General features: G+C 37.7%; 16 protein-coding genes, 1 non-coding gene and 2 pseudogenes across 26 annotated transcripts; 9 read left to right on the top strand and 10 right to left on the bottom strand.

Annotated features, from left to right (window-relative positions):
• The first annotated feature begins 4,227 nt into the window (after positions 1-4,227).
• On the top strand, positions 4,228-7,068 carry LOC125195859 (uncharacterized). Of its 3 annotated transcripts, XM_048094118.2 has the most exons (7): positions 4,289-4,377; positions 4,489-4,512; positions 5,134-5,212; positions 5,899-6,012; positions 6,410-6,536; positions 6,610-6,727; positions 6,817-7,068. In XM_048094118.2, exons 3-7 carry the CDS (start codon positions 5,203-5,205, stop codon positions 6,868-6,870), a joined length of 423 nt encoding a protein of 140 aa, XP_047950075.1. In that variant the 5' UTR covers positions 4,289-4,377; positions 4,489-4,512; positions 5,134-5,202; the 3' UTR covers positions 6,871-7,068. The 3 variants fall into 3 exon arrangements, with proteins under 3 accessions (XP_047950074.1, XP_047950075.1, XP_047950076.1); XM_048094117.2 differs by lacking the exon at positions 4,489-4,512 and having other exon boundaries at positions 4,228-4,377; XM_048094119.2 differs by lacking the exons at positions 4,289-4,377; positions 4,489-4,512 and adding an exon at positions 4,542-5,042.
• A 200-nt stretch (positions 7,069-7,268) lies between these two features.
• LOC125195858 (zinc ion binding protein) lies at positions 7,269-9,778 on the bottom strand. The gene is made up of 6 exons (XM_048094116.2): positions 9,555-9,778; positions 9,375-9,449; positions 8,904-9,034; positions 7,957-8,428; positions 7,748-7,861; positions 7,269-7,624 (listed from the first exon to the last, which is right to left on the bottom strand). Exons 1-6 carry the CDS (start codon positions 9,639-9,641, stop codon positions 7,562-7,564), a joined length of 942 nt encoding a protein of 313 aa, XP_047950073.1. The 5' UTR covers positions 9,642-9,778; the 3' UTR covers positions 7,269-7,561.
• Positions 9,779-14,806: 5,028 nt separating this feature from the next.
• On the top strand, positions 14,807-18,081 carry VIP3 (Transducin/WD40 repeat-like superfamily protein). Its single transcript, XM_048096079.2, has 2 exons — positions 14,807-15,317; positions 17,183-18,081. Exons 1-2 carry the CDS (start codon positions 14,979-14,981, stop codon positions 17,813-17,815), a joined length of 972 nt encoding a protein of 323 aa, XP_047952036.1. The 5' UTR covers positions 14,807-14,978; the 3' UTR covers positions 17,816-18,081.
• A 421-nt stretch (positions 18,082-18,502) lies between these two features.
• On the top strand, positions 18,503-18,575 carry TRNAF-GAA (transfer RNA phenylalanine (anticodon GAA)). The gene has a single exon. It is a non-coding gene; the product is annotated as a tRNA-Phe (tRNA).
• Positions 18,576-21,407: 2,832 nt separating this feature from the next.
• On the top strand, positions 21,408-24,090 carry LOC148928598 (uncharacterized). Its single transcript, XM_089056721.1, has 9 exons — positions 21,408-21,888; positions 21,993-22,069; positions 22,150-22,302; positions 22,547-22,744; positions 22,810-22,961; positions 23,033-23,213; positions 23,296-23,418; positions 23,481-23,624; positions 23,722-24,090. Exons 1-9 carry the CDS (start codon positions 21,408-21,410, stop codon positions 24,088-24,090), a joined length of 1,878 nt encoding a protein of 625 aa, XP_088912847.1.
• A 1,072-nt stretch (positions 24,091-25,162) lies between these two features.
• LOC125198734 (protein FAR1-RELATED SEQUENCE 5-like) lies at positions 25,163-27,954 on the bottom strand. Its single transcript, XM_089056720.1, has 3 exons — positions 27,945-27,954; positions 26,765-27,530; positions 25,163-26,633 (listed from the first exon to the last, which is right to left on the bottom strand). The coding sequence occupies exons 1-3, from the start codon at positions 27,952-27,954 to the stop codon at positions 25,163-25,165; spliced, it is 2,247 nt and encodes a 748-aa protein (XP_088912846.1).
• Positions 27,955-37,331: 9,377 nt separating this feature from the next.
• On the bottom strand, positions 37,332-38,930 carry LOC125196193 (threonine synthase 1, chloroplastic-like). The gene has a single exon (XM_048094606.2). The coding sequence runs from the start codon at positions 38,888-38,890 to the stop codon at positions 37,418-37,420; it is 1,473 nt and encodes a 490-aa protein (XP_047950563.1). The 5' UTR covers positions 38,891-38,930; the 3' UTR covers positions 37,332-37,417.
• Positions 38,931-42,712: 3,782 nt separating this feature from the next.
• Positions 42,713-44,700, bottom strand: LOC125192629 (DNA-directed RNA polymerases II and V subunit 8A-like; annotated as a pseudogene). The gene is made up of 5 exons (XR_016137828.1): positions 44,501-44,700; positions 43,922-44,068; positions 43,583-43,741; positions 43,134-43,228; positions 42,713-42,936 (listed from the first exon to the last, which is right to left on the bottom strand). The product of XR_016137828.1 is annotated as a DNA-directed RNA polymerases II and V subunit 8A-like (transcript).
• A 4,833-nt stretch (positions 44,701-49,533) lies between these two features.
• On the top strand, positions 49,534-50,430 carry LOC125195100 (alpha-1,3-arabinosyltransferase XAT3-like). The gene has a single exon (XM_048093297.1). The coding sequence runs from the start codon at positions 49,534-49,536 to the stop codon at positions 50,428-50,430; it is 897 nt and encodes a 298-aa protein (XP_047949254.1).
• Positions 50,431-58,759: 8,329 nt separating this feature from the next.
• LOC125191946 (glycerophosphocholine acyltransferase 1-like) lies at positions 58,760-61,888 on the bottom strand. The gene is made up of 8 exons (XM_048089380.2): positions 61,618-61,888; positions 61,284-61,391; positions 61,102-61,159; positions 60,918-61,018; positions 60,594-60,689; positions 60,410-60,503; positions 59,400-59,637; positions 58,760-59,291 (listed from the first exon to the last, which is right to left on the bottom strand). The coding sequence occupies exons 1-8, from the start codon at positions 61,699-61,701 to the stop codon at positions 58,961-58,963; spliced, it is 1,110 nt and encodes a 369-aa protein (XP_047945337.1). The 5' UTR covers positions 61,702-61,888; the 3' UTR covers positions 58,760-58,960.
• A 3,068-nt stretch (positions 61,889-64,956) lies between these two features.
• Positions 64,957-69,864, bottom strand: LOC125192391 (replication protein A 32 kDa subunit A-like). 4 transcript variants are annotated; one of them, XM_048089930.2, is made up of 10 exons: positions 69,616-69,864; positions 69,243-69,353; positions 68,998-69,095; positions 68,841-68,882; positions 68,670-68,747; positions 67,337-67,415; positions 67,122-67,211; positions 66,958-67,037; positions 65,279-65,347; positions 64,957-65,194 (listed from the first exon to the last, which is right to left on the bottom strand). In XM_048089930.2, the coding sequence occupies exons 1-10, from the start codon at positions 69,718-69,720 to the stop codon at positions 65,110-65,112; spliced, it is 837 nt and encodes a 278-aa protein (XP_047945887.1). In that variant the 5' UTR covers positions 69,721-69,864; the 3' UTR covers positions 64,957-65,109. The 4 variants fall into 4 exon arrangements, with proteins under 4 accessions (XP_047945887.1, XP_047945886.1, XP_047945885.1 ...); XM_048089929.2 differs by having other exon boundaries at positions 67,122-67,214; positions 69,616-69,863; XM_048089928.2 differs by having other exon boundaries at positions 66,958-67,043; positions 69,616-69,863.
• Positions 69,865-70,717: 853 nt separating this feature from the next.
• Positions 70,718-72,637, bottom strand: LOC125194470 (ankyrin repeat-containing protein BDA1-like). Its single transcript, XM_048092705.2, has 2 exons — positions 71,918-72,637; positions 70,718-71,756 (listed from the first exon to the last, which is right to left on the bottom strand). Exons 1-2 carry the CDS (start codon positions 72,482-72,484, stop codon positions 70,935-70,937), a joined length of 1,389 nt encoding a protein of 462 aa, XP_047948662.1. The 5' UTR covers positions 72,485-72,637; the 3' UTR covers positions 70,718-70,934.
• A 581-nt stretch (positions 72,638-73,218) lies between these two features.
• On the bottom strand, positions 73,219-77,135 carry LOC125194473 (PHD finger protein ALFIN-LIKE 4-like). Its single transcript, XM_048092711.2, has 5 exons — positions 76,951-77,135; positions 76,739-76,771; positions 75,455-75,683; positions 74,724-74,859; positions 73,219-73,655 (listed from the first exon to the last, which is right to left on the bottom strand). The coding sequence occupies exons 1-5, from the start codon at positions 77,045-77,047 to the stop codon at positions 73,398-73,400; spliced, it is 753 nt and encodes a 250-aa protein (XP_047948668.1). The 5' UTR covers positions 77,048-77,135; the 3' UTR covers positions 73,219-73,397.
• Positions 77,136-80,322: 3,187 nt separating this feature from the next.
• LOC125194472 (alpha/beta hydrolase domain-containing protein WAV2-like) lies at positions 80,323-85,011 on the bottom strand. Of its 4 annotated transcripts, none has more exons than XM_048092708.1 (9): positions 84,774-85,011; positions 83,670-83,705; positions 83,458-83,536; positions 83,126-83,180; positions 82,810-82,926; positions 81,860-82,024; positions 81,200-81,437; positions 81,069-81,104; positions 80,323-80,660 (listed from the first exon to the last, which is right to left on the bottom strand). In XM_048092708.1, exons 1-8 carry the CDS (start codon positions 85,009-85,011, stop codon positions 81,070-81,072), a joined length of 963 nt encoding a protein of 320 aa, XP_047948665.1. In that variant the 3' UTR covers positions 80,323-80,660; position 81,069. The 4 variants fall into 4 exon arrangements, with proteins under 4 accessions (XP_047948665.1, XP_047948667.1, XP_047948666.1 ...); XM_048092710.2 differs by having other exon boundaries at positions 83,126-83,187; positions 84,774-84,987; XM_048092709.1 differs by lacking the exon at positions 81,069-81,104.
• Positions 85,012-85,116: 105 nt separating this feature from the next.
• On the top strand, positions 85,117-91,271 carry LOC125194471 (omega-amidase, chloroplastic-like). Its single transcript, XM_048092707.2, has 11 exons — positions 85,117-85,479; positions 85,808-85,924; positions 86,216-86,440; positions 86,608-86,701; positions 87,528-87,602; positions 87,913-87,991; positions 88,691-88,706; positions 89,652-89,732; positions 90,104-90,186; positions 90,566-90,664; positions 91,033-91,271. Exons 1-10 carry the CDS (start codon positions 85,240-85,242, stop codon positions 90,651-90,653), a joined length of 1,098 nt encoding a protein of 365 aa, XP_047948664.1. The 5' UTR covers positions 85,117-85,239; the 3' UTR covers positions 90,654-90,664; positions 91,033-91,271.
• A 7,895-nt stretch (positions 91,272-99,166) lies between these two features.
• Positions 99,167-102,570, top strand: LOC148928597 (uncharacterized; annotated as a pseudogene).
• Positions 102,571-116,972: 14,402 nt separating this feature from the next.
• Positions 116,973-117,503, top strand: LOC125195099 (uncharacterized). Its single transcript, XM_048093296.2, has one exon. It carries the CDS (start codon positions 116,973-116,975, stop codon positions 117,501-117,503), a length of 531 nt encoding a protein of 176 aa, XP_047949253.2.
• A 5,275-nt stretch (positions 117,504-122,778) lies between these two features.
• On the bottom strand, positions 122,779-123,901 carry LOC125197100 (chitinase 5-like). The gene is made up of 2 exons (XM_048095803.2): positions 123,471-123,901; positions 122,779-123,390 (listed from the first exon to the last, which is right to left on the bottom strand). The coding sequence occupies exons 1-2, from the start codon at positions 123,877-123,879 to the stop codon at positions 122,972-122,974; spliced, it is 828 nt and encodes a 275-aa protein (XP_047951760.1). The 5' UTR covers positions 123,880-123,901; the 3' UTR covers positions 122,779-122,971.
• A 4,827-nt stretch (positions 123,902-128,728) lies between these two features.
• LOC125192564 (uncharacterized protein At2g34160-like) lies at positions 128,729-131,692 on the top strand. The gene is made up of 5 exons (XM_048090176.2): positions 128,729-128,962; positions 129,095-129,143; positions 130,418-130,480; positions 130,587-130,651; positions 131,411-131,692. The coding sequence occupies exons 1-5, from the start codon at positions 128,843-128,845 to the stop codon at positions 131,501-131,503; spliced, it is 390 nt and encodes a 129-aa protein (XP_047946133.1). The 5' UTR covers positions 128,729-128,842; the 3' UTR covers positions 131,504-131,692.
• The last annotated feature ends 2,729 nt before the right edge of the window (positions 131,693-134,421 follow it).

Below are 134,421 nucleotides of genomic sequence, written 5' to 3'. Positions count from 1 at the left end.
TAATCAATCCATATTTGATGTGACTAATATCCACCAAATCTATTTTCTTATCACGTTCTATTGTCCATTTATATTGAAAACTATGTCCAAATTTTATTGGCTAACTTTAATTATATGAAAATAAAAGTAGTCGTATTATTTGATAATCCTATATTAATATAAAAATAGTCGTATATGTGATAATGCATGCCATTAATATATGGAATCATGTGCGGATAAAATCTATGGGAGTAGTATATTACTCCCTCCGTCCCATTTTAAGAATCTCATTTGAGTTTGATACAAGTTTTAAGAAATGTAAAAAAAAGTTGATGAAAAAAATAGTGGAATATGGGTCCTATTTTTTACACTTATTAGTTTTATAATAAAATGTGAGTGGAAAAAGGTTAGTGGAATATGAGTCCTATTTTTTTATACTTATTAGTTTTATAATAAAATGTGAGTGAAAAAATGTTAGTGGAATGTGGGACCTAATACCATTTATGGAATATTTCAAACGGGACTCCTAAGACACCCAAAAATATTAAACTGAGACTTCTAAAGTGGAACAGAGGGAGTATGCAATGTACTACATAAAATTAGTCGTATTATTTCAAAAATAAATATGCTCGGGCAGTGGCGGACGCAGGATTTTGATATTGGGGGGTCCAAATTACTAGTATTTCTTTCGTCCATAGAACAAATTGTTTCATCTTTCTATTTTCGTTTGTCTACCAAAATTAGGCTCATACTAAAAATGGAAAGTCATTCCTTATTTATATACTTTACCTATAACGAATTAAAACTCGTGACGTCCATTAATGAGAATATTTTTCACGGATAAATGAGTATTAACAGTTGTTGTATATTTTTAGTGTCAAGTGTCAACGAGGTCATAAACAGTCCGATAATAACATTATAGAGCTACGAGATAGAGATGGATGATGAGAGATAAATAATTTAAGAATGAACAATATAAATTAATGATACATTCTTTATAATCTTACAAATAACAATATTTACATAAAATTACTATGGCGAGAAAATAAAAAATGTATAAATAAATTAATTAGTAGCTAAGAATTTACTATGAGAATCATAAAAATAAATTGTTTACTAGAGAGACTTAAGAATTAGTCTAAGAAAATTTATGAAAATGGCCAAAAAATTAAAGTGGTGCAATGGAATTCGATCTCATGTTCTACCGGTTCCAAGGCAGCTTCCCTAGCCAACTAAGCTAAAGAGTGAACTTATTTTATCTTGTATGCATATGTATAATATAGTAACAACTCAAATTGTTGGGGGTTCCAAGGATCCCCCATCCATGAGTGTAGGTCCGCCGGCTCGGGGGAAAAAACAACATTTTGAGTTGATACAATCTATCGAAGTTAGGTGTGTAAATGAATTACTAGTACTTTATAACTCACTCTTTTGTTGTTCAATAAAATATAGTCTATTTTTTCTCAAAACATTTCTCTTTGATTTATGTGCAGTATTTCCTCACTCCTAAGTCCTTATATATTAGTAATATTATCTAATGGCTAATTGATATTCTCTCTATCCATTAATATAAGGTCTAATTTACCTGATTTTAAGAAATAATAAATGAAAAAATTAATAGAAAATGAGTTGCTATTTTTATATACTTATCAATTTTATAATAAAATATGAATAAAAAAGTTAATAGAATATACTTATCAATTTTATAATAAAATATGAATAAAAAAGTTAATAGAATGTAGAATTTATTACCAAAAGTCGGTAAAAAATATTTAGTGATGAATGGAGTATATATTACCAAAAACAGTACTCCAATAATGTAAGCAAAATATATTTCAATTGGGCCGAACATCATTGCATAGGCCCATAAATCCCCTCTGGATAGTTAACCGTTCAATTCGTCGGTGCTTCATATCTTATCTAATTTTCTTTGACCTTGACTCCATCGATCATCCATGATTATCATTATATTTGGTTATATAAGCACTTTTCTGATTTTTTCTACCTCAAATTACACTCATAAATAATATACTACATAATAAACAAGACACGCTAAATAACTATTATAAGATATTTATGAGAAAAAAATGTAATTATGTGTTTAAAAGATTCTACATTTATTACTCAATTAATCTTGTTGATAAACCAATATAAAGTTCAATTAGTTAGGTTTCTTATAATAAATTCTTCTTCAGAATATCTCTTGAAATAACAGTCAAAATATCATCTCGAATGCATCGAGGTACATTGCTATAAAATAGCAATATCAGCCTTCTCAAATAAGTAGTTAATCACAGTCCCAAGATGTAAGGATTATTGAATAGCAAAAAACATGTGTTTATTATAAAATTAAAACGACTTATAGCCAACACAGTATGAGCAATGTTACTTCTACAGATTTAGAAACAAACAATCACTAAGATCTCGTACTTTAATTTATCTAGTATTTGAAGTACTTATCTCTTTGTGATCTACATAACTGCACTCCAGTATCAATAGTCATCCAATATAGGAAATGAATTCAGAATGATGCTAGCAACCACTCATGATAAATTGATCACATCAATCATGTTTGAGAATATTTCACTTACTTCTACAACCGAAAGATATCTTGTAACCATGAATCTACCGATTAGTAAACAATATAAAAACAAAGGCTTGTTTGTTGAATTATTTATCATTTGTTCTTGAAGTGAAGCACAAATCATGAGACAAAATACCTTTTCCTCACCAAAAACAAAGGTTACTGAATAACCAATCATAAAGAATGTTTTTAAGTAAATACCCTATTAGCCTTCGCGCAAGATGCCACAAATATCACAAACTATAATTGTTATCGCATTAAATATTTTGTTAGGTCAATTTAGAATTTATGAGCTCCTACGTATTTGTTGAATCTATTAATTTGACTCGTAACTTAATTTGAATCTTTATTTGTTACGGCTCTGTTTGATAGGTTGTTGACTAAATTATTCAAGAAATAGAATTATTTTTTCGAGTCCAACACAAACTTATCTGAATGTATGGCATTTTGATCCAAGAAATTATTTCTCTAGTTTTAATATCTAAACTTGTTTATCTTGGAACCCTTTATCCGGAACACTTCAATCATGAAGCTTATAATGTTACCAAATACTAACTTCAAAGTTTTTGTGAGTGATAAAAAAAGGGATAAGCGTTTATCTATTGTTTGAAGATTTTGTAACTCTTCAAAAGTCTATTGATTAAAATGGGTATATTTTTATCATCAAATTTATAGTGATAAAGATATCATTCCACACTCACCATGAAATGAGCACTCACGTCGACTAGGGCGCATCTCTTTATAAATTACTAACAAATAATTTAAATGTTTGATAGGTGAAGAACAACGTTTATTGAACTGATTAGTTAGCAAGGAAAACCACTTCAACAATAGGTGTCAAAAATGAAAGTTACAAAAGGTACTCCATATCTTTATCATTTTAAGTCACCACAAAAACAAAATTGAAACTTTTCTGTTTGTGCAACAATTATCATTTAGTGCAGTCCTGAAAATCATGAAAACTCTTAATTATGATGCTTTACAACCACCACATTCTCTATTAATTCCAAAATATGACTAAGAAATTATTTTAACAATAAATGCAATTTCAGTTTAATCTATAAAATAAATCACTATTAAGAACCAACTAAAAGCTTACGTCTTGCAGTTATTCTCTATTTGTGAACCTTAATCAAGCAGCTAAATAATTCATTAACATCTTATCCCTAATATAATTATAATATTATTATAATAATATTCTAATATCAAATGTTATTATATTGTGAAAGGGACAAAACAGTGTTATTGCCGGCCCTATAATACATTTATAACTTTTGCCAAAGCCAAAAACTGTTCTTATATATAGTTTGAAAGGAGTACATGCCAAAAAATCGAATTGTATTCTAATTTATTTATGCTTGTAACTCGTAAAATTTATTAACTAACCTGAAATTTGTTTATTTTTTAAGTGTAGTGGTGTGGAAATAAATTTAGAAATTCATAATTAAATTAATGTTCTTAACTAATTTGAATAAAAACATTTCTGACATGACAACTACACATATTAACTCTTCCTTCCTTTTTATTCATACATTAAAATAATTTTCATCTATTTTTAATTAAATAAATTTTATATCCCAAAAGGATAATATTTTGAAAGTGAAGTAATGCAGTTAGAGTTGCAGCAAAAGAGAGTAGAAATCCAATAGAGGAAATGATGAGTCAACTAAAGTAGAGTTGGTATATTAATAAATTGATGAAAGCGTCATTTGCTTCCTTTGTAAATTAAGTTTCCCCACCACTCTAACTCTTCAATACATTACTCCCCATTGAAATTGATTTTTCGTCAAGATCATCACTTTTCCTCCTCTTAGGTGCGTCTGCTCTTTTTTTCCTCAATCATTTTCTTCCTTTTTCACTTTTTTCCTTGTTTTATTTTTTTGCCCTTTCCGTCGGTTTCAATTTGGGTCCTCAATTGATGGCAGAAGGTGGAAGCTGGAATTTACTAGGTCGCGATTCTTGAGTTGTATTCGGCGTTTATTTTATGCAGTTTGTTAATTGGAATTTGATCGCGATGTTATTTTTGTAGTTGAATACCACTTGATGCAGTAACGGATAAGTTTCATTTTTTTTTTTAATTTTGTAAATGGATCGGGATATTCATGAATTGAAGTAAACTCTGATCATGTGCATTTCTTGATATCCCTCTGCATTTCCAAAGTTTTGCACCGATTTGTGGGGATGTGGTTTAATTTCTTATTGATAATTCAGTGAAGAAACTAGGTATCTTAGGTTTGATTTGATAGTTGATAAAGGTTTTAGTGTTGAATGGGTGACTTTTTCTTGTGATGATATTTGAAAGGGTAATCTTGTTCTCTGGTTTATTTTTTATGTGCCTTTTTTTACCATGAAGTATTATCCACTTTCTGGAAAACTGATTCGTGTGTGTGCCTGTGATATCACCCTACAGAGAGAATAATTTCACGAGTTCATTAACTTCAGTTGCTTTTCAAGAGCTTTCATTTTTTCAATAACTAAGGTTTTTAATTAGTATGTCTCTCTTTCTTGCTGCAACACGATTAAAGAATCCAATGTGTGCTGATGATGAACATGGTCTTTTCATTTGTTAGAGAGGTGCTCAATAAGTTATTTCGGTGGGGAGGAAGTCGACATCATAAATCACCCAAGTTGGAGTGCCAATGGATCAGAGTAAATAACTTCTGTTTTATTTTCTTCTTATTGTTGAATTTAGTACATTGTCTCTATTGGGGCTTATTGTCTGATTTGCAATGTTCCTTTATGAAACTGTAATTTGTTGTTGCATGATTTAATATTTCTTCAATGGGAGGTAATTAACTATTTTTTCAGTATCAGAACCCCACAAATATATAAAAACTTGTGGTCACCAAGACCTGCTAGCTGTTAATATAGATGGCATGGTTCAATCCTTTCAGCTTCCTACCGAAAATAAGAAAAAACACGTTCATGAAACCTAAGCTTTATCCTCTTGTTGAACATTGTTAGTCACTTTTCTCAGTTGGTCCTTCCGTAACTTATAGCTAGTGTCAGTTTGACAACTGAAACTTAGTAAAGAATAATAGGTCATATGTGAAGGTCCATTTTTGGAGCTTTTGCCGAACCAAGTGATTTTGCATTTTTGACAGATCTTATCATCAATCTATATGACTTAGTTTGTCCATATGTATTAACTTGCCATGACAATTTAAAATTAGAAAAGTTTATGATGAGTAAGACGGCAATGCTAACAAAATTCCAGCAGGAAATATATATTTTCCACAGTAAGACCAGTTATAAAGGGATGAGTGAGATCAATAAAAATAAAAAGGTTGAGAGACTAATAAGCCTCCTGATGCTATAACTTCTTGGTGTTACAGATGCTACTATTGAGGAGGGAGAGGGTAGAAATGGCCTTGAACTGGTCAGATCGGTTTCAGAAAAGCATCTTGAACTTTTGAGGCCTTCTGCTCGATATTATTCCATATTTAAAGGTAATTGTTAAAATCATATTGGCTGCTCGATAATGTTCCATATTACATGTTCTAGGCTAAATTCATAGAACATTTCTAGTTGACATAAGCTGCCAATATTGTGTTGGATCAGTAAACAGCTAAAGCTGTGCTTTCATGATTTTCATCGTATTTTATTATATAATCTCTTTTTCTCTTCTCTTTCATTTGGGTGAAATTCTCCAGATTAGGTTTGTCGATTAGAAGTAGCTTGTAAACTTGTCTAGCCTAAAAAAAATGCAATTTACATTTGGATATAAAGTAAATCTCCTTCTCACCTAATTGTAAATGTTATTATGACAAGTTACATTAGCCTTTTCCTTTGTTATATTCTTGTTCAATACAAAAAACCTATGAACATACTGTTTCATCCTTATAGGGCAACCAACGGATGCTGCAGAGCGGGAAAAAGGTAAATATACCCTGATTAAAGATGAAGAAGACTCTCAACTGGGATTGTATGACAAACCTCTTCCTTGCTTTGGATGTGGAATAGGATGGTTCTCGTAAGTAAAATCTTATATTTTGCTGCATATTTTCCTTATTCCCAGCAGAAATAATATCTTCTCCATTGTTCAGTTTTCTTGTGGGTTTCTTGTGCCCTCTGACATGGTATTATGCAACAATTTTGTACTTTGGGAATTACTACCGCAAGGATCCTAGGGAACGAGCTGGGCTCGCTGCTTCTGCAATCGCTGTGAGTAGAGCACTCCATTTAATTCTCTTGTTATACGATGTTAGATTTCTATTAGATGGATGTTCTGAGACGAAGCTTTGTTTTTGCAGGCTATGGGGTTCTCCGTTATATTGTTAATCGTAGTATTGATTCTGCTTTTCTAGCTTTGGTCTTGCTACAATCCATATATGAAAAGCATCCATATAGAGTTGGTGATTCCACACTGTTGATATGAATCCATAAAGCTTATAAAGTATGTTCGAAATTGAAAATGGGGCAGCAAAAGCAATGTTCCATATAGTTTCATTATAGAATCTGCCGTGACTTGATTTAGTCAACGTGTTCCATTCCTTGGTTTCCAATTCTTGTTTGTTTAAGTTGCATTACAAATTTTGCAAATATAACTAATAAACTTAATTAATTTCAAATCTAGACAGAATCATAAAATCGTCCCAATTGCCAACACAATTCTTAGATGCGAAAAAGAAAAATTCATCCTACTGTTTGAAAATGAAATAAATTTATAAAGATTATTGGAAAAATGGATTCACTTTCAACAAGATACCAAAACCTGTCATCTGAAATTCGTTTATACCAATATTTGTAGTCAGGGTTCTTCTTTGACATAGTTTATGATACCAAATAACACAAAATTACCCCTAAATTCCTCATATATCCACCTCACCCCACATTGAGGTGCAAAATCTGAATGTAGAATGCAGCTCAATGTAGAAACCCGAATAAAAAACTAAATTAAAAAAAATCCATACAAAAAGGCCACACATACAAATTCAGCAGTTTTGATATCCATTTGGTAATTCATCAATTCATATGACGAAGACATATGGACCCTCCTCAGCTGGTTGTGGCTAGGCGAACATATTTTCCATCCACAACAAATCTTGAGCTTGATTCGATCTGCATCAACAGACGATACCAAAATGAGTAATAACAGTTTGAGTAATTTGAAGCCATAAAAAATTACTCTATTAAAACCAGTTAAGAATATGTACACATGCAAATGGATAAAGAACTTGTCACCTTTTGCTTAATCATCTCAGTTGCTTGGTTTTTGTCTTCCACACAGCCAGAGTCCTTTAAAGATTTCACAACAAATTTCTTAAGCTTCTTAAGTTTCATTGCACCATCTGGATTCTGCAAAAATGCAAGATTCAGAGTTCAAAATAAATTGTCAGATTTTCAATAATGATCAGAAACTTTATATTACTAAAAGGGCATAAGATACGTACAGATTTCAGTGCTGAAACAATAAGCTTTTTCCACTTAACGTTCTTGCTCGCATCCTTGTCTGCAGGTGAATCCAGTTTGGCCTTCTTCGAGCTTTTTGTTACCTCTATTTCTAGTCCTTGTACTTGTGTAACCTTACCATTTCCTAGTTCTGCAGAAACATCAACTCCAGTCTTGTGGTTAGCATCACCATTTTCAGATGCCTCGAGTTTCCGTTTCTTGTTTGATTCCAAAGAATTATTCTCCACTCCAGATCCGTCCCACGGGGGATCAACTACAGATGAATTTAGATATCCACTGATTTCTTTATTTACAGAAACGTTATTTGTTTCATTGTTTTCAGCAGAGACAGTGGTTTCTACAGTCTCATTGCCCTGCTGTTTTGCATGGAACCCTCTTGCTTTTGCTCTGTGTTTTTTCCCATCTGCGTGGAGAAGCAAAGCTTGCTTACTTGTAGCCTTGGTGTTACAAAGGCTGCAAACATATAAAAAACATGAAAATTTGTGGTTCAGAATATGAGGATAACAAGACAAAAGATGTGAGAAACAACCTTAAAGTACCAAAAGAACAATAAACACGAGGAATAAGCAGTTCTTTATTATAATTTAGGGGCATCCTGAAGCAATTCAAATCATATTGAACAAATGTGACTAAATCATCTAGCTCAAACGTGGGAAACAAATGACAGTAAAAAGGCCAATGGCATGAAGTAAACCATGAGCAGATCACAGTATTAACAGACAGCTCAATCCTAAAATTCATACAAGAAGCAGTCATCCTAATATCCCCCTACAGTCTACCTATCTTCCGCCCCCTCATAATTAAAAGGATTAAAGTTTACAACCAATTCCACTATTCCTCTTATATGTCTTCCACTTAATGGATAAACTAGAGGAGCGCGGTGAATCTGAACCATTAATACTTGGCACATGGGATTTGGGAAACATACCTACAGAACCATGGAGGGCGTTCAGATAATCCCACATTTATGTCAACCTCTGGTCTCTGCTTTGCATCTTTTTTGGGCTTAGTATTCATCCCATTCCCTGCATTTCCTTGACCCTTTGGACCATATTTTTCCTGATGGACGTCATAAAAGATAGTAAATCAAAATAAAAAAATCTCCATGTAAGACAATGCCATTGGAATTTATTCAAATAGATCATAGCATAAACCAAGCATATATGAATAAGACAAAATGCAGTGTAAATGGAATCAAAACTCGAAATAAAAGGAAATGCAACAGATATAAAGGATGCACATAGCAATTAAAAGGAATGCCTCTACAGAGAAGTATAGAAACTCGAAAAAAGATAACGAAGCTCAAGTAAACGAATAACTCCAAAGGTAGAAATTTTGAAATTAGACACTCAGTTTGTTACAAGGAGACTTAATAATTCAAGAAAGGTATGTGAAATACCGCTTCGGTAATGCATTGAGTGTGGCTTTCAACGTCATGCTGGCCAAATACTTGTCCACAATCGATACATGATAGCTGATATAGAGCGAAATCAGCAGAACAATCATCAGCATAATCCAACAAACGTGTAAAATTCATAGAAAAAGTGGAAATTCGAGTGAAAAGTAGATTCCGGGAAACCTTGAAAGCAGAGCATTGCCTGAAGTGAGTAGGAAGCTTGGGTTTCTTAAGGTTGTCGCCGCAATCCTCGCACTGGAACCAGACCATCTCTTTCCAATCCTTAGTAATTTGGAAGTTGTAGATTCGTTGTGCTCTGCAGCAGGAAATGCTAGGCGAGTGGGATTAAGGCTGCAGAGGCCTTCAATTTGGGGGTTTTGTCTAGGGTTTTTCAGATTTGATAATATGCAAGGAATGTACATTTATTACTATCACAGAGGTTTACACTTTAATAGGCCCACAATTTGTGAAGCCCATAAAATCCATTATGTCCAAATTAAGGTATGTATATTTGCCACCCAGTATAAGAGCATCCGCAATGGTGCTTAGGCCAGCCATAGGCCAGTCATAGACCAACCATTTTCTCCCCTGCCACGTCAGCAACACTAAAAAAACCACCTACCATATCAGATTTAGGCCAGTCATAGGCCAGCCGTAATAAAAACAATTCAAAATATACTACATTTACGGAATTAAAATTACGATTAAAATATAGAATTAAATTTACGACACATATACGGGAAAATTCATTAATTGCATTTAAAAAAGTTACATAGATAAAAAAAATTACATGCATAATAAAGAAAAAAAACTATCGCCGTGCAATCCTCCGTACCCACAACTCTTCAATTATATCCTTTTGGAGTTGAATATGAGCATCCACTTGGCGCATGTTGGCAAATTCCTTGAGGCGGCCGGCTTCATCGAGAGGTACCCCCTATCGTACACTAGGGGTGGCCGTTCCGTGGCTTGGACCGGCTTCATCGTCACTGACCCAACTAGTCAGTTGTACGCCTTCGTCTTCGACGATCATGTTGTGCAGGATAATGTAGGCGTACATTATCTCGGAAACGCATCCGACATCCCACAAACGCGTTGGACCCTTAATTGCCGCCCATCGAGACTGGAGCACACCAAATGCGCGCTCCACGTCTTTGCGCGCCGACTCCTGTCGTTGCGCAAAGTAGGCCTTCTTTTCATCATTTGTTTGTCGGATCGTCTTCACAAAGACCGGCCACCGAGGGTATATCCCATCCGCCAAGTAGTAGCCCATATCATGCCGGTTGCCGTTGGCCACAAAAGAGACGGCTGGACCGACGCTCTGGCACTTCTCGTTGAAGAGGGGAGACGAGTTCAGGACGTTGAGGTCGTTGTTCGACCCAGCTACCCCAAAATACGCATGCCAGATCCACAGCCGGTAATCAGCTACGGCCTCGAGGATTATCGTGTGGTTCTTTGACTTGTAGCCGGTCGTGTAGGCCCCCTTCCAGGCAGTCGGACAGTTCTTCCACTCCCAATGCATACAATCTATGCTGCCTAACATCCCGGGGAACCCATGCTTCTCCCCGTGCATCTGCATCAAATTCTGACAATCTTCGGGAGTAGGGCTTCGAAGGTACTGCTCACCGTAAATGCTGATCACGCCCCCACAGAACTCCTTTAGACATTTCAGGGCTGACGACTCACCGATGTGGAGGTACTCATCCCACATGTCTGCCGCGCCTCCGTAGGCCAACTGCCTGATTGCCGCCGTGCACTTTTGAATAGGGGTGTGGCCGGGTCTGCCAGCCGCATCGTGCCTGAAGCGGAAACACAGATATCGACGCTCTAATGCGCTAACGATGCGCATAAACAACTCCCTGCGCATTCTAAAACGCCGCCGGAACATGTTGGCGGGAAACCGCGGGTTCTCTGCAAAGTAGTAGTCGTACAGCCGCTGATGTGCAGCTACGTGATCCCGATCAATCACTGCTCGGTGGTGGACAACTCGTGGAGGGCGAGGTATCGCCTGCTGTTCCACGCTCCATCCTGCGGTTCATGTAGGCATCCATAGCCTCGTTCATCCTCCGTTCGTACTCCTCAGGATCCCCACCACTACCACTACCGCTACCACCCGCGTTACTCATCGCTCGATGATGCTCTTGTACAGAAAGTTAGAGAGAGAGAAAACTCGTTAAAACAAGTGGTGCAAATGAAAATGAAACGAAAATCGCGTTTATATATGATTTAAAAAAAAAAAAAAATTCAAAAATCGGCGCTGGCCGATCGGGCCGCCACAATGGCGGCTAGCCGATCGGCCAGCGACGAGCGATCGGCCAGCCCACGCCGATCCGCTCGCCGATTTCGTGTTCGCCGATTGCAATGGTTCGGCTAGCCGATCGGCTAGCGTGACGAATCGGCTAGCCGGTCGCTAGTCGACCATTGCGGATGCTCTAAGAAAAACAAAAAATATTTAGGGGCATTTTGATTGTCATGTTTTCTAAAATAATACTGTACAACTAAAGTTTCACCCATTGAAGTGCCTATAAATCAGCGTGGGAAATAGTTACTGGGCCCGCCGGTGGATATCTGACAAACACGGATTTTGCATGTTTTTAAGGGCTAGATTTGACTCGTTTTAAATGTCAATCATGCAAATTATGTTCTTAAATTGCATATGTTATACATTTGGTATTTTTAATGTGTTTGTTGATAAATGATAGAAAAAGATAGAAAAAGGTGCAAAAAGACCAAGGTGCAGCAGCCTCTGTTCGAGCCCATTCTGCCAGCGAGTTTGAAGTCCAATTAGTGCTTAATTCATATCATTCTCTTCGTCCTCGAATGAGCTTCGCGTGGACATCTCGCACGTCTCAATCGGAGTTATGACTATTCTACGAACATTGCGCAGTGCAGTCAAAGCTAGCGGAAATTAGGCGGAAATTCAAGGAAGGAATAAATTATTGCTCAAATCTCTCCTATTAATTGAAGAATTCGAAAATAATATCTTTTATATTTCTTGGAGGATAATTTTTACCATTCCTAAACCCTTTTTCTAGCCTATAAATACCCAAACCTAATTCACAATCTCTATCTCAGAACCTCCAATCTTTTCCTCTCTACACATTCTTCCATTCCATATTCCACACATCAATTCATCCATCTTCCATTGGAGCGGAGCTTTGCAGATCCAGGCAAGAGAGACTGAAGATTGAAGATTCAACCTTGGGTTTTATCTATTTCTTTCATGTCTAGTACTTTTATTGATTTTTACTACTTGTCTATGAGTAGTTAAATATCTTTTGTATGGTTTTTGGTGAAGACTATTATGAACATGTTTTGATTTATTGAATTGAACTTTTTTCCTGGCTCTTGTGATTGTTTTGCTTGTTCTTGTGCTTTTATTGTTCTTTTGTCTGGCCAACTTTAGAACTATGTCCGTTTAACTAGATTAATCGAGAGATAGCTAGTTTTACGTGGTAAAAGGAACGGGTACAACACATAGGTTTATCCCCACTCGAGAGAGGAGACCCTTTGTGAGGGCTTGAGTCTTAGGAACTTAAGGAGTTAGAATATAATCTATTAGAAGGAGACTTTGATAGTTAGAGTCTAATCTACTGGATAGGTACACTCGAGAGGGGGCTTATCTGATAATGGCGACTTTCCTAATAATCCTGGAGACACGTAAAGGTAAAGGTTCTATGAGATTAATCATCACTAGGTTATATTAGTTGGATCCTAAAACTCTACATTCTTTAGCATGTTTTGTATTATTTTATTTTATTTATTTATATTTATGTCTAGTTTATAAAACCAAAAACCAAAAATAATGTGTGTCTCTAGATAGTATATGACGCTTAGTATATGATAGACAGTTGCAATCTTATTCCCTGTGTTCGATATCCCGGTACTGACCTTTAGTTATACTAGATCTACCCTGTAAACTTGCAGGTATTTTTAGTGCTAATAAATAGTGCATCAATATCCTTGGTAATTAAAAAAAAAAAAACTAAAAGTGATTTTTTTGTTTTTTAATCAATGCATTTTTTGTATTTATTAAGCATGTTTTGAATTTCAATTGATTTGTTTTTTATTTTATAAATATTGTAATATAAATAAATACCATAAGTTGTTGTGGAGTCTTACTTCAAATCATATCTTTGTGTTGTGCAAAAGGATACTGTAAATTCTCATTTGAATTGAATTTTCAGCTTATGATCACAAAATTGGATTTCCAATTGAATTTAAAACTTCGTAAACAATTAGGGCAAACACAACAACCTATATTTGCACATTTATGCATCGAACTTACAATCATTTTGCATAAGACGATCGGCCAAAGATGGAATGAAGAAACAATTCAACAACAGAAAATATGCTGACGACATTTTAGAAAACCAAGAACGACTTTAGAAAATGGTTGCATGCACAACATGCAAGCTCTGCAATTCACTAAGTTGGGGTAAATCGGACGACGAGATCCACGTGACTAGGATTCGCAAGATATCAAGCAGAGAAAAGAACATCATGAATCAATAGATGGAGAAAAGTAATGAGAAAACAAAGTATTATCTTGACACACAATTCAAGGTGAGAAAAGTATCAAGTACTATGGCTCTGAAAATTTAATTGTTGTACATGGGAATAGATTCTTGGGCTGCTTACATATTCTCAAGCCGATAGTAAAGTCTTCCTAATCTACATTATCAAACATGCGATTTAGTTAGGCTTTTATTATGAGAAACCTAAAGGGTTGGCGATTTAAGAACTGATCGTAAATTGTCATACCTAAATTAAATTTTCTGATTATGATCACAAAATTGGATTTTCAATTGAATTCAATACTTCATAAACAAATAGGGCACAAATTAAAACACAACAACTTGTATTTGTATATTTATGCATCAGCTTAGAAACAATTTGCAAAAGACGACATGCCAAAAATGGAGCAAAGAGACAACTCAACGACAAAATACGTGTACGAGATTTCACAAAACGAAAAATGGCTTTAGAAGATGGCTGCATGACGCAAGATGCGAACTCTACAATTCACTAAGCTGTAATAAATTGGACGACGAGATCCACAGTTAACTCCTTTTCGGATCTGTAATATATTATCAAGTACATCCTGAATTTAGAAAGACAAACTATTTTGATATGCAATTCAAGGTGAGAAAAGTATTGAGCGACATGACTCTGAAAAGATATATACAGTACATGAGCATAAATACTCGGACTACTTACATATTCTCGGGTCGACGATAAGGTCTTCCTAGTGTATCAAACATCCGAATTTGGCCAAAAATCAGCCCTTTCCTAACTTAATATGGAGCCATATTATCAAACTTGCCTTGCCTTTGGCATTTATAAACGTATTTGGCCATAATCAGCCCTTTCCTAACTTAATATGGAGCCCTTTCCGAATTTGGCCAAAAATCGATTGTTTGATTGTTTCAATGTCAAAATGAAGTCCATAGGCAGTGAGAGTGGACTAGGCTATTTAATAAACGTGTATATTTAGAGGGGAATTAAGAAGAAAAAGTATATTTAATCTAGGGTAATAGATTTTGGCGGCTCCACTACTCGAACCACCGCTGCCACCTGAATTAGGGTTTTTTTCCGCCCAAAATCATGAAACTAGCTCCGTTGAACACCGTGCAGAATGCCCACGACGATTCCATCTGGGCGGCGGCCTGGGTGCCGCCCACCGACGATTCCGGGCCGCTGCTGCTGACGGGCTCTCTTGACGAGACTGTCAGGCTGTGGAACCCCAATGGCCCGGACAAGTTGCAGACCAACACCGGCCATTGCCTCGGCGTCGTCTCCGTTGCCGCCCACCCATCCGGCCGGATCGCCGCTTCCGCCTCCATCGACAGCTTCATTCGAGTCTTTGATGTCGCCACCAACAATACCATCGCCACCCTCGAGGCTCCGCCCTCTGAAGTCTGGCAATTGCAATTCAATCCCCAGGTATTCGTCAATTAGGTTTTTTTTTGGGCGTCTTTGATTATGATTTTATTTTGCTGTGTTTATTTTTTATTTTTCTATACACGTGCTAATGATGATTTGGGGTTATGAAATATAATGATGCAATTGCTATCAAATTTAGCTAAATAGGGAACATAGATAGCAAACAATAAGAACGCAAGAGTGATCAGTAGAGATTCTTAACTAACAGCTGATTTTGCTCTGAATCATTTATTTGTATTTCATAAAGTAATTAGCAAAATAAGTTGAACGATCGTTCGGGAGAAGATGGTGGTGTACGAGGCATGCTTCATTGAATGAATGGTTGAGGCAGTCTATGCTCTTCCTTTCCCCTTTAAACTTTGTTTTTCCTTTCTCCTTTTTTTTGTGATGGAATGAGGGCTTAAGGGTATACAAGCTGTTCCAATATTTTTAATTGTAGACTATCCTTCAAATTATTCTTTTATCTCGAAAATTAATTTGCTAAATCTTTTGAAACCACAACTGAAATTCCTCTCGCCTCCCTTCAAGTTCTCCCTTTTCTGGTTTTTCACTCCTGCCTCAGGTTTATAGCATACCTTCTGATTTTAGTTGATGTGAACTTGTGGTACTTTGTGTTTTGAAAAATTTGGTTGAAAGGTAATTCAAAATCTTGCTTCTTGAGAAACTTCAATTGATGTTAGTTAGTGATAACTCCAAGATAAGAAAGTTATCAGTGGAATCCTTCAATTGAAGATCAATTCCGCAAACCTGTGGCGCCTTCAGCAAATTTGGGAATGGGAGAGTTACATGCACAAAATCGTCAACAAATGAAATCTAGAGGTTGAAATAGTCGATCTTACTTGTGATACGATCCAATCTTGTATGCCAAACACAATCTGTCTATATGGGAATTTCAACTTTGCTACCAAACAACATGTTATGTTAAGATATCATCCTTAGCTAAGACACCACATCCTATTCACTGTTATAGTATGTCATATCTCTTCTGATCATATCTTTCCTAGCAAACGAGGCATAAAGGTTCCTGTTTATATTTAGTTGAAAGTTGAAACATACTTCTTGCACTCATTTTGACTGGTGATCCGAGACACAGAGCTTTTGCCTCGAAAATTTATAATATGTTGTGACACCACGTTTTCTTCTCTGACTGGGCAGCTATAGGTTAACTTGAAGTAACTTTCCAGCTATAAATTGTTTCCATGGGTGACGGATCATAAACGTTTACTGTCTTCCTAGCTTTAATCATAGTAGTTTGCACGATCTTTTACTTGGTGGTGTCATCAGACAGACACTGATCTCATTCTAACCCGAGGCTACTTTTCTCATACTGATAATGAAAATTGTACCAATTTTTCAAATTTCATAGTATCCTGTAAGAACAATGATACATGTTGGTTTCGTATTCTGTTTGGTGACTCATGATGGCCCAGAATTGTACATAACACTATAATATATTGTTTGTGGTGTGAAAATGAGAACTCCTGTCCAGATTTGTTAAGTTTCCCAATCTGATGAGATCTTCTCCTTCTTGGTGCATACTCCTCTGATTGACTACCAAACAATTAATATATACTGTAAGAAAATACTGTAATATTTACATACATACATATATATTTATATATTAGACCTTGATCATTGCTAACCTATGAGTTAACACATTTCTATCTTTTACTTGTGGTCTCAATAGTATTCTGATTCTTGTTCATGGAACTCTTCCATACCTTTTCCAAACAATTTTGAGAAGCATTATGATATCAGCTATAATATCTTTGAACTTTCCCAATTACTATATGTTACTTTTGCCTATTTCTGGCAGAATTTACTTTTGTTTGTCTCATCGGAAACTTCTACATCTTCTTACTCAGGGTACAACACTAGCAGCAGCTGGAGGTGGTAGTGCATCAGTGAAACTGTGGGATACCGCAGAATGGAAGCTGATTGCCACACTAGAAGCTCCTCGACCCGAAGGATTGAAGCCATCAGAGAGAAGTGGGAGCAAGAAATTTGCCCTGTCCGTAGCATGGAGCCCCGATGGTAGACAAGTTGCATCTGGTGCAATGGATGGAACCATCTCTGTCTTTGACGTGCCCCGTGCCAAATTCTTGCACCACTTGGAAGGCCACTGCATGCCCGTCAGAAGTCTTGTGTACTCATCAGCTCCTCTTGATTCAAGAGTGCTCTTCTCTGCTTCAGACGACGGTCATGTCCATGTCTATGATGCCGAGAGGAAAACCTTGATCACATCGCTGTCAGGCCACTCTAGCTGGGTGCTGAGTGTGGATGTATCCCCAGACGGAGCAGCAATAGCAACAGGCTCAAGTGACAAAAGCGTTCGCCTATGGGATCTGAAGATGAGAGCAGCCACCCAGATACTGACTAGCCACACTGACCAGGTTTGGGCAGTGGCATTTGGTCCAACGTTACAGACAGATGTAAGATCTTGCCTGCTTGCCAGTGTGTCTGATGACAAGAGCATATCGTTCTATAAATATTCTTAAAAACGGCCAACACAGAGGAAGATTGGTTCCTCCCCATTTGGTTGAGGTACTAGGGAAGGGGATGTGTTTGTTACTGTAATAAACTTGGTGTATTTATACCTGATACCTCCATGTTGGTGTTAGTTCTAATTTAGGGTGAACTTTTTTTGATGGTATATGTTTGTGCTTATGTTAGCCCTTGGGTGGAGCTCTTTAGCTGTCAAAATTTGTTAAGATGACTGCCAGTTACTTTGACAAATATAACTGCTGTTAGAATTATTGGTTCACTGGATTCGGCTTGTTTTCATCAAACGGTTAGACCTCATATAGTAGATTTTTTGTAAATTAGATATGTTCCTATTGTCATCATCACATCCAAACGTAGTTAAGGCTGTTATTAAACATGCGATACTCCTACTAACTCTTCCTGTTAAAAGGGGAGTGCATGCATGGTTAGTTTTGACTTGTGGGCACTAAAATGGCAAAGTATTTGAGTGTTATTTGATACTAGTACTACTAGTTTTCAAGGCTTCATGAATCACGGTATACCTAACTTCTTTTGACTCTGGTGTACTTTTACGATTGTAACTTTAGAGTTTGGATAAATAATTACTATAACTTAATTTTACAAATATCTTAATATCATATATTTTCCTTTCAAAATCAGTATCCGATAACTGAAACTGTTGGCAAGTTACATAACACAAAGCGGGGATAGCTCAGTTGGGAGAGCGTCAGACTGAAGATCTGAAGGTCACGTGTTCGATCCACGTTCACCGCATTTATTTTTTCCCATTCGATTTTCGGCAATTTTACTTGTTTTTGTTTTTGTATTTTGTTTTAATAACATATAATAGCACCATTAACGAATATGCATGTCATCCACTTAAAATAATACTTAAAAAGCTAAAATAACTCTTATACCAACCGGTAGGAAGAATACACTAATTATGTATTTTCAGTATTTCCTAGTACTAATTAGAGTTGCTTTACTAATAAAATAAGGTTTAATTAAGTATACTTCGACCAATAGGTATTGGTATCATGGATGTTTGTAATTCAAATTGGGCAAGGAACCAATTCCAACTCAAGGCCAGGGTAATATATATATATATATATATATATATATATATATATATATATGGGAGCATTAAGGTTCTATTACACCCTAAGTGTCTTTCCTCTTCTTAATATCAACCATTAGATTGATGGAATGGATGGAGTAGATTAAAAGTGACAATCTGATCCCGTATTGCATTATTTGTCCATTTTCGTGCATTAAAAGGGTAAAGCAGTAAAACAACATACTACATAATCGGTTTCAAAGCGGCAGGTCCGAAATTAACGCGGCATTTTCATCGACCTCTCAACTCCCCTCTCTCTCACTCCATCCCATCAACACTATTTCTCAAATATTCTCTCCTAAATCCACAAAACCCTAGCCGCCGATCCGTGAATTAGAATCAAGTTCTACGAACGCCGGCCGCCGCGAACGCTCCGTTGGTGCACCATTCCCGCCGTGGAATCTACGTCGCTGGACGATTCCCTACTTTTAAACACTACGCGCTGTTCGTCGTCGGAAGTCGAAACATCTCCTCCCAAAATCGAGGTTTGGTTCTGTTTTTTTTGTTTGGTAGGCACAAACAGTCCTAAACATCGATTGAAGTCACAAACACTCTGAAACATCGATTCTTAGTTTATAATCGAAATAATGCACAAAATTCTTTGGCTCGATCTTGTTGGGAAAGTTGAAATTGCGGTTGGTAGGGATAGGGTTTTGTTCATCCTTGATATAACAATTACTTCTCTGCTTTGGATCTGGGTTTTGCCGTAGGTGTAATGCAAAAAAGACGTTGTTGTTTTGTTGGAGACTTTGGTATTGTGAGCATTCTATTTATTGTATTCTTATTTTTTCGGGCATTTTTTACACTTTTCAGCACTTTTTGGGTGAAACCGCACGGAGTTAAGGGTGAAAACTCACCGATTTTTTCTCTATCGTCGTGCAGATATACAATGACTAAAAGACAACGCCTTTGCAAAAGCCAGCCAGAACAGAATGAAGGTTATGCATCATTCAATCATTTTTTTGGATTATTATTCATGTTTGTGCATTACATCTTGAGTTCTGTCCATTACAAAATAGATGGCTTGCATTACTTACTTAAACGCATAGAGTAGATGGAATTTATGTTCTCTGGTGATGTGGCATGTAGTTGTTGGATGCATCCCTTTTGCAAGTGATGTATTGGTATGCTTGGGTTTATGCATTATATCTTCAGTTCTGTGCATTGGTAAAAAGATGACATGCATTACTTACTTAATCGCATAGGGTATTTTGGCAATTTTGTTATGTTGCAGCTTGGCATGAATTTGTGGCATCCATCCCTTTAGCAAATCATATGCTGGAATATTTGTGTTTTGTGAATTACAGCTTCAGTTCTGTGCATTGACAAATACATGGCGTGCATTACTTACTTCAACGCATAGATTGTTTGATCTAAAACATGTTTTTACCTGTTCTGGGCAGGTTCCAAGCACCGCCGGACTGAGTTTGACAAAGCCGTAGACGATGTTATTCCATTAGGATTCGCTGAGAAACTGCGGAAAAGGTTAGCCGAGGAAGAGGCTGCAACAAGTTCACGCAATGAAGAATTGGAGAAAAAGAAACCCAGGGGGAAGAAAGCCGACTACCTTTACTGTCGTCAAAACCCAACCGAGTTCATATCGTGTATACAAAACCTGACTCCCCGTCAGAAGGAAGCCGTGATCGAACTGGGTTTCGGCGCTGTCCTAGAGTTCAACATCAGGGAGTACCCAGGTTACCTAGCTTACCGGGTGTTGAAGTCGTTAAATCTGGCTCGGTGCGAGATTCCATTATCTGGTGGCGACCGCCTAACACTAGATGAGGAGGATGTCCACCTTACATTGGGCTTCCCGAGAGGACGGATTCAAATTGCACGCAAAGAATATCAATCAAACTTCGAGTTCAACGATATGGTTGCTGCGCGGTGTAAAAAGTCTCAGTACAAGCTGAACGCGACAGATGTTGCAAATATGATTAAGGAAGAAACTGATGGTGGTCCGGTCTTCAAGCGTCTATTCATGTTCTTACTGGAGAATGCCTTGATGGAGACTCCTTCAGATGGCAATTGCAAGCCAAAGATATTACACTTTATCGACGATGTGGAGGCTATCAGTGACATGAATTGGTGCGGTTACGTCTTATCCGTGCTGGAAGTCACTTAACCGGGCTGGGCCAGGGGGGATACTGCATACTTCACCGGGCCAATCCATTTTCTTTTGGTAGGTAATTGTGGCATTGCATTATATGTTACAGTACATGCATTACTTTTTGCTGCATTAATGAACCCAATATGTTGCATTAAAATAGCCTTTACTGTGAATTGTTTTTGTGTCAGTGTGCGTACGTGGACCGTGTAGTTCACATACGGAGGCGAGTCGAGCGTGCTTGGCCCACTATAAAAGGTTGGACAGCGGAGACCCTCAAGCAAAGGGAAGATGCAGAGGTTGATCAGTTCGGAACGGGGAGGTTAGAGGGCCGCATTGACAAACATCAGTATCTTACCGATGAGGAAGAAGGAGGGTGGACGCTATGGAAAGGGGAGTGAGTGGAACCCCCAACAGGAACAAGGCGAAGAGACTCAGAGCTCGTTTTGTCGCTTCGAGTTCTTTGATGGGACACGCTATTTCGAGGTGGGTCGACGATTTTAAGCAGATACCTATTGAACTGCTTGAAGATGGGTGCTTACGATTGAGGAGTCAGATTGGGTTGAAGTTGTTAGGGATGGAAGATGAAAAGCCTGTGGAAGATGAGGACATCGTGACAACACTAACACAAGCGAGGGAAGACGAGGAAGAGTGCAGTCCCGAGTGGATTGCTGAAATGGAGAAGATGATGCAGGCATACGACAAAAAGAAAACAATAAGCCGGGGATTTGATAGGCCAACGTTCGTCTTGGATGGATTTGATTGTCCGGACCCTTTTGCTACGCAGAAAGAACAACGGGCAGAGGGTTCTTCTAGGGAAGAGGAAAACACTAATGCCGAGGAGACCGGAGCTGATGGTGTTGGAGGTGAGCATGATGGTGTTTCTGTTTTTTGTAAAGTTTACAACGCTTTGTAAACAGAGGTTTTTGCTTTATTAAATCATAATTCACGCATTATTTACTTTTGTCAGGAGACAAGCCTAATTTGGTTGTTGGATCTGGAGCGGCATCTGGGACAGCCGCAGGTGGTGTTGAAATCAGCCATGGGGTAGGAAAATTACATCATTGAATGTGTACTAATCCTTCATGTTACAAAATACTTAACTGTGAGTCCATTGTTTACAGCAGGCTGAGGTTAGAGGTGATAGTGAAGGAGGCTGCGGAGATAAAGGCAAAACAAAGAAGGCGAAGGGAAAACAAATCCTGGAACGCAATGAGATTCCATCTGATAAGGCTGTAGGTCGTAAGGAGTTGAAGGGAAAACGGGCTGCCAATACAAAAGTAATTCCTTTAATAAATATTATAAAAATAATGTTGTGCATTATTTGACAGGTTGCGTGCATTGAATTCAACTGTTCATTCATTAAAAGTATTCATTGGTTGCATTATATAGGCTGAATTAACCATAACAACATGGTGTGTTTAATGCATTACATGGTGTTGTTAGTGCGTATTATTTAGGTTTTTTGTTGAAGTATACAGTACTTATTATGCATTAAATGGAACCTCACTGTTGTCCATATAGAAAATTGTCCCAGATGCTGCAAAGGGTATTGAGATTGGTGTGGGGGTAAAACCCAAAGAACCTGAAGTTCTTGCTGGAAAGGAGGGTGCTGGAAAGGTGGGTGGCGGAAAGGGAAAGGGTGTTGCTCCACAGGTTGTGCCTGGAAAGGGAAAGGGTGTTGCTGTGTCGTGCTTGGACACTCCAGATGGTGATTTTGAGGTATGTTGTATTTAAAAAGTGGGGTTGTGGATGAACTGTATTAACCCTGTCACCTATTATTGCAGGATCCCGGGAAGCTGGCATCATCCCGTTTCAAGACAGCCAGTCTGGCTGCCCGTTCTCCATTCCACAACCGGGCGATTACACTAACGGCAAAGCCAAACTATCCGGACAAGTCGCTATACTATTGGGTGCTGAGCACAGCGGAAGTGAATAAGTAAGTTTTTTAGTTTTGCTCGACTATTTCGTGTGAAATGGGTTACTTATGCACACTTTATTAATGTGTAGGGAGACGGTTGTTTACGTAGACGACTGTATCACGACAATGCATATTGAATTCGCATCGCTGGCGCCGTTCAAGCGCATTAGCCCAGCCATTGTAGACACTTGGAGCGTCCACTTGAATAACATGGAGAAGCTCAAAGCTCCGGAAACAGTTGATAGGGTCTTCTTCTCGACAAAACCATGCGTTAGTGAAATACCTTGTGCCCTGGTTGGTAATTAGTATTGCAATTATAAATAATTAACTTGTTTACCACATTACACTGTAGAGACACACCGTGATTGATACCCCGGCTGAATGGTCAGAGGACCAGTTGAGGGAGACATTCTGGACTCGGTTGTTCGATGATGTACTTGGAACGGGAATCTTTAAATGGGAGAACTTTGACATGGTAAATTCTATTACGCTTAACCCATCTGATGTACATACGTTAACCTAATTTCATTTGTACAGTTTTTCTTCCCGGTTTGGGGTTCTACACATCAGTATGTGGTGTGTTTTGATCTACCGGATGGCAACATGAACATCATCGACCACACATTGGCTGACTCCCACAAATCTTTCAAGGCAAAATATGGGAAAACACCCTCCCTTCTGGTGCGTGTTTGAGGGTATTCCATTAAGTTGCATTACATTCGGATAACTGTGCATTATTTGTGTTTCTAACGCATTTTTTTGTGGGAATTTGTTGCAGAAACAATTTTTCGCAGAAGCGCTGGTGAAGTTGACGGCTAATCAAAAGGCAGCCGAGGTCCGAAAATGTAAGACACATGTGGTGGCTATGACTTGGAGGAGAAACGATCCATCTGTGGAGACGGGGGTGTACATCATGCGGCACATGGAGACTTATTTCGGCGGAAAGGACAAAGATTGGCAGTGTGGATTCACCGGCAACGGGACAAAAAATCTGGAAATGTACCGAATTAAGGTAGCAAACGCACTGCTGTCTTCTACACACAATTCTGAGCGCGACACCAACATCTCTTATGCCGCCAAGTTTTGGAAAGAGAAGCCGCCAAAGTTCAATTTCGATAAGTGGGTCGACGAGTTTGGGCTGGATTGATTGCAAGAGTACTGATTAGAAACGATGTGGATTTTAAGTTGAAGACAGTTAGTTTGGGGTAACTTATTTTGATTTGGTCAAATGACGAATGCTTTGAACCATACACTTGTTTTGATAACTGATGCATATTTTGGTACTATTGTGTGATGTAGTGCGGTGATATAGGATTAAGTTATCCATTAACAATCGTAGGACTAATAGTTGCTTAATCAGCAATGGATGAAATAACCGAGAGTAATGCACAACATAACACTATTAATGTAATGCTATGAAACGATAATGCATATTAACAGATTAATGGAGTAATGGAATAAATAAACGAGAGTGCTGCGCAATATGGCGTGTTTAATGCAAGTCTAAAAAACGATAACGCACATAATCGGAGTGATGCATAGAACATACAAAATAATGCAAGGATATCTATCATTAATGCACATTATCATCGAACTAGACTAATGGAACAAAACGACAGAGTGATGCATAGAACATCCTTACTAATGCAAGGTTGTAAGTCGATAATGGACAGTAAATTGTGATTTAATAAAAAAACGAGAGTGCTGCGCAGTATGGCGTGTTTAATGCAAGTCTAAGATACGATAACGCACATAAACAAAGTCATGGATTAATGGATTAAATAAACGGATGGATGCATAGAATAAACTTATTTAATGCAAGGATTTAATCCGATAATGCACACAAACAAAGAAATGTGGTAAAGGATTAACTAAACGGAGTGATGCATAGAACATTCATATTTAATGCAAGGATATTTATCGAGAATGCACATTATCAACGAACTCGACTAACGGAACAAAACGACAGAGTGATGCATAGAACATCCTTACTAATGCAAGCCTATAACAGCGCTTATGCGCAAAACCAAGAAAATCAACTAATGGAATGAATTGAGGGAGTGATGCATATAATATCCTTATTAATGCAAGGTTGTAAGTCAATAACGAACAGTAAACATCGCAACTCCACGGAGTTGTTACGAAAAAATTGACGACAGCGCTACAAATAATAAGAACAAAACCGAGGCGAAAAAGTATTTTATTCGTTACAAAACACATCAAGCTTTCCTCTTGCCTTTACTGAGCGCTTTCTCCTTCTCCATCTCTTTAAGCATTGGACAGTTTCTAGAGTCGTGATGGCCCAACTCATCACACGCCTTACAACGTCTAAGAGGTCTAGCTGCCTCCTTTATAGCCTTTTCTCTCTTTGAAACCAGTCGGCTCGCGGAGCTGCTAGCATGACCCTTCGTCTTTACAACATCCGGAGGATGGACCTCTACAACTTCAGGCCTTGGCATTCCGTAAAATTCTTCAATCATGCGCCTCTTTTCAAACGCCGAGGTTGGAGGAGTTCCAGCTTGAAGAGAATTACCAAGTTCTTCCAAACCACTTACGAAACCACGAAGCACTTCAATGTCACTCTCAAAACGTCGAAGGAAACCGTAGAACAACGATATTCCTTGATTTGTAACAGTCTGCCTATCCTCAACGGTGGACCTTGTCTCTACGGTGGACCTTGTATCTACGGTGACATCAAGTCCATGTACGGCCTTGGCTAAGGGAGTCTTCATCCATCGGCTATTGCAGTACATCTCTGGAATTTTTGACACTTCATTGTTCCTGAATAGAAAAAAAATGTGGCAACACAAATAGCCCTGCCTACCGAACAATTTGCAGTCACACGAGTATGAGTGGTCAGTCTTGTCGTGTGTCACGGAATACGAATTCCGTCGGCTATCCCCAAGCTTGTAGGTGTCAATCGTATCTGTTGATGAAAAACCAAGCACACAGCATCTGTCATTCCCATCAACAATTTCTTCTTGTATCTTCCTGAACATACTGTCTGTGTAAATCGTCGTAGCATGTTTCTCGAAACCCAACTTAGTGGCCAGTATGGGCACGGAAGTAGCATCGTTGTAGTCCAGCTTTGTTCTAGCATTCCGCTGAAAGTCCAGAGCATTGTTGAAATACAAGTATAATTCGGCAAGGTTCGCTCGGGGCTTCATAAAATTTTTGTAGAAACTGTTTTCAGATTCTGATATGGACGTAGTCCTAATCATCGAACCGAGTGGGAAATCTCTGAAGTATGCCGATATCCACATCTGTCTATACTCGTACAATGTGTTCAACCAATCAACGTCTTCCAGCTCATAACGCTCAATCACTCCATTCCACTCCTCTTCAAATTCGTCGGGTTCAAGCAAGTCCGACCAAACGCATGCATTGAATTCCTTCTTGAAATCTTTGTCCCTAAGCAACCTGCCTAGAACCTTGGAAGCCAACTTGTGCATTATATGCCACATGCACCAGCGGTGTCGAGTTCCTACAAGAACCTCTTGAATAGCTGATCTCATGCCCAAGTCTTGATCGGTCACAAGCATTTTGGGGGCTACACCCATGCATTCGACGAAATGTTTGAACAACCAGGCAAATGCCCCTGTTTTCTCGTTGCAGACCAATCCAGCAGCAAATGTTACGGGTTTACCATGATTGTCCTTCCCCGTGAAAGGTGTGAAGATCATGCAATACCTGCGATGCACACAGGAATGCAGCATTAGCATAATTAATTCGGAATAATGCATAACGATAAAGTTGTAATGCACCTTTATGGCTTTATAATGCACTCAGTAAAGTACAAATAAACAGAATATAATGTATACCTGTTTGTGTTGTAGGTGGAGTCAAACGCCACTATGTCACCAAACATATGGTAGTTCCTCTTCATCAAACCATCACACCAAAAAAGGGCAACCAACTGGTTAGCAGCATTAACTTCGTAGTGATATGTGAAGGCATCTGACAACTCCTTCTTCTTCGACATGTCGTCCAACACCATCTGCACGTCACAACCGTGTGCGAATGCTTTGATGTCGCGAGATGTATTCCTAATATCCCCAAGATTGCAACCGACAAGATCAAACCCATCGAGGATTTCCTTCAACACCTTAAAGGTAAGGGTGGGGCCTATATTAGCCTTGGAACAGTCAAGAATGAATTTGTGATGTACGTCATCCAACTTCCGGTTAAGTGTCATAAACTGCTGATGCTCCGACTCCACCATACAATGGTTGTGAACCTCGTTGAACTCGTGAATAATATATCCTGGTATTCCTGCTTCGGAAAAGTACTTGAAGGATATAGAAGCTTTACAACCACATCGCTTGGAAAGCCGCCTGCGTTTAAGAGTAAAACCAGAGCGTGCATTCACATCGTCTTCCTCGTTTGACCTCTTGCAGCCCTCCCTATTGCATACCACATAATACCAAGTAGTAACACCATCCGTCGCCTTCCTCATACCTTGTTTTCGCGTATCAAACCCAACAGCGCGGGCATACACATCATAAAACGCAAACGCAAAATCTAGGGATTGAAACTTCTGACCAATCACAGGCTTCAATTGTGGAGAACATTCAGGTATAACAAACACTGTACATAAAATCAAAACAATAATCGTATTAGAATTTAGTTTCATTATATGATATGAACCATACATTAAATCTAAGAAAGAATGCATTATACTTTAACATTTGAACATTACATACGTCGAATTAAACCACACAGCGACCGAGGTAATAACAAAACCCTATACAAAGAACTGAACCTCGTCGACTAAACAAAATACTACACCCTAAACACCAATGACTGCCCTATTGGATTATATTACACTCGCCTAATACAGTCAAACACGACAACTAATAAACGCGAACTTCTATCTTTTTCAACACTACACTACACTACACTACAGTCAAAAATGATATTGGAATAAACACAAAAATCGTAAAATATCAATAAGATGAACGAAATCAGATTCATAATCAACATGTGAAGTCCCTAAATTACCTTCTTCCATTGTTGGAGAATAAGAAGAAAAATCACAAAGGCTGCAAGTTTTTCTATTCTTCTAATAAGATGAACGAACTCAGATTCACGACTTCCTCCGGATTAACACGTCTGTGATGTTTTGATACAGAAAGATTTTTTTGGAGAGAGAAGAAATATTCTGCTAATTCCATGAAATAAACCGACGGAATATATTGTGGAGAGAAAATCAAGCAAGTTTCCATAACTAACTCTAATGTGATTTCCTGAAACACCCTACACGATTATTGTATTCATTTAAATTAATAATATGTGGCATTATTTAGGGCCATAAGATCTTTACATTGAATGACCAAGATTAAAAAGGAGAATAGAACATAAAACCAAAGAAGGATATGAATACATCCCTATATACCGCATCGGTACGGTATACCGCATCGAGAATGTCATACCGCATACCGTACCGCAAATTGCGGTATGACTAAATGTCATACCTATACCTTACCGAATTTTTCGGTATACCGCATTCCGGTATACCGAAAATTCGGTATGTCAATATTTGAAAACCTTTACCTTACCGACATTTCGGTATGCCGTACCGTGTTGCGGTATACCGCAAATCATACCTGTTTGATATATAAAATATTGAAGAATTGAGATTTAGAATTAGGGCAGAATAATGAATTAATGATGGCTGCTACTGCTTTACGAATTATGCCTCTAATCTTTCTTTAGTTTTAAAAATATAAATATTATAATTTTATAAATAATATATATATATTAAAAAAAATATATTTATTAACGGTATATACCGCAAAATTACGGTATATACCATAATTTGCAGTACATACCGTAATTGCGGTATGATGCGGTATACCACGGTATATGCAAAATCCATACCTTTACCGTACCTTAATCTACCGGTAAGGTATCATACCGTACCGAAAAGTGCGGTATACCGAAAATTCGGTATTTTCGGTATTTTTTCGGTATGGTAAGTGCGGTATTTCGGTATGTTTTGCCAGCCCTATGTATTTGATATTAGTTATTTCAGTATATATATTTCGTTAATTTAGAGGCTCAATCAGCACTACAAAAAGAAAAGTGCAATATTTGTAAATTTTATGGAAAAATAATTTTTTTATTCAACCATAAGTAATATATACTAGTACTATATAATTCCATTAATTAATTGAATACTTTTCCTTATAGATACGAGTGAAATTGCATAAGAAAGAACGTGTTGAGAAACTCTGAAGGCATCAATTTTCTTTTAATGACAAAACTGTAGAGTGTGTAAAGATTTTGTTTATATTACTAGTATATATATACTCCGGTAATTTGTACTATCAAGATGTCCTCATGTCAACTAATTACAAGTCGGTGTAGCTAAGACAAGGTTGTATGTAACATAATTGAGCGACGACGAACTAAGTGAGTTATAAAGTAAAAAGAATAGCTTAATTGGTTGTGTTTGACCATTTCTGGTATATTCAAAACAATATTGATAGTATTTTAAAGAACGCACAATCACAATAATTATCGCACAAATAGTTATACACACACACACACTTCACGGACTATCACTACACTAGTCCTTATTCATACTTATACACACACGCATACACACACACTCATGCAGTCGTCATGTCACGGGGCAGTACTGGCGTTGAAGGCCCAGTAGCTAACAACAATGTGGGTGGGGTATGTGGTTGTAACATAGTCTTTAAGTTTAGGGCCCAAGTCGTAGGTTGAGCTTACCTCAAAACTCTGCGACCCATCAGTGTGTTAGAAATAATGGGATAAAATTCCCAAGCCGTGTATAGGCGGTACTCTAATTATTACAATCGAAGGAAGATAACAACAATAAAAAAATGAATGAAAATTACAACGGAATTAATAAAACAAACCGAACTATAAGTCGAGTCGAGGGAAGCCCTCTTTCCGCAAGACAAATTACACCCCGGCTAGTGCTCATGGAATGACGTATTGCCCCAAAGATAAAACGACTTCCTCCTAGCGTGTAGAAGCACCTCAAACCCGCTAGGCACCGGCGAACTTGATGGAGTTCCGAGAATCGAGTTATGCAATGCTACTATGATGTAGAGAACTAGAGAGAAGAGAGAATGCTTTTTGTTGGTGTATTCTCCACTCCAAGATCAAGCCTATTTATAGGCTAGAGAAAGCACTTGAAAGGCCTTGCAATCAAGATTATCTCTTAATGCATTTGGGGGTTACCTAAGATGAAAGGCCATAGGTCTTGGCCACCTCAAAGGTCTCCCACATTTTTCACATGTTTTTTCCACGATCCCCCACATTGGTTAGAGCACTGACAACTCAAACCAACACAAGACGTGTTTGCATGCATGCAGACTCTTCGCTCAATCCTCGAGAAACAATATTGCATTTGGAATAGTAGCTTGGGGCTTTGAACTTTCCATAGTTAAAACTGTCGGGCATACTGGTGGCCTGGTGGACGTGATGCCTTGAACCATTCCTCCTTGGTGTATACCGAGACAATAATATTGACACAATACTATTTACAAACTCATCAGTTCTCACGTTTGTGTCCTTTACTGGCCATGGAACACCACTTTGGATTCATAAGTGATTCACATATTGAAGCGGCCCACACTTCTTCACTTACATAGGTGATTCTTTTCCAGGTATCCTGCAATACCCACCTCCTCGAGGTTTCTAAGAATCATTAAAAGTCAAAACTTAGCCTCTTACCACATGCAGGTTACAACACTCAATGCTTTTCTAAAGAATGGGCGAAGATAAAAAATCTTCCGAGTGTTACAGCTAGAGTCATATAGCTTCGTTTTCCCATTGAACCAAGCCCATGGGATCTTCAATCGTATGGTTGGGTTACCACTATAATCATCTTTTAAGATGTGGTTTTCAGTCCCATTCCTTTTAGCAATTTATGCATTTGATCACGGTTTAAACTTTTAGTTAACGGATCCGCTAAGTTATCCACTGACCTTACATAGTCAACTGCGATAACACCACTTGTGATCAAATGCCTCACGGTATTGTGTCGCCGACGAATATGTCGAGACTTACCATTGTATAAGCCACTATGTGCTCTCCCTATAGCCGCTTGGCTATCACAGTGTATCACTACTGTCGGCACTGGCTTATTTCAACATGGAATATCTACTAGGAAGTTTATAAGCCACTCGACTTCTTCCCCTGCTTTGTCTAAAGCGATAAACTCAGATTCCATGGTGGATCTAGCTATACATGTCTGTTTCGTTGACTTCCACGAAACAGCTCCACCCCCAACAGTGAACACATACCCACTCGTCGAAAACGAGTCTTTTGAATTAGAGATCCAATTTGCATCACAGTACCCTTCAAGTACTTGGGGATAGTTTGTGTACTGCAGCTCAAAGTTAAGAGTATACTTCAAGTATCTCAAAACCCTACGCAGAGCTTTCCAATGTTCCGAGCTTGGGTTGCTCGTAAATCCGCTCAGCTTATTCACTGTACACGCAAGATATGGTCGGGTGCAGTTTGTGATAAACATCAAACTCTCTATGATCCTTGCATATTCTTCTTGAGCTACAGGCTCACCCGTGTGCTTACTCAAATGCACGTTGGGTTCCAATAGAGTCTTAGCTGGCTCACAGTCAAAGGAGTGAAACTTTTTAAGCACTTTCTCAATGTAATGAGATTGTGTCAAAGCTATTCCCTTAGGATTCCTTTTAATCTTGATTCCGAGAATCACATCAGCTAGACCCATATCTTTCATGTCGAAATTTCTATTCAACATATTTTTGGTCTCGTTGATAATGGCACTATTGCTGCCCATAATCAACATATCATCAACATAAAGACACACAATAACGAAGCCATTATTTGTGTTCTTAATGTAAACACACTTATCACACTCGTTGATGGTGAACCCATTTGACAACATCACATTGTCAAACTTCAAGTGCCATTGCAAAGACGCTTGTTTTAATCCATATAGAGACCTCACTAGTTTGCATACCTTCCTTTCTTGGGCAGGTACTACAAACCATTCAGGTTGCTCCATATAAATTTCTTCCTCAAATTCACCATTCAGAAATGCAGTTTTCACATCCATTTGGTTAATTTCAAGATTGTGCAAAGCAGCAATCGCAAGAAGCACCCGAATGGAAGTGATTCTCGTAACGGGTGAATACGTGTCGAAGAAGCCATATCCTTCTTGCTGCTTAAAGCCTTTTACAACTAGGTGAGCTTTGTACTTTTCAATAGTACCATCAGTTTTATATTTCCTTCTCAGGATCCACTTGCACCCTAAGCTCTTACAACCTTCTGGCAAGTCTACTAACACCCAAGTGTTATTTCTCATAATTGATTCAATTTTACTATTGATTGCTTCTTGCCAGAATGGCGCATCTGGGCCAGACAGCGCTTCCGCCAACGACTTTGGTTCATCATCCAACATAAAGGTTATGAAGTCGGGACCAAAAGTCTTAGCAATTTTAACTCTTTCACCACGTCTTGGTTCTACATCCTCAGGACTCAACCTCGTCCTTTTTGGAGGATTAGAACTAGTGGATTCATCCATCATTCTTTCACTAGAAAGATCCTCCTGCCTCTTGCAAGGGTAAACATTCTCAAAGAATATAACATTCCTTGACTCTATCGTTGATCCTTCAGCCACGCCAGGCACAACTGACTTATGGACTAGGAAACGATATGCACTACTATTAAGTGCATGACCAATAAAGATGCAATCGACTGTTTTAGGGCCAATAGCAACTTGTTTCGGAGGAGGCACTTCTACCTTTGCTAAACACCCCCACACTTTGAGGTATGAATACGAAGGTTTCTTGCCTTTCCACAACTCATAGGGAGTCACATCCATATTTTTTAGTGGAATCTTATTCAGGATATAATTTGCCATTAACACAGCCTCCCCCCACATGTTCTAGGGTAAACCTGAATTAATCAACAGAGCATTCATCATCTCTTTCAGTGTTCGATTTTTGCGTTCAGCAACACCATTCGATTGAGGAGAATATGGAGCCGTAGTTTGGTGAATTATACCACTTGCATGACAAAACTCTGCAAACGGCGCTACTTACTCGCCACCTCTATCACTTCGAACACACTTAATTCGACAATTAAGTTGATTTTCAACTTCATTTTTGAAGTCTTTAAACGCTTCAATTGCCTCATCTTTACTTCTTAATAAGTAAAGGTAACAATACCTTCTGCAATCATCTATAAAAGTGATGAAATACTTTTTACCACCTCTTGTTTGCACAAATTTCAAATCACATACGTCTGTATGGATCAACTCAAGAGGTTTTGTGCTCCGCTCTACCGAATGGAACGGCAGCTTAGCCATTTTGGCTCCAACACACACTTCACATCTTTCTTGTGAGTTAAACTTATCAACTTTTAGTAAATTAAGATTTACTAATATTTTATAGCATTTAGATTTACATGTCCCAATCTGTTATGCCATAAATCTGAGCTCTCAAGCAAATAAGAGGATGTGCCATCTTCCTTATTGCATATTCCTTTTCCACGGTGAATGACCGTAACATTCAGCTCAAAAAGCTCATTCACTAGGTGGCCTTCACCTATGAATTTTCCATTCTTGGTCAATATAACCTTTTCACACTCAAATTCTAGTGAAAATCCATGATTTACTAGAAGTGAGCCTGACACCAAATTATTTCGGATGTATGGGACATGCAGCACATCCTTAAGGGTAAAAACCTTTCAAGATCCTAGTTTTAGGAACACATTACCCACACCAACTACCTCAGAAGAGGCTTGATTTCCCATGCGTACTTTTCTACCTCCAACAGATCTGTAAGTAGAAAAAATGCTTCTCTCGGAGCACACATGACATGTGGCACCCGTATCAACAAACCATTCATTTGTATTATTACCATGGTCCACGTCGGAGACCATTGCGACCACCTCGTGATCTTTATTGTTTATAACAACACGTTCAAATAATTTGCACAATATTGTCTCCAACAATAAGTACACAATTATATTGAACCATATGTGCATTGGTATATTCAACACCACATGCATCCCAATTATTACTACCAAGTCAAAATTGGTCTTGCTTGTCAAATGACAAACGATAAACACAATTCTCAATAGAATAGCTCTCAAGGAATTAACCACTTCATTGCACATCGACATTGCGACTGTTTGTTTCTTCATTCCAGCTTTGGAGCTCATGTTTCCTCCAACTTCGATTGGTATAATCCTGTCTTAGAAGAGTACAATAATTTGTCTTGCGATTGTTAGAAATAATGGGATAAAATTCTCAAGTCGTGTACAAGCGGTACTCTAATTATTACAATCGAAGGAAGATAACAACAATAAAAAATGAATGAAAATTACAACGGAATTAATAAAACAAACCGAACTATAAGTCGAGTCGAGGGAAGCCCTCTTTCCGCAAGACAAATTACACCCCGGCTAGTGCTCACGGAATGACGTATTGCCCCAAAGATAAAACGACTTCCTCCTAGCGTGTAGAAGCACCTCAAACCCGCTAGGCACCGGCGAACTTGATGGAGTTCCGAGAATCGAGCTATGCAATGCTACTATGATGTAGAGAACTAGAGAGAAGAGAGAATGCTTTTTGTTGGTGTATTCTCCACTCCAAGATCAAGCCTATTTATAGGCTAGAGAAAGCACTTGAAAGGCCTTGCAATCAAGATTATCTCTTAATGCATTTGGGGGTTACCTAAGATGAAAGGCCATAGGTCTTGGCCACCTCAAAGGTCTCCCACATTTTTCACATGTTTTTTCCACACAGTGATGGATGCTTTGATTTCATGGCTGTCCCCGACGTAGGACCCGATCAGAGTCAGCTCCTTCCCGAGAAACTCGTTTGGAACCAATACATAAGTACTCTCGCCGATGATGATCCCGAGGTTTAAATAATCCGGGTTGTCGGAGCTGTGGTCACACACGAGGGCAAAGGAGTGGACGTCCTTGTACTCGGCCGTGTCTATGAAGAAGACAATGCCGTCGTCATATGGGGAAGTGTCGGTGTCGTTGGGTGCGATGGTGAATTTTGCGGTGGTTTCGAAGTTGCCAAACTGCTCAAATTGCACATTTTTGGAGTAGACGAGGCCGCGGCTATTCTGCACCGCTTTGTCTTTGTTGAAGTCGTACTCGAACTGGCTGGTTTTGGGCGCCATGCTTTTTATTTGAGTATAATACTTGTGTTGTGTTTTGTTGGGTATTAATAGCATAATTTGATGCACAACTTGCTTTTTTTATTTTTTAAAACCTAGCTTTACGTCTAGTGAAGTCGAATTAATTACTAATTTATTTGTCTCTATTCTTCACCAAAATAATTAGTAGAAAAATGAAATTGAGTAAGACGGGTGAACCAACCTTCGATTATAATTAATTAAATTATGCAATTAGTGGTCAAATTACAGTGCAATTGGAATTTGGATACTGTTTCCCAAAATTCTACAATTATACTCACTATATTTCATAATAATAAATTCATTTCATTTTCTGCACTCTTTTTCTCAAAACGAGCGCAAAAATTTAAATGACTCTATTACTACAACGGAGAGAGTAGTATTTAATAAATATATACTATCAATGCTTTTAATTTTGTATATATAAGTAAATGTGATCATACAAGTGTTACCTTACTCCAATAAAATCTACATCTACTATATTATGAAAATATTGAGGTTTAATTAAGTATATTTTGACCAACTGATGATGCATTTGTGAAATCTATTAGTATAACATTTGGTAGTATATGTTATTTCAGTGTATTTCATTAATTTAGAGACTCAATCAGCACTATAATAAGTGCAAGATTTGTAAATTTTATGGAAAATGATATTATTCGGTCATAATCAATTTATATATAATTCCAATAATCAATTTGATACTTTTCCTCGTAGATGCGTCATAAGAGTGAAATTGCATTAGAAAAAACGTGTGGAGAAACTCTGAAGACAAGACAAAACTGTACAGTGTATTGATATTTGCACCCTTGTGAAAGTGATATCAATAAATTAATTTCACCTAAAGCAATATAGTATAATTCTTCGTAGTGAAGTGAAGTTGTGTATTTTGTTAGTATAAATCTTTATCTCACTCATCGTTTAAACTCTTGTACATAGATATTACTACCTCTGTCCTTGAAAATTCCTGAAGATTTGATACACTTTACTTTTACCATTTTTGATAGTGGACCCCATATTCCACTAACTCATTCCTACTCACATTTTATTATAAAACTAATATTTTAAAAGTAGGACCCACATCCCACCAACTTTTTCAACTCACTTTCCATTACATTTCTTAAAACCCGTGTCGGATCAAAGTGTAGCAAATTTTGGGGGACGGAGGTAGTAGTTACTATTAACCTCAACTTAGCCACTGGCTAACTAGACTTGTTTTTAATCGAAAATCCATTCCATTTATAGCTTCAAATACAAAAGAGACCAAGCTTTGGCTTATAACTAGACCTTTGTATACAATGAAATACTGACAAAATTAAGCTTTACAAATACATGCAAACAAAATCACAAATTTCTTCAATAAAGAAAAACGGATTTATTTTCAAATAGTACAAATTTACACATTTTAACAGTACACTATCATTTTATGAATCCTCAGTACAATTTTTATGTGGTGGAGTTAACTTTTATATCTTCTTAGGTACTTTCTACTTTACATAGCAATATTTATTTATTTATTTATTTATTTTCTGAAATCAGAATATCCACTAGACCACAAGGATGATATATATTGTGGCCATGAATTCAGAAAGCAGAGCACTGGTTTCCCTGATTGTACTTGTCTCCATCATAATCTATCCTCACATGCTAATGCTACTGCCCCCACTCCACCCTCTTAATCAATATCCTTCTGAAAATTCAAATCAACCTTTTCTATTATTATCTCCTATTCCCGTATAAAAATAATATCTCATTTTGCTATTTTAAAATATCGGTGATTTAATTTTTTTTTCATTCTAAACAAATACTCCTTCCGTCCACCATTAGAAGTAGCACTTTGACCGGACACGAATTTTAAGAAATATAAATAAAAGTTGATTGAAAAAATTAGTGGAATATGAGACTTACTTTTTTATATTAGTTTATAATAAAATGAGAATGAAATTAGTTAGGGGAATGTAGGACCTACTTACCATTTATAGTAAAAATATAGTGCTACTCTTAATTAGAGACAGACCAAAATGAAAATTAATAATTCTTATTCGAAGAATAAGAGAATAAATAATACATCTCCATTCACCTAACTCATTAGGACTAATATTTTATTTTAAAATCAATATATAAAAGCAAAATCTAAATTCTACTAACTCATTTTACATTTGCTTTCACAAAGTTAAAGAATTTCTTAAAAAGTAAAAATGCGACGGAGTGAATAAAACTATAACCATATCATATTTGTTATAGGAAAAAGACAGGTTTTTGGAAGCACGTGGCAAAATACAATGGCACGTGTGGTCATCTGGTGTGAGACAGCAGCATCTTATTGAGGTGATCCATAACCGCCCCAATCTCAGGCTTCACCGTCAGCGGACGATTCGCATACCGGCACTCCATCTCCGGGATCCGGCCCGAGTGGTAATCAATCTTGGCCTGCGTGAACTTCAACCCATGCGCCGTGCTCACCACCACCACCCGATCCCCCGCCGCGATCGTCCCGTTCCCCCTCAGCTTCATCAGCGCCGCCAGCGCCACCCCCGTGTGCGGGCACACAAACATCCCCGTCGAGTCCGCCAGCGCCATGGCGTCCATCAGCTCCTCCTCCCCCGCCTCCTCCACCATCCCCTCGCAGCTCCGCAGCGCGTACACCGCCCTGTCGATCGACACCGGGTCCCCTATCTGAATGGCGGAGGCGAACGTCGTCTCCGCCTTCACCGCCGCGAACTCCGCCCACCCCGACGCGTAGTAGCGGTACAGCGGATTCGCATTCCGCGCCTGCGCGCACACCAGGCGCGGAATGCGATCCACCAGCCCTAATTCCTCGCACATTTTGAAACCCTTGTAGAATGCATAAATATTCCCCAAATTCCCGCCCGGGACGATCACCCAATCGGGGACCTCCCAGTCAAATTGCTGCAGAATTTCGATCGCCGCCGTCTTCTGCCCTTCCAATCGGAGGCTATTCAGCGAATTGGCTAGATAGATCGGAAGCTCCGCCGTGATTTGCTTGATCAATTTCATGCAGCCGTCGAAATCGGTGTCGATGCTGAGGACGAAGGCGCCGTTTGCGATTGGCTGCACGAGCTGCGCCAAGGAGATCTTGTTGGCAGGGAGGAAGACGATGGAGGGGATCCCGGCGGAGGCGCAGTAGGCGGAGAGGGCGGCGGAGGTGTCGCCGGTGGAGGCGCAGCCGACGCCCAAGAGGGAGCGGGGGTTCAATTTGCGGAGGCGGTTGACCTGGCTGACCAAAACGGTCATGCCTAAATCCTTGAAGCTGCCGGTGTGGGAGATGCCGCAGTGCTTGACCCAGAGGTCGTTCATGTGGAGGAATTGTTTGCCGAAGCGCTCAGCCCAGAAGAGGTTGGAGTTGCCTTCGAAGGCGGAGACGATGTCGGAGTCGTCGATGCCGGGGAGGACCCACTCCTTCTTCGACCAGACGCCGGAGCCGTGGGGCCAGCGCGTGCTGCCCACGCGGGAGTCGAACAGGGCGCGCCAGTACTGGCCGTCGAAGCGGCGGAGGGCGGCCATGTCGTGCTGGACGTCGAGGAGGCCGCCGTCGGAGCTGCGGTAGATGACTTGGTCCAGGGAGTAGGACTCGGCGCTGGGGGTGTTGCTGGAGATGGAGCTGAAGGGGACGTATCTCGCCGAGAATTCGGCCGCGGGGATTGGCCGCGGGACTGGCGGCGGGGTGGCCGTGATTGTGCATGATATGAGGCTGCGCCGGTGGTGGAGGAAAGAGGAGGAGGAGTGAAGGAGTTGAGCGGTTGCCATTTTGTTTGTGGTGCCAAGGGTTTTCGAATGCGCTCACATTTTTATCTTATCTTATTAGTACTTATCCTAGTACTCTATCGCTAAAATTTTGTTACATTTTCATTTTTTTCTGTCCTATAAAAATTTATCAAATTTCACTTTTTATTATTGTATTTTATCATTTTTTCAATTCTATTTCCATTACATTTCATAAAATCTATACCCGATCAAACTATTACATTATTTATAGGGATTAATGGATTATTATAACGTAACGTGCGGTCAATGAGTTTTTAATTTTAGTTAAATCTCTTTAAAATGCCAAAGATTTTATTTTATCATTTTTTCAATTCTATTTCCATTACATTTCATAAAATCTATATCCGATCAAACTATTACATTATTTATAGAGATTAATGGATTATTATAACGTAACGTGCGGTCAATGAGTTTTTAATTTTAGTTAAATCTCTTTAAAATGCCAAATTCTATGAGGATCTTAATATGCTTCGATTTCGGCTGTATCCCAAATCTCAATACATTAAACACATGGAATCAGTCGTTAAATCAGCGCACTGATAAGCAAAAAAATCAAATAAAATAAATAAGATGTTGAGCTAGATAAAGGTGAACACGTGCCTTTATATACTCTCCATATGTAACATGACATGCACATTACTTACTATAGCCTAGTCGGCTATACGTCTAGGTTCATATGCATCTAATTCACGATGGATTTTCGAGTGTCTGATATTCTAATACTACAAATATCTACCCACCTCAGTAGCATAGTTTTTTAATTATTTATAGAATAAAAAATAGGGAAGCCGATTTCACGTTAGGTTTTGAAGCTTTCTATTATTTGACATTGTTGGTTATCGAACTCTTTGGATACGGCAGTGGTGGTCCGGACATACTTGGTATGTTTAACTAATTATAATTGTTGAAACCATTTCTTTCCTTTTTTTCTTTGTTTTTCTTTTGCAATTGTGATGGGTTGGACACACGTGTCAATATGTCTGACCACTAAATTTTTATTCGGCAACAAAAATGTAAACTATAGAGAGGCCGTTACTTAAATTAGAATAGTTGGTATTCATCAAATTCAAACTACGCATAGCAAACTTGCAAACATACGACACCGTCATTGCGTATGCTTCTTTGATAATGATGATATGGAATATTAGACAATCATGCCATGCTTATGTGTTTACTGTGCAAAGTGAGCTTTTGCCCTTCTCATTCTCTCGTCTCTCACATCTAGGTCTGTCAAAATGGATATCGGGTATTGGATACTTGATATTCAAACCTGAAAAAGTCGAATAATTAGATACCCGAAACCCGATTTTTCGGGCATCGGATCGGGATCTGGTAGTGAAAATTTTGGATTATCGGGTATCGGATTTTTTTTTCTTTTTAAAAAAATTAACTCCTATATGAGGAGGGAATTACAAATAAACTCCTAAGAAAGGAGGAAAGTACGACTGTTGTCAAGAGGGCTCGAACTCGGCACCTCATACATTGATGTCTAAGCTCCTTGCCGCTAGGACAAAGGCTCTAGACCGGGTATCGGGTTCCCGAACTATCCGATTTATTTTCTAAAATTAATAAATAATGTTTTTATTATAGTTAAATGTTATTTAATTTCTTAACTACAGTTTAATTAATACTTACTTAATAGTTAGCGTATAAGATATGTAATTTAATTTTGGGATATTGGCTCCTAATATCATGAAACTTTCACAAAGTTAGTTTTTTCCACGAACTTTGAATTTGACAAATAATATCACGAACTTTACCCCGAGTTTGTTATTTCCAACCAATGAAAAAATTCTGGCAAATAATATCATGATACGAATTTTTTCCCGTAATTTCTTAACAACAACTTTAAGAGTTTCAAGATTTTCAATATTTGAGAATAGTTTTTCTTGAAGCACACCCTTCAAGTTTGTTCTTCAATCTATTAATAGTACATGAATTTTTTCACTGGTGGAAAATAACAAACTCGGGGTAAAGTTCGTTATATTATTTGCCAATTTAAAACTTTGTGAGAAAAACCCAATTTTTTGAAAGTTCCATGATATTAGGTGCTAATATCACTTTAATTTTTTAATTACATTTTAATTTCATTGACTTGTGATATTTTGTATTTTGAATTTTTGATGTTGTTATTGTTAGATCTTGATTCTTATGAATTATTGAATTGTGATATTTATAAAGGATGAATGTTTGAACTTATGAATTTTGATGGTTATTGACTTATTGTGGATGGATGAAAGATGCTAATATGTGGAGTATAACTTATGAATTTTGTATTTTTCCAAGTTTGCAGTTATTTTCTTTTAAATTCTAACTACTACAATTTGTCTAAAATTCGAACTACAACAAGAATTTTGTATTCCTAAAAATTTGCATTTATTTTCTCTTAAATTCGAACTGCAACAAGAAGTTTGTATTTGTAGTTATGTTCTCTTGAATACTACTTCAACTTTGTATTAAATTCGAGTTAAATAATATTATATAAATTCTAGAAGTGTGTAGTTAATTTTCAAAAATAAAAAATAAAAATAATCAAAATCACAATCGGGACTGGATACCCGAGTCGAGTATCTGGATACCCGAAATCAAATTCGAATCAGATATCGGGCATTGGATTTTGAGAATTTTTGGATCGGGTACCCGAAAATCACATCGATCTTGCGTATTCTATCCAATGAAGGGGCATTTCGTATATTAATCACATCGAAAATCACATGTTGTCTTGGAAATATAAAAATACTTTAAAAGAAATTTGGTGTTGCCGAAGATATATAGTAAATATATGATTTATGAGGATCTCATAAGATGACTTTTGAAAATTTACAAGTTAATTTCAATAAATTAAATCTATTCTAGAACGCAACTCGACATGAAGGTGAAACAATTAGATGCATATGGAGATCATAATATTCCTTATTTGAAATAAGAGTAAGGCCAAAATTGATCTTGTACATATGCTCATTTCACGATTTTGGTCCTAGATTTTTATCTTTTGTTCAGGACCAAGTTTGGCTTTTACTCTTGAAATAATTAGATGCAACTTTTTTCGCTCTAGTGAAAAAATTAAAATTTAGAATCTTCTATTTTAGTCAAAAGTTGGATTATTACATAAGAAATGCGCAATAAGCTATCAAAACTCTAACCATAGGAAAAAGAAAATATCAAGAGAGAGGATTTCGAATTATTTTTTGTGGGGGACAAAAATTTTGAGTTACAGATATTGTGATATGATTATCTTCCCTTATTTATAAAGTTTTGTTTGGTTTGAAGAGAAATTTTCTACAATTTTGGTCAGATCTTGACTTAATATGCTTCTGGCTTCTTTTAATTGAGCCAAATTTGATTATTGTCAGTTAGGAATATTGATTAGGAATATTGATTAGTACGCTATCCTAATAATATGATATTGAGTTAGCATCCAAATTTGTAGCAACTAATATTCATCATAATTGTTTATAATACGGCTGACAAAGATTGCATCTTCTTAAGATCTACTCAATTAACAGATTTGGAATTGGAATGCTGCCGAGACTGAAAATTGATTAGAATTGATAAAAATTGCATCTTTTTGTGATTTACTACTCCTCCTTACCAACAGATTTGGAGTGGAAATTGTAGAAGAAAAGAAAAGAAAGCAAATGACCCAGATCCTTGCTTCAGGGGAATTTGATGTCCCAAAATAAACTATGAACTGATGTTGATCCACAAATTAGTATAAATAAAAGAAAATTTATTTGATCAACGGTGCGACATTAAAAAAATGAGTGTGTGAGAGAGAGTACTCCACCATTTCTATGAAACAAGTAGTCGACAAGTTATGTCAATATATTATCAGTCATTCAAATGCAAGGAACATGTTAGCCAATAGCATAGTACGAAAGGTGAGGCATTTTCTTTGCCTAGTAACATCTCAAACTCAAACCTTCCTAATCAGAATAAACAGCCTCTGGTCAAGCTCAAATCTTGCAGCAATGGAAGGATCCCCCTTGAGCATCATTAGGAGTCCACCGAATGACACGTATATATCCCTGGAGCCAAATTGAAACAAACAAGATAGCCAGAGGGAATGAGACAATAACGCTTAAACATAAAACTACAGGTGACTCTTCAACACAAGTCTAATATTATGGTAGTTGAGGTGAAGTGCGAACGCATATACTGTGTTAAGGAAACGAAATGAGGAGAAATATGTTAGATCAATGCAGGACAAGGGAAGGAAACATACGCTTTGACTTGCTTCTCGCTAGATTCCTCAGAGATTCTGTACAGTTTACCTTGCATGACATAGTCGAACTTATCAGCAAGCGACTTCTTGTTACCCTGAAATGAGAAAGCAAATAAGAGCTGACAAGCACTCGATACCACAAAGATTTGGAGCACTGGATGAATCATCATATCTAACTATTTCAAACTACATTAACAATAACAGAATATTAAAGCCAAAAATGTCGCATAAGTTTTTTTGTTGTGTTCAGCTTAGATAGCCATTAATGATACCATGAGATCAGGCTAGGAGCGTATATATGCATCAGGGAGGGAGTCTCAAAACATTCATTTACTAAACTAGTTGATTTTAGGTTTTCCTGCGGCCAATTAACTACTAGAAAAAATCTACCTCATCGAAAATTGCAACTACTCGTTAAAACCAAAGTAGATAGATCATGATTTTTTTACCGGAGTGTAATAACCAGAATCGGGAGTTCCGTCCAAGTTCAAAGTGGACGCTAATACCATCATGAACTTTTCCCCAGCACGCATCGGATAAAATCTCAGTGTTGACATCAAGGTGCATCAGCATATCAAACTGCTCACTCCTAGCAGAAATACGAGAGACTAAACGAAAAAACCAAGATGTAAGAACCATAACATGAAAACGATGGCATGATGAAAACAACTCTACATACAATGCTTTTAATCCATTGGCCAATAATGTCAGTTTAAGCATTAAAAAGGAATACACAACACAATAAACAGAATAAGAGCAGTAAAATGGATGGGCTTAAAAAATCATACCCCTATCAAACTTTTTTCCATCCGGATCTATTGCATCAATTCGAAATATATCTTCAAAAAGTGTCTCCACCATCTTTACAACACCGAAGAAGAAGCTGAATCTACAAGGTTACTAGCAAAATATACCTTGGCCTCAAGATGTAAAACCTACAGCAAACACATAAAAATCTACAATTGTTCAACCCAAAATTTGAAAAATTATATTTATAATCTTCACTATAAAAGGCACTAATCACAGTCAGTGAGCTAACTCAAATTCTAGTTTCTAAACTTAAGTTCTTGATATAGGAAAGTGATGGCAGTAATCACAGTCAACTAAAATTGTGTATCACAAAGTTAAAAGTTATCTGAAAATTGCAAATTCCAAATTTTGACAAGGATGGATTAATCCAATCAATCCATGTTCCAGCGATATCTAGTTGGCCTGAAATCAATTGTATACAACAAATTTGATGGATAAATTAAACTTAGGAAGCACTATAAATTGGAAGGAATCCATACTAATAAAAAGAGCAAGTTGGAGGAAATCACTACACTCTTCCAAAAATTGAATCTTAAGTTAAAAAAGTTGAATCAAACCAAATGTTGTACTGCCAGGTTGAGTTGAAGGAGGTGGTCGGCGAGTCAGGACGGAAGGAGCGAGGAAGGAGGCTGAACAGCCGGTGGTCGTGGCGGTGAGGTGGGTGCTGCCGATTTGGGAGAGATTGAGAAAGAGAGATGCGATTTGAAGGGTTTGATGAAATATTTTTTTAGTACTACTCCCATTTGAGTTACTTATTCTATGCCCATACTAATTTACTTTAGTTATGTATTTCAGATTTAATTTATGCCTAGAATATATAATAATTAGGCAATATCTATACATTACTGTACATAGTAGTAGTAGTACGTATTTATTCGTTTATTTTGTATATAAGTGGAAGTTTACTTCCATGCCCACATTTCATTAACTAATTAATTAATTTTGGGTTTTTTTTTTTTTCTTTATTTGGTTGTTAGTTAATTTGTTTATTATTGTATTTTTCTTAAACATGAGATTTTATGATTTAGACTTTAATTAATAGTATAGAGTTTTATAATTGAAAGATTTTTTAATCAAATAGAGTTTTAATGTGGTGTTGGGCTCTCCTATTATGTTTTAGAAGTTTGATCTTAGTTGGGACTTCTAATTTATTGGACTATGTATATATTTGAAAATTAATTATTCTGAATTAAGTAATTAAATGCTTCGTATCTATACATATAGGGGCTGGAAATACGGATATAGGGTATTAGGGTTACCCGATCCCGACCTAATATCCACAGGGACCTGACCCAAAAAACCCGGATATCCAAACTAAAAAGTCGTATAAAATACCTAGCCGATATCCGATCCGCTGTAATTTCGGGTACTCATATTCGCACCCCTATATACAGGGACAAATAAATGGTTCACGTTTGCCTAAGTTTCTTACATTGATTATAAGGACTTTGATTAAACTGCAGATACTAATTCCATCGAGGCTTACAGGAAATATGATTGATAGCCTATGTTGCATGAGCTGCAAAATCGGGCTTCTCTTTTTATTGCCCCAAATAAATGCATCACTTTAACCTTTTCTTTGTGACATTAATTAGTAAAAACTTGGATTACATTGCAGATACTAATTCATTAAGAGCTTGCAAGGAATATTAATGAGTATGGATTAAAATAAAAGAAGGAAAATGAAATCAAGATGGAGGTATTTTTATTTATTTATGTATTCACATTATAATTTTCCTTCTTATATTAAATTATATCTTTATCTTCGATTTTACTAAAATTAATTTATTTTTTGTGTAGCCGATATTGGTGGTTCTATTCAAAGTCTTGTAATTACAGGTGATGTTGTTCTTTATCAACGTAATTCATGCATTGTTAATAAGAATAATTTTCATTCGTTGATTTTAAATCAAGATGAAGGTATTTTTTTATCCCTTTTTTTTTGAAAAATTAAATATATTGATCGTGAAATTTTTTATTTATGTATTCAATTTAGAATTTCTTTTGATTCTTTATTTTTAATTTTTTTATATTTGTTTTATATTTCTCTTTTTCTTTTGCAAAATATAAGGATGTTGGTGATGCATAATAACGTGTTCACACCGTGGTAGATTCTTTTGGGTTGAGAAACGCTTTGGCAAACCAAATAACGCAACTAATCCAAGATTATTCATTTTGTTGTATGAATGGAAATATCCAAATTCCTAATATGACATCTCCTCTTGAAGTCCTATATTAGTTGATGTTATCTGAATACTCAAAAAGTACTCACTATTTGAAAAATATATCATATAGTTCAATGCTTGGATTTTTCCTCTTTGATATTTAGTCGTGTATTTTCTTTTATTTTTACTACTATATCTTATTTGAAAACTCATACTTTTTGATACTTATTCATACATCTCCCATTTGTCATTTATTTTATTTTATTTTACTCCACTAATGTTATAAATTAAAGTTGTATAAAATCATTTGTCGAATATGAATGTTTCATTTAGAGTGGGTTGGGAGGAGTACATTTCTCTTTTTTTACTCCTATTGTTTATAATATTGTGAATACTTATTGTACTTTCCGAGTCCTCGCTGTTCGAGGCTCGGCTCTGTTTCGTTATTGTCGTTGAATACTTCGTATTTTGCAATGGATGTCGTTATTTTTGTTTCGTTTACCTTATCGCTTTGTCGTAGTTTTGATTTGCTGATTATTGTTGGTTGATTTGAGTTTAGAGTTGGATTGTGAAAAAGTTGTTGTTGATCGGTTGAATCTGCGTAAACTTGTGAGGATCGGAGGTGGAAATGATGTTTGATTGTTGTGGATGGCTTGGATCCGGAGTGGATTAAGCGTCCCGTGGATGGATCTGCTTGTTTTCGCTTGATTTTGTTGTTTAAATTCTGCATTCTTGTTAGCCTCGTCTAGTAGTCGTAGATCCGCATTAGTTTTACCTGTTCTTCGTTTCTATCGGTTTAATTTCATTCACCTTGTTTCGATTTTCGCTTTGCTCTGTTTTCACTGGTAGTCTAATGATAAAAGTTGGAGAAGATGATGTCGTTGTTAGTTAGTCCTTAGGTTAGTTATTTTGCAGCTTTTCAGTCGTACTCTGTCATTTTGGGGAATGGTCCCCACGTCTAATTTTTCCCAAGTCTAGGTTAGTTTAGATAGCTTTTTGCTCGGTCTAGTGATTGTCTTGCTTTATTCTGGTTTATGCATGCTTTAAAGATCCCATCTAGATCTAGCTGTTAGGATAAGTTCTTTAAATTCCTAAGTCTAGTAAGTAAGTCTCAACCCCAAAAAAATTGCGTGGCAGCAGCCAAAAACAGTTTCCAGGTCTGTGAACATGTTTACTTATGCATTCATCTATGTGGATTCGATCCCTACTTCCCTGTACTAATCTTTTAGCTAAAGCGGGTTGAGGATTTTGAAGGGGAGATTAAGGTAGTGATTGTGTGCCCAACGACAGGTAGCTCAAGATTCTTTGAGTTCCTAGACCCAATGTTTAGAGGATTTTCTGGATCAAGGGTTTTTAATTTTTGAACACTCTGTCGCTGACCATTAAACTCTCAGCTCTTCAGTTTGTTTAGCCTATTGGGCACAAATTAAATAAAACGTGGCTTCCCACTTGAATATTTATCCTACTTGCTATGAACTTAAAAAGTGGTACTCTCCCCGTTCCTTGTTAATTAAGTCATTTTCCTATTTTGGGAAGTATCATTCTCTTTTATTTTATTTTCTTTTCATCTCTTAATATATTTATGAAACAAATAGCAATATAATCTGCAATGGCATCATAATTCTAATCATATAAAATGATACATATTGTCGAAGACGAAGGTATGAAATAGTAAAAAAGAATAAAAGTAGAGAGATAAAGAGATAATAAAGTACAAGATGAGAGTAAAGTAAGGGAAATGATAATGTGTTGCTTTTTGTTAAAATATAAAAATAATAACTCAGGTATAGTGAAACAAGAAAAAGTAATACCACTCAACTATAGAGGTACCGAAAAAATTATTATTTTATGGGTTACGAAAATTGAATTGATGCTTGTATATAGAGTTATTCTTCTTTCAAACTGGGACGATTCTACACTTCTATAATCATGTTTCTAGTACGTAACACTAGGGAGGTCAGTGTAGCCCGTAACTCGTGGGCTGGTCCGAATAGCCCGCCAAATTTATAGGGTCAGGACTGGAAATTTCTAGCCCTATAAAATCAAAACCCGACTAGCCCGCACCCGACTAACTCGCAACCCATTAGGGCCAGACCCGAAAACCCGACGGGCTGGCCTGAAAACCCGATAAAATCTCTATTGTTCTATTTTTCGCTCCTAATTCGACACTTTATTGATTAATTTTATAATATAGATAACTAAAAAAATTACTTTCAATTTTATATTAAATATACAAATTATATATTAAATTTTTGTTAATATAATAATTGATAAACAAATTTAAAACTTCAAATTCACAAAAAAGTATTTAAATTTCTAAACCATGCATTAAAATTCCACGAAATAGCCCAAATATTAGTATTTGATCATGTTTATGATTGAGTTTAAGCATATATCTCAAATATATCATAATTAAATGTTTTAATTGTATGAATATAACTAATTTTAATTATTATTTATTGGATTGATCGCATGTTAATATTAGCGGCAACAATCCGAATAACCCGATGGGCTAGCACGAAACCCGAGCTTTTTAGGGTTAGGCTTGAACTTTCATAACTTGAAAGAAATCACAACCCGATTAGCCCGCAACCCGAGTGGGGTTGCCCCGAAACCCGACAGACCGGCCCGATTGACATCCCCACGTAACACTATGAAATTATCCCACATCACCTGATTTGGATAATGAATTTAATAGGCAATCACATGAAAAATAGTTAAATAATTACTTGTATGAAGTAAAAGAAATGGAGAAAGTACAAGCATTTTAGCTAATGAAAATAAAACATGTCAAATATATATCGATAAAATCAATAAATAATAAAAAACGGTTATGATACAATCATATAAAATGGTAATGCTATCAACATTTGATTCTAACATCAACAAAATTACCTTTATAGTAATATTTCTCTTATATGTCTTGACTATTTAATCAATTTCCTAGCTTGGGACGGTAAAACTAGTATCAAATTTATTTATACCAAAATATACCATATGTTAGATAAGTACAGTATAAATTATTACACACATAAAGAGGAAGGACATTAGCATGTTGATCGCTTATATAATCTCTTAGTTTTCCATAACAAATCTTTGGAACTCAACCTTTTGCTTGATTACATCTTATATATTGCAGAATAATATACATTGAGTTGTTTTATGAGTTCAATATTTGTCATTTATTTAACTCTTACAAACTTCAATCTATTCTGATACTTTGTATATATTCCAGCAATAAGGTAACAATGGGGTTTGAAAAGATAAATTCAAGGAGCAACTGGTGGCAGAAAATATTGACGTTTACAACAATCATATGTATGATAACAATGACATTCGACTTTACCGCAGTTTCCAAGTCATTCTACTTGCGTGGTTATCAAATTAGTAAGTTTGTCAAATACTTATTTATGTATGGAAGTAGTATGGCTAAGTATTTGTGTATTTGTATGTCAGAATATGGAGGCGAGAGCAGAGTGCTGAACTACTCTAACTCAAGATCCGACGCGTACGAATTCACGGGCGATGTACGCCTGGAGGGAAGCTCAGCCACCGTTTTCATCGGTTCAATGGACAACCCGAACATCCCCCACACAATCAAACCATACGCTCGAAAAGGCTTCACGCTTGCCATGTATTCCGTCTCCGCTTTCCAAATAAAGGCAGTGCCGCCCGAAAAACTCCCCCATTGTACAAAAACCCTAGACGCCCCGGCCATCCTCTTCTCCACCGCTAGAATAGCCCTAAACTACTTCCACAGCGTGAGCGACGTGATGGTCCCGCTCTTTGCCACGTCCCAACGCTTCAACCGCAACGTTATCTTCCTCGTCACCAACCACAATGCTTCTTGCGTCACTTCCGTGCATAGAAAAACCATAGAAACTCTCTCCAAATACGAGGTGGTCGACATCGATAGAGACAAGAATCGAACTCTTTGCTTCACAAATTTGATTGTGGGACTCAAAGCTCATCCATCCGACCTTTCCATTGATCCCTCCCCGTTGTCGAGCCTTTCCACCCGAAACCTCACCAGGCTTTTACGCACCACCTACTCCTTGAAGAGAGACTTAGTGGGCGACCATATTCGGCCCCGGATGCTCATTGTTTCTAGAACGAAAAATCGTAAGCTGATGAATGAGCTCGAGCTGCTCAAGCTAGCACGGATGCTTGGCTTCGATCCCGCTATACATGATTTAGGAGATCATGTTGAGTACTCTGCCAAAATCGTTAACACATTCGACATCATGGTCGCAGTTCATGGATCTGCTCTCACAAACATGCTCTTTCTACCTGAAAATGCTGGTAGGGTCCTGTTAAGTTGACAACTATTTTAAATTAATAGTAACTGACAACTATGTTTATAACCTGCATTATACTAGATGTTTAACATGAGTTGACATAATTGTCGGTTATCAATTTAAAATAGTTATCAATTGATCATATCCAATGCTGGTGAGTCGACCTATCTATAAATATATTGATTTACATTAATGGCTCCAATCATTTTTCATTGTCAGTTGTGATCCAAATCATACCGTGGGGGCTGGATGATCAGGCGAGGATGTGCTTTGCGAAGAATCCGCAGGAGATGAAGTTGAAGTATTTGGAGTATAAGATCGCACCAAATGAGAGCTCATTTTTGGGGAATTATTCCAAAGACAGTCTACTATACACAAACCCTCTCAAATATCGTGACAATATAGGACAACCAGCTTATTTCACGCTCCTAGTGAATAAACAAAATGTCAATCTTGATTTAGCCCGCTTTAAGGATACCCTATTGAAAGCCTTGGACCTCATGGCTGCTTAATTCATTCATTCCATGTGGCCTTACATTTCGAAATATATCTTCAAAAAGTGTCTCCACCATCTTTACAACACCGAAGAAGAAGCTGAATCTACAAGGTTACTAGCAAAATATACCTTGGCCTCAAGATGTAAAACCTACAGCAAACACATAAAAATCTACAATTGTTCAACCACAAATTTGAAAAATTATATTTATAACCTTCACTAGAAAATGCACTAATCACAGTCAGTAAGCTAACTCAAATTCTAGTTTCTAAACTTAAGTTCTTGATATAGAAAAGTGATGGCAGTAATCACAGTCAACTAAGATTGTGTATCACATAGCTAAAAGTTGTTGAAAATTGCAAATTCCAAATTTTGACAAGGATGGATTAATCCAATCAATCCATGTTCCAGCGATATCTAGTTGGCCTGAAATCAATTGTATACAACAAATTTGATGGATAAATTAAACTTAGGAAGCACCATAAATTGGAAGGAATCCATACTAATAAAAAGGACAAGTTGGATGAAATCACTACACCCTTTTGAGTCTTCCAAAAATTGAATCTTAAGTTAAAGAAAGTTGAATCAAACCAAATGTTGTACTGCCAGGTTGAGTTGAAGGAGGTGGTCGGCGAGTCAGGACGGAAGGAGCGCCGGCGAGTGAGGTGGGTGCTGCCGATTTGGGAGAGATAGAGAAAGAGAGAGATGCGATTTGAAGGGTTTGATGAAATAATTTTTTAGTAATACTCCTATTTGGGTTTACTTATTCTATGTCCATTGTAATTTACTTTAGTTATTCAATATTTAATGTATTCAGATTTAATTTTATACCTAGAATATTTAATATATTTGAGAGAAGAAATCGCGACGAGATATTGGGAAAAGTTTATGGAAAAATCGGAAAACGGGAAAAGTTTATGACTTTTAGGGTTAATGAATTTTCAGCGTTTTCCATGTCAGATTCAGGCTTGCCACGTGCGCAAGATTTCGACCAGAAAACTTCAGGGTCGGGTCAAATGGGATATTCCAACAACCCAGTAAAGTTCATGATCCATATCTTTCCATTTCCCATTCTTTCTCTCTCTGCAAATTATTGGTAGTGGTACATACAAATCATCAATCTACTGCTGCTTTTCTCTTGATGAACATAACTCAATCCTTAAAGAACTATATCTCTCTTACGTGATCGCTTTGTTGCAATAGTGACCCAGGAAAACGCTTGTATGGCTTGTTCCTAAAAAACGATAGCTACGGAAGAATAAAGACATTAAGGGTGGGGTTAATCCTTACGATGACACCCATCTTCCTGCACATAGAGAAAGATTTTAAGTTTATTTTCACCACCATTTTTTTTTTGTCTTAGAACAATCCATCTAGGAGTATCATGGAAACTTAAGTATGGTATCCTTAGCAGAGGGGCATACGATAATCTTGAAGGCATACTCTACAATATGGCCAAGAATGTATCTCAAAAATACAAAGGCATGGATAAATGATGTGAATCAAATATGCTATCTTTATTCCCATATCTTTGAATGATTAATATGATTTAATGCTTGCAAAAGTGTGTTTTTCTTGTGTAGGAAGTGGAATGAAGTGTATAAAATGAAGTTGGAACGAAGTCTGAAGTAAAAAATGAAGTTGGAAGCAGTTTTTAAACTTGACTCGACCAGAGTTGGAATGTGGCAAGAAGTGACTCGACCAGAGTCATCCTAAGAGATAAAAAACTGCCAAGACAGAAGCTTTGACTCGACCGAGTCGACTTGTGCTGAAAAGTGACTCGACCAGAGTCATCCTAAGAGATAAAAAAAACCCATCAAGACAGAGAGTTTGACTCGACCGAGTCGAGTTGTGCCTATACTTTACTCAACTCGAGTACACGTAAGTGCAACCGCAAATTGACAATTTTTCATGATTTATAAGTGGCAGTTTTAGGCTCATTTTACACATTATTTGACACACGCAAATTATCAGAGAATGAAAGAGGAGGAAGAGGTAAAGAAGATATTAGGTTCAATCACTCAACTTCCATCATCTCGGAGGAGATTTGCTACCATCTACACATCAATTTCATGAGTTCCTTGGTTATTCTTTATTAATTGTGGATGTGTAACTAAAACTCTTACGTTGCACCTAATTTGTGAAAGATGTGAACTATTTATGGATTTTATGGTTGATTAATCTATGATCTTATTCTATGATGCTTTTACATTGAATTAAAATTCCGGCTTGTGTTATTATTCAATCATGTCTTTTAGCCAATGTCTCTTTAACTTGGTTAATAGGAGGAAACATAGATAAAGAGTTTGAGATTTGTATCGTGTTCATCATATGAATCTTGGATAAGTTGATTTACATGTCGTTGCAATAATTGTTGGATATTTACTATGCATCTTGCAGTTAAGTTGTAGTTTTAGAGTTATTATTTTAAACTTAAAGGAGACATTTATCCATTGACTTAAAAGCTCTAAAAATCACATCAATGATCAAAAAAATGTTATGAAATTAGTTGTTAACTATGAGTTTCATGCTTCACAAGCTCCCTACTTTAGGCCTTATGATTTTGAAAAATTATGTTGGTTGCAAGTAAATCCAAGAACTTCACTTCCTATTGAAAATTTATTGGACAATGGAGGCTCAATCCACCGATATTTTGGAAAGAAAAAGAAAAAAATGGATTTCATAATGAGACTAAATATATTACTGCATGATATGAAGAGCAGGAAGCGTGCCTATCGACGTCATTTTTCGGCCTACGAATCAGATTGATGTCGTTAAGAGCTTCGGAACTACATCGGTAAAAATGTCATTGTTCATCCATCGACCCTAAGAATCCTTGTTGCACCTTACAACATAAATGATAGATTTGAAAAACTTCAATTTCATAGGAATGTTGGTGCACATGTTGATCTAAATAGAGGTAGCTTGGTGGACAACCATGCGTAGGTACTGAACTTAATACCCGCATTATTTGAAGAGAGTATCGAGGCCTTCACCAACATTTTATCAATGAACTAGGACAACATTATCGACATATAACGAGTTTCTTCAGTGAGATGGGTTTGAATTGATGTGGGAGTTTCTTCAGCGACATGAGTTGTAATTGATATTGATGCAAATGCTCATTCAGTAGTGGCTTTTCGATTTTATAGCCCATTCGAGGTATTCGCAAAAGTTGCAATGTGGCCTACCGGTTAAAGTTACTGAATATTTCCCTAGTGCATCATATTTTCACATAAAAATGCAAACAATTCATGCTCATGGAAATTTAAATCATAAATCATAAATTACTACGGTTTAGAATTGCCTAATAGATTCTCCAAAGAGTCATTAATTTCAATAAACATGTATGCTTTCACGACGGTCTGTATTTGAAGATCAGACAGGCATGCCTTCTTCGGTCTTTTCCTCCGGTGGGTAAATTTATCATCATCATCATCATCATCATCATCATCATCACCATCATCATCATCATATTTTTCTCCATTCAAACTCACTTGTATACACTCACACACACACATGTGTTTCCATTATATTCGTAATACAAGGTGGTGTCACAATTCATAAAAAATATATGAACAACACTTACCGAATGTTTGGCAATATTTTCAAATGCTATTAACCTTTTAATGACTTGGCCCCTATAACCCTTCTGTCAAATGATAAAGACAAATTATAGTGATTAGCGTAATAGTTATAATTAATGATTCTTACCTCGATCACGGACTTTGGTGTAGTGACATAGGGAAAGATTTTAAGTCTATTTTGACCACCATTTTTTGGACTTAGAGCAATCTATTTAAGAAACGAATATCATGGAAAGTTGGGTAATGGTATCCTCATTAAAGGGAGTAAAAATTTGATGGTCCTTCCATACCAAGTGGCATGATGATTTGGTATACCACACCGATAATTCCATGACAAAGGATATAAAAAATGGTCCACATGCCACATCTATTTAACATCAATCCACTAATCTAATGGTTTCATTAATCAATTTATGGAAAGTAGTATAATACTATTAAATATGGAATTATCATACCTTAGAATTGACATTGTCATATAATACAATATATATGTATATTAACTTCATAATATAAGTGTAACACTCATAAAAAAGTAATCATAGTATTCTTTCACGTCATGAAAAAAGATTATACTATTATAATTGTTTGATAGTAGTATTACTATTTTGAGATTGATGGGTAAGAGATTTTTTCTTTATTTTATATTCATATATATACAAAAAATTTATAAAAATAAAATTTATGACCATAACTTATATTTTATATAGCTTTCAATTATTATTATGTTAAAAATTATTAATAAAATTTAATATGAAGATTCACTATCTTATCTTTATGCAATTAAAATGAACTTATTAATAAAAGAAGAACTTCAATTATAAAATAAAAAATAAAAAGTATTTTAAACAATATATTAAAAAATATAAATAATAACATATTCCACTATCTATTTAGTCAAACAAACACATACATATATATTTTATAAAAAGCTTTGGAGGAAAACTTACCCATGGAATTCAAAAGGGATGGAGAATTGAAAATGATTTCTTCTCTAATATTGTATGAAAACACCGAATGAAAATTGAATAGACATAAGAATATTTTTATTTTATAAGAGAGATATTGGAGTATATTTGACTCTAATTCTATGGGGTATGATAATACTTTCCATAAATTGAAACCTTAGATTAGTAAATTGATGTTAAATAGAGGTGACATGTGGACCATTTTTTATACCCATTTGTCAAGAAATTATTGGTGTGGTATACCAAATCATCATGCCACTTGGTATGAAAGGACCATCAAATTTTTACTCCATTAGAGGGACATACGAAATCCTGAAGACGTAATCTACAATATGACCAAGAATATATCTAAAAAATACAAAGGCATGGATGATTTATGAAATTAGTTGTTAACTATGAGTTTCAAGCTTCACAAGCTCCCTACTTTGGGCCTGATGATTTTGAAAATTTATGTTGGTTGCAACTAAATTAAAGAACTTCACTTCCTATAAGAAAGTTTATTAGACAATGGAGGCTCAATCCACCGATATTTTGGAAATAAAAAGAAAAAATGGATTTTATAATGAGGCTAAATATATTACTACATGATATGAAGAGCAGAACGCGTGTCTATCTGCGTCATTTTCAGCCTACGAATTGGATTGATGTCGTTAAGAGCTTCAGAACTACATCGGCAAAAATGTCATAGTTCCTCCATCCACCCTAAGAATCCATGTTGCACCTTACAACATGAATATAGATTTGAAAAACTTTGATTTCATAGGAATGTTGGTGCACATGTTGATTTAAATGGAGGTAGCCTTGTGGACAACCATGTGGAGGTACTGAACTTAATACCCGAATTATTTGAAGATAGTGTCAAGACCTTCACCAACATTTTACAACATAATGTCAATGATGATAGTGGACAACATTATCACATATAACGAGTTTCTTCAGTTACATGGGTTGGAATTGATGTAGCGAGTTTCTTTAGTGACATGAGTTGTAATTGATGCAGAGGCTCATTCAATAGCGGGTTTTCGATTTTACAGTCCATTCGAGGTATTCGCAAAGGTTGGCAATGTGGCATACCGGTTAAAGTTACCGAATATTTCTCTGGTGCATCATACTTTCATATAAAAATGCATACAATTCATGCTCATGGAAATTTAAATCATAAATCATGAATTTCTACGGTTTAGAATTGTCTAATAGATTCTCCAAAAAATTATCGATTGCTTGTTTCGTCTATATGTAAAGTTCATTGCACTCAACCAAAAATCTTCTAATTTGTCTTCCGAAGTCAGGTTATGACCTCTGGGTGGCCAAGTTTGTCAAAACTGAAAAGACTAGACTATAAGAGCATCCATAATAAGGATAGTCTAACAATAGCCTAGCCAAAAACTCCTCCGCCACATCATCAGGACTAACTAGAAACTGTATGTCAACATCGTCAGGGCTAGAAACTAGACAATAGTGGACTAGAAACTGGACTAGCATTAGGACTAGCACTAGGACTAGCCACAATAAACAAAATAATAAATTCATATTATAAATTACAATCACGCAAATACGGAATTAAATTTACGACACAGATGCGAGAAAATGTAACCATTTTATTTAAGTTTAAAAAAAAGGTGGCTAGCCGACCGGCTAGCGGATCGGCGAGTTCATGCTGATCGGCTCGCCGAAACAACTCTCGCCGGTCACAATGGAGGCTAGCGGGTAGGCTAACCGATCGCGAATCGGCTAGCCTGTCCGGTAGCCTCCATTGCAGATGCTCTAAAGAAGACTGAACTTCAGTTCTAGGAGGAATTAAAATTTCATCCACTCGGGGGCACAAAAATTTGTGAGGCTTAAGTTCTGTGTCTCATATCTAGTCTCATTTTATAGAGTTATTTTGGGTCGGATTAGGTATTTATGGAGGTTGGACTTGGCCCAAGTTTGTTTGACTTTTACTAATTAAATTGAGCTTAAATTTAATTCAAGTCCAAATAGAATATTATTATCAGCTGCTATAGTAAAATAATATTGACTATCCGTCCAATCCCAAATTATGAGTTATCCGAGCTTTCTCTTTAATTTATTATTTATCGTGTTTGAGATATAAATATCAATTAATTAATGTAAGTTTGTCATTTGACTTCAATTAATTAATATCTCTTTTTAAGAATGGTCTAGTTCAAAAACTTCATTTAATATTCGTGGAATAAATTTCAAACGGACAGGTTTCTGAATAATAAAATCTTTTTTCCGAATACCTCTTAAGGATACTATCAAACTGGATTCTACCAGCACACAATTCATTGCAACAATAATATTAGTAGCGCAAGACATTGATCACCAATACTCAACACATCAGGATTCTTGGATTACGAAAATTCCGCACATTTTGATAAATCAAAGTAGAAATAAGCAATATTGTATGATCAATGTTATGTCAATAATGATTAAGAAGTAACAATCACCGAGACCTCATCTTTCTAAAATATTTTTTGTGATTTTAAAGAATTTTATGAATAAATTGACAGAGAACGAAGGGACTGATAATGGTGGGAAACTGTTAAATATTTGCATAAATAATCTCCTATAACAAGAATCAGCAAATTTTGCTTTTGCATTTCGATATTTTTAATGTTCTTCCACCGGCGGCTATAGCCAGAGTTTCGGGGCACATGATTTCAAGAGGCTTCCCACAAAGAGAAATGCCGAGAAATTATTCCTTCAATTTTTCCACAAGGCGGTAATAGCTAAAGTGATTATTCTAAAAAAATGAAATTGAAATCGAAACCACACATTCAAACCAGAAAATTGACAGAATCGGGAAAATAGCACATTGAAACCACACATTCAAACCAGAAAATTAACCACACATTGAAAAATTGCACATTCAATCGAAATTGACCAAAACTCGATTGTTTGAAACGGGAAAACCCAAAATTGGATTATGGCAGAAATCGCGACGAGAGAATGGGAAAAGTTTGTGGGAAAAACTAGAAAATGGGAAAAGTTTATAACTTTTAGGGTTAATGAATTTCCGGCGTTTTCCACGTCTCGCCATATGCACAAGATTTCGACCGGAAAACTTCAGGGTCGGGTCAAATGGGAAATTCCAACAACCTAGTAAAGTTCATGAAATTATACGCCAAAATTTTAGTTCATGGGAAAAACCGAAAAATCGAAAAAGTTTATGACTTTTAGGGCAATTTGCCCAATAAAATATCATGTACTACAAGAATAACATATTCATATCCAAAGTATGAGGGACACTGTATGTGTTTGCCTTGATGTTTCCAAACAAATACTTAGCCTGAAATTTATAGTATATCAATTCATGACCAGCCAACGTGAAATAATGAAAAACAAAAACAAATTGTGTATTCCAAGTAGAGAAAAAATTCAGTAATTCTACAACAAACTTGAAAGGAGAGTGCCTAAGCTACAGATTAGACCAAAATAAATAAAAAAGTGAGCAAAGTAAAAAAAGAAGATAGTAATTCTACCAACACTTAAATTGTACAGTGCTACTGAGATTGTGTTACCTCACTCACTTTGAGTGAAGTTTCGACCACCAAAGGGCTCATTTCTGACTTCTTTTTCTGCTTTAGAATCACCTGCCTCGGCATCACTTCTATAAGAAAGTTACCCCCATTCCATACAGTTGCTGATGCCTTGAGCAATTGGAACGTCAAGTGTAATTCATACGATAGGAATATCGGGACAGTAAGCGCTGTTGTGGCCACAGTGAACACCGCCTGAAGCAAAATGTACATAAACATCCGGTTCTGATCTCCCAGCAGACCGCTCAAGCGCCACCACATGTTGTTTGCTTTCTGTGCTTTTTTCGACAGTTCCCTGTCACACGAAAAAAATAATAATAATATTGTTGCAACTTCTATGATTTTAACAATCCATCTCATCAAGCCTCCCTATGTGAACAAGAAATAATGTGGATAATGAAACCTGTAGGAGGTCATGACTTCTGGATCCCGCAGCAGTCTCTGTTCACGTAGCACATTTACGATGAGAAAATAAAGAAGCTGCCAGACAACATAGGCTACTAAAGGAACAAAGAAAAGCCATGTCCACAGATACGATTTCGTCTCTGCATAGAGCCATGATCCTGTATGAGAATTCCCATTCTGATGCATCTCCTCGAAGAATACTGGGTCCCACCATCGGATTGTGAACAGAACAAGTCCTGGAAACCATATCTGCTGCATCAGCTAAACATGCTGGCTGGGAAACTCAATACCAATTTATTTAAAGTACTTGCAATTTTTTTTATTCAACAGGGAGAATAGCCATGCACTTTTAATCCCACAATCCAGAGTTCTAAGATAAAGAAATTGCATTACATCAAATTATGTATGAATTTCCCTAAGCTAGTAGCAAGGGTGGACAAGGAAGAGAAGTCATCATGCCAAGGTCAGAGAAATACTAGTATGTTTTTTTCCCATTTCGCAGAATTTACTGAAAATGAAAAAATGAACTGAAAATATATGATCCCATTTTCAATCCTTCAACTGCAATAAGAATGTTGTACCAAGTGCGCGCGTGGTTGATGCCTGAGGCCAAAGGTCTCGGGTTCAAGTCCGCTGTGACACGGCCTCTAAATTTCTATTCATTTATCAATAAAAAAAGTATGTTGTACCAAACACTAACTATGAGAACACATTTTTTCCTAACATTGAGGACCAGTATGTTTGTTTGTTCCTACAAGTGGAATTTTGCTTTAACAACAAACTCAGGTTCAAAACTGGATGAAACAGAAGGATGAAATGATCATCTAAGCGTAAACTACAGCCTACAGGTGCTATGTTATGTCAAAACTTAAAATAGCTTTCAACAATTCCATTCTGTCAAAGCCATTGCCATTTAAAGTTAATGTTTTCATTGTAGGCTTGGCTTTTTCACTTTTTACCATTTAACATATATAACAATAATCTCAGCAAAAGAAAACAGCCTCTTACCAGGCAAGATATGTATAAAGACGCTTACTATCTTGTCCATGGAATTGAAAACTAAGCTACAACGCCAAACGATTAGTGCCCATGCCAAGGGCCCCTGCATCCATTAATTAATATCAGAAAAAGTCCGCACGAAGCAAATCAAAGTCATTTATATGGTACAGGAATAACAGAAGCAAGTGCTTACCTCCGCAAATGAGAAGCACACCAAGAAAAGTTTCTCATTTCTGGGATAAAACAGAAGCATGATCAAGAATATTGTATTGGCATAATAGCAAAAATCCTGCATCCAATAGGAACTTAAATGAGTATCAGTAAGTCCCTCCCTTTTTTCTATTTTTGCAGTAAAAATATCGAGACCAGAACACGTGTTACCACGAAAGTAGCCAAATGGACTGACATAACGTGTATACTTTCCAATCACCAAGTAACTAAGGTTCGAAACGAAAGCTACAACGAGTGATATAGGTGTTTCAACTAGATTAAACTGAAAAGATGAGTAAGAACTTACAAGAAGATAATAGTGCAACTTCTTGTATCGGTAATAAATCCATCGAAGTGGGACAAAAATGACATAGAATAAACAATAGAGATATCGAACATCCTGTGGCCCTGATCAAAGTAAACCAAATCTATAAGAAAAGTGTAAAATGCAGCCAACATTTCCATCCCATGTAGTAGCAGTTTATACTCACTTGCACCCAAGATGAAGCAGAAGCCTCCAAAGAAAAGAACACCAAGCAAGTGTGTCACCTAACATATCCAATCAAACACTAACAAAACCTTCATACCAATCATTTCATTTCTCAACAAATTTAAATATTTAGGGAACAACAAGTGCATGAGAATCAAAGATTTACCATTTAACACAACCCACCTTATTGATGAAGTTTTCATGCTCTTCAGCCTGTTTAGCAATCTTAACGGCTTGCTTCGACAAGATCTCCTTTGTCTGCTCTGCTTGCTTCGTTAGCATCTCCTTACACTACAACAAAAAAAAAAAACCATTAAGGACATTTTTAATGCAATTCAGGACGCTAATTTGTGTTTCTAAATATACTAAGCGTCCTTGTTATTGGTGTGGAAGCGTCCTAAAAAGCAAAAGATTAAATTAATTCATCCTTAATATAGGAACGCTTTCTTTTGCGCAATCAAATCAAATCCAATCATCCAACATTATCAATATAACGATTATGTATAAAAGAAAATACCTTTGTTCGATCTTTCAACCGTTGTTTAACTTTATTACCGTATGAATCTGCGTCCACCTCCATGATTTCTTCATTCTCCGCCATTCCCCTCCCGACCGCTTCAATAAGATCCTGACGTGAGTTTTGATTCCTTCAATGCTTCTTTCTTATTCTGATTAATTAAACGTAGGAAATGCGTATAAAATTGGTAATCTCTCTGTGATGATTGTTGTTGAGTTCTTGTTAAGCTGCTAATTGTGGTTAATTTATCGCGGAACTTATTTGTGGTGGCCTCAGCCTCATGTATTAACTTCATATAGGAATAATACTATTCATTTCATTTCTTTTTCTTTTTAAAGTTATTTTTGTACACCCAATTACAACATTCCTTGAAAATTAGATTATAGTAGATGATTAAGAATGTCAGTAATAAGTAATTACTAACTGGATGCATGCAAGTTTCTACCATTTTTATGTTATTGCATGTTAATTTGTGTCGTATTTTATTTTTATAAATTATAAATAGAAGATGCACCCTCCTATCTCGTAAAAAGGTGACGATATAAGTAGAAACTAAATGTAGGCTAGCAACGTCACACATCAACAATTAATTAAATTAGCATATATATCAACTAAATGCCATGCGGCCTATTCTCCAATCGCAATATATTGGAACTTCAAAAGTTCTCTCTATTCATACATTTCCACTCTGATAGTACTATTATTTAAACTAGTATACACTCCCGTGCGATACACGGTTCAATTAATTTTACGAAAACTAATTTAATATATCACTTTATCATCACTCGAATTTGAAAACTAAAAAACTAAACTTGCGAAAAACTTAACATCTACAAAATATTTACAATAGGCATATATATAGACTGCATGTGTATTTGTTCTAAAGTTTTCATCCTACTTTTTTTTTCTTCTAGAATTCTCTACTTTTTTCTTATATATTCTATTTATTCCTAAATATTTCTATTATAAATTATCTTCAAATTTTAATTACAAAAATCAGGCTTATTATTTATTTGAACACATTCCGTACAATAAAAATACTAAAATAAGAAGACGATGAAACACTACTCAGTTGACAAAACATTTTTTCTCAATTCAATAGGTTAGGAATTCAGATCATCACGAGAATTAATAGGCAATCTTTATTGATCATTTTTTCGGAAAATAAATAAAAGATGTGGTAAGTAGGCTTAAGATGGTTTTCTCAATTTCATATACAATTGTACTTCCGCAAGTTACAATTTGTATATTTAATACTCCTATAAATTTTTTTTATTAAATAGATGTATGGATATAGCAATAATTAAGTATAAAAATAAAATTATAATATAGTAAAATTAATCACAACTAATAACTATAATGTCAATCTAGAGTAATTTAAGTAAAATGTTAAAATCAATTATGCAATTAGTATAATATTTAAAATTATATTAAAACAACAAAAACACATATATTAATTAAAACATTTTTGGATATAAAAATAACAATCTTGTTTAAACAATAAATAGTACTCCATAAAATTTAATGTCTAACACCATAAATATGAAATTATTAATATACAATTTATAATATTTAAAATATGGAAGCCATTGTCATAGAAAAAATATAATAAATATAATCTACCTTCATATTTTATCAATTTCAAAGATCTATTCCGTCTGTCCGCTATTAAATGTCTCATTTTTCCTTTTTCGTCCGTCTGCCAATAAATGTCTCATTTCTCTTTTACCATAATTGGTTGGTGTACCATACATTCCACTAACTCATTTCACTCACATTTTATTACAAAACTAATATATAAAAGTAAATCTCGCATTCCACCAACTTTTCTACCCACTTTACTTCATAAAGTCAAATAATTTCTTAAAACCCGTGTCGGTCAAATATGAGACATTTAATGGCGGACGAAGAGAGTAATTTATTAAATTAAATAATAAATTCATCACATTAATCCAAGTCATCACATAAATCCATAAGAATTTGTTATATCATATATGTCTCATAAAAAAATAATCATGTAAACCCTCCACCTATATAATTGGGTCAACTAATTAAAAAATGTATTGTTAACAAACAATTTATTAATTTATTAGGAATAGTAACTTATTCATATTAAAACATTACCCTCCGACTTCTCTTTGTACTCCAATACATCTCTACCTTATTATTTTTCCCAACATCTTTTATCTGCCTCCATCTAGCTCGGGTGCCCTTCTTCATCACCAGTTATAATCTCCTACACCTTTCTTGTCCTGCACCTGCGCAATCTATTCCATAAGCCAATTTTTCACCATCTACATGTAATAATTTCAAACAAAAATCAACTACATACCCTACATTACAACTTTTGCTATTTCATTGACTTAGGTGCTCTTTTTGCATGAAATCTGTTGTCGTTTCTTTTATAAATTATGGCAAATGACATATTGTTACCTTCATTACAACTTTTGCCATTTCGTTGACTTAGGTGCTTTGTATGAAATCTGTTGCCGTTTCTTTTATAAATTATGGAAAATGACATATTGTTCAAAAATATAGCTAAATGATTTAGATACTTTTAGTCGACATTAATTTATAATTTAGTGGATATTAATTTATAGTTATACCAAATTAATGGCATTAACATCCTCCATTTGACTACATAGTATATAAATCTGTTGTCGTAATTTATAGTTTAGTGGATATTAATTTATAGTTATACCAAATTAATGGCATTAACATCCTTCATTTGACTACATACTATATAGTTATACATTTAATGGCATTAACATTTCACTTGGCTACATAAATTATAAACATAACTTATTAAGTAATATTTATAATTATTCCCAAAATTTATACATATTCAAATTGTCCAAAACTCAGCTTTTATATATGTATAGATTTTACCGAGGATGGATACGATCTAATTCATTGAATCCAACCAATGAAGACCAGTCAAAATCAATTGGTGCTTGAAGAAGTGATTCTAAGTTAACCTACATGCGACTACACTACTTATAAAATGCAATTATCTTTGTCCCACCATATTCAAAATTATACGTTTATCTTCTTTGGATTCGTTCGTATGGGACAGCCTAACAGCCATGAGGTTGAATTATTGATGGTATGGGAGATAGAAGCTTGTGCTAGATTTTGTCTCATTTTTTCAAGAATGAATAATACTCTGAATTAAATTGAATGCTCCTCTATAGAAGTGTAAAAAAATAGCAGCATTACTTTTTTCAAATATTGAACGGAGTGGCCCTTGTTTGGTTCAAGCATTAAAAAACAAACACAAGATTGTTGCCAAGTTTTCGAGACATGCAATCTTCGAACGTTACGTTATTGAGAACTTGAGACATGCAATGTTTGAAATTCATAGTTATTCAAATGCCATCCAACACAACTGTTGTCCATTTTTTGCCACAAGAAAACGAAATCATAGTCATTCATACCTAAAGGTTGAGATCTGTAGAAATGGCACTACAAAGTTCACTCCTATATTCAATTTCAACCGTTGGCAGTGGACTTATAGTGGAACTCATCAACCGTAGAATAAACTAGACCTTCTGATTCCAAAGATGCAATAGCTTCTCTGCCAACAAACCAGAAAATCAAAGAATGAGTAACATTGATCAATTTGAGTTTGTTGGGGAGGAAAAGAGAGCAGAGGACTTACAAGATCTTATGCTCGGGAACATTTAGTTGCCTGGCAAGTTCAGCACGATGGACTCCATTTTCTTTGCCACTGCAACAATTAGAAGAGGAAAGATAGCAGCCATCAATAGAAGTGTGTGCACATCTATAATAATTATCGCTCATCAGTGACATAACCTAATAACATTCTGCTAAAAGTACACATCTTCACAGGTATTTCCTCAGCATAAAACGAAAATTTTCATTAACTGAGTATATTTATAGGTGAATACTTGCATTCCATTTTTTAGCATAAGAATGGGATGTTTTGCAAGAAATAAGAAAAACAAATAACAATTGCATTAAAAAACCCAACTAAAAGTGAAAACTGTTTTATCAGACCCAATGTTGTCAAATAGCGGCTATGGTGGGGATATGGCGCTATAGCATATAGTTTTTAATGAAAACGCCATCGCCACAACGATACATGGCATTTTTCTGTGGCGGCCGCCATGCCCGCCACGGTCGTGGCGCCATGGCGCCACCATATCCCGCAATGGCGGTATTTTAGGCCAATTTTGACTTTTTTGGTGCTAATTTTGACTTTTTAATGGGGCTTTTTACATTTTAATTGAATTTTGCATAGGCCCAAAACTAAACCAGCCCACCCCAACAATTCTAACCCATTTAATATTTAATTAAAATGAAAAACTAAACCCTAATTCAACCAACGGCTACTCCTTCCACAATCTGCCGCCCAGCCACTCGCCGCCGCCACCGTCGCGCCGCCGCCTCCAGCAGCCCATCACCCTACAGCCCCTCCTATTCACAATCTGCCTCCTAAACCCCACTCAGCCACCGCCCAGCCACTTGCCGCCGCCGCCGCCGGCCCCCTCCTATTCACAATCTACCTCCTAAAATCCACTCAAAGAAGAGGAAAGAATCTTCTACATCTAGTTCAAGTTGTCTTAGAGTTTCTAAGAAAAAGGAACCTATCATACCTAGAAAAGGGAAAGGGAAAGGGAAAAGGAAAAGGCTTGGGCTTGAGGATGAAGATGAAATGGATGTCGATGATAGTGATGATGATGAACTAGAAGACTATGTTGAGCTTGATGATTGATGTCTATTGAGCTTATCATGGTTTTATGTTTTGTTGAACACTTGAACTAAAGACTTTAATTACTAGACTTTTATATAATTGTCTTATATTTTATGCTTTATTACATTTTTTAGAGTTTTTAATGTTATATTTTTATTATTTTCTAATTTTTTGAATTATATATGAATATATAAATATTATTTTATATATTTAATTAATGACCGCCATATCCCGCCATACCGATACGCCATACCCCTGTGGCATTTTTCGGGCGAACCGCCATGGACCGCCATACTGCTTTGACAACATTGATCAGACCGTATGATTCTCCAATAAGCTAGTACTTTTGTTCTCTGATATAGCATAGTCATGTGTTGCTACTTGAAAAGAATCTTGTGTCATTCTATTTCTACTGCCTATAAAAATGTCATTCCAAATGTAAATTATGATATTAAACACATCTATTATTTGTAAGAATGCTATGGCACATAAGTAGTATCATATGTGGGGTAGGGTTCCGTGGTTTTATAAACATCAAGACCTTCAAGAATGTAAAAGAGACTTTCTGTGTGAACATAGAAGATAAAAGAACTCATTTGCAGATGCATTATAATTTGACTTACATGCATGATGGCTGTTGCATATAGTTCAAGACAAGTTTATCAATGCCCCTGATTGCATCCACATTATGTTGTGCCGAAAACTGCAACTGAAAGTATCCTCAATTATATGACTGGGAAGCATAACCATTTCCAGAATTTAACTGCGGGATATAACCTTCACATACATGATTTGATGAAGTAGGTTGGTAACCCTTTGAAGGGGTGTTAACAGATAGATTTGGCATTTGACCTGTAACTTGGGGAGCATCCTGCATCTTCTACAGAGAGAAAAGTGGGGGAAGAGGAAGTAAAAGAAACAAAACGAAACAAAACATTAATCAGGAAGTATTCATTTGATTCCAAATCACACAATAGGAGTTCTCATCAGTTGATATCATACCCGTGTTCTAGTGTTGTAGCAATGGACATACATGCACTCAGCAAAGTGGTTTGGAATCTCATTATAGTCCGTGACACTCCTGATAGTAGCAGCACATATAATTAATAGTACTTTTCACGAATGAATTGAAAAACTACAAGGATACAACAAAGGGTTAGCGCCTGATATCACACAACTATCTGAAATATGGTTTTTTTCCCCACGAACTTTGAAGTTTTAGCGAAAAAAAACCATGAACTTTGCAATGGGTGCCAATTTTCCACCAACATCAGGTTCCACTAGTTAAAAATGATGTGGAAATGAGATGCTATGATTTTGGTGACATGCAGATGTCATGCCAAAATCACCACCACAGCCGTCTTCATTGCCAGAATGAGAGTAACAAAGTTTCTGGAAGATCAAAAAACAGTAGCCACCCAACAAAATAATGGTGCCAAAAATCAGCAAAACCAACAAACAAGAAAATCAATTGTTAGGCCTACATAGCATACAGATCCAAATCCTCCAGCAGAGAAAAAAATTAATAGCAAAACAGAGGGCACCATCAAACACAAATCAAAAGCCGCACACACAAATAAAATCGTAGTATTCCTTATTACTCTTAATCTGCTGACTAAACCCACCTGCTTCTCACTAGCCAAAAAACAAACCGGTAGATGATCAGAATCCATTTTTGAAGGTTGATTAGGCTTAGGATAACTTTGTGCATACTGAGAAAACTGTTGGCCAGGCATACTCTTGCTGCCATCCAGATGAAGACCAGATTGTTAAAGCTTGCCTCCAACGTCCCTAAACTCTAGGCTCGCACTTTTTCCCATCACGAGAGAGAGATTGAAGAACAAAGAGAGAAGAAGAAGAAGAAGAAGAAGAACAAACGAATTTTAACTCATAATATGACATCGTTTTGGTGCAACGGCTGGCGAGTCCACCTCAACATCTCGCTGTGCCACGTCGGATCCAATTTGCGGAAAAAATGATATTGTTGGAAATTGGCACCCCACAAAGTTCATGGTTTTTGTCAACTTCAACGTTTGTGGGAAAAAATCATATTTCATATAGTTACTTGATATTATGCACTAAAAACCCTACAACAAAAAAGACTCCAATGCAGGATTTGAATAGCAACTCTATTAACATGCAGAACCGGCTAAAGATAACTCCGGGCAATATTTTTTAGATTGTTAGCAAATCACGTGAAGTAAAAAATCAAGCTAATCATAACAGAGTAATGCCTTAACTAAGACTGAAGTGCAATTTCTTTTCTGCACGAATCAGGTAAATGAGGCATGATATGGAAGGAACAATCTCAAGGACAAATTAAATAACCACGTACCTCACAGAGTAAACAATCAATTGTTTTTTCCCTTGAAAGCCCTTCAAATGCCCATGAACCTTAACATATGTGCCATTTCTAAATTGAGCCGTAAATGAAAGAGAAGTTAGAAAATCCAGGGTTTGAAATTATCAGCCATAAAAAGATGAATTTGAGTGCAAAAGGGATTACGATAGTAGCTCCATTTCCTTTGTATCAACAGGTTCTTGTACCCTAAAATGTCCATAGACCACAAACAAGTCATTGGAACGTGGACATTACAGCATAATAGTAACACTCATCAAGCATGAGAACTACAATAAAATAATAAAGGACCCCTAAGGCATACCATCTATGGCAGTCGATTCGGCCAGTTCCATCATCAAGTGTGAAAGAAACATCAGTCACCCTTTCAGTTTTCTCAAACACCAATCCAACCAATTTCACCTAAATGCATTATAGTTAAAATATCAAATCAATGAACGAAGTTAAACTCAAATAATACTACTAATCAGTGTTTCTCGTAGTTAAAACTCAAATATTACTCAATATATCTACGTCCAAAACAAATATATATAGAAAAACATAACCTACGTTGTTCACTGATACTCCATCAATCAAAAAGTTTGCCTTATCATCACTCGCTTGAAAAGCTTCTCTTATTTGCTTCACCGTCAGTGGAAGTAAACCTTGTGCCTCACGATTCTGCATAAACTCCAGCACAAATGAAACAATATTACCAAAAAAATCAAATCGAACATAAATCGCCCAAACCAGAACGGAAAACAGAAAATCTTACCGATCGTTCGAAAATGCATATGAATTACGAATTGCACTTACCAAACTGGCAGCTTAGGGTTTATAGAAAAGGTTCAGAGACGAAACAAGTATGGCATAATTAAGTTGCAACAAAAATATAAAAAAAGAAAATGGGTAAGAATGAAATTATGCGTTTGCGAATCCGCACCTTGGCCGGAGAGAAGGAGGGATCGGCGGTTTGGGTAGCCTGAGAAGGCATGAAGCCGCCGCCGGAGAAGGCAGCGCTGCCGTCAAATTCGCTGTTTCCGTACATTTGTATTAGTAGTGCGTCCGGCGCCGCGCCGATTAAGATGTATTGTAGCGGCTGAAGCGAAGCACGAGAGGAGTGATGATATCGATATCAAGGGATTATACACTTCCCGCCATATGTTTTTTCTCAAATGCTTTATGTTCAATTTTCGACCTAGGTTTTTTGTCATTTTTTTTAAAAAAATTCGCTGCTTTCTTTTTCATAATTTGGGTGGTTTCTATTTGCTTTTCTAATTAATTGTTGTTCTGTACTTCTGTAAGTTTTATTCCACTACTTTATCGAATTATGGATACGCCACAACTAAGAAATAAATAAAATAATAAAATTAAAAACCTTTTTTTTATAAGAATCTCCAAAATTAGTCTAACACTTATTCTTATAAAAATAAAATAACATAATATAAAACATTATAATAAATAGTATAATAAGTGATCTATCCCACGTAAAAGAGAACACAAAATATAAAATTAAATGAAATATTAAAAAAAATGGAAGAAATAGTACGTGAATAAAGACCTCTTCGAGACCCTATTTATAAATATAGGCAGAGCACAAAAAATTATTCAAAATCCCCGAACAAAGCTGGCGGGTGCAAACCCAGCGAGTCGCTTGGTTCGCACTGCTTTGAGCAGCCTTTGTCAAATGACCATAATTTCTTCATTCGGAATCTGATTGAGGCGAACAGAGTACTCACGCAAAGTTCTTTCGATGATGAAGACAATAGTGGTCTTAGAGGAGTATTTAGACACCATCTTCACAGGAAACGATCGGTTTGAATCAGCCCCAGTTTTTGTTTGGCTCATTTTATGCTTCTCTTCTCCTCCTGGTTTGACGCTTCCCGAATTCAAATCATATTGCTCTGACCAATTAAAATTTTAATCAATTGACTTTCAAAATTTATGAGACAGCGTTGAACTCTCGTATATTAGAATTCAGTTAATGCTCATACTGGTTGGAAACTTGGAATATGTCCATGAGTGATGAGACCATGAGGCTCGTCTTAAGAAAACAAGTAATCCATACAATTTTCTCTTGAATATATTTCTCTTTTATATTACAAACAAACAATAAATTAAGAATGGAACCATAGAATCAGATGAGAGAGAAAAATGCTATGCTATGTACAACTACAGGATTAAACAAGGTAAAAATGGTACTATAACTCAACAAAATCAAGCACTCCACAGTTGCATTTCCTGATTCAAAAAACAGAGTTGCTAATCAAAAACATCTTCTTGATCATCATCATCATCAACACCTTCCGACCGTCTCTTCTTCTCTTTAATCCATCCATACTTTCTAAGAACCCACAAATTCAGCCTCACAACATTCCCCATGAAAACAACCGCCATAACCGTCATCCACGCCAGCACCGACTTCTCAGTGACCTCCCTTAGCATGCTCCCGACACCATCAGGCGACATGCCCGTGAGCGTGATGAAATACGTGGCCTCCAGGGCCGTGATGGCGATCCACATGATCACCATCTGCACCCACATCCACCGCCTCTTTGTCAGCGGCAGCCCGCTCACCAGTATCAAGATTATGCTCAGAGACGACAGGAACGCCACTGTGTTGCATATCATGAAGATCCCGTACTCCTTGGGCTGTTTATAGGCCATCACCGCGTGTCCGACTGAGTGAGGGTCAGCCACAGCGTTCCCGTCCTCGTCTATCACGTAGTCATCCTGCCAGACGCCACCCGGAGGAGTCAGCCCCGCCTGAAATGCCACCGTTGCAATCAGAGAAGCCACCACCATCAATGAGCTACGCTTCCTCCCCAGCCAGTCCGCGGACTTTTTCGTCTTCTTTGTAGACAATGCTCTTGTGTTGGTCTTCTTCATTGTAGCCGGAGCCCAATCGTTGCTGATCAAATGCAGATCCTTAGCATTTGAAGCCCCGGCCTTCCTGAGTAGATGTTCAATCTCCATATCTCTCAGGCCTCGTGGACTCTGTCCCAATACGTCCAGAGCTGTCAATCCACTCTTATTCAACGCATTCACTTGCAATCCGTTCAATGTTACCAAATACTCGATGATCTGTTCAATTCAAATCAAATTATCTTCATCAGATCCATTGAAAATTGGTGAATTTAGTTGGTGGGAAGAAGAGGATTATCATTTATCAGGACCAATTAATTCACATAAACAGAACATGATCAATACAAAATCAAGGCTTAAATAGAAGAAATTGAAGTGACCTGAAGGTGCTTGTGAGTGATTGCAATATGCAGAGCGGTATTTCCCTCACAATCCTTCCAATTCAAAACGTCGCCGTTGCGGCTCCTCATCTCCTCCCCCAAAACCCTAACCGCATCCGTCCTATTCCACTTGACGCACAGATGCAAACCGGTCTCGTCCCGGTCCGTCAAGGCCTGGATCCACTCAGGGTTGACTCGCACCATCTCCGCCAGTACCGCCACCCTCCCCTTGGCCGCCGCCACGTGCAGGGGGTTCCTCCCGTCCGCGTTCCGAACGAATCCGGAATCGGCGGCCGCGAGCTCCCTGACGACATCGGCGTGGCCCTTGGCCGCCGCGAGGTGCAGCGGCGAGCAGCCTCGCGAGTCGAGCTCGGCAGCCAAGGCCGGTGCCCGGGAGAGAAGTAGGTTGACGAATGGGAGGTGGCCGAGAGCGGCGGCCGTGTGGAGCGGGGTTTCGGAGAGGCAGGAGACGATGATCCTGTCCAGTATCAGCGGATCTTGTGTTAGGATTTGGTGTAGCACGGTTGCATCTCCTTGCAAGGCTGCCTCGGACAGCTTCTTCTCCATTCTCGCTCTCTCTCTCTCTCTCTCTCTCTCTCTAAGAAGTCTCTGTTGACCACCGGCGGAAATGCTTTTGCTTATATAGTATTTTCAAAGTGCGGTGGTTGACTGGCTGGCTGTGCCTAATTCTTTTTATCAAATTCTGTTAATAATATGAAAGCATGTGACGAAAATGGAACAAACAAGAAAACCTGCCATCGAAATTCCACTTGAAGAAAATAAATTCTTTTATTTCAATCCAATCATTAATTATTACTCATTTCATCAATTTAATATATATTGGCGTGCGGAAGTCTAGGGGAAGTGTTTGATTTTATTTTTTTGGGTATTTTCAATGTATTTGCTAAGTGATTTTTGGTATAAAAATGCGTATGGACTATGGAAATTAACATATGCTTGTGTGTTCGAGAAGGATAGCTGTCATCAAAGAGTTGAATTTTTAATTATTAGTTAATTATTCCATGATCCAATAAAAGGTCATTTCACACGTGACTAGCAATCCAACTTCATTCCTGATTCCTACTGTGTAACACATCATCTAAGCACGATTGTTTTTTCATTAGTGGATAATATGCACAAAACAGTGTTTTGTCAAACTAACACAGCGATGTACTATATTGTTTGAACTTTGAAGAATATACATACAAAGCTTAGTTGGGAAACTGTCAAGTGTCATCTAACCATAGCCTTTTAGTTTTTACTTACTAGTTGAATTGAAATTAGTTGCTAAGAGAGAACAATTAAAAGTAAACTAGACAATTTAAATGTTATGGAGACGAAGCAATGCAATACTAGTCTCTACAATCAACAGTTAGATCTAAAAACCAACGAGAAAAAAGTAGCTAACCAATCCAAATAAAGCAATAAGCAGCAGTACTCAACCTAGAGATGAATCATACGAGCATTAGAAGATGGGATTTCAAGGCCGGGCTCTCTTGTTCATACAGGTTGGGCACTTGTACTGCTTGATGTGCTCTGCTCTAGCTGGAGTGATCTTGACGCACTTACCATGGAACCATCTCTCACATATGTCACAGCAAATCCAGAATTCATCTGAGGCATAATTCTCACCACATGCTCCACACAAGGTTTCCCCATGCTCATCTTCCTCCTCATCATCCAATCCCTCATCCTCGTCCTCATCCTCATCCTTTGGTTGGGGCCTTGACATTCTCCCCTGTCATACACAGAAAAAACAAGATTGTTTCAATTTTTTAGATACAGACGAGGAAATAATGTGCAGCGAAATAATCACAACCATCATTTAAAAGAATGGAACATTCGTTCTTTCCTTCGAAAGATTAGAAACATGCTAACAATATCCAATAATGAACAAAGTCATTATGACACATCAATTGCTTGAACTATGCCCTCATAACATCATTAAATTACCAAAATTTCTTGCGTTTCCTCAAAATAAATCAGTTGTTTTGGAACACAACCAGCCCGAAAAAGTAGGTAAAGCGAACAGCTTGATCCTGCCTTAGCAGATTAAAAAGCAAGAATAGTACTAATTGACAGAATTCGCAGACATTTTGATGAGGTGTAACCTATGAGTTATGACGCCAGAACTCATGCCCAGTGATGACATATGCTGAATCATGTTTTGGTTCATTCTGCAACTCAAGTGCATAAGAATGCGATGCAAAATAAATTCATGCAGTTATTAAGGTGGGGGTGTATAGCTCAGCCTCAAACCTATAGGATATGATATTTAGCTGGTTAGATCCTAGAGTTCCTAGTAAGCATTTTTTTGAGGTCCTGAAATTATATAGGGAGTATATATTACAACCAAATATTGGGCTACAGTTTAAACTTCCTCGACATGGTTACTTCAAGATTCAGGATGGGGGACCAAACTGGGAAAAGATCTTCGAATTCTGCATAATAGGAGGACCAGAAGGAAGGGTGAAAAGGGAGAGTTTATTCATCTCTAATCCTACCTTTAAATTATAATGGTTTACCTGAATAAAGTAAAGAAAAGAATGGACAGTTACAGTCATGTGCCAGATATATCTTTGGTCACGAGGTAGTGGAAAATCTAATTGCTAGCTTATAGCTCACTTCACTTTACAGCGGAGAAAATATAGGCCCATTTTAATCGAGCAGAGCGCAACACCAACACATATATTATCAACTTGTTTAAATGTACTCATAACTCATGTCTTCCAAAATAAGAGAATAGGACTAATGTTTTGGCAATGCAAGAGCCAAGATATCAATTGAAAAAGGTTATTTCATTTACCAATTTTGGATTTGACTTGGATGCACTGCCACTATGGTTTGAGACGGACGATTTGTCTTTTACTTGCTTCTTTGCAGCACCCGTGACAACTTCAAAAATGGTCGGAAGATCATTTATCATATTGAATAGACGTTTCCTGCATCCACCACCAACAGAATGAAGCTTGGAGTAATCACAGATTAAAAGAAATTAAGTTAGGGCCATCATACAGAACTGCACAGAAGATACAATATACTAACTTAAACTATATATACAAATCTACAATCACTATAGTATCCTTATCTTAGTAGTAAGGAACAATAAATTAAAGGGGTTGGCAATCAAGACCAAAATTTTGTTTAGGTAATGAAACTTCAGCCTAAGATACCAGGACCACAAGTAAGATGGTATTCTTATTATTTTTCTCAAGGGGTAGAAAGTTATATTCGGAACATATAGATGATTATGAAGTGCTAACTTTAGGTATGCATGATCATGCTTCAATACATGGAAGAGTAGCATGACTAGATAGAATATTTTCTTAGATTGACTAGATAGAAATTTAGCACACATTAACGAAGGAATGGAGAAAAATTAGTATATATTAGCTTTTCACAATAAGAAGAGGAAATCACCTAAGCAATACTATAATACATCAAAACAAATAAAAGAATAAGGGAATTATTTATGGTAAAATAAAAGTTAAAGCGTATGAGTATTCAAATAAATTCACAACTTACAAAAATCATTACCTGTCAGCTTTATCAAAACCAAATCTTGCACCAAAATAGAAGGCAACAGAAAGTAGCCATGCATCACTGTGGACAGCAACAAGAGCTAGCCAGTCCTTTTCTGGCATTCCATCTCTAGCAAAGTTTATTCCTAAAGCAGGTTCCGGAAGCTCTGGAGGCACCTCCTCAGCAGGAAGATTTACTTCCCATTGCTCAGTAGGCAATCCAAAAAGACAGAGATTTTCCTTATCTGTAAAATATCCATTATATTAACAGCAGCAGTGTCATTTATAGTATAATTTTTTTATCGAATGATTATCTGGTCGCAGATTATATAAATAAACGATAGTATCCTTCACTATAGACTAATGACATACATACATACATACATACATAGTTGGTGGTCACTGTATAACGCTGGATACATATAAATAATTGCCTAACAGATTTTGCTACCTGTGTGTTTTGTAGAAGTTAAACAGTCAGATCTTCATGCATGACTCAACAGTCAATACAACAATACAAATGGTATACATGTTATAATATGCTAACCATGTACATGAACAGACAAAGCATATTCATAAAAGTGCCACCACACTGTATGGATACGAAAGCAATTTGACACAGCATTAGCAGAAGCTATAGAATATCAAAGATGCCATATCTACAAGATGCATGTTCATATGTAGGAATCCTAAGATTCAGTCCGCTGCATTCGGCAAGTAAACCAATCCGTGTAATTTACATGCTATTGAAGTATAGTACTCCCTCCGTTCCGCGGCAGTGGAGAAGTTTCTTTTCGGCACGCGATTTAAGAAAGAATGTGTTAAGTGAGTTAAGTGAAGGAAGAATAAAGTAGGAAGTGAAAAAGGTAGAAAGATGAAGAGAGAATAAAGCAAGAGAGAGTAAAATAGGTGAGAAGAAATGTGTTAGTAAAAAGTGAAATGACTCGAATACTATGGAACGTACCAAAAATGGCAAAATGACTCCACTAATATGTAGGTACTTAACTACATTCGACAATCAAAGAACATTTAACAGCAGAACCATATACCAACAGAAAATTTTGGACACGCGCAGCAAATACAGACTTAAATAACAAAATTTACACTGCAAGAATTTGCTAAAGAAGAAATAACCCGAACCCCAAAATTGCAATATATAAATCCCGTGTATAGCACACTATAAAGCTAATTATGCATACCAAATAACTGAAATGATAATACATGCCAAAAATACTAAAAAAATTAACTGACGAAAAATCAACGAAACGGGTAACCTGAGACAAAATTTAACCTAACTCACCAGGATCACACTGCTGGAAGAACTCTTCAACCTCTGAAAAAGGCAAAATAAATAAACAAATAGAAATAAGCCGACGAGTAAAAACAAATTTAGCAGAATGCAATACAATCGAGTAACAGGAACCCTAACTCTAGCAAGCATAAATAAAAGTGAATTAAACTAGAAGCATACACCACCAACGGATAAGTGAATTAGAAGGGAAAAAAAGATACCAGTGGTAAGGGCTTTGATCAAGGCATTGCGTCTGCCCTTGAAATCCTTGAAAACCTCCTCAACTGTGCGAGGATTGTTGACCGAAGCTCCGTCCATGACAGAGAGGAAGACGGTGCAGTGAGTTATAGAAGAGAGTAATGGTGTGAAAATAAGGAATTGGAGAATTATAGAAGAGGGAAACACAATTGGGGGGCATGAATGGAATTTGGTTGAAAGGGCGACCAAATTGACCCCTTTCTCGAGTCAACATCACACTTTTCAAATTTTATAATAAAAACAAATATATTTATGTTCAGTCTATCGATATATCTTTTGTTTCCTCATATCCTTTTACTTACATTCTAATTTAGGAGATTTTTTGGTTAAATTTTTATTTAACTGACTTTATAATTTAATTAATTATTTTTGTTATTTAAATTGTTTTCTTTTATTTATTTTTTAAATTAATTTAGTTATATTATCAACTCATAATCATTTAAAAAATGGTAAATATATAAGTTTGTAATAGAGAATATCAATTAATTTTTCATTTCTTCCAATAATTCTTTAGTCGATTTTGCAGCTGAACTAATTTTAAAATAAATATGAAAAGAAAAAGGATATTATTTAAAAATATATATATAATTAAATTCCTAAGTCCAATAAATATCCAACCAAATTAAAAATAAAGTATAATTATATCAATATGAATTAGTATATGGGTCTAATGAAATAAAAAATTATAAAATGCTCTAATGAAACTAAAATACACTGGTAAGAAACTAATAAACCAAAAATTTGTAGAAGGATCTTAATAAACAAAATACAATAACACAAGGAACCTAGATATGTTTTTACCTTCGAAAAACTATGTTATTTTACATTATGCATTTTTATTGAAAGAACTATATAGTTTGACTAAGTTTTAAATTGGCCATCTACATTCAACTCAAAAAAAATTGGTCTTACACATAAAATTTTATATCTTTTGATCGTAAATATTATGTTTTGGTCCGTATTTAATGGTTTTGTCAAAAAATTAATAGTCAAAAATATTTTGACAAAAGTAGTAACTTAATTGCATTTAAATTAAAAATTTAAGGAGAAGAATCCCTTTTCATATTTATTTTTCTTTAGTATTTTTTTAAAATTTAAAATGTTTCTTACCTTTGTAATTAAAATGACATTTAAATCACTAATATGGTTAAAATGTTATTGACAATCAATTTTTTTTGTGAAGTCATCAAATATGGATTTTTACATACTGTGTAAGAGTAGAAGATATTACACTTGCTTTCTAGAATAAAAAAAGTCGAACAAATTTAAAGAAAAGAATTTTAACCTATATTGTAGAAGCAGTAGCAATGTATATATATATATATATCTATAACAATTATTTTGAGCTGAATCGTTCATATTTTTTGATATATTGCAATATCGCATCTGAACTTTTACCGTAAGGCTGTGTGTTTTTATATGTTAGAAACAAAATAAAACGGGCGTATGAGCATTATTATACTTCTAATATTAGTATTTGGTTTTCTGAATATTTTTTTATTGCATTATTCAGGTGGAAATAAAGAAACTATCCCACTAGTCTAGTAGGGGTATTGTACTGGTTGATATGCTTTTCTAGCAAAAGCCCATTCTTTACCAATTTGAGAAATATATCCAGGAGTTGTTCAGAAATTTTTGTTGACACTCAAAATGGGAAGAAATAAAAAAAAGAAGCTTATTATGCATCCAATTAATGCACTTGTTTACCCCTAGCTGGATGTCCTTGTAAGTATGTCCAATGAAAAGATTATGAATTTGGTAAAGAATGTATAGTAAACTATATTGTTGTAAAGAAATCAGCCAAGAAAAACCTAAATTTCTTGAATTAATACATATTGATACCAGGTTTTCCATTTGATGCTCTTCTTAGAATGGTAAAAACATTTATCACCAATTATTACTCGATACTCACGTCATGGACTAAATTAAATGTCTAATGTTCCCTTATGGATAAAGTTGTTAGCTTATAGGAGTATATATAATTAAATGTCTAATGTTTTCCCATATGGACAAAATTATCCTGCACATCTGCAATAATACAGATTATGCACAAAAATTATCTAAAATCTAGATTGAATCTAGATCTCCATTTTCAAATCTAATGGACTAGAGAGAGAGTTTTAAGAAATAGAAATATGCCTTCTTATTTAAGATAAACTAAAAATAAATTATGTCATTTTTATATGGAACGGAGTATCATCTAAGAGGGGGATTTTTAGCCAAGTTCAACATTATATATACTCTCTTCAGTTTCCTTCAAATATAAACACTTTCTTCGTCTCTCTTAAAAGTAGAAACTCTTCATTTTAGAAAATGAGTCTCACAATTCACTAACACTAATTTCAATATTTTTTTTACTTTCTCCCTCTAACATTACCCATTTTTTTTCTCTCTCTTACTTTACCAATTTTACATTAATATTTGTACCGTTTGCAAAGTTTCTATTTTTAGGAAACCGATGGAGTATAATATTATGTATGCAAGCATCTGTCTAGTTAACGTAGTGTTAGTAAATAGTAAAACTCACATTATTATTAGAGTGTGTTTAAATTGGTAGACAGGGATATTTAAAGTGCATTAAATGACTCAATCTAGTGTTTGATTTGTTGCTTAAATTTTCTGTGCGGCTTGTTCAATGGGCAAGGGCTCGTTAAATTAAGGCTGGAAATGATTATTTTATTATCATGAAAAATTCAATGATAATAACCTATGCAACACTATTTCAATCTTAAATTGCATCCAATTAGTAATATAGCTCTTAGTCTTGAAAATATAGAAAAGGTCAAAGGATAATTTTGAAATTTCCTAATATAACATGACTTTATATAACAAACCAAACATGTATTATTAAGAACTATAGATAACATACCATCAATTCAAACACCACAAATAAAAATGAAAAACCAATAAAAGCATTGTAGCAAAATGGTTGTGTTCTAAATGAAAGTTAAACTTCAATTCAAACACGCCCATAAAAATATGTATATTTAAAATGACACGGAAACTAATGCATAATACGTAAAGTAAGATAGAGAAAAATAATAATAGTTAAAGTAATGTTAGTGGATAGTGAAACCCACATTATTATTAGTGTTTAATGAATTGTAGTGGTAGGTCATAGTGATATAAGTTATAAATCAATTGACGTATATGAGGAATAAGTTGGAGACAACCCTTCACAAATGGAAATGCCCATATTTTTATGAGATAGACGAAAATAGAAAGTACACATATTTCTATGGGACAGAGGGATAGACTTTTAACTGTATGCTCCATAGCATTTGAAACAAAAGATAAAGATAATATAGCCAACAACAGAACTTGAGGTAATACGATGAGACGAAGAAATATGTTCATATTAGCATGCACTACGATTAGGTCCAAACTAATAGACACTAAAAGCCACCAATTCCATTTACCTATAAAAGAAAAGTATTTTCTCTAAGTTGTTCATACAAATACAATTATTCTAGATTGGAAATGGTGCAGTATATACCAGGGCCAGCTCATATATACCATAAAGCTTCCGACCTCTGTCGTACAAAATTTGTGCCTCAGAGAGAAGCTCTTAATGACACGAATTGTAGCAGCCATCTTCAACCACATTGCTTTCAGTTACTGCAAATTTTAGTTACTAAAACTCCACATCCCAGCACAAAACCCCCACATTAATCTGAAAGAAACAGAAAATATTATAGCAAAAAGTATGAGGCAACAATTGGTCGGAAAAAAAATCCAACTCTGCAAAGGATTTGCCCCTATTTATAGGTGCCTCATAATTTTCTCAAAGCACAATACAAGAGATAAAAAACTAGAGATGTACACAGGGGAAGCAAGGAATACAGTTAGATGCTTAGTTACATGTCTAGAATCGAAAGCTATAAGGAGAAATTTACAGAATCAGAGTCTGGAACAACAGAGTCCATATTCTTCTTGTAAAGGGTAGAGCTATAAAGGGCCAGCATTAAAGAGTAATAACATGCTCATGAATAGCAGACCACCTTGCTGCTTCATAAATATAACTAATAGACAAGAAGCAGAATAAATAGACATTTGGGCCTAGATGAATCATCATTCTTACTCTAAAGATGGTGCCTCAGCTTGAAGTTTGGAATACCTAACGTGGTAAATTGAAGTCAAAATCCAGCTACAGAGAGTACAGTGCAGCGTAGATATTCAGGAGATAGGAGCAAAATAAATCCAGAAACTTACCTGCTTTAGAGGAGCCACTATCCTTCTTTTCTGGAACTGTTTTTTCCAAGAACTCCTGAATTGTTCTCCAATAGCGATCACCACCAGACAACCATGTATCCATATGCATGCCCGTAGGGAATTCTACAAATAAACACTGCTGATTACGTGCAGCTGCTTTAGCATATAGCATCTCCATGTGAGATGGGGGAACCATTTCATCTTGCAGTCCAGAAAGGAAAAGGATTGGTTGTTTGACCTATGCAGGTTAAGAACATAAGATGTTAGGGAATACTTTTATCATAATTAACACAAAACTTCTCTTTCACAAATGACAAAATTAAATAATGGCAGAGTATTACTGGAAAGGAATGATTGACGAGATGTAGCCCGTATATATACAAATCTGATAGACTGAAGGGATTGAGATAAGCATGGTTAATTCACATTTGAAAATCGCCAGCAGTTGGTGTACGGCAAGAATTATTGAATTGATCACTTATCTTAAATTTATTGGTAGCAACTGAATTTGATAAAGACTCATATTCTAACATAAAATTCTGAGCCTTTTAAGCTTTAAGCCACATGGAGCTTATTGCCAGCATACTTTTGGCAAGACACCCACATAACCATAAGCAGAACATGTGTAAAATAATAGACTCTATCAACATGTAGCCTCACCTCTCCAATAACATCAATGGTGCTCCAGGGGGAGCGAACAAGAAAATTAAGAACTTTAGGACCCTTGGAACCACCTTTTCCAATAAACCACTTCAGAAATGGTAAGATAACGCCAGCCATATCCAAAATGGATGTGAAAGTATTTTCCAGTATCAGTGCAGCTACCTGTGATAGCAGAGAAAGCATGATACTATGAGAAGGGGTGGGTACATTTCACTAACTCCAATAGGACAGAAACAATATAAGCTAAAAGTATTGTATCTAAAATTAGTCATAGAGCGAGTCAAGCAAGGAGTGCAACTGTTCCAGACTACATCATATTTCTAAAACTTGAAAATGAAAAGCAAATGCTAAAAGGCTAGCAACCCATCACTATAGAATTAAATGGATATGAAAGTTTGAGGAGAGGAGATGGTGACACATTAAAACCAACATTGCTGCATAAAAAAGTAAAATGCAAATGTCAGAGTTTGTGTTAGTTTGCATTTTACATGCAATTTCCCAATTCCCAACATTAAAAAATTTAGAACAAACTAGGAAATGATAAGTACAAAGTACGAGGCAAATGGAGCATGCTGCCAATACATATTAGTACAGTATTCCAACTTCCACATTAGTTAATGTGTATTTTAAATTTTTAATCCACATTATCACAAGTTCACAACTGCAATCCGTAGTTGTGCCACTATCTACTCCATTAGCATGATATCAAAAGATATGAGTATTATTTATAAGTACAATGATAAAGGTAAAAGAAACGGTTGCTTATATACATCAGTTGATCTGTAGGAGCAGTTTAGATGCATAGAGCAGAAGTTTATGCACAATATGGCACCAGTATTCAAAGGAAGGTTTCCCCTCCTATACAAAATCACTCAGGAGGGAGAGAATAAAAAAAGTATGGAAGATGAAAAAGAACAATGGTTCTCAGCCTGTAGGGGTGATATTACCTTGTCTGGGTTGTTTCTAACTAGCACAGTTGCAACAGCTCCCCCAAGAGACCTTCCAAAGACCACAATTCTGGAAGTGTCTATATCTACTCTTTGAACCAGATGGTCCAAAGCAGCCTGTTTAGTGGGAAAATGGCATGAATTATTATGAGTTGCATCCAACCCATATCAACCCCCAGGAAAAATAGAAGTAAAAAAATTAAAATTAAATATAAAAACACTGCAGAAAACGGTAATCCTCGTCCTCTCTAAGTAAAGGCTTACAGAATTGATTGCAAGACTTTTTTATGTAAAATATCAGGAGCAGAAGGCAAACCTGAGCATCCTTAGTGATGCCATGTTGTGAAGGGAACCCATCACTAGCTCCATAACTGAAAACTTCAAGGCAGAAAATTAAGCTAATTCATTTAAATAAGCAAGCACATAATGACCAAATGTACCGAGAATACCATCAAAAGGGGATGGGAGAATAAGAGCAGAAATAGTAAGGAAAGAGGTAAACTAGACTAGGATAAAGCATTTTCAGAAGAAAATGATACATGTATTCCATAGGCAGCACTTCGAACTAGATGCAAGTTGATACACAGTACACACATAAAAAGGATAACAAACTCTGGTTGCAATCTGCATTCTAGAAAAGCTGCTCACCCTCTGTATGAAAGCATGAAAACATTGCATTGCAATCGCTGTAACATAACCCGAACCATTTCAAGACGATGAGCAATATCTGTAATTAATTAGTCAAGGCCCAACAAGATATGCACAAGTGACTTCCCAAATACGAAACACTGGGAGCTACCTCTTGTCCTCTACACATCAGACATTGTCAAATTACCAATAAAGAACAATAAAAGGGATACTGCCTGCATTTTCCTGGAAAAAGAGAATAGTTGGACCTGAAAAAGTCATGAAAACATGTTTTAGCATTAGTAAGTCCAATCGATAATAACTTGCGTTTCAAATTCAAAGGTAGTCAGAAAAAGAGAAGGCTAGAAATAAGGAGGCACATAATATTGGAGTAATAATTTTTCAATAGATGTTTCTACTTCTAGACCCACGCTCTTTTTAGATAATGTCAAAGCATCAAATATTTTCTCTCCTTCAACCCTCTTCATTATTTTACTTTGAGTCTTTGACTGAATGCACAGAGAATAGAGAGATGTATATCTGGTCTTTTTATGTCCATAATTTTCCAAACTTGAGAAACTTAGGCCTCAAGACAAAGTTCCAGAGTAAACTGCCCATCCATCCACTCCACTCTCCAATCAACAACACAAATATTCATACTATTATCTAGTGATTTGTTATACCACCAGTTAATCACTACCACACAGTAGTCGATCAACTGAAGAGATGAGACTAATATTGGTTTAGTTAGTGATATGTTGCTCACATTTTAGCAGCTGATACCATAAATTCTAAACTAAACTACGATTAGTATCTTAATCATATTGGCACTGAGACAAAATTACTATTCAAATCATATATGGCAAAGAAATTAACCAGCCCCTACCACCGAACTCTGCTTGTTAATGCATACTATGTATCTAAGTAAATCTAAAATGATACTACTATCAACTAAAAGTATTTTCAGAATATAATTTTGCCAGCAGTTCTACAGCATGCTATTCCTGTTTTCCTGCCTCAGTTCTAATATTTCTCATTAAGCCATACATAAATGTTCATAATAAGTGAATTATATAGCCTCGAGTCCAATTTCCAAACTCGAAGCCACTAATTCTCATAAAAATCAGTACGCAGCATCTAAATCCAGAGATCACCCCATAACACTAGCCAAAGTAGAATACGGAAACTTCTTCTACTCAACTCAATGCCACAAATCCCTAAATATCTAGAGTCGAATCATCAGAAAATTTAGATTCATTAATTGAAGTTAAATCGCAACTCCAAAGAACCCAAACTCAGTAGAGCAGACACAGAAACCTAAAAACAAAGGCACAAACCTTTACAATCGGAGGCGAACTTGATGAACCAAGCATGGAGACGGACGCCGTCAGATGAGGTGAGCCAGACATCCTCGTACAGGAGGCGGAGGCGGGCAGGGGTGATGGGGTAGGATTTAGTGAGGCCGGGCAGCACGGGCACGTAGACGAGCTTTTCCTGGAAAGCGACGAGCAATGCCATGGCGGCTACCACAATTCCGCCAACTCCATAGAGCAAGACGCTCACGAACGACACCATGGATTGACGCACGCCCTTCTCCCTTGATTTTCTCTCTAGTGCTTTCGAGGGTGAATTCGAGTGCGTAGCATGGATCGTCGATCGATGCGAAAAGAGAATTGAAAGAGGTGTGTGTAATGATCCAAACGACGTCGTTTACGGAAAATGGACTTTTCTTTTTTACCTACCATTGAAAACAAATTTTAGAGAGCGACCTGCGTGAGTACTAAATTTTACACCTGCTTCAAGATGCTCTCCTCTTCCTCAGCTCAAATTCGAACTCTCCATTCCTCAATTTCCCATTCACTCTCTCCCAAAATCCGATCGTACCTATCTAAGAATTCGACATTGCGCGCCAGAATAAGCAGCTGTGGTTTTCCCCCGACGTCCATCCGTTCAATTTCATCGGCTACAACCACCATAATGGCCTCCGCAGAGGAAGCTAGAGTGCCACCTGCAATTCCGCCACCAACTCCTCCCGTTACCAAGGCAACTTATATTGATTCACCTTTTTCATATTCCGCAAAAGTTTTGCACAAATGTGGCGTGCTATCATTTTTCCCTTGTATTACGAATTTTCAAATTTGGGGCTCGTTGGCATGGCATATTTTTGTTTGTTAAGGCTATTTTGTTGATTCTATGTGTCTAGGTACAAGCTTCAAGTTTCTTGTGTGGTCGTTTGTTATGTTCTGTTTCTCCTTGTTACATAGTAGTAGTACTAATATAATTTGTAAGATGATTTATGTCTTTGCACTTGGTGAGAATAGAGAATTTATTGACTTGGATGAATTTACAATTTTTCTGCTTCTTATTTCAGTTTAAGATTGCACTTTGCCAGCTAGCAGTTACTACTGACAAGGAAAAGAACATTGCTCATGCTCGTCATATAATCGAGGGTGCTGCAGCAAAGGGTGCTAAGCTGATTCTTCTTCCTGTAAGTCATAAGCTTAAAATGATTCTTTTTTGTTCTCACATAATTAGTTTCTTACAATCTTGTTTTGTTAGTAATTCATTTCTAGTGGCTGTTCAAAAATGAATCTTGAGTCCACCTAAAAATGAATTGCAAGAAACCTAGTATTAACTGTACATAATTACTGAACTAATATACAGATTTGAAAGTACTCGGACAGAATGTTAATGGTCACCAAAGCATAGTTTTAGGGGTCAAGATAATATAGATTTGAAATGCTAAATATATGTTTTCATTGTTTGTGCTTGGTGTCAGGAAATTTGGAACAGTCCATATTCAAATGATAGTTTTCCAGTATATGCAGAGGATATTGATGCTGGTGGTGATGCATCGCCTTCAACAGCAATGCTGTCTGAGCTTTCTCGTAGTCTAAAGATAACGATAGTTGGTGGCTCAATCCCCGAACGAAGTGGTGACAGATTGTATAATACTTGCTGTGTCTTTGATACAGATGGAACGCTTAAAGCTAAGCACAGGAAGGTACACGTTCTTTCTTGAAATAAATTAAAGCAGCACACAATCTTTCATTTCAAAAGCCTTAATTAATTTACTGAAATTATTGGGATCTCTCAACTAACTACTCCTTCACCTTGTTGGAAAGTCTAGTGTGGTGAATGGTAATTGAAGGTCCTTCTCGTTGTCTACAGATTCATTTGTTTGACATTGACATTCCTGGTAAAATGACCTTCAAAGAATCAAAGACCCTTACAGCAGGGGAGACTCCCACTATCGTCGACACAGGTTCTGTGTAGCTCTCATTTCTCAATCTACTATAGTTAAATAACTTTATGATACCATTATGAAATTCAGTACAACAAATTTTAATTGTTTATCAAGTATTTGTTGTGGAAGGTTAAGATCAATATGCTTTTAAGGCTTTTTAATGTATCCTTTCAAAATTTTCTAGCATTTTTTGAAGTTACTACTCCCTCCATCCCGGATTAATTTGTCCCACTTCACTTTTACTATTTTTGGTAGTGGACCCCATATTCCACTAACTCATTTCTACTCACATTTTATTATAAAACTAATATATAAAGGTAGGACCCACATTCCACTAATTTTTTCAACCCACTTTTCATTATAATTCTTAAAACCCGTGCCCGGTCAAAGTGACCCGAATTATCTGGGACGGAGGGAGTATATCTTTATTTTTGAAGTTAAGGACCCTTAAATTTATGAATTGAAGTTCCTTTTTTTATATCACCAAAGTTCTTTTGTCTTATACTGAACAGCTTTTTCTCATCAGCCTTGTCAAGTGATTTCACTTTCTAATTCCATAGCAGTCTCATCGTGTGCTCTAAGTTTTTCACATCTAATGCCAATTCAATCATGCTTTAGTTGGATGAATATTCAGTTTCCTTCTCCTTATGATGTTTGCATAGCCACCTCTTTGATGAAAAGCTGAAATAAGCTGTTGAAAGCTCGGTTTGTTACTTTGCCTGGATTGGCCGACTAATGCAGTCAAACATGATTTTACTTTACTGAGGTTTTATGCATTACCTTCTATACTACAGAACACACACTTTAGCTTCTTGAGTGTATAACCAGAGTCTCTTTTATGTAGATGTTGGACGTATTGGTATAGGCATATGCTATGACATTCGGTTCCAAGAACTAGCAGCGATATATGCTGCCAGAGGTACAGTGTGTTATAGCTACGAGGTTACCTATTTCAAGTTTCTAAATGATTCTTCCAAAGTTCTACTAGACATGTATAAGGTCAATCCGGTTCTTACTGAATCTTATACGCCTGGTTATTTGCTGAAAGTTATCTCCATTAGGATCTGCTTAGACAAAATGCTGATTCATTTATCAAATTAATGTGATTTTGATTAACCTATGTCAGTTGTTTTGTTGTTCTACTTAGAAGGTTTAAAAAAATCATGAAAATAACGTTCTTATCTACATGGCTTGTAGCACCTAATTACCTGCCTCTTCTAATTTGATAGGTGCCCACTTGATTTGCTATCCAGGGGCCTTTAACATGACTACTGGTCCCCTTCATTGGGAGTTATTGCAGCGGGCACGGTAAGCTAATGGCCAAGCTTCTTATTACAAAGATCTGTAGCTAATGTTTGATATTATTACGAGGGATTGCCTAGGTTGATTGAACTAGCTAATTTTCCGCAGTTCACATCAGATGCTAGACTGCTATTATCAGTTTCTGAATTGCCTGTCTCTTTCTGTGGATAAGAATGATGGCAAACATATGATTGTAGTATCTTTACATGGTCCTTCCTTTAAGCCTAAATAGAAATCGTCACAGTACTATTCCTACTGCTAGAAGCTTGGAATGGTCATCTATTGCTAGCTTGATTTGAGGAACGAGTTTTTAACAGTGTGTTATTTATGTTTGTTTGATTTGATAACATCAATGACGTTTCACATGATTATAACTTATAAGTGGGTGTCTTTAACACGTCATAAGCATTCTGTATCTGTGCCAAAATCTTGATTATATGTAATGCTTGTAGTGAGGAAGTTAGCCCATGAGTTTTTAAAGATCACATAGTGATATGGAATGTGGATGTGGACTAGTCTCAGTTACTCTATAGAAGCATCCTTAGATGAATTAACTTTTAATGAATATTTTGCATGGTCAATAACTTTTGTCTCATGTGTGCAAATTTACTTCCTGGTAGAGTGGATAGGTTGAGGAATATATTCTTTCCTCAAGTTATGTGTTGTTTGAATTATATTACTGATGCATTTCTTCTTAATATTCAGGGCAGCGGATTGTCAGGTATATTGTTATTTCTAGCTTTTGATTGTATTATGAGTTATGTGCTTCTGACTGCTGAAAGCCTGAAATTAGTCAGATATAACTCCATATTGTATTTACATGATACAACTAGCCATAATGTGCGCATCCATTTTAATGTTCTACAACTCTCAAAATTCAATTCTGAGTCTCTGACTAAAGATATGGAATTATTTGCTTGGAGATTTTAATCATCTATAAAGGGCTACAGATGAAAATTGGCCTACAGGATTTTTCCATTTATCCTTTATTCTATCATTAGAATGAGTACTTGAAGTGGTTAAATGAGTCATTTATTAGCATTTAAACATAAAATTTGATTGTAATTTTGTGTTTAGGTTGAGGAAGTCTGTTTCTCTTCCTCTATCATCTATGTATATGACTCCTAAGTCCTAATGTCTGATTTGAAAGTCAAATTGATTTAAGTACTGTATAACAGTTGGTTACTTGATTATGTACTCAGTACAATGTCATTAGACATCCAAATCAAAGAATTACTTAAAACTATTTATCATTATTAAAAAATCCTTAAAATAGTGGATCTTATTTTGTTTTAAAATCAGTCTATCACTAACAAGACATTTAATCCTTAATGGAGCTGTCTAGTTATTTCAGCCCTAAATTTGAGGATATAATGACTTAAACAGTTTATAGTATAACTGCAACTGTTTAAATTAAATGTATCATATCTGCACTGTAAGAGCCACCAAATCAACCAATTACCATGAACCTGACCTTTATCATGATTATTACTCTAATCAATGTATGTGTATATTTAGTCATAAAATTGACCAATTCCTATGAACTTGACCATAACATAATTGTAACTGGTCAGTATTTGCATGATTAGCCACGAAATTAATCAGTTAACATGTACAGAGTACATGAATGCATGCGAACTAAATTAATGTTGTGATTGTTTGGCAGTTGTATGTAGCTACTTGTTCACCAGCTAGAGACACTGGTTCTAGTTATGTGGCTTGGGGGCATTCTACTCTTGTCGGGCCAGTAAGTATACAATTAGGTTAGGGTGCATTTTACTTTTATTCCTATTCTAAATTTCGGTCAATTAAAGTTAATAGTATATTATTATTTATACCGATTTAAGTGGAATAAGTTTACTTAAATGGCATGATTCCAAGTGCTAGTGATTTAAGAGTTTCTTGACAAGAATGAGTTGAATAAGAAAACTATCATGGTTCAATAACTGATGAATTATTAGTGTTGACGGCTCAACAACTCTCGTGCAAACACTAGGGTACAATTTTTTTCATTAGTATATAATGAGAAAAAAATGAGTTTGGAAAATCGAACAAAATTTAGAATATGAATTCATTAAAGTTAAATTCACATTCATATAAAGGAACTCTATCTTGCAGTTTGGTGAAGTACTTGCAACCACAGAACATGACGAGGCGATAGTCATATCCGAGATTGATTATTCCCTTATTGAGCAAAGAAGGTAATGTTGCTCATTTACACGCACAAGTATAGCTTTATATTGCGCATTCATATCATTGTTTACCATTACAGTTGCGTTGGCACTACTTTTTAGCGAAAATGTCTATCTTAAATTTGAAGATCTCAGATCTGAAACGATATGGCAAAACATTCTCTTCAGTGAAATTAATAAAGAACTCTTAATCCTTTCCCATTTATGTCTTCGCATGTATAAAATCCATATCTTGTTTCTTGGCCAAACAGATTTTACCTTTTACCCGTCCTTGATTCTTTCATGACCACAATCGATGCACTTAAAGTCTTTTAACAATTATATCCAAGTTCAATATTAACTCTCTGATTAGGCAATCTCAACTTGTCTATTTCTTGTTGTGTTTCAGAACATACCTACCATTCCAGACACAACGACGAGGAGATCTTTACCAGCTTGTTGATGTCCAGAGACTTGGCTCAACAAAAACTGGTTAAGGTGGAAGCAGGTAACTAACCATTTCCACCATACTTCAATATCTGTCGATGAGGTTTGATTTTTCGATGCAAGCTAGCCAATCGTGCATAAACTGAAACATGCAGCGCAATAAATGCTCAGTTGATGTAGCATTAGCCATATTGGGCGCATATCCTAACTCAGAATGGTTAAAAAAAATTTACTCCCATTAATCCATGTGGAAAACTGGGTATGACTGAGTTGAATTAGAAGCTTGCTCCATAGCCTTTTAACTGTAGGTGGTGGGAATGTTAACATGTCACAAGACATGATTTTGTTCTCTCTCATAATTGGCTAATGCCCAAACTACTCGATTTAATTCACTGTCTATTACCTAACAGAATATGATTTGATGTGCAGGATACTGTTGGTCTGTTGGAATTCAATTCTGTCTCTACTTAACAACGGCAATAGCTTTTGGTTTTTCTTTCCTCAAGACTCAAGTTGCAATGCACATGGGTTTATGTAAACCTAGTCAGCCCCTCTTTTGTATTGCTTGTAGGAATGAATAGAAACGAGGCACATTTATTCAACTCATGACTTGTTTTTTCGAAAGAAATTTGAAATTTGAATATATGTGATATATTCTATTCGAGGAATCGAGGTGGGTCTAACTAACCATGGACTAGTCAACTTTGTCGATATGGCAAATAATTTATGTATCTAACGGCATCCGCAAATCGTCCGTCACATCGTCCGCCACTGCAGCATCGCGGACGATGGGTTAACCATCGTCCGCTGACGATGTACCCGATACATCGTCAGTGGACGATGCGCGGAGGATACCCCATCGTCCGTCGCATCGTCCGCCACTGTGGACGACGCGGACGATGCTCACGCGTTTTGTTTTTTTTTTGAAATGCTGACGTGGCGGTGCATAGGACGGGATCGGCAGACCCGGACTTACGCCGTTGCAGAATTGCACGGTTGCGATCCGCCAGTTGGCCTACGACACAACAACGGATATGTTCGACGAGTACCTTCATGTCGGGGATACAACTGGCGGCAAATGTCTCAAGAAATTTTGTAAGTTAGTTGTGGAGCCTTTTAGCGACACATATTTGCGACGCCCGACTGCTGATGATTGCCCAAAGCCTGATGCGGATGCACGAGACGGTGCACGGCTTCCCTGAGATGCTAGGGAGCATCGATTGTATGCACTGGCAGTGGAAGAACTGCCCGACGGCGTGGAGAGGCCAATTTACTAGCGGCTACAAGGGCAGCCACCCGACGATGATCCTAGAAGCCATCGCTGACCACCACCTCTGGATCTGGCATGCCTACTTTGGTGTAGCCGGGTCGAACAGCGACATCAACGTCCTCAACCCATCGACCCTATTCGCCGATCAGTGCAGGGGTCGCGGTCCGGCCATCCAGTTCACTGCTAACGGCCGCTCACATCATATGGGGTACTACTTGGCCGATGGCATATACCCAAGGTGACCTGTTTTTTTGAAGACGATCAGCTGCCCAATTTGTGAGAGGAGAGTCTTGTTTGCGGCAAAGCAGGAGTCCGCGCGGAAGGATGTGGAGCGGGCTTTTGGGGTGCTTCAATCGCGGTGGGCAATCCTGAAAGGTCCGGCGCGTTTCTGGTACAAGGAAGTCATCGCTGACGTCATGTATGCGTGCATCATCATGCATAACATGATAGTCGAACAAGAACGTGGACATGTCACCGATTGGGTTGATGATGAAGCCGGATCTAGCTCCAGCACGGCGACCTCGCCTGTCACTCGAGGATTACCGGTGGGCTTCGGTGCGGTTCTGCAGCGACAGGCCTCAATGCGCAACCAACAAGACCATACTCAGCTCATGACCGACATGATTGAAGAAGTTTAGAACCGCAACCGCCGCCGTTGAGAAATTGTAGTTTTTTTATTTCGTATTATAATGTTTGAATTTTAATAAAATGAAGTTGTTTTTCCAAATTTTGAAGTATTTAAATATTTAAATAACAGATAAAATGCTTAGGGCGTCGCTTAGGACGGGCTATAGTCCGCCCACTGCAGGTGGAATGGGAGGAGGATAAAATGCTGACGTGGCGGTGCATAGGACGTCGCTTAGGGCGTCCAACTGTGGATGCCCTAACAAAGAATTTTAGTATTTTACAAAATATGGTCTACCCATAACATATTTGTTGAATGTGTTACTTAAGGATAATAACACAAGATATCTTTTTATTACTAACCTATGATATGAATTAACTTTATAGTAGGACTGTAGGAGTATATTTTTATAACCAAGTAGGTTTAGGGCTAAAAGTTTCTACCCATAAATTTTTTAGCCTGACCTAGCTTAAACGAAAATTGTTTTAAGACTGATTACTTGAACCGAGTGGATCGGATTAATTGAAAATTTTCTTTTTCTTTATCATCAAATATAATTAATTTGTTTTTAATAATAAAAAGTTTTATGCTTGAAAAGTATAAAAAATTGAATGACAATCATTGATGTGTTAAATCATTAACTTTCAGGATGTAATTTTTTTACTGTCGTAAGTTGGTATTGAAATGTCACTTACCTTCACACAGTCAATATGTTGGGAAATAAACACAGGCAATCACGAATATAAAGGAGAATTAACATAACGAATTATTTACCCAGTTCGATACAATGCGTATCTACGTCTGGGGCGATGCCAAGCCAGGGATTTCACTATATAATTTTAGGATGATTTTACAATGAGGGAGCACCTCTATTTATAAGCACAATAGAGAGCCCTAATTCTAGTAAAACTAGGAAACATATTCCATAAGGAAATATCTTCTATGGAATAAATCTATCACAAGGAAATATACTTCTAGGAAACAAATCCTAAATATGGTAGGAGATATTTTAGGCTCCATAATTAACAATCTCCCACTTGGAGACTAACAACTCCTTCGCCACCATATCCTCGTGATCTCATCCCTGCATCTGCTTAGCATCGCCTAACCTTCTCTTCAAGTTCCAAAGCCAATTGAAGCTATGCATAACTTCAATTTCTCTAAGGTCACCACCTTAGTAAACATGTCTGCTGGATTCTCACTTCCAAGTATCTTCTCAAGTTGCAGGATTTTCATCTCCAATAAGTGTCGAATGTAATGATACTTCAACTCTACATGCTTTGTCCTAGAATGAAACGCTGGATTCTTTGCCAAGAAAATAGCACTCTGACTGTCACTGTAGAGTTTGCTACTCTTGTTCTCCTTCCCAAGTTCATCTAAGAAACTCTGCAACCACACCATCTCCTTGCTTGCCTCCGTCGCAGCTACATATTCAGCCTCCGTAGTAGACAAAGCAACGATCTTCTGCAACTTAGAAGTCCATGAAATAGCAGTACCACCATAAGTAAATACATACCCGGTTGTGCTTCTTCTCCCATCAAGATCATTGGACGCCAAGTCTGCATCCACATAACCTACCAGCTCGACATTCTTTCCATTGAAACATAAGACTCTTTCTGTAGTACCTCTCAAGTATCGAAGGATCCATTTAACTGTTTCCCAATGTTGCTTGCCCGGATCACCATGAACCAACTCACTACTCCCACTGCTTGTGCAATATCAGGCCTCGTACACACCATTGCATACATAATACTGCCAATTGCTGAAGCATAAGGAACTTTCTTTTTTCAGCACGTTATTCTTTTGTACTCGGCGACTCCTTCTTCGACACCTTGAAGTGACTGCCCAAAAGCACACTTACTGGCTTCGAATTATCCATGTTGAATCTTTCCAAAACCTTACCAATGTAAGCACCTTGCGAAAGATACAATTTTCCTGCCGCCTTGTCACACTCGATTCTCATGCCCAAAATTTGATTAGCCTCTCCAAGATCTTTCATGGAGAATCGTTCAGACAATTTCCTTTTCAACTTATCCATCTCCTTTGGATCACCTCCTGCGATCAACATATCATCAACATATAATAACAGGATAAAATAGCTCTCGTCAAACCTCTTGTAGTAACAACAACGGTCAGCGTAGCATCTTTTATAGCCAATCTCCATCATGAATCCATCAAACTTCTTGTACCACTGCTTTGGAGCTTGCTTTAAACCATACAAGCTCTTCTTCAACTTGCACACAAGATTTTCCTTTCCTTTTACTACGAATCCCTCAGGCTGTGTCATGTACAACTCATCCTCCAAATCACCATGAAGGAATACCGTCTTTACATCCATCCATCTGATGTAACAATAGATTTTCTGCAACTACCATAGTCAACACTAAACGAATAATAGACACATGTTCATTGAAAACGACATCTCTATTGCGAATAACCTTACGGTTCTGCTCATCCCAGAGTCTATGACCGAACTCATCGCCTCCATAACCAATGAACGTACACTTAATTGATTTGGAATCCAACTTACTTCTCTCAAAAGAACTAACATGAGCATAAGCAACACAACCAAAGATATGTATGTAAGATAGATTCACCTCTTTTCCTGTCCAAACCTCCTCGGGTATCCGAAACTCCAATGGAACTGACGGACCTCTGTTGATTAGGAACGCGGCTGTGTTGACTGCATCTGCCCAAAAATTCTTTGGCAATCCACTTTTCAACCTCATGCATCTTGCTCGCTCATTCAACGTTCTGTTCATGCGCTCCGCGATTCCATTATGCTGTGGACTTCCTTTCACAGTCTTCTCCATGCGAATTCCATTCTCTGCGCAAAACTCCTTGAACTCTGCAAGTTCATATTCTCCTCCATTATCATATCTTAGACACTTCACCTTCAGCCCGGTTTCAGTTTCAACAAGGGCTTTCCACTTCCTGAAAGTATCAAACGCATCAGATTTACTCTTTAGAAAATAAACCCATACCTTTCGAGTGGAGTCGTCGATGAATGTCATATAATATTCAGAGTCTCCTAGGGACTTCACAGGTGCTGGTCCCCATAGATCGCTATGGACCAACTCCAACTTCTGTATCTTCAATTTTTTGCCTCCTCTTGAGAAACTCACCCTTTTCTGTTTCCCAAACACGTAATCCTCGCATAGGCCAACTTCAACTGTTTTCAGGCCCGACAGTAAACCTTTTGAGCACATTATCTTCATCCCTTTCTCGCTCATGTGGCCAAGACGACAATGCCACAAATCTGCATTATTTGCTTCACTTGCAAGATCAATGCATTCTTTGGAGTAAGTTGTGGTATACAATGTACCCTCCTTCTTACCTCGAGCTACTATCATAGCTCCCTTGGTAATCTTCCAATTGCTGCAGCCAAATGTTACCGTGTACCCTTCTGCATCAAGCTGCCCAATCGAAATCAAGTTTCTCTGTGATCCAGGAATGTGTCTGACTCCATTCAGTTTTATTACGGATCCATTGGATGTCACTACCTTCACGTTTCCCTTTCCCACGATATCTAAGGGCTCGTCATCAGCCAGATATACTTTCCCTAAATCGCCAGAAACGTAGTTTTCCATTACCTCCACATTGCTGCATGAATGGAACGACGCTCCAGAATCCAATACCCACGATTCCATCGGACTACTCACACTTAGGACCAACGCCTCGCCATCGTCATCTGACATGGTAGCGTTTGTTGTATTCTTCTCTTTCTGATCCTTATTCTTATATTTCTTCGGTGCTTCACACTGATTTCTAAAGTGCCCAAACTCATCACAATTCCAACATTTAACTCGATCCAAATCCTTCTTGGATTGGCTCCTTCCTCTGGATTTTGATCTTCCATGATTTTGCCTTCCCTTCGATCTGCCTCTCTGTTCTGTACTCAATACTGAACCAGAAGTAGAAGATCCTGATTCTTCCGGCGAACTTCCTCACCAATAATCAGATCTCTTACTCTGTCAACTGTCAGGTTTGTCTCTGCAGCAGTAACTGTTGTCACTGTACCAGCCCAACTCTCAGGCAGGGACGATAGCAAAATTAGGGTACGAATTTCATCTGCGAATTTAATATTAACAGAGTTCAGTTGCGAAGTAATCATGTTGAACTCGTTGGATGTTATTGCACCTCCTTTCCCTCTTGCATTCTAAAATTAAACAATCGTCTAATCAGATGTACCTTGTTTGTCGTTGATGGTTTCTGATACATATCCTCCAAGATCTTCATCATCTCCTTCGTCGACTTTGCTGTAGTCGTGTGATAAGCCACCTCCTTGGACAACGATAGCCTAATCGCGCTCATCGCTTTCCTGTCCAGTAGCTCCCACTCCTCCGGTTCCATCTTTTCGGGTTTGGCTTTTAAAGGTTTCCACAGATCTTTACCGTACAGGTAATCCGAAATCAGATCCGTCGAACTTCTCTACAACAATCTTCCCGTCGATCCCCATCGTGATTTCTGCTTCTTAAACCCTAGGCTCTAGATACCCGTTGTTGAGAAATAAACACAGGCAATCACGAATATAAAGGAGAATTAACACAACGAATTGTTTACCCAGTTCGATACAATGCGTATCTACGTCTGGGGGCGATGCCAAGCCAGGGATTTCACTATATAATTTTAGGATGATTTTACAATGAGGGAGCATGATGCAAATCAAATATTCATATTATATCCTCTAACTTTGAGTGATTTTCTATATAGATTAACAATAAGGAATTCTCTTTAAAGCTTTTCATCAAACATTTTGAGAGTAAAGGCAGAGGAAGAAGAACATCAGCAGCGGGATACTGCGTGAGGCGTTCAAGTTGCCTATGCAAAGATCAGCGCAGCTGCTGCTCCATAATCAGCTCAGATCATCACGACGCCCTGCACTTTGCAAAATCTAAACCAGTCCCAAATTTCGTCGGCGAACCGTTGGATCGCAAGCCAAGCTTAGCCGGCAACCTGCCGGAGTTCGCGAGCAACTCCAGGTGTGAGCAGCAGCGGGGAGGACGGAATCTTGCCGGAGACCCGCCGGAAATGCACACCCAATGCTCCGAACAGCTGCCGTTTCACGCAGTAGCAACAACCACCCGCCCGGGTGAGTTTTGCACCATCAAATATACCCGGCCGGGTAAGCTTCGAAAGGCGTAAGGAGTCCAGAAAGGGCTGATTTTTTGACACCCGGCCGGGTGATTTATTAGCTTCAAAATCTACCCGGCCGGGTAGAGCAATTGTAACTGCATATTCGCAGTTTTCTTTGGGCAGTTTGGTTGGGGATAAAAGGGACGACTTTGGCAAAAGAAAGTGGGGAGAAGAGGATTCCAGGAGAGAGCAATTGAATACGTCTAATTGAGAGATCGAATTGGGAGTATTTTGCGACGGTGGACAAATCTGGAGACAAGAAGACATAGGAGTTTGACTTTGGGAGAATTGAAGTGAGAGAAAGGAGAAGTGCCGTGTGCAATTGGGAGATTACTCAAAGAATTCATCATCAATTTCTTCAAGCTTACTCTATGGTTTCTCAGATTATATATTTTTTCTTTATGACTCCTAGTTTGATTATGATTGGCTAAAAATCTTTGTGTTGCTCCAAACATGTAGACGGATAATTTGTTCGTGTGATCTATTCTATATTCTTCTTTATCTTATGATCGTCGTTATCACATTTTTATTGCTTGATTCTACTACTCTTGGTGCATCATTAGTAGTAGTTCCATAGTCTTATTTAAATGTCTCTTCAACTTTGAATAAGATGGATCTTTGTGGTAATGAATTATCAATTAGAATTGTTTAGATGATAATTTGATAATGGATTTCATGAGCTAATAGTAATTGATCTTTGATTCTCGCGCATCCGTAGGATTCTTAGATTAATGAAAGCTAGTTTATAGAATATGTGTTCAACTATTCTTAAACTATTGTATGTCAAGCATGTTCAATGCTAGCATCATGAATAGATTTTTATAGTCCCGTAATTCATAAGATAGAATTGAATATTAGAATAAATCACTGTTTTATCAGTGAATGTTTGGAGTAACAATCTCATCTCTTGTTTCGTCTTGCTCGTTTATTTCTTTTAATTGTTGTTGCTTATCTTGAAATCAAAATCTTCAAACCAAATCACTTTTTATTATGTATTTTGTTTGCTTTAGAATTAAATAAACTTGCCTTCCCTGTGGATCGACACCTTAAATTACTACACACGAAGCTGTAATATTGCAGTAAAGTGGTACTATTTGGGTTAATTAATTGAACTTGAGTGAATAATTATTTTGTTTTGATAGACCTAAATTGACACATCAAGTTTTGGCGCCGTTGCCGGGGAAGGCAATAGGTTGTTTAACTTCTAGTCTATTATTTGTGTTTTATTTTATTTGATATTTCTTTTTATTTTGTAGGTACTTACTTCGTGTTCTCGGGGGTGATAGCCATCTACCACGTCTGGACTTGAAGACGAAGGAGTGTTTATATTAGGTGATATCTTTCTAATTTTTAGTTTAGTGATAGGATTTTTTTTTAGTTTACACTAAAGCACACACATTTTATAAGACTAACTCCGAAGTTGTCGAGATGTCTCGCTTTCGGTAGGATTAGTATATTTGTGTTGTGTTTGGTTTATTTTCTGTTGTGTAGGTGTTCTAGAAAATCGAAAACAGAAAAACGAAAGTCAGTGGATGCAAACCAGATATAAGGGTACACCGCAATTTGGGTTATTGATATATCATAGAAGAAGACAGAATTCAGCTGTGATTGGTACACATCAGGACTATCAGAGTCCAGTGAGAGAAAATCCTCTATTTGAGACAAATTTTGAGGGTAGTAGTAGTGATTCAGAAGTTGAGTCTATGGCTGAAGACGACAATAATGTTCCACCACCCATGGGAAGGTTTGGCGACATCCTAAGATCGGGAGTTGATCACCCGGGGGAGTTTGCCTATGTACATGATAATGTCAACATCCCACCTCACTACATTAGTTTGGTGAATGGTGGAAATCTTTTCCATGGACGAGATGAAGAAGATCCGATGAGTCATTTGAATGCCTTTTATGAATTGACGAATTCTCACCGACCGCCAAATGTGGAGCATCTTCGGATTAAGAGGGCCTTATTTCCTTTCTCATTGAGAGAGAAAGCAAGAGAATGGTACGACTCACTGCCGGGCTACAACATAGCAACATTTGAGGAGTTGAAGTCGAAATTCCTTTTGGAATATAACTCTCCAATGAAGATCGAGAAGTTGAGAGAGGAGATCACTTCATTCCGGCAAAAGTATGACGAGTCATTTGCCGAAGCTTGAAAGAGATTTACAGACTTGCTAAGGAAATGTCCAAGTCATGGTCTAGCTCCGGGGCATGATCTTTTGAAGTTCTACAAGGGACTTAATCATGAAGGCACAGGCTTGGTTACTGCAGGTTCAAGTGGGAACTTGGACGATTTGACACATGATGAGGTGAGGGCACTATTTCAGAGATTGGCTAACAATCAAAGGAACTGGCATAATCCAAGAAAGGGGGGCGCAGGAGATAACATTTGGTGCAACTAAGGAGTCGGAAAGAGTATCAGCTATAGAGGCTCAAATGGCTGATTTTAGTACTCAAATATCTTCAATGACGAAAGCTGTCAAATCCTTGCAATTGACTCCCCAACCTCAAGCTGTGACTGTGATGAAGTGTGGAGTGTGCCAAGGAGGCCATTATACAGATCAATGTCCTAGTTTGCAAGGAGCACCAGTGGAGGATGTAAATTATATTGGTAACCGTCAAGGTTTCAATCAAGGTAATCAGTATGGGAATCAACAAAACTGGAGGCCTCAACAAGGAAACTGGAATCAAGTCAGTTCTAGCAACAGTGCAGGAAATCAATGGAGAAGCAATACCCAACCTCCGGGTTTTGAGAAGAAGCTATCACAAGAAGATCAATTGGGACAGATTTTCTCTTTTATGACTAAAAGTCAAAAGGAGAATGAGAATTTCAGAGATAAAACTGTGGAGAAGTTTGGACAACTCGAGGCTACTATGAGGACTCTTGAGACTCAAATTGGGCAGCTTGCTACAACATCTCATACAAGAATTCCTGCAACTATTCCGAGTGATACTGTGCCCAATCCCAAAGGCAACGAACATTGCAAGGTAGTTACATTGAGAAGTGGTCGTGAGTTGGGTTCGACACCATTAATGGACGGTCAAGGTACTTCCGGCATCTCACACGCAGGGGCGGATGAGATGTTAGGCTTGCATTCCTTGCACGCAGGGGCGGACGAGGCATGTAAGGGAAGTCCCGAGTTGGTGCATGGGGCCCAACATGGTCAAGAACAGGCTGCATCCGGCAACAAAGAACATGGTGAAGAATCCGATTCTAGTGGAAAGTTTTCAGCAGAAGAGAAAGGAAAGAAGATTGTAGAGATGGAATCAAAGAGAAAGATGATGACAAGTCCGACACAATATCCTAAGAGCAAGTTTAACTTCCCAGATCATATTCCTCCTCCACCATATCCACCCAAGAGGAAGAAAAGAGTCCCGAAAGAGAAAATTTTTGAGTGGATAATGAATGTAATCCGAAAAGTGATTGTGGATGTGTCATTAGTGGACCTCTTCACTAATTTTCCCAAGTTCTCCAAGTTTTTCAAAGATATGATGACAAACAAAGAGAAACTACAAGATGAGGGGATAGTGGCTTTGAGCATGAATTGCTCACAATTGATTTCAGGAATGATGCCAATGAAGAAGAGGGACCCCGAAAGTTGTGTGATTCCTTGTGAGATCGGCAATACAATCTTCACAAAATGCTTATTGGATCAAGGATCGGGGATCTCAATTATGGCATTGAAAACTGCACGTGCCATTGGACTAGATGATAGGATGGAGCCTATAGACATTGCTCTACAATTGGCCGATCACTCGATAGTGAAGCCTAGTGGAATAGTAGAGGATGTCTTGGTCAAAGTCGACAAATTCATCATCCCTGTTGACTTTATAGTTTTGGATATGCCCGAGGACAAAGAGGTACCAATTCTATTTGGTAGACCATTTCTTGCCACGGGAGATGTGTTGCTTGGAGCAAAAGACAACTCTGTCACATTCAGAATTAATGGTGAGCAAGTGACCATTAATGTGGAGAAGGCAATGAAGCACCCTAGCGATGCCAGTGCGTGCTTTAGAGTTGATGTCCTCGATAAATGCATATTTGACAAGATGTGTTTCTCATCAAGAATTGAAGGAAGTGTATATGAGAAAGGGAGCTTGGAGAGAGATTTTTGGTTCGACAATCAAAGTAAATTTTGATGAAACTGAAGATTATCAAGTTGATCAACCAAATCTGGAAAATGAATGTATGGTGGATACTTTTGTGGCAGATGTGAAACCTTCAATTGAAGTACCACCAAAGCTAGAATTGAAGCCCCTCCCGAAAAATCTAAAATGTGCCTTCCTTGGTGATGATGAAACTTTACCGGTTGTGGTATCGGCTGAGTTGAATAATGAAGAAGAATCCAAGTTAATAGAGCTACTTAAGTTGCACAAGCAAGCTCTAGGATGGTCTATAGCCGATATCAAAGGAATTAGCCCGGCGATATGCATGCATAAAATCTTGATGGAAGATGGAGCTAAGCCGGTAAGAGAGAGAAAAAGAAGGTTGAACCCACTTATGCAAGAAGTGGTGGAAAAAGAAGTGAAGAAATTGTTGAAATTTGGGATGATTTATCCCATATCCGATAGTGAGTGGGTTAGCCCGGTGCAATGTGTACCCAAGAAAGGAGGAATAACCGTGACAGTCAATGAAAAAAATGAAGTCTTAGCAGCTCGATTGGTGAACTCATGGAGAGTTTGTATGGACTATAGAAGATTGAATAAGGCCACAAGAAAAGATCATTTTCCGTTGCCATTTTTGGATCAGTTGCTTGATAGCATTGCAGGTTATTCTCATTATTATTTCTTGGATGGATACTCGGGGTATAATCAGATTGCAATTGCCCCGAAAGATCAAGAAAGACGACATTCACTTTCCCTATTGGTACTTATGCCTTCCGCCGGATGCCATTTGGTTTGTGCAATGCCCCGACTACATTTCAACGTTGTATGATGGCAATATTCTCCGATATGAATGAGGACATTATGGAGATCTTCATGGATGATTTTTCTGTGTTTGGCTCATCTTTTGACTGTTGTCTACACAACTTGGGTCGTGTGCTACAAAGATGTGAAGAGTCGAACCTAGTGCTTAAATGGGAGAAATGTCAATTTATGGTGAAGGAAGGTATTGTTTTAGGACACAAGGTGTCGGAGTTGGGATTGGAGATGGATAAGGCTAAGATTGAAGTGATTTCCAAGTTACCTCCCCCAACGAATGTGAAGGGCTTCCGTAGTTTCCTTGGTCATGCGGGATTCTACCGAAGATTCATAAAAGATTTTTTCAAAAATTGCAAAACCTCTTTGCAATCTACTTGAGAAGGATGCCAAGTTCCTCTTTGATGATAGATGCCTTGAGGCATTTGATTTGCTCAAGAAGAAGCTCGTCGAAGCTCCTATTATTATCACACCTGATTGGTCGAAACCATTTGAGTTGATGTGTGATGCTCTGGTTCTGTTGACGACTCCAGGTTCTCCTCTGTCGACGAATTTCACTCTTTTTCACTCTCTGACTCGAACGGGAATGGATCCTCCGTCCTCAATCCTGATCTGGTGGTGATGGTAGATGTAGATTCCTTGACTCGCCACTTGTATTGGCCACTCCCTGACCCAGATAAGCTTGCCCAACTTCCAGATTGGAAGCTTGCATTCATAAACTGTCAAGGAGAAAGAAAATAACAGAAATTAAAATATTTACACCAAATCCTTAAACGCAATAACAATAAACGCCATCCTTCCCCGGCAATGGCGCCATTTGAAAGTATGTTAGTTTGTGTTACGGTGCGCACAGAAGGAAATAAACAGGTTCCCTTGGTCCAGCAAATCCACTAGATCACGCGGTCTAGGAACTTGTTGGTCGTAGGTAATCCTGGTCGTCGGACACACAGAGCACTCTTTCACAAACCCTCAACCACTTTACTAAACCTAGTATAGGGAAGTAGGGATCGATCCCACAGAGAAGGATGCATAATAATCATGTTCAAGGATTTGGACTTGTTTTTGGTGTTGGCTACTGCCACGCATTTTTCTTGGGTTGAGGAAAACAAAATAAACTTGACTTGGGAATTTTAAAACGGCTACGCTAACAACTAGACCTAGGCGAAGCAACAAAGAAAACTATGCAAGGAAAATTAATCCGCACAATCACTAGATCTAAAAGAAAAACTACTCTAATTACCTAGACCTGGGAAACAAACTGACTGTGGGGACCAAAAAAGCAGAGTACGGACGAAAAGCTGGCAGAATAACTAACTCGGGTACTAACTAACAACGACATCATCTTCTTCAACCAAATTGCGTAAAAACTCAAAAGAAAAACAACATGAACGAAATCAGAGCAGAGCAAACTAAATCTAAATCAATTTGATGCATAACAACGAAGAACTAAACAGATCTACAGATGCTAGACGAAGTAAAACAGGAAACAAGCGGAAAACTCAAATCCATCCAACAACTCCCCTTTCTCACTTTGGATCCAACCTCAGACGCTAAATCCACTCCGGATCCAAGCGTCCGACACAAACTCCAACCAACAGAAACACTTCATCACTTCAGATTTAAACAACAACCTCCAATAAATCAACAAACCACAGATCTATCACCAAATTCCCAGATCAAGGACCACAACATCAAAATAAAACAGAGATCGACATAAAACTTGTTAAAATAAACTCTCAGCAGCAAGATCTACGTAAATCAACTTGAAATATCACAAATAAACGCAAACCAACAGAAGCGAAAGGATAACAAGTAACATCAACAGCCAAGTCGACTCCCAAAAGTGAAGTTCGACCGCAAAAGTGCAAAACAACTGAAATTTAAAGAGATTGTATCTTCGCCCACACGCGGACGGTGTTGCAACTGAGACTTTCTAAAGAAATGAACCCTTTCGTAACCCGAACTACCCCAGATCTCCCATTACCAAGTGTGTGTTATGTGTGTGAGCTAAAAGAGAGTGAAAAAGTGATGATTTGTGCGTTGCATGCTCTTCTATTTATAGGCGTTAGAGTGGGGCCCAGCGAGGTATAGATAGACTTTGTTGCCCTCAGCTACTGACTCCCTCCGTCACGCCTTCTTTTCCTTTGAATTCTGCTCACTTCACTTCATTCCTTTGCTAGACCGTTTCCTTCAGCATTCCCTCGATCTAGCGATTTTATCACACACCTGGCTTAGGAAACATGTTAGACCCAGCAAATTGTAACGCTTTTCACCATATAACCGATGCATGAAATTAGCCTTATCAAACTGCTCACACTTAAACCATACTTGTCCTCAAGTATAAAGACAAGAAAAGAAAAAGAATAAGGCGAATTTCAAGCAAGGTTTTCCCTTGACCGACTCCTTGGACTCTAGACAGACTCCTAGACCTAGACACAATTAAAAACTTAAAAAGTTTTTAAAAAAACATACAAACACATAAACACATATGCATGAGCTAGCTTCAACTTTTAGGCAGCCGTCCCCACAAGATTAAGGTCAATCCAATAGGTTACACTCCTCCAAATAGACCCTTTCCCTTCCTTTACCTAACCAATCTGTCAGCTTGTCAAGATAGCCTTTTACTTACCCAATTGTTGGATTCACTCGATCACTCATTCCCCACCAGGGATGTTAGGATCGATTCTCTCTTAAGTTATTCCCACACCACTGAAGCGTCGGGTTATGAGAGTTCCTCCTTTTCCTGGGTCAGGCTATTTCTGTTCCTACCCTCTAGGCAACTTCCCCCTGGACTTCGTCCAACTTATTCCTCCTTATATATATATTTTTATCTTCTCCTCCTTTTATATATATATTTTTTCTTTTTTCTTTCTTTTTCTCTCTGGACTTCGTCCAGCTTATTCCTCCATTTCTCCTCTCTTCTGGACTTCGTCCAGCTTATAACACCTTACCCTGGACTTCGTCCAGCTTATACCTTCATAACCCAATTTCCCATTTTTCTCCTTCACAGCTCTTCTCCCTAAGCATTCAGTGGTGGCCCTTAAACATGTGTTAGCTCGAAGTTATTTAAGGCTTATAACTCACTATTATAGTAGGGCTTCACAACTAAGTAAGTAGAGGCATCCTCCATCGTTCTCGCTTCACTCAGATTAACTAGGCTTATTACAAGAAAAAGCTTCTAAGTTGAAATGCCTCCTATTTTCAATTACTTTCACTAAGGGGATTATGCTGTATTATATTCACTGGCTCATGCGACAAAACTTAGACCTACAGACTCTTAACATGCAGACAAAATAATGCATTGACTCCTCTCCCCCTCCCACTTCACTCAAGCTTGTCCCCAAGCCATCGTCGTGAAGGGGGGAAACAGAGAGATCAATGCAAAACAACAAAACAGGTTACAAAAACAGAAACTTCTCACACTTAGACCAAGCATTGGGCTAAGTAGGAGAAAAACACAATAAAACAGAAAATACAGACTTCTCACACTTAGACCAAGTATTGGGCTAAGTGGGAGAAAAACACAATAAAACAGAAAATACAGACTTCTCACACTTAGACCAAGCATTGGGCTAAGTGTGAGAAAAGCACAATAAAACAGAAAATACAAACTTCTCACACTTAGACCACGCAGTGGGCTAAGTGGGAGAAGACACAAACAATTATAAAACACACATAGGTAACAGAAATAATAATAAAAAACTAAAAGAATGAAAATTAAAAGTTACTTGGTCATGGGATGGTGATTCACTTCTGGGGCTGGCTTCCTCGAGAGCCAGACTGGGATGGGATTCCGGTTCGGGTCATTCTTGCTTTCTTCTTTGCTGCTGCTCCAGCTCTTCCTCCTCCTGTGCTGCTTGTTCGAGTACTGGCTTCCTCACTATAGACTTTGATTTAGATGGGGCTGGAACTTGTTTGGGAACGGGCGGGGAGATCAACTACTTGAGCGATTGCTGCGGTTGCCTGACGGAGGGACTGCTCTGAATGGGCTGCTTGACTTCACTGCTGGACCCAGGAGTTACCTTCGACTGGGTCAAGCGGAGCGTCTGCTGCAGCCACTTCAACATTTTCATCGAAAGCTCCACCGCTTCCGTCATTCGCTCATTTTGTTTGGCGCACTTCACCGCCAAATCTGCAATGTTGCCCCTCAGGGTCTTCACTTCCTCCCGATTCCCATTCAATTCCTTTCTGATCCCACCAAGTTCTTTTATCATTTCCCTCCTCATTGACTGCATTTCCTTCTTCACATCCTGGACTTCCTTGCGTAGCTCTTCAATCTCTTCACTTGGCATGGCTTCCTCGGCTTCCTCAGGCTCTGCTTTCACCTTATCTCCCAACGAGTAGAAGAGATTCTTGGTGCCATGAGTCTGCAGCAACCCCTTGTTGAAAAAATAATCAACACTGAACACTTCCGGGGGTTCGCACATGACTACCAACGGAGCGGCCTTGGCAATCTTCATTTCTATGTTTCGTTGGAGGTAGGCGCCGAGGAGGTGACAGGTATACATATGACGCGCAGGGTTGCTCGTCATTTGGTGGCATGCCTGAGCCAGCCAATAGCCTAGGTGCACCTTCACGTCTTTCGCCATGGCACCATGTGAAGTAGAGGTCGGTAGTTGTAAGAGCTGAATTAGCGGTACCCATCAAGTTGTAACTGACAAACGTCTGAGCAAAGCGGAGAATTCGGTCTTCAATGTGGGAGGCTTTGGAGTAGCTGGACTTAAACGTTCCTGCCTTGGGGTGCGTGATCAGTTCCCATGCCGTTTGCACCTTGAAACCGGGCGTGTTCTTCGGCACTCCAACCATCCTATCATTCCACGCTCCCTCTTCATCCTCGGCTTGGGTAAACAACCCCATTCGCAAAGACCATTTCCGAATGCTCATCTCATATTCTTCGCGTTATAGAATCCGCGTCGAGATCAGTGGTGCTCTTCAAACGAAAGGTGGAGAAAAACTCCCTTGCTAGATCCACGGGCATCCTCTCCTGGCTGTGCTGTAATAACCACTCAAATCCTATCGAATAGTTACAAGCGCGGAATTCCTTGTCACATGCAATCATTTTAAGCTCCCTTGAGCTGTACTGCTTCCCAGATTTGGCCATCTTCCCATCGCTACATCTTTCCTTGTACACTGCGATCCTTTTCTGGTCGTCGAACTGCCTCATCTCCTCTAACAACTCTTTAGTCAGCCAGACTTCCGGACGTCCTGGAATAGGCTCCTCTTCAGCTTCTTCAGAGTCATAGATGGGCTCAAGGATGGGCTCATCTGGTTCCTCGACAGAGGGTTCCTCGGTTATAGGGGAAAGGGTCTCCTCGACCTCCTTGACGGAGGGAGCTTTCCTTGACCGGGTAGATGAGGTCACCGCCGCCTTCCCTTTCCTTGCCCTTTCCTTGGCCAGGCGGTGTTCCTCTGCCTCCACAGCATTAGGGACTAAGTCATCGACCTCATCGAGGAGGTTCCTCCTGGTGCGCCTCGTTTCTGCCCTCTCATCTATCTCAGGTTCATCTTCATCCTGGTCACCCACCAGGTCCACAATCAATTTCAGCCCTCCTTCGGGCTCCGGTACTCCAGTCGCAAGTAGATCTGCTTCTTCCAACAGCTTTTCCGGGGTTTCCCCTTCACGTTCCACTGTCGGGGTTGCCCCCTCAATATAAATGGGGTTCTCCCCCCAGACACCGCTTGGGGTCGCCCCCTCTTCCACGAACTCAGTGGTCGCATCCCTAAAATCAATTGGGGTCTCATCCCCAGTTCCAAAGGGGTTTCCCCCTCAGCAACAATCACACTATCCACAATAGGGGTTGACCCCTCCACAACTTCATTTAAAACAGGGGTTTCCCCCTCACGAACTTCATCAGAAACAGGGGTTTCCACCTCACAAACCTCCCTACCTTCAAAATTAGGGTTCTCATCTTCTTGCCTTTCTGTCTCCACCATGGTTTCGTCGTTCGTCGGTCCGTCACCCCCCGACCGTTCGTGTACTGCCTCCTCTTCCTCCGTCTCCTGTGAAGCGGTTTCGGCGCGTTGAGATTTAGAATCTTGTTGCCTTTCATCACGAAGATTTGCCGGTTGTGCAGCCGAGTCTGCCGGAGTCGTCAGTGGTGGTACGACCGGTGCGGACGTCATCAGGCTAGCGACGAACATGGCATACACTTTCTTTGCTTTTTCGACGCTCCCCAATTTCTGCGTCAATTCCGCCAACAGGGCTGGGTCGTACACCGTGCATTGTGAACTTCCAGTGCGTTGGGTTGAATCCATCACTGCAGATCTGAAAATGAGAGAAAAACTGGTCGAATTTGGTTAGGGTTTATTTTCTAGAGAGAGAGAACAAAAGTAGAGAGAATGGAGAGTAAATTTCAGATATTCGTCGATTTGGGATTATTGGAGAGAGAGAGAGACGACGGTTGCTTTTCTGATGAAAGGATGGTGCAGTTGCAGGCATGATGTAAGCGATCGTACAACTTCCATAATTATCGGCAGATTTGAAATTCAAATTTTTCTCCGTCCCTCCTTGACCTCTTCCTTCAAGTTTCCCTTGATTTCTTCCTTAAGATTCTCCTCCAGACGACTCCCTAGACCATGACCCTACATAAAAAAATTGAAGGTTCCAGACTCCTAGGTCAAGGTTAGAGCATAAAATATCGGTTTCCTTCGGAGTCTGGTGCTTCGAAAATATTTTTGGATTTTCTAAGTTTGAAAAGTAATTAAACTATTTACACACTTCTTTAGAGTATTCCCGAGATTCTCTGGTTCAGTTTGTATTTTCAAAATTGTTAACCTACTACTTGACCCAGGAATTCATCGAGAATATCCCCTCGTCCGTCTAGGCGATAGTAGGGAGTGCATGTAGTGGAACTTCGTCCACTACACACAACTCGGAATTATCCCTATAGACTTTTACTCTATGACCATTGACAAGGAAAGGAACAGAGTTAGGAGCACTTCCCTGGATCTCCACTGCCCCGTTTGCGCGGATGCCGATGATGGTATATGGGCCGATCCATTTAGACTTCAATTTTCCTGGCATTAGCTTGAGCCGGGACTGGAAAAGGAGCACTTTCTGTCCCACATGAAGTTCCTTGACCCGGAGATTCTTATCATGCCATAACTTCATCCTTTCTTTGTACCACATGGCAGACTCAAATGACTCCAGCCGAAGTTCCTCCAATTCTTGCAATTGTAACTTCCTCTCTTCTTCGCAAGCTATCGGTTTCATGTTCAGTTCTTTCACTGTCCAGTACGCCTTGTGCTCAATACCAACAGGTAAGTGACACATCTTGCCAAACACAAGCCTGTAAGGCGACATTCCAATAGGCGTTTTAAAAGCAGTTCTGTAAGCCCACAATGCGTCTCCGAGCCTCTTGCTCCAGTCCTTCCTTGACGGATTAACTGTTTTCTCCAATATCACCTTGATCTCGCGATTAGAAATCTCTGCCTGGCCATTAGACTAGGGATGGTACGGAGTCGACACTCTATGGTGAACACCATATTTCTTCATCAAAACCTCGATGGTGCGATTACAGAAATGAGTTCCTTGATCCGAGACGATGGCCCGAAGAACTCCATATCTGTTGAAAATATTGGCATTCAAAAATTTTGCCACCTCCTTCGATTCGCATGTTGTGGTGGCCTTAGCTTCTATCCACTTAGACACATAGTCCACTGCAACCAATATATATGTGTTCCCACAAGATGATGGGAACGGTCCCATAAAGTCCATTCCTCACACATCAAAAATTTCGCACACGATCACCGGGACCTGAGGCATCTCGTCCCTTCTTGAAATTTCTCCTGTCTGCTGGCACCTCTCGCAACATTGGCAGAACTCAAAGGCATCCCTATTTAGCGTCGGCCAATAAAAACCGCTGTCCAAAACTTTCCTCGCTGTCTTCCTCGGTCCAAAGTGACCTCCACATGCTAAGGTGTGGCAATGAATTAACACATCTCTTTGTTCCTATTCGGGAATGCAGCGTCTAATCACTTGATCTGAGCACATTTTCCACAGGTAAGGGTCGTCCCTAAAGTAATATTTAGCTTCACTTCTAATCCTCATCCTCTGGGCCCAGGAAACTTCGTCCGAACTTGGCATCTCTCCCGTGACCAAGTAGTTGGCTAAATCAGCAAACCACGGTTCTGCGTTCAGTGTGCGCTTCCCCTTATCCGATTCCCCTAGACCGGTTAGAGCCAAAACTGCTTCCCAGTTAAGTGGTCTAGGAAATCTCTCCAGAAGGTACAAATGCTCCTCGGGGAAGGCATCGGGTATGGCCTCTTCTGTTTCCCCCTGATGTATTCTGCTCAAGTGATCGCCTACTCTATTCTCCGTCCCTCTTTTGTCTCTTACTTCCCAATCAAACTCCTGCAAGAGTAACACCCAACGGATTAATCTCGGCTTAGACTCTTTCTTAGCCAGCAAGTACTTAATCGCCGCGTGATCCGTGAAGACTATAACTCTCGACCCAAGGAGGTACGGTCGGAATTTTTCAAACGAGTATACGACAACCAACATTTCCTTCTCCGTGGTGTAATTTTTCTGAGCCTGATTCAGCATCTTGGAAGCATAGAAGATCACATAGCTTTTTCCATCAATTTTCTGTCCTAGGACAGCTCCCACGACAAAATCACTCGCATCACACATTATCTCGAAAGGATGGTCCCAGTCTGGTGCCCTGATAATTGGTGCTGATACTAACCTGTCCTTAAGCAACTGGAACGCCCTTTCGCATCCTTCGTCAAAGACGAATTCCACATCATTATGTAACAACCGAGTGAGTGGTTGCGCGATTTTTGCGAAATCCTTGATAAACCTCCTATAGAACCCTGCATGGCCTAGGAAGCCTCTCACCTCTTTTTGGTTCGTAGGGTATGGTAATTTTGATATCACATCCACCTTTGCTTTGTCTACTTGAATACCTCTCTCAGAAACCACGTGACCCAGGACAATGCCTTCAGTCACCATGAAATGGCATTTCTCAAAATTCAACACTAAATGCTTCTCTTGGCATCTCTGTAACCCTAGATCAAGGCTGGCTAAACAAGCATCAAATGAGTTCCCATATACGGTGAAATCGTCCATGAATATCTCAATGCATACTTCCAACAGATCCGAGAAAATGCTCATCATACACCGTTGGAAAGTTCCCGGTGCATTACACAATCCAAATGGCATTCTTCGATATGCATAGGTACCAAAGGGGCATGTGAATGTGGTTTTCCCTTGGTCCTCTGGATTAACGTAGATTTGGAAATAGCCGCTGTATCCATCAAGGAAACAAAAATACTGTTTGCCAGCCAGCCTTTCCAGCATCTGATCAATAAAAGGTAGGGGGAAATGATCCTTCTTTGTGGCTTCGTTCAACTTCCTGTAGTCGATGCACATCCTCCATCCTGTCACTAGTCTGGTGGGTACCAGCTCATTTTTTTCATTCTTAACAACCTGTATTCCAGATTTTTTTGGTACCATATGTACAGGACTGACCCACTCGCAATTTTAACACCTCCTTTAGGACCTCCTCTCGCATGTTCGGATTCAATTTCCGTTGTGCATCTCGATGAGCCTTCGCACCTTCTTCTAAACGAATGTGGTGCATACAAAGATCAGGACTTATTCCTACCAAATCTGAGAGAGTCCATCCTATTGCTTTCTTGTTTCTTTTGATGACTTCCAATAACTCCTTCTCTTGCTCCTTGGTCAGGTTGCTGTTGACTATTACCGGAAATGTCTCATCCTCCTCCAAGTAAGCGTACTTGAGGCCTGGTGGAAGTGTCTTCAGCTCCTTTTTTGTTCCATTCGTCTCCTGGGGCAAGGGATTTTTGTCCGCAATTTCTGGTAATGCCTCTTTCCCAGACCCAGGAGATTTTTCTAGACTAGCCACATGAGCTAATCCCTTAGATTTGGCTGACTCAGGACTTCTGCAGAATTCATAATGGCTTCCGTGAGTTCTTCATCTGTCAATTCCGCTGTGTTCATTGCTGCACACCATCCTACAACTTCTCTGTCAATCGAATGACTCAACTCCGAGTTGTCGATTTGTTCCTGTATCAATTCCGTCTCAAGATACTCTTGGACCAAGGGGTTAATAACATCAATAGCATAGAGATTCTCAACATCTAAAGGCCTTTTCATCCCCTCATCTATGCTAAAAGTATACTTCTCCCCGTTATAATCCAAGCAAATTGTTCCATCAAAGACATCGATAATGGTCTTAGCGGTACGTTAAAATGGTCTCCCTAAAAGTACCCCACTGGACTCAGCAGACTCATTATCATTCATCTTGATCACATAAAAATCAGCAGGATATAGAAAATCATGCACTTTGACTATAACATTTTCCAACACTCCTTCAGGGCAGATGCAAGTTCTATCTGCTAACTGATCACTACCTTGGTAGCAACCATCCTCACTCCAGTCAATTTCTTATAGATCGAAAGCGGTAAAACATTTATTGACGCCCCTAGATCACACATAGCATGCTCGACCTTGATATCCCCTAGAGAGATGGGTAATGTGAACATACCTGGGTCGGTGCATTTTGAGGGCATCCTTCTCTTTTGTATCACAGCAGACACATTCTCCCTAATCACAATCTTCCCATCTGGCTTGATCTTTCCTGCAATGAACTCCTTGATGAACTTGCTGAAAGCAGGCATTTTTAGGGCTTGCAAGAATGGCAGGTTGATTTCCAACTTGCTAAAAATCTCTATGAGATCCTCTGTATCATCCTTTTTCTTCTTCGCTTCCCCGCGGTATGGAAATGGATTTGGTCGCTTTACTGCATTGGTGGAAGTCCCAACCTGGGTTCCATCAACTCCACTGTTTCCTTCCTTACTCACTTCTTTAGGTTCGGGGTCTAGGAAGAACGGGTCCCTTGGTCGGGGTAGGGATCCCCCTAAATCTCCATTCCGGAGGTCTTCCTGAATAAGGATTTCCCTGGGTCTAGCGCTTTCCTCTTGATGCAACTGACTCTGTTTTCCTTCACTAGCCTGCATGGGCACTTCCTCATCAATTTCCAACGTTGGCCCTTTATAACCCCGCCCAGATCTCAAGGTGATTTGACTAATGTTTGCTCGGTCTGGCGGTTTGACGGTGGCAGGAAATTTCGCTTCATTTCCTCGCATCTCATTCAAGGAGACTGCAATCTGGGACAGTTGCTTTGCCATCATATCCATGGCGGCTTTATGTTCAGACTGAGCGTCTTGTAACTTGTGCCCGTCATTGTTGGAGTGTAGGTTACTCTGCATGAACTGCTGTGAATTCACTAGATCGTGGACCATGTCATCCAAACTCCTCTGTGGTCTGGAGTTGAATTGACCAGAATTCGGTCCTTGACCTTGATTCTGACGATAGTTACCTTGATGATTGTTGTATTGGTTGTTAGACCCTTGATTTCCCTAATGGTTGTTGTACTGGCTACCATACCCTTGATTCCCTTGATGATTTGGTTGGGAATTCTGGTAGTTCCCTTGGTTATTTCTCTGATGAGGTGGCACATAGGAGCTCCCTGGATTGTTTCGATTCCTATTTCCCCAATTAGTATGGTCCTGATTCCTGTACCCCAATTGCAATTGCCCCTCTTGACCCTTTCTTGACCAGTTGGACTGCCTCTCCGGAGGGTGTGCATAATTCGTGAGCCGAAGTGGGGGTGGCTGGCCTTGATCATGGTCAGTCCATCAGAAGTTTGGGTGAGTCCTCCATGGAGCGTCCCTCTGTCTTCCTTGGTTCCAACTCCCGTCGGGATTCCAACTTTCCATCAAATTTGCCTGAGCTTGGCACTCCCCTTCGCAGGGCTGACTGTAGTACGGTTGAAGTTGTCTTTCCTCCTGACCAGGGGGTTTCTCAATTTCCACTGGAGCATGCGGATTGTATTTCTCAATTGCATTTAGCAAGGCTTTTTCCAGTTTATCGATCCTATCTTCCACCTTATTGTCTTCTTGTTCCATTACTGCATTGGCTGATCCTCTCCTCAATATGCTTCACGGGTTATCATAGGCCTTCTTCGCCTCGATCAGCCTTCCCAAAGTTTCCCGAGCTTCACTTGCTTTATTCTTGGTAAAATTTCCCCCGCTCGAGGAGTTCATCAAGTCCTTTGATTCAGGGTTTGCACCTTCGTAGAACAGATAATAAGTCTCCGCTTCTATCATCATATGGTTCGGACAAGCATCCAGCAGCCCCTTGAAATGAGACCAATAAGAACTCAGAGACTCATCGTATTCCTGCTTGCACTCCTGAATCTCCTTCTTCAAGGCATTCGTCTTGTTGGACGGAAAAAAGTAATCCAAAAACTCTAGTTTAAAGTCCTTCCACGTGTTGATCGAGTCCGGTGAGAGCCTTAACAGCCAAGTGTTCGCCTCCCCTTTGAGAGCAAACGGGATTGCTCGAAGACGGTAGTCCTCCTCTGTTGCCTCGTTGGGTCGCTTTTGAATGCTACATAGTTTACTGAACTTGTTCAAAAATTCATAGGGCATTCGTTCCTCCATCCAGAGAAAGTGGGTAAAACTCCGAGTACATTCGTCTTGATATCGATCGCCCTCCGTCGTGGGTTCGAGACTATAGCATGAACGGGTTCACCGTCGAGATGTGCGGTGAGCGACCCTATTTTCGGATCAGGATCTATTAGTTGGGCCATATTCGGGTCTTCCTCCTCCTCGGTCTCGGAATGCTCTGGTTCTGTTGACGACTCCGGGTTCTCCTCTGTCGACGAATTCCACTCTTTTTCACTCTCTGACTCGATCGGGAATGGATCCTCCATCCTCAATCTTGATCTGGTGGTGATGGTAGATGTAGATTCTTTGACTCGCCACTTGTATTGGCCACTCCCTGACCCAGATGAGCTTGCCCAACTTCCAGAATGGAAGCTTGCGTTCATAAACTGTCAAGGAGAAAGAAAATAACATAAATTAAAATATTTACACCAAATCCTTAAACGCAATAACAATAAACGCCATCCTTCCCCGGCAACGACGCCATTTGAAAGTACGTTAGTTTGTGTTACGGTGCGCACAGAAGGAAATAAAAGGTTCCCTTGGTCCAGCAAATCCACTAGATCACGCGGTCTAGGAACTCGTTGGTCGTGGGAAATCCTGGTCATCGGACACACAGAGCACTCTTTCAAAAACCCTCAACCACTTTACTAAACCTAGTATAGGGAAGTAGGGATCGATCCCACAGAGAAGGATGCATAATAATCATGTTCAAGGATTTGGACTTGTTTTTGGTGTTGGCTGCTGCCACACATTTTTCTTGGGTTGAGGAAAACAAAATAAACTTGACTTGGGAATTTTAAAACGGCTACGCTAACAACTAGACCTAGGCGAAGCAACAAAGAAAACTATGCAAGGAAAATTAATCCGCACAATCACTAGATCTAAAAGAAAAACTACTCTAATTACCTAGACCTGGGAAACAAACTGACTGTGGGGACCAAAAAAGCAGAGTACGGACGAAAAGCTGGCAGAATAACTAACTCGGGTACTAACTAACAGCGACATCATCTTCTTCAACCAAATTGAGTAAAAACTCAAAAGAAAAACAACATGAACGAAATCAGAGCAGAGCAAACTAAATCTAAATCAATTTGATGCATAACAACGAAGAACTAAACAGATCAACAGATGCTGGACGAAGTAAAACAGGAAACAAGCGGAAAACTCAAACCCATCCAACAACTCCCCTTTCTCACTTTGGATCCAACCTCAGACGCTAAATCCACTCCGGATCCAAGCGTCCGACACAAACTCCAACCAACAGAAACACTTCATCACTTCAGATTTAAACAACAACCTCCAATAAATCAACAAACCACAGATCTATCACCAAATTCCCAGATCGAGTACCACAGCATCAAAATAAAACAGAGATCGACATAAAACTTGTTAAAATAAACTCTCAGCAGTAAGATCTACGTAAATCAACTTGAAATATCACAAATAAACGCAAACCAACAGAAGCGAAAGGATAACAAGTAACATCAACAGCCAAGTCGACTCCCAAAAGTGAAGTTCGACCGCAAAAGTGCAAAACAACTGAAATTTAAAGAGATTGTATCTTCGCCCACACGCGGACGGTGTTGCAACTGAGACTTTCTAAAGAAATGAACCCTTTTGTAACCCGAACTACCCCAGATCTCCCATTCCCAAGTGTGTGTTATGTGTATGAGCTAAAAGAGAGTGAAAAAGTGATGATTTGTGCATTGCATGCTCTTCTATTTATAGGCGTTGGAGTGGGGCCCAGCGAGGCATGGATAGACTTTGTTGCCCTTAGCTACTGACTCCCTCCGTCACGCCTTCTTTTCCTTTGAATTCTGCTCACTTCACTTCATTCCTTTGCTAGACCGTTTCCTTCAGCATTCCCTCGATCTAGCGATTTTATGACACACCTGGCTTAGGAAACATGTTAGACCCAGCAAATTGTAACGGTGAAAACCGATGCATGAAATTAGCCTTATCACATATCGAACGGCATATAAGACCCCGATTGGAACTTCTCCATACAAGTTGGTGTTTGGAAAAGCTTGTCATTTGCCGGTGGAACTTGAGCATAAAGCTTATTGGGCTTTGCAAAAGCTTAATTTGGACTATGATGCTGCAGCCGAGAAGAGAATGTTTGACATGAATGAAATGGATGAGTTTAGGCTTCGTGCATATGAGAGTGTTGATCTCTACAAGGAGCGTGCTAAAAAGATACATGATGCAGCCGTTAAGCCTCGTCATTTCCCTGAAGGACAGTTGGTCCTATTGTACAACTCTCGGCTGAAACTCTTTCCGGGCAAGCTTAAGTCAAGATGGTGGGGTCCTTATGTGGTGCACAAGGTGTACCCCTATGGTGCTGTTGATATTCGAGATCAGAAAAATGACAATCTTTGGAAGGTGAATGGCCAACGCTTGAAGGCATATGTTGGAGGTGAAAGTGGTATGGAAGCAAAAGAAGTGGTTGCACTAGTGGAACCAAAAGTGTAGATCAAGGATGAAGAAAGTCGAGCCAACGGCTATAAACAAAGGCGCTGATTAGGAGGCAACCCAAGTTTTTTATTTTTCTTTTATTTTTATTTTCATATGTTGGAGGTTTTGTTTGCTCAATTCTTTCCTCTAATATTTACTTTGAATTGAGTGTTTCTTTTTGTGTGTTTTATTTTTTTGTTTGTTGTATGTAGGAGCAACATGGAGATAGGACTCACATTGGAGCTTGTTAGGAAGCACACATGCAAAGGAATATACACCCACCCTCCCACCCGAATGTACTATGGATATCATGCCAAGTTTGGGGGAGTCTTCTTTTCCCTTTACTTTTTATGTTATTTTTGCTTACATTGAGGACAATGAAACATTCAAGTTTGGGGGGGGGGGGGGGTTGAATGAGTTTGAATGATTTTATGCATGATGTATGTTTTTGGGGTGTATTCTATGCCAAATGTGTTTTTGAATCAATGTAATTGACGGGTGCATGCTTTATCTTCGGCTTTCTAGTTGGGAAATCTTGCTTGATTTTACTTGATCTTTGAAGCTTAGGATGGATGGAATTGGTGCATGAATTTATTTGAAAGAGCATTTTGTGATAACAACCGATTTCTTGAGTTGAGGAGAGTATGAAAGTCACATGTCTTGTGGAAATTATCTTGGATGGATTTGCTTTATTGAGTTGCGTGCTTTCATTCATGTGTGTCAATGATATGGGAAGATAAGGCACTAGGATGAACTTCATGGCCAAATGTTCACATGCCTAGTCAAACATATGATCCCCTAGAAGCCACTTTGAGCTTAATCCCTTTTGTTTTGTGCAAACACTTAGCTAATCACTTGCTACTAAAATAAGCCTCACTTTAGCCTCGTCATTGATCCTTGCTATTTTTTGAGTGCTAAATACAAGTCTTGTGCTTTGTTGATTGAGTTGTGAGTGTTGGGTGGTGTTCTATAAAAGATAGAGATTTTGAGACTTGATGAAATGTATAATTGTTGGCAATGAAGTTCATCGTAGAAATGAAAAAGACGGCCTCTAAAATTACAAAAGTCGAGGTCTCTTGAAAAAAAAGAGAAAGAAGAAGAAAATCAAAAGAGGAAAAGAAAAAAAAAAGAAATTTTTTTTTTGATGAAATAAAGATTGAGCTTCTATTTTTAAGATGTAATCTTGTCTTGAATGATCTCAAGTTTGGGGGAGTGAATTTTGATTGTAAAGTCTTTTTGTTTGATTCTTTGGAAGGGAGTGAATTTTAGACACATGTTCATTGAAAACGACATCTCTATTGCGAATAACTTTCCGGTTCTGCTCATCCCAGAGTCTATGACCGAACTCATCGCCTCCATAACCAATGAACGTACACTTAATTGATTTGGAATCCAACTTACTTCTCTCAAAAGAACTAACATGAGCATAAGCAACACAACCAAAGATACGTATGTAAGATAGATTCACCTCTTTTCCTGTCCAAACCTCCTCGGGTATCCGAAACTCCAATGGAACTGACAGACCTCTGTTGATTAGGAACGCAGTTGTGTTGACTGCATCTGCCCAAAAATTCTTTGGCAATCCACTTTTCAACCTCATGCATCTTGCTCGCTCATTCAACGTTCTGTTCATGCGCTCCGCGATTCCATTCTGCTGTGGACTTCCTTTCACAGTCTTCTCCATGCAAATTCCATTCTCTGCGGAAAACTCCTTGAACTCTGCAAGTTCATATTCTCCTCCATTATCGTATCTTAGACACTTCACCTTCAGCCCGGTTTCAGTTTCAACAAGGGCTTTCCACTTCCTGAAAGTATCAAACGCATCAGATTTACTCTTCAGAAAATAAACCCATACCTTTCGAGTGGAGTCGTCGATGAATGTCATATAATATTCAGAGTCTCCTAGGGACTTCACAGGTGCTGGTCCCCATAGATCGCTATGGACCAACTCCAACTTCTGTATCTTCAATTTTTAGTCTCCTCTTAAGAAACTCACCCTTTTCTGTTTCCCAAACACGTAATCCTCGCATAGGCCAACTTCAACTGTTTTCAGGCCCGACAGTAAACCTTTTGAGCACATTATCTTCATCCCTTTCTCGCTCATGTGGCCAAGACGACAATGCCACAAATCTGCATTATTTGCTTCACTTGCAAGATCAATGCATTCTTTGGAGTAAGTTGTGGTATACAATGTACCCTCCTTCTTACCTCGAGCTACTATCATAGCTCCCTTGGTAATCTTCCAATTGCTGCAGCCAAATGTTACCGTGTACCCTTCTGCATCAAGCTGCCCAATCGAAATCAAGTTTCTCTGTGATCCAGGAATGTGTCTGACTCCATTCAGTTTTATTACGGATCCATTGGATGTCACTACCTTCACGTTTCCCTTTCCCACGATATCTAAGGGCTCGTCATCAGCCAGATATACTTTCCCTAAATCGCCAGAAACGTAGTTTTCCATTACCTCCACATTGCTGCATGAATGGAACGACGCTCCAGAATCCAATACCCACGATTCCATCGGACTACTCACACTTAGGACCAACGCCTCGCCATCGTCATCTGACATGGTAGCGTTTGTTGTATTCTTCTCTTTCTGATCCTTATTCTTATATTTCTTCGGTGCTTCACACTGATTTCTAAAGTGTCCAAACTCATCACAATTCCAACATTTAACTCGATCCAAATCCTTCTTGGATTGGCTCCTTCCTCTGGATTTTGATCTTCCACGATTTTGCCTTCCCTTCGATCTGCCTCTCTGTTCTGTACTCAATACTGAACCAGAAGTAGAAGATCCTGATTCTTCCGGCGAACTTCCTCACCAATAATCAGATCTCTTACTCTGTCAACTGTCAGGTTTGTCTCTGCAGTAGTAACTGTTGTCACTGTACCAGCCCAACTCTCAGGCAGGGACGATAGCAAAATTAGGGTACGAATTTCATCAGCGAATTTAATATTAACAGAGTTCAGTTGCGAAGTAATCATGTTGAACTCGTTGAGATGTTATTGCACCTCCTTTCCCTCTTGCATTCTAAAATTAAACAATCGTCTAATCAGATGTACCTTGTTTGCCGTTGATGGTTTCTGATACATATCCTCCAAGATCTTCATCATCTCCTTCGTCGACTTTGCTATAGTCGTGTGATAAGCCACCTCCTTGGACAACGATAGCCTAATCGCGCTCATCGCTTTCCTGTCTAGTAGCTCCCACTCCTCCGGTTCCATCTTTTCGGGTTTGGCTTTTAAAGGTTTCCACAGATCTTTACCGTACAGGTAATCCGAAATCAGATCCGTCGAACTTCTCTACAACAATCTTCCCGTCGATCCCCATCGTGATTTCTGCTTCTTAAATCCTAGGCTCTAGATACCCGTTGTTGAGAAATAAACACAGGCAATCACGAATATAAAGGAGAATTAACACAACGAATTGTTTACCCAGTTCGATACAATGCGTATCTACGTCTGGGGGCGATGCCAAGCCAGGGATTTCACTATATAATTTTATGATGATTTTACAATGAGGGAGCATGATGCAAATCAAATATTCATATTATATCCTCTAACTTTGAGTGATTTTCTATATAGATTAAAAATAAGGAATTCTCTTTAAAGCTTTTCATCAAACATTTTGAGAGTAAAGGCAGAGGAAGAAGAACATCAGCAGCGGGATACTGCGTGAGGCGTTCAAGCTGCCTATGCAAAGATCAGCGCAGCTGCTGCTCCATAATCAGCTCAGATCATCACGACGCCCTGCAGTTTGCAAAATCTAAACCAGTCCCAAATTTTGTCGGCCAACCGTTGGATCGCAAGCCAAGCTTAGCCGGCAACCTGCCGGAGTTCGCGAGCAACTCCAGGTGTGAGCAGCAGCGGGGATGACGGAATCTTGCCGGAGACCCGCCGGAAATGCACGCCCAATGCTCCGAACAGCTGCCGTTTCACGCAGCAGCAACAACCACCCGCCCGGGTGAGTTTTGCACCATCAAATATACCCGGCCGGGTAAGCTTCGAAAGGCGTAAGGAGTCCAGAAAGGGCTGATTTTTTGACACCCGGCCGGGTGATTTATTAGCTTCAAAATCTACCCGGCCGGGTAGAGCAATTGTAACTGCATATTCGCAGTTTTCTTTGGGCAGTTTGGTTGGGGATAAAAGGGACGACTTTGGCAAAAGAAAGTGGGGAGAGAAGAGGATTCCAGGAGAGATCAATTGAATACGTCTAATTGAGAGATCGAATTGGGAGTATTTTGCGACGGTGGACAAATCTGGAGACAAGAATACATAGGAGTTTGACTTTGGGAGAATTGAAGTGAGACAAAGGAGAAGTGCCGTGTGGAATTGGGAGATTACTCAAAGAATTCATCATCAATTTCTTCAAGCTTACTCTATGGTTTCTCAGATTATATATTTTTTCTTTATGACTCCTAGTTTGATTATGATTGGCTAAAAATCTTTGTGTTGCTCCAAACATGTAGACGGATAATTTGTTCGTGTGATCTATTCTATATTCTTCTTTATCTTATGATCGTCGTTATCACATTTTTATTGCTTGATTCTACTACTCCTGGTGCATCATTAGTAGTAGTTCCATAGTCTTATTTAAATGTCTCTTCAACTTTGAATGAGATGGATCTTTGTGGTAATGAATTATCAATTAGAATTGTTTAGATGATAATTTGATAATGGATTTCATGAGCTAATAGTAATTGATCTTTGATTCTCGCGCATCCGTAGGATTCTTAGATTAATGAAAGCTAGTTTATAGAATATGTGTTCAACTATTCTTAAACTATTGTATGTCAAGCATGTTCAATGCTAGCATCATGAATAGATTTTTATAGTCCCGTAATTCATAAGATAGAATTGAATATTAGAATAAATCACTGTTTTATCCGTGAATGTTTGGAGTAACAATCTCATCTCTTGTTTTGTCTTGCTCGTTTATTTCTTTTAATTGTTGTTGCTTATCTTGAAATCAAAATCTTCAAACCAAATCACTTTTTATTATGTATTTTGTTTGCTTTAGAATTAAATAAACTTGCCTTCCCTGTGGATCGACACCTTAAATTACTACACACGAAGCTATAATCTTGCAGTAAACTGATACTATTTGGGTTAATTAATTGAACTTGAGTGAAAAATTATTTTGTTTTGATAGACCTAAATTGACACATCAGAGCACCTCTATTTATAAGCATAATAGAGAGCCGTAATTCTAGTAAAACTAGAAAACATATTCCATAAGGAAATATCTTCTATGGAATAAATCTATCACAAGGATAAATACTTCTAGAAAACAAATCCTAAATATGGTAGAAGATATTTTAGGCTCCATAATTAACACAATTATCTCATATGAGAAAACACAGATCTAGTTTTAATACAATAAACAACACATATATAAAAATATTAATACTATGAGCACTTGGCCACTTGCTCACTCACACACAACCACACTCAACATTTTGATAAGAACAAAACTATGTATCTACCTAGCACCTAAGATTAGTACCAGGGTCAACTCCTAGTTGTTTGCAATATTCTCTATAATACTGAACCCGAGCACTGACCGTGCTCGGGTTCGCCCCATCACATTCTAGTGGCCCATTTACAGCTCGAATGGTCTCACCAAAACCTTTTCCAGAAGTTATTATAGCATGACACTGGTTCATCCAAAACCACAGACCTGTCTTGAACGAGACAACGCGGTCTTGCGCCACAATCTCCGGGTGGTTTAGACCATCAAACCCTATGCTTTTTCCGGCTGCTCCGTAGTTGTAGTTCCACGACAGCTGCACCGGACCTCTTCCGTAGTAACCCTTCCCTGCTTTGCATGGATACTGCCTGTTTTCCTTGTCACAATAGTTTGCTGCTTTTGATGCTCCATTTATTTCCTCTATATAGCACATATCTGCATGCAATCAAAATTTGTAAACACAATATAACAAAAAAAAATTAAACGAATTAATTGAAGTTAATACGACAACTTACGTCCGGTCTCATGTGTGACATGAGCAAAGAAGGCTGCGATTTCCCGCTCGGGGGAGCCAGTGGTCCCGAAAAGTGGATACGAGCGGGCAGCCTCGAGAAATGCTGCACGGGTATAGAATCCTCGGCCCGGGCAGCCACCGCCAGCCTTATTAGCGATACTGCTGAAGAACGCATCCGTGACAATGTTGGAGAGTTTGTTGCCGTTGCTACTCCTGAGCTGTGAGGAGTAGCAAGGGCCACTTTTGCAGCCTGTGCTGCAATACGTGTCACCGGTGCCACAGTAACCATGTTGGCTGCAGCACAGGCTGGCTGCACAGCCGCAGTTCTGGCCGGATACTTGTGCCTGGAGGGCCCCGGCTATGAGAACTGCGGCCAGCAGAAATGATATTAATGTATTGAAAATAGTCATTTTTAGCTTAAAAGATGGATGAATGAAGAATTGCTGAGTTGGTGTAGGAGAAAGAGAGGACTGAGATGTATTTATAGTGAAATTGTGATAGCCTTTGTTATGTTACTTTCATTTTTTATATTTTTTTGACCTTGTCAACAAATGTAATTAGTGGACTTAGTCGTCTCCAAAAATTGTTCTTTTATTGCCAGTGGTATTAGTTTCTTGCTTGTTTCAATCAATTTATGTGAAAACTACCCAGTAGTGTATAACGTTATAGTATTAGATTTATCAAAATTAAATCTGCAGCAAGCAGACACTAATATGCATGAAAAACATTTCCATGCCGAAAGGATCAAAGGAACAAACACACACATACATACACATATATTATAATCAGTCCCAAATTTATACCACAGGATCATATAATCTAATTGGTCAATAAATTTCCACGTAATAGGAGATTATTTTCGGAAAAAAAAATCGATAAGGGTTATAGTAGACAGTCATGATACGTACTACTCCATATTATTATGATAATTTGTGTAAATGCAAATATATGGGGTCGAACATATTCAAAATTAATGACCTACACTAATTTGATTTAGATTTTCTCAAAAAGAAAAGAATAATTTAAAAATATTTACAAAAACTATTTTGAACACAAATTCAACTCGTTGATTATAGTATTTCTTATCTAAGTTCATTATTCTCCATCAGGTTGATGATTTATACTGTATTTCTGTCTCTTAACTCCTATGTTTATATACGCTTGAGGCACACTGCCATGGAGTCGCAAGTGGAGTATTATTTTTGTCAACTAGTGTTTTAGTTTATTTGAGTACACTTAATAAAATATTTATATGGTTAAAGAACACTAGTCCAGTGGCTGCTATTATTTACTTATATGTATGACTCAAATCTCGTGACTGAATTGGAGAATTGGTCTGCCGTGGAATCTCTACAAGATACAAACGGATGAGATTATTTTATTTTTACATTTTTCTTTCTTATCTTCTTCTTTTGCAGTAATAAGTTATATTGTTGTTATTAGGTGTTTGTCCATAATTTAATGTCTTATCTATCCTAGGAGAGAACAAGTACCAAACAAAGGCAATGTATAATATTTTCACTATTATATCACACGAATAGAAAGGATTTGTGCCCTTTGTTTATGTCTTTAGTTTTTAGTTTCCCGACTTCCTCCCATCCTACCATGTACTACTTGCCAATTTAAAAAGAGTGAACTACAAAAATGGTCTTTGGATTATTGGATTATCTCATGAATGGTCTCTGAACTTTAAAAATATCATCAGCAGTCCTTGGACTAAGGGTTAACATAAAAAACGGCCATTTTGCACTGTTTTGAGACGAAAATGCCCTTTTGAGAAGTTTTGGGGGGTTTGGAAAATTTGGTCTTTTTACACTTTAAAATTTTAAATCTGATATTATTTCAGTTATATACTAAATCTGATATTATTTCAAAATTATCATTCTTCTTCCCTTTTGTCATCCTTCACTTTGTTTCTTTATTTCAATATTAGATTTAATTTATAAAATTAAAGTTTATATTTTGATTTTTAAATATCAATAAATTTTTTTAATTAAAACTATTAATTCATGGACACTATAAAATATTGATTAAAACTATTAATTTTGGTTATTTAATATTGATTAAAACTATTAATATTGATTAAAACTATTAATTTTATATAGGAGTAGTTTTGTTGAAATTTTCTAGTAATTTTGATTGTTTTCAAATTAATATACGAAAATTACATTAGTCTTACATTAGATGCATATTTATTTCAGAATAAATCGTGTTATATGATCTATTTATGATTAAAGGTATTAAATATTGATTAAAACTAAGGCGTTGTTATATCTTATTGATTAAATATTAGATACTATCAAATATTGATTATGCTATTAATTTTTTTTATTTAATAATGTTTATAATTAAAAAAAAATTATTGATATTTAAAAACTGAAACAAAGTGAAAGATGACAAAAGGGAAGAAGAATGATAATTTTGAAATAATATCAAATTTAGTACGTAACTGAAATTATATCAGATTTAAAATGTTAAAATTGTAAAAAGACCAAAATTGCCCAAACCCCTCCTGTTAGGTTTGGTATACTGAAAAACATGTTTCGAGCAAGTTTCGCGAGAATAGAATCTTGCTTGTATACATAAAACTCTACAATCCAATTTTAACCCGATTCAGTATTATTCGAGCAGTCTCGCACGAATAGAATCACTATTATTATTACATTGTGTTTGCTTGTGCATTTATAAGATGTTTTACAAACATTTAAATGCATAAGAAGTAAACAAAGTCTAAGTCTTTTGCTTAGTAGACCGGTTGTGGGCGTCGTCCACTTTAAGGTAACACGGTCAGATCTATGCAATGCTTTGCAAAAGAAAAAGAAGAATTTCACAACCTAGATAGGCTTTGGCTACCTATCGTGAAATGTTGCAATGTCAGTCCGCATATTTCTAAGCCTTACTGAAATAAGATGACATTGGTGTGGTATAGCACTGAACGGATCTAACAGCAAGACGTGTCTTTATGCTATCTACTGAAAAACTAGATCTTGATAAAATACTATTTCTTAATCTACATATGTTAGCATTGAGCATACGGTATTGATTATGCACTACTTTGACTTATCAAATGGTGCGGGTTTTTCGCAACCCAATAATCCTGATATATTGGGTAGTGGTGATTAATATCTAGCGGTGCTAGGATTGCTATTATGTTGAAACGTGCGCGAGGTGAGTCTCGTTTGATAATGTCCTCAAGAGGAGCTCGAACAAGGTTTTATTATTCGGAAAACTGGCCAGTTGGAGTTTTATTACTCTATGAATAATAAATAAATGTTTCTTGCTAAGTCCACTCTTGGAATTAATAAGATATTAATTAATTAAGTCCACAGCAGACATTAATTAATTAATGAACATTTATATCTTAAGCGCGGGAAATAAATAATAAACAACGGAAACCCGGATTACTTGTAATTTCGGATTTGGATGGGGAGAGTTCAATATTACTTCTGTAGTGGCTGCTTGTAATATTCCAATATAAGCTTGTATTAAATTGTGGGTTCAATTTAATTAGTAAAAAGCTAATTGGGGGAGCCCATATCCAAAACCTTCCATAGATCCCTGTCTGGGCCCAAAAGGAACTTAATATAAATAGGAGAATAAAGGAGACAGAAATCATTCATTATTATTACTCATAATTTTCGTCCCCCTCTATCTAGAGGAGTTCGAATTTCTCTCCTAATTGGAGAAGGATTTCTTCTGTCTTCTTTATTCGAGTCCTAGTATTTTGATAAGGTCAGCCCACCCTGATATCGAGATACAGTTCGGGAACCAGAGAGAAGGTCCGTGGTCTAGTATTGAAGATCATCGTGGAGAAGGCGCGAGCAATCGACGATTCTTTGGAGAATCAAAATCGGTAACCCTAAACCGTAGAAATCATGTTTAGGATTTATATTTTTCATGGATTTCTTCTGTCTTCTTTATTCGAGTCCTAGTATTTTGATAAGATCAGCCCACCCTGATATCGAGATACAGTTCGGGAACCAGAGAGAAGGTCCGTGGTCTAGTATTGAAGATCATCGTGGAGAAGGCGCGAGCAATCGACGATTCTTTGGAGAATCAAAATCGGTAACCCTAAACCGTAGAAATCATGTTTAGGATTTATATTTTTCTAAGCATGAATTATTTGCGTTCTAGCATGCAATTATCTGTTTAACATGTGAATTGATTAATCGCATAATCGGTCAAATAGATCCTACGTCTGATTTATTTGTTTTGTACAAGTCTTTCGCTGTGCAAGGGGCTCCAAACCCCATGACCTCCCCCCCCCCCCCAAAAAAACCCCTCAAAATGGCATTTTCGTCTCGAAACAGTGCAAAATGACCATTTTTGATATTAACCTTTAGTCCAGGACTGCTGGTGATATTTTTAAAGTCCAGGGACCATTTTTGTAGTTCACTCATTGAAAAATGCTAGCATCCGTTTTTTAGAAGTAATTCCCAAGACTTGAAGGGAAATAATAATACTCCCTCCGTCCCAATAAATATGCAAATTTGGTTTCCGGCACATGATTTTATGCAGTGTTGTTTTGTGAGTTAATACAGAGAGAGTAAAGTAAGAGAGAAGAAAAAAAGTAGAGATAGTGTTGTTTCTATTTTAGGAAACGTTTCATTTTTATTGGGACAACCGAAAAAGGAAAATGTTTCATTTCTAATGGGACAGAGGGAGTATATTGCAAGGTGCAGTATTAATTTTCTTTGATTGCAAATCCGTTTAAGGAAATGAAGATGTTAGAAGAGATATGCATTACGATACATGATTGATACCACATGTGCGTCGAAACTTTCACTAACGTGCTCAGAGCACAGGGAAAGTCCTCCATCATAGTTATGTTTGTTCTTGAGCAAATGATACTCTCTTCCGACCAATAAGATATCTACTAGACTTCCTATATATCTTTCACTTTGGATAAATGTTATCCAAGAAGTAGTACCCTATATGATATTTTCAGAGTTTGGTAGTAAATTCAATATTCGGTGTCCTTTCAGCATATAATATATAGTGACAATGAGTACTATTTCTTGAAAACTTTTATTAAATTAGAATTTTGTTATGTCTTCAATATTATGAAAGAGTATGAATATAATTAATTGTCCCTTAAATAAATTTAAACCTAAAATAAAACTATACTTTAAAGCAAAAATGAAAATAGAAAACACAAAGAAACCCTAGAAAGGGCAAAATCGGAAACACAAGGCACAGCAAAGTGCCGCAGCCTACTCTCCAACACAAGAAAATAAACCTATCCCCATTTTGCCTCTCTATTTATATCCAACCAAATCCCCCTTCCATACTTTCGATCCGTCGCTTCTTAATTAAACATCTCATATTTTGATCAATTCAATCAATCCTTGTTCTTTCAAAATTCAGTAAAAGATGGAGGAAATCACAGAGGGAGTGAGCAACATTGCCATCGCTGGAGATACTCAGAAGAAGAACCGCATCCAGGTGTCCAACACCAAAAAGCCGCTCTTCTTCTACGTCAATCTCGCTAAGGTACGGATTGTTGGATTTCTTCTCTGCTTTCATAAATTATTGATTTAATTTGTTTGTGCGTGTTACGATTATGATAATGAGTCTGAATTATATTTTCTGGATCTGAAATTGAGAGATTTGAATTTTGTGCAGAGGTACATGCAGCAGCACAATGAAGTGGAGCTTTCGGCTCTTGGAATGGGTACTTTTCGCCTCATTTTTTTTGGTTGTATGTATTGTATATGTATATAAGGTGTTTATTTTAGCATTCTCATCCTTGATGCTGGTTGATCCGAGAGATGATGTTGGAGGCACTAATATATTGTCAATAATATTGTATTATATTTTTGTTTAGCTATTATTGATGTTGATGCTACATGTTTGTGAAATGCTGTTTACCTTCTGTGTTATGTACAAAACTACAGGTCTGATTTATATGTGGTTCATCTCTTCATTAGGTTCGTTTCAACCTATTATCAGTCATGCTGCTACCTTTAGTAGCTATAGGAGATGTGCACAAACTGAATCAATTTCTAGCTCCTCTTTCATTTATTTCGAAGACTCTCTCTAATATAAATTGGTGTTTCTATAGTATAGTTTTTACTATCACTTGATTATAGTCTCAGTATATTCAGTAGACTTCATTTGAACAACCATCCTATCTTTGTTAATCATGGATGATGGATAGCTACTCAATAATAACCCTAACTATACATTTTGATATGCATACTAACATTGAAATTCAGATGGTACATATTTTCCATTCCTTAGGCATAAGGGAGAACAAAAATCCGGGGTAAAACTGTGGCTGTTTCTAATGTAATTTTTCATGAGGAATATTTACATTACATTTACATGTGCACATGCAATTACTAATATCCTTACTCTTAGCATCAAATTTTAAACGTGTCCTAAAACTCACTTTATGAGTATCATGAGCATGAGCCTTATATCAATATTCTATTAAGCAAGTTCCTGTTCCAAAAGTTGTAAGAATGTCTCTCTAATTAAATTTACGTCTCTCTAATTAAATTTACATCGATGTAACATCACGAGCCAGCTTTTGCTGGTTTCATATTTGATTTTATTTATGATAAATGAAGTTGTCTGTCTGGTTTGACCTTTACTTTTGTTTTGTGTCTATGCTTGGCTCTTCTATTTGACCTTAGGTGTGGTTTTTGATCTGGGTGTTTTGAGTTAGTTCCTGTACTTGTGATGAGATTATCCCTCCATAGAACTGAACAATTGTAGCCTGTTATATTTAGGTTTCTCTCCGGAATCCTGATTATTGTTTGTCTTATTATTACTGTGGCCCATCCATCATGCTCTTGATAGTGATTTCAGAAAGCATTTACTGAAGGTTTCCAAGTATTCACTTATATATCATACTACTATTTCTAAATTGCAGTAATATAAAAAATGCGAGTTTCACTTAGTTTTTCAATATTGAAATTGATCATTTCCATATATTTGCAGCCATATCAACAGTTGTCAGTGTTGCTGAAATCCTGAAGAACAATGGATTTGCAGTTGAGAAGAGTAGGACTCAGTTTTAACTCCTTTTGTTTTATCATTATGTAGCTCATTCTTAGATATATAAGATCATATTCTAGGTTATTGACATAAACAATTTGACACACTGCAGAGATCATGACTTCTACTGTTGAAATCAGAGACGAGTCTAGAGGACGACCCATCTCGAAAGCGAAAGTAAGTTTGTACTATTTGTCTGTCAATTGTACAACTGCTGCTAAAATGCAATTAAAGATATCTACTAAATGTTGGATGGTTCAAATCTAGTAAAAAGGTCACTCTCTTGGAATATATTTTGAAGAGATAGCTACCTCACCTTGGTTACTGATTCTGTTCTGTCTCGATCCGATAAGATTATGTTTCATATGGGCTAAAATTTGATGCACTCCTGATTATGTTACCTTTAAAAAACTAATCAACTACTTTTTCTAATCTTCAACCAAATCTACACCAGCCATGATTCTGTTCATCCCCAAATATAATGGAAGTATGTAACACTCATTTTTATAGTGCAACACTTTTGTTTTGTTGTATTTCTTGAAGATTTGAGTTGTAATTTCATTATCTGAAGAAACTCTTCAATTTGGGCAAATTATGATTATCTTACAAAACTTTATTTTAGAATGATTTTAAGTTACTAATAACACATTTAAAATTGCACGCGTCTGGAACAGATGCTGAAATATTTTGGTCAGTTTACACATCCTGAGTCGTGGCTGAGACGGATAACTTTGGATATCACATCTACTCACTATCCAATATTGCTAACAAAATTCTAATTTGTGGTGTACTCTTTTTGTTTCTGCTACCCTTTACCTTTAGTTGTCATGGTCATGGGTGGTTACACATGCTGCTACATTTTTTTTACCAAAGTTTCGTATAATGTTGCTTTACTAATTTATGTTTAAATTTGCTTGTTTACATTTTGATAATTAGATTGAGATAGTGCTGGGAAAGACAGAGAAATTTGATGAATTAATGGCAGCTGCTGCAGAGGAGAGAGCGGGAAATGGTGAAGAGCAAAGTTAAATGTGTTTTGTTGATCATGGTTTTTTTATACTATATAATTTGAGCTGATATTTGAATGCATTTTCGAAGTAGAACTCTAGTTGTAGTCAGTCTAGGATTTTGAGTGCAGTCAGCCGGCAGCTGTGAACAGAATATCTCTGTTAGCGTACAAAACATTTTCCTTCAATTCAAAATTCAATTTTCTTGTCACTATCATTTACTAATATGGAGTACTCCTACTACTTTTTTTATAATTGTGTTAGACTTAGAAGCAAACCTTGTGTTACCTTTTATTGTACATTTCTTTTCACTATTTGCCCAAATATATTATGTGGAGCAAACCTTCTATTCTTGTCCGAAGGTTGTTGAGTTTTATTTCTGTTAGTTCCACGTTAGTTTAGTCATTTATTTGGAAAAAAGCTTTAGATAAGATAGTACATTAGATACCATTTTTATGATTAGCGGAAACTAACCTTTTTTGTGATTTAAATGTAAGTTTATCCTGGAATGTGAAAAATGTCATTAATAAAAAAATGATTGCTAAGTGGAAAACCAATTCGAATTGGAATAAGAAAGAACACAAGGTGTTAAATTGTTGGCCAGAGGAACTGCCACATATAGTATCACATTAAATAACCAAGCCAAAAAATTTAAGGTTGAGACTACAAGATGACGAATTTCCATACTATGATACTATACTAAAATTAGCCTCATCTTACCTTATTCGATAAACGTTTACCAACATTACCAACAAGCAAATCTCTGGACTGATTAGAGATTCATAAGCCAAAACCAATGAGGCTAAAACTACATGGCAGCATATCAATAAATTTGGATAAATGTTTATCTCTAGTTCATTTATTCTTTCCAGTTTTAGTAGGTTTAGGGGTGTTTGTATTATCATGGCCTTATTAATACAGGAATATTTTTGATCATTAGTTGTAGTAGTGGTTTGTGTTACTTAGTGAAAAGGAGAAATCTTGATGCACAATTCTACCTGAATCACTCGGAAAACTCAATCACAAACTTATACTTTTGTGATTTGATGATAATATAAGTAAGTGAGTGCTCGGAGTCAGAAATGACAAAATATATGTTTAAACAATGGGAACAAGAAAGTTCATAATGAATGAAGAGAACCTAATCAACCATTGCTCTGTTCTGATGAACAACAAATTACCCATTGCGTTTACTCTAAACTCATCCTGCACCCGAGCTCGGATTGCCGCCTCTCCCCATTGTTGTCATAAGTGAGTGCGTGCGTAGAGATGCGTTTATCATAGAAATTCCATTGACTTATTATAACTATCCAACTGTTCAATAACATAGCTAGGGACATTCAAGGATTTAAGTCCAATTATAACAAGGATTGTATCAAGTGGTATTTAGTATCCTCTTTTGCAACTTTGTTCTATCTTTCAAATTTCCGCAAAGAGCCTTTGAGGTCGTAAAAAATGGATAAAAAGAGTTAGTTTTTATTATCTAAAAAATGGATCTCTTTATCAAGTTCAAAGAACTACTTTATTTGGGTATAATTGATTCTGAAAATATATATTTAGTTCTTAGTTGTATTATTGTTTTGTTTTAGTTCAGGCCATTCATTTAATTTAGCAACCCTCTTCTATGTCCTTCTCTCCTCATCATCCTAATCCCAAATGATTAGTGCTAAATGCTAATGGTTTTGATGTCTAACTGTGTTGACAAACATTCTGCATACTTTATCAACCGTGCCAAGGGAGCTGAACTTAATTGAGCACACCTGTTAGAAGGAGTAAGATTGTATTGTAGATTGATTACCTCTATATTTATCCATACAAAATTTTGATGTGATTGATCCTTGATGTTATTGGTTTTGTTGATACCAAAGAGCTAAGCCTGTTATAATTGATCCCGGCCTTTGTAGCATTCAAAAGTCTAGCTTTTATTGGATCACTTAATCCTACATGAATTATCATATGATAATTAGTCATGATAATCGAACGGCACCTAAGTTTACCAGCTCCCGTTCAAGCACTAGCTCACTAAGCATGTACTACTACTAATATGTAATCTAATTTGTACAAATATAGTTTTAAGTTTATAGAGATTTGATATGCCGAGCGACATTTTGTGAGCGGCATTTGAGCGCCTCTCTTCCCGTCACTTCTCTCTCTCTTTATCACTTTCCACACGTCCTCTTTCTCTCTATGCGATTTCATTTCTCTTTGTTTTTCTTCCATATTTATCTCTCTTCTTCAATTCTAAAATCGAATTTATTATTGGCGAAATCTATATAAAACAATCTCTCTGTGCCTCTGCAAAACTCAAAATTACTCCCTACCATGTTTTTTTTCTTGCTCAATTCTACATATTTTTGTTACAGTCAAAACCTATGCTAAAATCCGTAAACATATATGATAGCACAAAAAAGAAAAAGAAGAATAAAATAGGTGTAATTCAATTGCTACTCTCGTCAATTGGCAGCGTAATTTATTAGGGAGAAAAAGTCCAAATAAAAACCTCTCCTCAAGCAAAACCTTGAAACTTTTCCCATCCTTCATTATACTAATTAAGATCAAAATTGCCGGAAAGAAATCGGTTCCAATAGGATTTAAAATTTCAATTTAGAAAAAACAATGACATGCTTGGGAATTTCAATCCGGATGATGATATACTTTGGAATTTCAATCTGGATGATGATATACTGGAATTTCAATCCGGATGATGGAGAGGTAATTTCACAAATGAGTTTGTATGTCATAAAAAATGTGCATATGGGTTTTGATTTCATGGAAACTAGAGAAATGGCAAGAAGAAGAGAATCACCGATTGCAACAAATTTCTCCTAGAAATTGCACTTCTCAATTGACACCAGTAACAATTGAAAATCAGAGCTCTTTTCCTTTATTTTTGAGGTGTCGTAATCTTCAGCACCAGTAACAATTGAAATTGGATTGTTA

Source organism: Salvia hispanica, chromosome 4 (assembly GCF_029641045.1).
Source record: "Salvia hispanica isolate PSC_SH4W2 chromosome 4, Shi_PSC_v1, whole genome shotgun sequence".
NCBI lineage: Eukaryota > Viridiplantae > Streptophyta > Magnoliopsida > Lamiales > Lamiaceae > Salvia > Salvia hispanica.
Note: the sequence above shows the minus strand (reverse complement) of the source record. Positions and strands in the feature narration are given on the sequence as shown.

Bases quoted from the DNA above. Each gene is read 5' to 3' on its own strand.
- LOC125198734 (XM_089056720.1), bottom strand. The intron at 26,634-26,764 runs GTATACATTATA...TGTGCATCGCAG, and splicing joins TCCACCTACAACACAAACAG to GTATTGCATGATCTTCACAC.
- LOC125192391 (XM_048089927.2), bottom strand. From the start codon at position 69,720: ATGTACGGAAACAGCGAATTTGACGGCAGCGCTGCCTTCTCCGGCGGC. The intron at 69,354-69,615 runs GTGCGGATTCGC...GAGTTTATGCAG, and splicing joins CCTCCTTCTCTCCGGCCAAG to AATCGTGAGGCACAAGGTTT. The intron at 69,096-69,242 runs GTAGGTTATGTT...TAATGCATTTAG, and splicing joins ATGGAGTATCAGTGAACAAC to GTGAAATTGGTTGGATTGGT.
- LOC125195858 (XM_048094116.2), bottom strand. From the start codon at position 9,641: ATGGTCTGGTTCCAGTGCGAGGATTGCGGCGACAACCTTAAGAAACCC. The intron at 8,429-8,903 runs GTATGTTTCCCA...ATATGTTTGCAG, and splicing joins CGCCCTCCATGGTTCTGTAG to CCTTTGTAACACCAAGGCTA. The intron at 7,862-7,956 runs GTACGTATCTTA...GCATTTTTGCAG, and splicing joins TTGTTTCAGCACTGAAATCT to AATCCAGATGGTGCAATGAA.
- LOC125194473 (XM_048092711.2), bottom strand. From the start codon at position 77,047: ATGGACGGAGCTTCGGTCAACAATCCTCGCACAGTTGAGGAGGTTTTC. The intron at 75,684-76,738 runs GTGAGTTAGGTT...GATATTTTACAG, and splicing joins CTTCCAGCAGTGTGATCCTG to ATAAGGAAAATCTCTGTCTT. The intron at 73,656-74,723 runs GTAAATGAAATA...TGTGTATGACAG, and splicing joins CCAAGTCAAATCCAAAATTG to GGGAGAATGTCAAGGCCCCA.
- LOC148928598 (XM_089056721.1), top strand. From the start codon at position 21,408: ATGGAAAGGGGAGTGAGTGGAACCCCCAACAGGAACAAGGCGAAGAGA. The intron at 23,214-23,295 runs GTTAGTGAAATA...ATTACACTGTAG, and splicing joins TCTTCTCGACAAAACCATGC to AGACACACCGTGATTGATAC. The intron at 23,625-23,721 runs GTGCGTGTTTGA...AATTTGTTGCAG, and splicing joins GGAAAACACCCTCCCTTCTG to AAACAATTTTTCGCAGAAGC.
- LOC125196193 (XM_048094606.2), bottom strand. From the start codon at position 38,890: ATGGCAACCGCTCAACTCCTTCACTCCTCCTCCTCTTTCCTCCACCAC.
- LOC125194470 (XM_048092705.2), bottom strand. From the start codon at position 72,484: ATGGAGAAGAAGCTGTCCGAGGCAGCCTTGCAAGGAGATGCAACCGTG. The intron at 71,757-71,917 runs GTCACTTCAATT...TGAATTGAACAG, and splicing joins TCACTCACAAGCACCTTCAG to ATCATCGAGTATTTGGTAAC.
- VIP3 (XM_048096079.2), top strand. From the start codon at position 14,979: ATGAAACTAGCTCCGTTGAACACCGTGCAGAATGCCCACGACGATTCC. The intron at 15,318-17,182 runs GTATTCGTCAAT...CTTCTTACTCAG, and splicing joins AATTGCAATTCAATCCCCAG to GGTACAACACTAGCAGCAGC.
- LOC125197100 (XM_048095803.2), bottom strand. From the start codon at position 123,879: ATGACTATTTTCAATACATTAATATCATTTCTGCTGGCCGCAGTTCTC. The intron at 123,391-123,470 runs GTAAGTTGTCGT...GATTGCATGCAG, and splicing joins TGTCACACATGAGACCGGAC to ATATGTGCTATATAGAGGAA.
- LOC125194472 (XM_048092708.1), bottom strand. From the start codon at position 85,011: ATGGTGTCGTTCGTGAGCGTCTTGCTCTATGGAGTTGGCGGAATTGTG. The intron at 82,025-82,809 runs GTAATATCACCC...CTGCTATCACAG, and splicing joins TTAGAAACAACCCAGACAAG to GTAGCTGCACTGATACTGGA. The intron at 81,438-81,859 runs GTGAGGCTACAT...TAACCTGCATAG, and splicing joins CCATTGATGTTATTGGAGAG to GTCAAACAACCAATCCTTTT.
- LOC125192564 (XM_048090176.2), top strand. From the start codon at position 128,843: ATGGAGGAAATCACAGAGGGAGTGAGCAACATTGCCATCGCTGGAGAT. The intron at 129,144-130,417 runs GTACTTTTCGCC...ATATATTTGCAG, and splicing joins GCTTTCGGCTCTTGGAATGG to CCATATCAACAGTTGTCAGT. The intron at 130,481-130,586 runs GTAGGACTCAGT...GACACACTGCAG, and splicing joins TGGATTTGCAGTTGAGAAGA to AGATCATGACTTCTACTGTT.
- LOC125195100 (XM_048093297.1), top strand. From the start codon at position 49,534: ATGGCTAAGTATTTGTGTATTTGTATGTCAGAATATGGAGGCGAGAGC.
- LOC125195099 (XM_048093296.2), top strand. From the start codon at position 116,973: ATGCATGAAATTAGCCTTATCACATATCGAACGGCATATAAGACCCCG.
- LOC125191946 (XM_048089380.2), bottom strand. From the start codon at position 61,701: ATGGCGGAGAATGAAGAAATCATGGAGGTGGACGCAGATTCATACGGT. The intron at 61,019-61,101 runs GTGAGTATAAAC...TACTTTGATCAG, and splicing joins CTGCTTCATCTTGGGTGCAA to GGCCACAGGATGTTCGATAT. The intron at 59,292-59,399 runs GTTTCATTATCC...TTCGTGTGACAG, and splicing joins GAAGTCATGACCTCCTACAG to GGAACTGTCGAAAAAAGCAC.
- LOC125195859 (XM_048094117.2), top strand. The intron at 6,013-6,409 runs GTAATTGTTAAA...TCATCCTTATAG, and splicing joins ATATTATTCCATATTTAAAG to GGCAACCAACGGATGCTGCA. The intron at 6,728-6,816 runs GTGAGTAGAGCA...TTGTTTTTGCAG, and splicing joins TCGCTGCTTCTGCAATCGCT to GCTATGGGGTTCTCCGTTAT.
- LOC125194471 (XM_048092707.2), top strand. From the start codon at position 85,240: ATGCTCTCCTCTTCCTCAGCTCAAATTCGAACTCTCCATTCCTCAATT. The intron at 86,702-87,527 runs GTTCTGTGTAGC...TCTTTTATGTAG, and splicing joins TCCCACTATCGTCGACACAG to ATGTTGGACGTATTGGTATA. The intron at 90,187-90,565 runs GTAATGTTGCTC...GTTGTGTTTCAG, and splicing joins TCCCTTATTGAGCAAAGAAG to AACATACCTACCATTCCAGA.